The 144179-nt window shown below is 46.2% G+C and overlaps 2 protein-coding genes across 5 annotated transcripts in view; one reads left to right on the plus strand and one right to left on the minus strand.

The window, feature by feature from the left end:
• LOC311529643 (interleukin-17D-like) overlaps positions 1-2976 on the plus strand; it is a 7157-nt gene extending 4181 nt beyond the window's left edge. Inside the window, exons 2-3 of the mRNA XM_084645771.1 lie at positions 704-951; positions 1642-2976. Of these exons, the coding sequence (XP_084501897.1) occupies positions 704-951; positions 1642-1864 (471 nt within the window). The 3' untranslated portion in view covers positions 1865-2976. The remainder of the gene's footprint in view (positions 1-703; positions 952-1641) is intronic.
• Positions 2977-17234: 14258 nt separating this feature from the next.
• On the minus strand, positions 17235-117152 carry CBFA2T2 (CBFA2/RUNX1 partner transcriptional co-repressor 2). Of its 4 annotated transcripts, none has more exons than XM_084646479.1 (11): positions 117022-117152; positions 42004-42147; positions 37585-37826; positions 34783-34872; positions 33592-33773; positions 32534-32787; positions 31728-31813; positions 29135-29330; positions 26844-26912; positions 25718-25905; positions 17235-20183 (listed from the first exon to the last, which is right to left on the minus strand). In XM_084646479.1, the coding sequence occupies exons 1-11, from the start codon at positions 117047-117049 to the stop codon at positions 19893-19895; spliced, it is 1770 nt and encodes a 589-aa protein (XP_084502605.1). In that variant the 5' UTR covers positions 117050-117152; the 3' UTR covers positions 17235-19892. The 4 variants fall into 4 exon arrangements, with proteins under 4 accessions (XP_084502605.1, XP_084502603.1, XP_084502606.1 ...); XM_084646477.1 differs by having other exon boundaries at positions 25718-25908; XM_084646480.1 differs by lacking the exon at positions 117022-117152 and adding an exon at positions 81218-81482 and having other exon boundaries at positions 25718-25908.
• Between the last annotated feature and the right edge of the window lie 27027 nt (positions 117153-144179).

Genomic DNA, 144179 nt, shown 5'->3' on the forward strand with positions numbered 1-144179 from the left:
CAAGTCGGGTCAGATCGGCCAGAGCCGTGAGGAGCTTCCGGAGACAAACCTACCACCAGGCAAAACCTGCCTGGTTTCATTAGGCAAATGAAATGCCATGAGGCCCATTGGAAAGGTCAGGGAAACTGAAAAAAATCATGGCAGCCAGCCAGCCACCACGAGTTAGCTACCGTGTGTAAAGCCACCCCCACGTCTGCCATGGGGACCGAGCCCAGAGCAGGAGTACCCGGCCAGCTGTCAGCGTGGCCCAAGGTTGGGAGCGGGCGCCTCTAGGTTCTGCATGGGGCCCGGGCTATTAAATGTGTTTAACAATGATCTGAGGAGGACTACAGGCCACATTTGCAGATGGCAGCGTGGGGGCAAAGAACACCCACTTCTCTCTCTGCCCGCTCAGAAGAGCATGTCCCATCTTAGCAGAGACCTGGCCAAGGCAACCCACTCCTTCCTGTCCCTCCAGGCCTCTTCACTGCAGCTCAGTAGGGGTAACACTTTCAAAAGTGCCTAAGTGGCTTAGGAGCAATAGCCCCCATTACTTAGGTACTGAACTCACTCAGCTCTATGGCCGAGCTCCTCCAAGACCCCTAAACAGCGAGGAATGGAAAGCTCCTTCAGGTGGTACAATAGACACCTCCTATCTGCTCAGCCCCCCAGATCCCTGGGAGCTTCTCCAAGCAAAGTCACTTTCCCCGTGTTTGTTCCACAGGTGGAAGTGGCTGCCCAAATTCTGCTGGGCTTTGCCTTTTGTCAGCTGTTCGGTACCCACATTCCCTGCCGGGAGCCCTCCGATGCAGAGCTGGAATCCATGCTCAGCCGCCTTCTTGCTCCTGGAGTTAGCTTATTGGCTCAAATGGAGGATGTTTTACCTGACCAGGACCTGAAGTCGTGCCCTGTGAATGTCAGCCAGACCTCGTCCCGCCTCCAGGACAGGAGCGCCTCCCCATGGTCATATAGGTAAGCCGCAGACAGAGTGAAGGGCATCTCAGCAAAGGTCACCTCTGGGTTCAGGCACTGCCACTGGGATCCAGAGCTTGAAACCCCTCCCCCTCTCCCCCCCCCACAATCCCCCCCATCTCTCTCAGGTGTGGAGCTGCATTTCCTGAGTCAAACTACATCCTCCTCATCCCCGGGAGATAGCGGATGGCTGGTTCTGCAGGGTTAATTACTACTCTCCTGGGCACTTCTAGAACATGTCCCTCTTTTGACACATGCCAGGGGCACTCTCCACTCCACAGTCAGCCACCCCGCAGAGAAGAAAACAAACCAACACCTCTGAGCCCGGCCAGCAGCCACGTCCCCCTCGCTGGAGGCTCCACCCAGCCGCAGCTGGCTCAGGCTCACAGGGGCATTTTCTTATCTCAGATAGAACTGCCATGCACCGCAGGCACTAAGCTAGTTATGGCTGGTTAGTGACACTGTGGCATTTTGCCCCACTCTGTGCCTCAGTTTCCCCTCCTGTGAGCTCAATGTAACGCTGCCCAGCCGCCACCAATCAGCTCCTGAATGTTGGTGCAGCACCTCATAGGTGCGGGAGGAGTAGCGTTATTAACCCTTTCCGAACAGCTCAGCGAACCCCTAGCTGGAGTGCATTGGCCAGAGCTCAATTTTATTAGGTGACCTCATTGATCCGCTTTCTTCCAACAGGGTCAACGAAGACCCCCGCCGGTACCCCCGGAGGGTGCTGGAAGCCTACTGCTTGTGTGAGGGCTGCCTGGTAGACAGGCAGGAGGACAGGTCTGTGCAGAGTGAGCCCTTTTACCAGGAGGTGCCCGTTCTGCAGAAATCCGGCCAGTGCGAGGCAGGCCAGTACGTTTACCAGCCCAGCCGCCTGCAAGTCGCTCAGTTTTGCATTTGCACGTTCCCTTGAGACAGGCAAAATGCTTTCACCTGTGGCCACCACCCTGCAGCCTGCCTCAGTGCCCCTGCCAACACAACACTGCTGCTGTCATTCGGCTGGGGAGCGGAATGAATGCCGGAGCCTCGTGAACCAGTGCTGGCAAGGGTACTGGCCCTGGACAAAGACAACAGCCATCTCATGGAGACCCACGTAACGGCCAGCACACTCACCATGCCCGCCGCTACTGTCATTCACCAGTGGCACAGTCTACAGAGGACTTTCCAATGGCCAGTCCCATTGCTAACCTGGTTTCCTCCTTGAGGGGGGATCTAGGCCATAGCCAGGTGGGACTGGCTGTTTTTCAGCTTTGCCGAGTGCTGCTAAGGCAGAGGGGACCTGCAGCCCATGGAGTTCCCCAGGGCAGCTTGCAACTAACCCCATTTATAATACAGGCTGAGAGAGGTCCAGCCCACAAGGTGACAGGCCCACATCAGGATGCTCCATCTTGATCCAGGGAGCGGATTCTCGCTCAAGAAGGGGCTTCACGTGCTGTGACCTGTCGTCTCTGTGAGCTGCACCTCCACGTTAAACAGAAGAGAACTGCAGTCTGCTTTCTTGGAAGGGCACAGCCCTCGAGCTCTGGGCAGGCTGCCCATACGGTCTTTGGCTAGGCAATGGTTGAGTGCCCCGTTCATGGTCACACACAGCTTCAGAGACCACAAAGAGCAACCTGCCCCTCATTTGCTTCTCCAGGGTCCTGAGGAGAGGGGAGTTGCTTTGCTGGGATGGACGCGACCAGTGGATTCCACTCAGGATGATCCTACGGGATGTGCTTGGTCTGCGGTGCTGCTGTCGCCAGAAATGTCTTTGCAGCCTGAGGAGCCAGAGCAGAAGTGGAGCCAGTGGGCTGAGGCGCGTTAGAAGGTTGGCAACTGCCCAGGCCTTGGGAATGCTCAGTTCCTAGTCAGGTGCAATCAGACTATGCAGTCCTGCTGCTCTGTCTTTGGAGGCCTCCAGAAGGCAGGAGGGGGAGGAGGCTTCCTCCCACAGCAGGGGTCCACTGAACTGGGCTGCGAGGCAACATTGCACAGGGAGACCGTATGGCTAATCCTCTCCACTAATAAATGTTTCTCCCCTTGCCACGGTGCCTAGCTGTTGGTGGACACAACAGCTTCCGACTGAGTTTGTACCAGGCTGGCTGTACCTATGCTGTGTGTCTGCACCCACCTGCTCAGTGTTTAGCTAATGCTTCCGCAGCTCACCCTTGCCCAAGGCTGAGGCTGGCAGCGGGTTGGAGTCTGGGTACAGGCTACACCACTCTTCCTTTGCCGTGTGCCCAGGGCCTGGCATGACTAGTGCCACTCACTCCCCGCTTCCTGTCCTGCAGGACATCCCAGAATGCACTGCCCCACATGCTGCCGGCACCGCTCTCGGTGCATGTCTCCTGCTGCGGCACTCTGGGGTAGCTGCCCAGGCTCTTCCCACAATGCTCTGGGGCAAACGGATTCTGGCATCGGGCTGGGTGGGAACTCAGAAAAACAGCTTGGGACTGAAGTGGCTGCGTGTGCACAACTCAGCCATGCTTGTTGTCCCCAAGACGGACGAGAACTGGTTAAAAACTCTGGTATTTGTGGGGTGGACGGGGCCTTAACTGCTGGTAACAGGCAGGTTGTCCCAGCAGAGACTCAGTTGGTAATGTGTTGGGAGAGCGGAGCCATTTAGGAGCAGTGCGGAGCCCTTCCTGGTTCCCCAGCCAAGCCCTCGTGGAGGTTCACAAACCACCTGGGCAAAGTTTCCTCATTTTTCATGTTCCCAGTGCCCCAGCACTTCCAGGCTCCCGCCCGGGCAGCACCAACAGAAGAGGGGAATTACCAGGAGAATCCCAGCCTGGTTTTCAGGCTTGGGAGGGGGTTAGACCATCATCCAGGTGCATATCCACCTGGTATGTATCCAGTGATGCGGGGTCCAGCCATCACTAAAAACAGGCCGTATCCTATTGCAGACCCACGAAAATGTGTGGGCTCTAATTGCACAGCATCTACAAAGCTCGAGACACTGAATCCCCCAGTACGAAGCCTGACCTGCTTTTCATGAGCTCGCTTTCAACTCATCAGTCCTTATTGCCTCACCTCAGATGCAATTTAGTGCCATTGTCCTTTTCACCGGGAGGCTGTGGATGGGGATAACTTGGAGATGGGAGACTCTCCATCACCGGAATGTGATTCCTCTAGGTTTGGATGGAAAGAGCCATTCGCGGGAGGTAGTGGTATTGTACCAAACGACTGCAGCGCTTTCATGTGCCATGGGAAGGCATTTTGTGCATGCTGATCAGCGCTGCTGGAGGAGCTCACGGGCTCCTAAAGGCTGCCCTCTACAGAGAGAAGGCTGCTGTCATGCAATACACTCACCGCCTCCTCCTGGTTGCTCCGGGGATTAGCACTTTCCAGGTCTGATGCCCCCTTCTACCACTGGTTGCATTCCCTGCTGCCTCCCTCTCACTCTCTGAGACTCCGGGTGCTCTCCCTTCATGGCTTGGCCCTCCAGCCAAGTCACTAGGTGTTTTCCCCCTTCCAGGGTATTGGTCTTTCCGTACAAACTGTCTTCAGCAATCTTCCCATTTACTGCCCAGATGGTGCCACGTCCCCGGTGATGAGTAGGGGAATCCAGGCCCTCCCTCTACTCCAGGTTCCAGTTCTGGGACCCTCTACTCTGCAGCCAAGGTCTGCACCATCTTCCTGAGCCTTTTCCTACACCCTCTGCCCTAGGATTCCTTCCTTCCCTCTCTGATATCCAGAGAGCAGCAACAGGTGCCTCACTGCAGCCCCCTTCTGCTACCAGCTTCCTGGCTTTATCCTGCCCCACCTGTTCTTTCTCAGCAGGGCACTGTCATCATTCAGGGGATTAAGTGGGCCACCCAATTCCCCTCAGCTGGGGCCCTGCTGGTGAATTGGCTCCTTCTCAGCTTCATTAACCCCGTCCAGGCTGGTGTGGGGTGCACACCCCAGCGGAGTAGCACACTCGCTTCCCCAGGGATGATAAAGCAGCAGGCATGGTAGCAGAGCAGTCCCTTGACAAACGCACGGCTTGGTTCACAGACACAGCCACCTCTTTGTACCAAGAGCTTCATCTCCAAATTGAAAAGACAGTGAGATTCCCCCGCCCTTTATAACATGAAGTATGCTGTGACAGGTCTGTGCAGAGTGAGGACCCCAGAAGCCCTTTCCTAAGGGGGCATGCACATTGGTTCAATCCCCACGGAGCATTCTGCTTTCTGTCCTGTGTAGCTTGGATGAGGGGAACCAGCTTGGCAGCTTCCGCACACCTTCCTTCCACCCGTTTCACTGCTGCTCCTCACACCCTGCCGCGGTGCCAGCAGCTACGTAGCCATCGGTTAGTGGGAGCCTCCCACCTCGGCTCCATTTTGTTGTGCCAACCGGGCAACTATGGGGTTTGAATTATGAGCCTCTAAGCCTCAGGGTGTTTTGTGCTGATGCCCAGAAGAAACCCTTCCACCAGCTTCACCAGGGTGAGAATCACAGGCTGTGGTGCTGACCCTGCCCTAGGTGCAGCCCAGTTCCCTCTGGCAGCGCGAGTTCCCTGTGCCCGCTGAGTATTGGGGCACAGAAGTGAGGGAAGTGCAAATGCACAGGGCTAACATTGAAGAATCCAGCCCTAAGTGCCTTTCCCCAGGCCAGAGCCAGCATTAGAACCCAGAACTTCCTGCGGGGCTTGTCCCAGGGCACTAGGCCACATCTCCCTCCAACCAAGGGGTGACCTCTCCCAGTGTTATACGACACAACGCAGGATTGCAAAGGCATGCTGGGCCGTGACTCACTGGGGTTCTGTTGTGAGTCAACGCAGCTGAGAGGCCAGCGTCCTAAGTTACTGCACATCACAACGGAGCAGGTGTGTGGGTGAGTGAATCCAGACAATTCAGCTCACTCCACGGGTGCTGTTAGGTCACAGTCATTCCTCCCCTTGGGGTCAGGTGCAGGCCAGTTCCCTATGGATATTCTCCAGTGCTTTCTCTCTTTGGAGAGCATTCCACAGCCTGACAGATCTCACCACAGCTAATAAAGCCATTCAGCCCTAATTGTTGTTTCCCTTTATGGCGAATGATCATTTGCCACAGGTAAAAATCTCTTCTGTTCCCTGCGTCAATCCCCAGGGGAGGGCGGAGAGCAGCTCCGGGCCCTGACCTAAATAAACACTATTAACCATCTCACACGGATCCAGTTACCAGCAGGAAGCCCAGGAGCAGAGGAGAGTTTCCTGCTACCCAGGTCGCCCCATGTGGCAGGACGTATTTGATAAAGAGTCACATTATCACCTGTCAGGGTGGTTTGTTCTAGGGCAGCAGGAGGCAGTTCCAAAGGGATCCCCTCGTCCCTGTAGCTCGCAGTCCCATCCAGGACAGCCACCTTCTGGGTAAGCCCCTCATCGCCCCAGCTCCAAGACTGGCCAGTGGGTTGCAGTGGTGGCACTGGTTTATGGGTCTATTGATCTGGGAAGCCCGGTCTCCAGGCCACATTTACCACCCTCCTGAAATGGAACGGCATCTGACCGGACTCGGCTCCGGGAGTGCTCCAAGGGCCACTCGCACAGCCTGCTCAGAGAGCTCCCAGCTAGCCAGGCAGAATCTGCAAGCAGCAGCCACAAACTGGGGCCAGAGAGCAGAGCGGAGAGGCTCCCAGTGAGCACCTCCTGCCCACAACTCTCCAGGGTGCAAAAGTGGGGGCTGGTAGCAAGAGCTTCCTGGCTGCTCCCAGCTCTCAGTATATGGATGAGAACCCAGGCAGGGCTCTAGAAAACCAAGAAAAACACCTTGCATTGCTCACAGGAGCACATGGGAAGCCAGGCTCCAGAGCACAGGTGCCAGAACCCACCTAAGCAAAGGAGCAGCTGTACTGTGGCCTGGCTGGAGTTCCCAGGTGGGAGCTGTTAGGGCTACCCTATCTCCTGCAGGCTCAGGGGGTGACAGACCTGCCCCAGGGCCCTGGTCTGCTCTGATCACAAGGCCCCCAGGTGGCAGCTATCGCCCTCCATGGATTGAGTTATTTGTATTCATTCCCATCACACACCCGCCTCCTGCCCTGTGAAGGACTGAGAGAGGCAGTCAATTAGCCCTGCTCCCAGCTGCGGTGGTGTCAGAGATCATTAACTGAGGTCAGGCCCCGGCATGACAAGGCCAGGCTCCGGCATGACAAGGCCAGGCTCAGATGGAATCACTGTATAAATTACAATATTTAGCAGCCAATGGTGTGATGCTCCCTGGGTGGCTGCTGGGCAGGGTCGGCTTTGAAGGCTGAGCTGGGGAGCTGGCAAACCCTGAAAGCCAAGCCCCAGCTGTCTCAACAGCTGGGAGCTCCTTCTCTGCTGGACTCAGCGCTGGTGAAAGATGTGATTGATCCACAGAGCAGGTAGCTAAGGCAGGGGCAGGTGGGCTCACACACCTCACTCTCAGTCCAGCCTGGAAAAGACCAGCTCCCGCTAGCTTAGGCCTACTTGACAGGTGCCTTAGTGAGCCCTTGGTCAGTGAGACAGGCAGGTACCAGGGGTACTGAAAGAAGTGGGATGCTCTTGGTCAGACACCGCTGGAGTCTCCAAGAGTAGGCAGCGCTCCCAGGTCACCCCCTGACGTGCAAGTCTCGTGGATCCAGGACTAGCAGCAGGAGGCACCCTGCCATACCCTCCAGCTCTTTCCCCCAGAGTCGCACCTACCTTGCTCATCTACAATCCCAGGCTCAGCCAGGCTGGGAGACGGCAGACACCACCCTGTTCGCATCAGGGGGAAGTCTGCGTGGTACTGCCTGCAGAGCCAAACTACTGCCCAGCACCCCAGAAATGGCAGGACAGGGCACCTCTCACTGCTGGTTTTTATCAGGGTTCATACCAGGCAGCTCTGGAGAGGCTGGTACATCAGGTGCCAGTCTCAGTGAGCCACAGCTGGCCTGCCAGTTGCTGCTGTGAGTGCAGAGGCAGCATGGGAAGCGGTGCAGGCTGGGTGTGCCCTGAGTGATTCCCTAGAGCTGGTTGCATCACCCGTACAGCTGCCTTCCTAGTACCCCTCCCATCCCACCAGGGCTGCAGCACGGGGCAGAAGAAATGGCAATGAACGGCTGGGCCGGGAAAGGAATTCATTAGCACAAAGTCAGGTGGCTGCAGCCCTGCCATACAGGCTTCCCAAGGGGCGGGAGGCTTGTTACAAGCCCAGGCATTTCCGTGGCTCCAGCTGACCTTGAGATAAACCCACAGGAATCCGTGTGGGAGGCAGCGGAGCAGGAAGAAGGTTGCAAAAGGCTCCCAGAACATGCTGGCAAGTGAATGGTGCAATGTCTGAGGTCAGAGCGGCCCTGCTGACCCTATGGCCTTCAGCAACGTACAGTGCCGGAGTGGGGCTGTGTTCTCCTAGTTCAGCGGTTCACAAACTGGGGGTCAAGACTACAAAGTGGGTCATGACCCTATTTTAATGAGGTTGCCAGGGCTGGCGTTAGACTTGCTGGGGTCCGGGGCTGCAGCAGAAGTCTGAGCCCCACCGCCCAGGGCTGAAGCAGCAGCCCGAGTGTTGTCAGAAGGGGGTCACAGTGCAATAAAGTTTGAGAAGCCCTGACCTAGTTAATGGACCCGGCGGCAGAGCCTGGCTGCCTGTCACGTAGGCAGGGGCCATAAACCTGGCCATCTGATACCAGAGTCTGGGAACCTCCAGACTCGCCCCCTGGAGACACAATGAACAAAGGAGTCCCTCGGTGCAACATGCCTAGAGCCTGGTATTAACTGTCAGGCCCTGCCCTCTCGAGAGCAAATTCCGCCCCCGGGAGTCTGTGAGCGTCTGGCCATTCCCAGTGGAGCTGGGCCAGGGCCGGTCTCCATAGATCATCAAGCTTCATTTCCAGTCTGGTCTGCAGGCTTGTGTTATTCCTGGGCCTGGCGAGGGCAGGTGCTGGAGCGGGTGGTGCTGGTGAAGCACTAGGGGGCGCTGTCTTGTGCAGAGAGAACAGTGGCCTTTTCAGTGCAGGGGCCAAACTGAAAAATTCCTTGTAGTTCAAATCAAAACAGATTTGTTTTGGTTCGCTTAGAAATGAAATGCAGATTTTGGTGGTTGTTTTTCTGTTCAGTTTCGAGTAATTTTCTATGTGTTTTTTGCCCTTTTTGTTTTTAAAAATTAGCCTCATTTCTAACCAGAAACAAAGAGTCCAAATGTTTCCTTTTGAAATATTTCCAAATTGCTTTTTTCAGGTTTTTTAAGCCGAAGCCACTTGCTGAATCCGATCCGAGCCGGTGACTAGCGTTGCCACCTCGCATTTTCCAGCAACGTTATTATATGCTGAAGGGATTGCCCCCACCTGTCTGTCATCCCTTTGAGTCAGTAATAAACCATGGCTCCAGCACTGTGTTACTGGAGGGCCTCTTGCTCAGCTGAGCCCTAACACTGAGGCCCTGATCCACTAATAGTTATCAGTGAGATCAGGGTACTTTAGGAAAGAATATATGAGTTAACCCCGCATTCTAGCCAGGTTCCTGTGGGGATAATTGCACACCACCAACCTAAAGTGCCCTTGTGTTTTTCATTGCACACACTATTCTTCTTTTCCTGTCCTAAGCCATTGTTGCTGTGACACTGCGTTTCACACAAGATGTGACTGCATTACAACAAGGGATGATGTGGAAGCTCATTTATACTTTGCAAAGCATCCTTTCGGTTGAGTGCGCCATGGAAATGGTAAACGTTACTTCTATGGTTGTCAGAGATAAGGAAGGGAACCGGCAGACTCGCTAGAGCCATGGCATGTGGACAAACAAGGGAAGGAGCTCCGTTCTTCTATTTAACCAAGTGAAATGTCAGCAGCTTTCGAGAACTCTCTGCTTAGACAATGTTGGTAAAAGTGCCATCCCTCTGCAGGAAATGAGGCAAATGGAAATGCAAAACCCCTGAAGGAAAACTCACAAGCTCAGTCTGATCTCTTTGTGCACTGGGGGACCAATCTTCCAGCAGCTGATTCAAGATTATTTACCTAATTATGTTGCTATTAAGTGATTGTCACTTCAGAGGCTGTAATTTGCTGCATGGGAGTTATGGAAGCTGATGCTTTATACAGATCCAATCCAAATCTGGCCGGTTGGGAGAACAGGAGACAGCAGGCTCCTGATCCTGGGATTTGCAGTGATTGGGGAGTGCGTGCTGCTGGATGGAGGAAAGAAGGAGACACAATTGCTGTCAGGATTGCCCCATGGGCCTGTCACCTCAGCACTGGTGGGCAATAATGCAAATGGGGAAACCTGGGTGCATTTTATGAGCCTTGTTCTGAGCCCAGCTGGGAGAGGAGGACAGCCTTCAGTGTCAGAGTTATGCATTAAACATTAACTCCATCCCTGCTGAAGTACTGTGAGGACAGACAAGGGTGAACTGTGAACATTGCCCTGCCTGGGTAAGAATTGCTCACGCCCTAGCTTATTGCCCCATGAGCCCTGCTGTGTTTCTTGTCTGTCTCATCCAGCTCTTAGGTCTTGTCCTCTACACCATAAGCTCCTTGGGACAGGGACTGTCCTCTTCTATGTTTATGCAGTGCCTGAGACAGCGGGGGCCAGCCTGGCTGATCTCTAGTCACACGTACACGATAAACATTCATTAGAAACAACAAAACCCTGATGATGTGAGACAGCAGCTCCATTGAGGGTTAAAGTTTTTACCCCAATTCTACCATCTATCTAATCCAGATTGATATTTGTTAGAGTTCAAGAAGCAATACACAACTAATCATTTGTCCCAGGAACTTCCCCTAATTTGCTGTTGGACAATTGCTCATAAACAAATTGCCAAAGTCCTAGAAATAGCCATTACCCAAAACTATCTGCACAGTTCTTCAGGCAGCGATTCTTCCTCTGCAGGCCCTCTGTGAACAGGTCCAGAATTCCAGTCACGTGGTGCAGGCTCTGTTCCCTGAGTGGCTAACATATGTAACAAACCCATATTGTGCCCACTGAAAATTTTACAACCCGATCTACAGCACAGTTTGGAGGTGGTTTGGGTGGATTCTCAAGCAGTGGCACTTTAAGGGGGCGAGTTTGAGCTGGCAAAGCGAAATTCATACTGTATTCAAACAGTTCTCCACAGCTAATGTCCCCCATGGTCTCCTGACAGCACCCGGTGACGCTGGTGTGCAGGCAGTAAAAAGCTCACACTGACACTAGTCTGACTCCGTGAGGAAGTGACAGATTCACACACCTCTCCAATCATCTCTCTCCTTCACTGCTTCAGCAACCCAGGCGCCATTGTCACGATTTGTATAGCAGCAGGTCTCCCCGAGGGGCAGATCACTGGAAGGGCCAAAGGACAAACTGTATACAGCCAACAGACAGCGGAGCCTTCCGGGTTTGGCTGAACGAGCCCCAAGGAACAATTGGGCACGAGCTCATGAAAGCTCATGCTCAAATAAATTGGTTAGTCTCTAAGGTGTCACAAGTCCTCCTTTTCTTTTTGCGAATACAGACTAACACGGCTGTTACTCTGAAACCTTTCTGAGCTGAGAAGAGGGAAGGCAAGGGCTGAAAATTCGAGGCGGTCGCTGTTGATCTTGTTGTCTGCAGTCACCTGCAGAAGTGCCATAGTAAATGGAAGGAGCACAATTAGAAGGGTGCTCCAGGAGGCCGGAGCAGTGACTTGGCTGCGTTGATTACGGGTACTTTCCAAAATTAAAACTTTCCCTCTGCATAAGCTGCTGTATTCGAGAACTTCAACTCCGCAGGCTTTTACTCTGGAAAGCAGGCAGCCTCATTAAAGCAGAGAGCAGAACGGCTGCTTTGACGAATGATGTACACAACATATACCATTAACAAAGGTCTGGGATTACTCAAGAGATGGGCTTGGTAATGAACATGCAGAACTTGTTTGAACCAACTGCCACCCTGGCTCTCTCAACACGTATTACACACGTTATTTCTAATGACATATTTGCCTCAGAAACAGCTGGTGGGGCCGTCGTTGAGCCATGGTCCTAACTGCTTATTGTGAATTATTTGTATTTTCTATCTAAGGTGCTGACACAGCGCACCTCGGACATGAGTTATCTCAGGGACGGTCTCCGGCCTGTGTTATAAAGAGGTCAGGCTAGGGGCCACAGTGGATGTTTCTGTCCTCGTAATCTATGAATCTTTAATGGTTTTTCCCCACAACACCCTCTTGAGGTAGGGAAGTGCAATGACCCCCATTGTACAGATGGAGAATTGAGGTCCAGAAGTCATACACAAAGTCTGTGACAGACCTGAACTCAGGTCTCCCACGTCCACTGCCACCCTAACCGCTGGACGTCCTTACTGCACTGCCTTGATGCCCTGAGTGGTGCTGTACACACACACAAAATCAAAGGCTGCTTCTGCCCCAGAGAGCTTACAATCTAAATAGGCAAGACAGACCAAAGAAGCAATATTCTTCCCATTCTGCCTATGGGGAAACTGAGGCACAGAGCAGTTAAGTGACTTGCCCTAGGTCACCAGGAAGTTGGCACCTGAGTCAGGAACAGAACCCAGAACTCCTGTACCCCAATCCAGTGCCCAAACCACATGTCCACCCTTTCCCTGCTGGTGGGGCTAAGGCCAACAACGACCTGCAATGGGATTTCTAGGGGCCCAGTCAAAAGGAGGTAGGATACAAGCAAGATGGAAGGCAGTCATAGTCTGAGTACAACTACTGCTAGGAAATCTTTACAATAATGGCTAGATCCAGGGATTAAGAAGGGGAGATGGGTGCTGGTCCAAGCAGGCCCAGCTCAGGAGCAATTTAGGGCCATATATTCAGAGCTGTGAACAATTGCAGGGCTAGCTAACATGCTTGTGCTAATTAGGGACACAAGGTGGGCGAGGTGATGTCTTTTATTGGACCAATCCCTGATGGTGAAAGAGACCAGCTTTCAAGCCACACAACGCTCTTCTGCAGCTCTGGGTAAGCGAGTGCGCACTTCTGGTCCCGAACGACGTCACACCGGTGGCAGTCTGTGAACTGAACCCAATACCTAGCAGGCACCATGCCAAACCATCACAGCACCTGTCATCCTTGGGGTATGTCTGGAGAGGCCAAGGACCAAACCTGCAAAGGAGACTGAACTGGTGTTTAAGCCCTAGAGGTGGCAGGACTTAGGTATGTTAGGTGAAATAGAGGAAGCCTGTAGGCAGATGAGAATTAAGGTAGGATCCCATGCGAGAACTGGCCAGGTTTGCACCTCTATAGCTTGAAATCTGACAGGCAGGAGGCCAGTGTAACTTTCACACTTGTAAGTGGGAGGGCGGGCAAATGGAGGAGTGAATTATATTTGCAGTGGGTCAAGAAGTTCCCTGTGGAAATGGATCCAACTCAACCTTTTATTATGTGTTATTCTGCACTGGAGTCTCCAAAGATGTGGATGCTCAGATAGAAGCAGCAGCTGCCGTGTTTCCAGTCCTTCAGCAGCCTCTGTGAAGACGCTGTGACGTCAGGCTTGCTACGAAGCTGCACATCTACGGAACCACAGTTATGCCAACTCTCTTTATTGCATGGCAATGAAACATGGGCACTGAGAAAGGCTGAAGAGTGGCTGATAGACATTTTCGATTCTCATAGTCTTTGTCAGCTGCTCCGTATGAAGTGGAAGGACACACTCGGCACTGAGGATATTTGTAGCAGAATCCCGTAACTACCTCCATCAGCACAGGTTTGGTTTTGGCAGTTTTCTTGGTATGGACATATTAGGATGGAAGACCAACAAATTACAAGGGTGTTTACCAAGGAATGCTGCTACATGGCCAGTGATCATGTGGTTGCCAAAAGCTTTGGTGTCGTAATAAGTTTGCCAGCAATGAACAAACGGAATATCCAGCCAGACCACTTTCAGGACGTAACTAGGGATCATTCCAGGTGGCAGCATCGGCCAGTGACCTGCTGGCCAGGAGCCTGCTAGAGGTCCAGCACTGACGCTTAGTGGAACATAGGCTGGGTACTGATGGTGGGCTTTTGGCAGCACATAAGATTCCCCTTTGGATGCCAAAGACTATTCTCTCAGCAACCATGGTGGAGCGGTACCTGCTTCCACCTCCATATGGTGCCGGGGTTCCGGGAACCAGTGGTGTGCCAGAGATCAAGATGCTGGGATCAGGTGGGGCTTGACCCTAGATGGTGCCAGGCGCCCAACGTACCCTGTTCCCTCCTGCTTCCGGAGCTCGTAGATGCCCCATTGGGGTTGGTGGGACCAGGAGAGAAGGTCCCTAGCTACCTGAAAAGCCTCTGGGGTCGATGGTATCATGTCTGCTGGCACCGCAGTGCAGGTTTCCTGGTGTCGGCAGAGGGTCTCACTGGGCTCAATGCCCTTCTGTAGAGTCGATGTTGCTGACGCAGGTCTGGGGGTAGAAGAGCGGCCCAGCATGGGTCTCACTAAACTGCCTTCTCCCTGCTTGTCTCTCTTCCACACCGGTGAGCGTTCTCTCTCCGTGTGCTGCTTCTAATGCTTCTTCCTCGGAGAGGGAGAACGGTGCCAGGGAAACGCTTTGCACTAATGCTCAAGTACTCGGCGCCGAATCACAGCGGTTTGGCTCTGAGACAGGTCTGAGCGGCTTGGATGAGGATAGCAGTCAGTCTGACGTTTGGTGCACGGTCTGAAGTCCCGACAGATCTGGCACTTGTTCTTCGTGTGAGTTTCGCCCAGGCACTTTAAGCAGCCCGAGTGCGGGTCATTCACCAGCACAGGCTTGCCACAGGAGGCACAAGGCTTGAAGCCCAGAGCATGCCCGGCCCCTGGGGCAAAGTCCTTCTATGATAGGAACTATTTGCACTAACTGCAAGTCCAAAAACCACTAGGAAGAAGCCCTGCCAAAGCAAGAAGGGGTGTTCCAGCAACCCTCATAGGCAGTTAGAAGTAATTGAGATGGTGTGGGGCTGGCAGTGCACCTTATACCAGTGCATAAACGCCTGGCTAGAGGGTGCTAGAGCCTGACCAGTGTATACTACTAAGGGAAAAATCTCCGGCAACGGTGCATATGGTGCACACACGCCGAGCATGGAATGGACATGAGCAAGACTCGCCGAAGAACCGTTCACAGCAGTAGCCAGTGCCTTTCTGCTGAATGCATAGAAGAAATGTGGATCACAGACCACATGCCATGGTGAGAGAAGGTAGAGCAGGCTGGCCAGAGGTTTCTTGTTGGAGAGCAGGCTTATTTGCTCTTTGGACAATTTGGGTTGCCTCACAATTAAAGAGCTAGCAAGCGAGCGAGCCTACAGCAGGAATGAGCACTGCACTCGTTCTAGAGAATGCAACAGCTTAACATTCAGACTTAATCCAAGAATAGATGCAAATTCACACTGAGAATCTGTGATTAGAGCAAATTATGGTCTAAGCTTTTACCGTTGTGAATAATGCATTAAAATGCATTCCGCCCAGCAGGGTAAAACACTGGCTGCCAAATACAAATGCATGTTTTTCTCCACGTTTAGAATTTAAGTTAAACAAAATTAATTAATTGTTTGTAAAAATTGCCCGACAGAGCCCTGGAGGCTGAAATCCTGGGATTATGCAGCATGTAAGAATAGCAGAGATAGCTATCCAAATCCCCAGACCGAACCTCAGCCATGGCTGGAATGTGCGCCAAGACGGAGAACATGCAAAGGTGATGATTGTGGCCTCCCAAATCCTCTCCTGTAGTATCAGATAGAGAATTTATTGTTCACTTCCTGTCCTAAACAGCAGCACACCATCATTAGGTGCACACTGTTAGATGTGTTCCACCCCAGAGACAATCATATTTCAGGAGCGATGTACTCCTTATGCAATACAGTCCGTGGGGACCAGGTCTTCTGACTGCAAAAGACTGTAAGTAAGGAATTATTTACCTGAAATGTCCCATCACCTTGCAACCACATCTCATTCTGGAATGCAGGTACTTATTGTAATTATTTACAATAGCTTCTAGACATCCCAACCAACATAAGTGCTCCAGCATGAAAAGCACTGTTTGTACACAGGAAGAGATGTTCCTTGCCCTCAAGAGTTTATATTCTAAATAGACAAGGCAGTCAAACCATGGGAGAAAAGAAGGTCTACATAAAAGCAAAAAAGAGAGTCACAGATTCCAAGGCCAGAAGGGACCATTGTGATCATCTACTGACCTCCTGTATAGCACAAGCCAGAGAACTTCCCCCAAATAATTCCTAGAGCAGATCTTTTAGAAAAACATCCAATCTTGATTTAAAAGGTGATGGAGAATCCACCACACACCGTGGTAAATTGTTCCAATGGTTAACTGGGTTCATCTGGGATTTGAACCCAGGATCCCTTGCACTCAAAGCAAGAATCGTATCAACGAAGCATCTCACTGCAGTCAAAGGTGAGGAACGGAAGATCAGCAAGATGAAGTGACTTGCCAGTCCCTTCTTTTGGGTAACAATGGACCTCCATCCCAGCAGGAATCTGGCATCCTCGCTTTCTGCTAATTACTTACAAGAGAAATGTCAGACTGTGAAACTAAAGTGACTGAAAATGTTATTTGTCCCAGAGAAACCAATTTGTGCCGAGCTTTAAGCAGCAATTTTTGTTTCTAAATGTTAGGTGCTCCTCCTCAAACACTGAGACTTCAGCAGGTTGAATATGACAGTAAATCTGGGGAGACGGCAGGGAGGGAATTTCATATTAGATCATTGGAATTTTGGGGCTAGAGAATATCCTTTGCAATAAACATCTTGGACTGAGTACCAAAATTAAACCACTTAAAAAAACCCCTCTGTGCATGACTCAGGTTGGAATTCTGCATTTGTATTTGACTTTGGGGATTCATTTTGGGCTCCATGCATGTGCCAGAAGATTGGCATGGCTGCCTGGTTTCTCAGCTTTGAAGTGGACATATGCTTTCATTTCCCACAACCCTTATTAGCCATGACTTTTATCATGACTGTGAGGCACTGTTCCTACAGAAACCTCAAGGAATCTAAGCCTGTTACATGTATCATGATAAAATTCTATTCCCTTTGAGAGATGAAGGAGGAGTGGTAAGATGAATATAGTCTTTTTATTGACTACTTTGAGTAGAACAAACTAAATACATCTGTAACAGTTTGGGTTCCTTTATACAGTACATTAAATAAGTTATGCATGGGAATTAAGTAACAAATTCCTATTACAGAATTAAATGACAAAAAATATAGAAAACTCAATCCAACAAGTCTTCCCATACCAGAATTTCACATTTATCATTCCATGTTTAAAAAAATCATTCTAATCATGACTGTTAGTATTTCATTTATTTACATTGGGGTTAATTTTATTTTAATACATAGAGAGCCATTGAAGTTGAATGAAAACTATGGAAGACTGTTTATTTACAAATAATTCCTTAGAGCACTGTATTGCTCTCATCCTTTTTGGGGTCTGATCTTAGTGATTGCCCTTAGGCAACTAACTAGTACCACTTCAGTATTTGTAGCTACAAACATTGAGGCAATGGTATTTAGTTAGCGGAGGCAACTGAAAAGGTTTTCAGGGTTACCACTATACCAAGAGGGACCTTAATCAAACCTCCCATTGGGTGCATTGACTGAGTAAGAACTGCAGAATCCAGTCCTCTGTTATGAAGGATATTTTCATGAAAACCACATACTCTGTGGCTTCTCTCTGTTCCTTATCAACCCAGTACAATGCTGATGAGTAATGGATCATCACTGGAAAGGTCTGATAGTTTAAGAGAAGAACAGGACTTTGAAGGGATTTCACCCCTGAGATGCTGTTTCTGCAGAAATATCCTGATAGCAGTAGCGAATGAAGGGAACAGAGATGAGAACCTTACACAGAATAGGAATTGTTTGCAAATAGGTTTCCATTATCCAGGAGGCATCAGCTGTTCTCTGAGGTTAGTACAGATGGTTATGGAACAGCCTCAACCCCAGAGATGGCCCCAGCTCTTGTACTTGAGGCAGGTATACACAGCCATTGAGAAGGACTTCAGACAAGTAAGGAATACTGCCAACAATTATCTCTGCACCCTGCAATCCTGATCTGTTCTTCCTTTAAGAAGCAGAAGAGTCTGAACCAGAGAAGCAGCTCTTTCATCTACCTGCAATCTGTATCTACAGGCTGTGACTGAGTCCGGGCTCCGAACTGTGGTAGTAACCATCTCTCACAGGGCAAAAACTAGAGATTCTTAATATGGAATTTTGGCAATGAGAAGATTTTTGCCTGTGAGCTAAAACTTTTAAGACATGTGAGTTAACCACTTCATTACTGGAGACTGCAGTTTCCAAATTACGCTCCCTAAGGACCACAGCCAGATCAATGAGCTAACCTGCTCTTGTTACCGTGGCATATCAACAACATCCAGTCGACAGCAAGCCTGTTCCCATCGCTAGCCCAAGGAATAGTAAACTACATCTTCGTTATCAGCTGCCATTTTAAAAAGTGACCAAATATAATTTAGGAATTATTTGCCTTGTTTGGATCTAATTCAAAGATCACAGAAGAACAACAGAGTCTCAAAAACAAAACCTCAGTAAAGGGCCAATACTCTAGCCCTTATTCATGAGCAGCATGAGAAGCCAGTGGGACTCCCAAAGCGAGCATGCTCCGATTCCTGTTGCATTAGCTGCACATATAACAAGCTCTTAAGGGACTCATAAAATAAATTCTTCTGGGCAAACTGCGTTTCTCTGCATGCACCAAACCAATCCTCCCCTCTGGACCAGATTAGAACATTGCCTTCAGGCCCAACCAGCCTACTAATAGCCAGTTCAGCACGCCACAACCCAACTAGATTGCACCCTTCTGAGCAGTTATCTCTAGACCGGCTTTAAATGATGGACAAGGTGATATACATTGGTTTATAAATGCACTGCTAGTGAATTCTGTCATCTAGAGCAGTGCAACCAGGTGCTTTGATGGGGTTGCCCTTCTCTGCATGGAATATAGGTCTGGAACCAAGAGTTCAGCACACAACAGAGCTCTGGTAATCCCATTTAGGCTTGGATGTTTAAAAAATTGACATTAGTTGCAAAATTCTGAAACTTTTTTTAAAATCGTTGCGCCAACATGCTTGGAAAGAACAGGTTGTAAACGATCCATTGCAATCGTGTGGAGGAGATTCACAGGGTGAAAACAAAGTCAACAAATCTAAAACTAAGAGTTTCCATGCAGTGGAAAAATCCTTCCTGCACAGTGAAGTAACCCAACCCAGCCTGTGGGGCAACAGGCCACAATGACAGGTCGAGATTTGGTCTGAAATATTCAGCACACAAGGAGAGTGGAGGCTCCTAACCCAGCTGATTGATAAACAATGGACTGTCCAGTTAGAGAACAGGGTTTAAAATGGGCCATATAAAAAAGATCAACTGTTCCCGCTCAGCACAGAGATTTGTTTAGCTTCCCACCTCAACAGAACACAATTCTCCTCTCCTCCAGGGAATGCCCAACCCCTGCAATCCTAGTGAGTTACTTTGCAGCTCAGACGTGGGGAAAAGCAGACATCTGTAACCAAGAAACTGCTTATTTCTCATTATGCTGGAGAATGAGAAGTTCTCCCAAGGAAAATCAGTTTGGGTGGACAGTTCATTGCAGAGAGTTAGGAAGTACAGAGCCAACTGGGAAGAAGAAAAATATGTATCTGATGAAACAGGAGGAGTAGCAAGTTGCATGGGGAAGCTTCTCAGGCAGCCTGGCCATCCAGCAGAAAGAACACCACACTTCATCCTTGGATACTGCGTGCTGCTCTCCTGGAGTCTCCTGCATGTCAGGGCAGGACATGGGAGCTCCTTCCCAAAGAAGTTCAATTAAAACAAAGAGGAAGAGGCCACAGTCCTGAAGGTCCAAGTGACGTGCTCTCTGGCGCCAAGACTTAAAAGCGAGCAGTGTTGAGGTCCCATTGGCAAGGCTGGCATGTGGTTCTTAATAACTGCTGATGGATTATAATGAAACGGAAAAAACCTCATGAAGATTAGCTGGAGCATCAGGGCTCTAGAGTAGCCGGTGGACTTTTTACAGCCTTCTGTGGAGCGCAAGTGTATTTTAGGTTTAAAAACAGGAAAATGTATAAAACCTACTGAACTGAATGGAAAGATTTAGAGTCCATTAGTGTCTATTGTTGTCACGGAAGCTGGGGTAGAGGATCGGGAGGTCGTTGCAGAGGTCTTCTCTAGGGCAGGACTTGGAACCCCATCAGCTGGTTTGGCGGCGGCGGCGGCCAATCGCCCTGCTGGCAGGGAAAGCGGCTTGGCCTGGCTGTGTAACCCTTGTCCGCAGATCCGATGATGTCTCTCCCAGTCTTTATGCTGGCAGAAAGAGCCACAGTACCGGGCAATGTTGCATCCACTGCACGTCTCACTGGCTTTGCGACCGCAGTTCCAACAGCTCTGCAAGACAGAAAACACTTGACTTTAAAATATAATTTCCCGAGGACGTTAATATAGTTTGGAGGGCAGCAAGACAGGGCTTACTAGGCATTTGCAGGATTTGCAGGCACTGCTTTGTCCCAGAAGAAATAAATGTAAAAAAACCCACCACTTCTAGCCCTTTCACACACATTCTAACCAGGGAACAGACCATGCCTCTGTGGTAGAATGACAACAACCTGCCACACTCTATCCGACTGGCATCCCACCCCAAGTGCAGGCAACATCACCCAAGGAAATCAGAGCACAATGCTGCTACACATTCTTTTCACTTCCTGTTTTAAGCAGCTCTCTTTTACTATCCAAGGGCTCTTCACAGAGATTACAACAACACTCCTATAGAGTCAACATTTGCCTATGATCCTGCTTATCCACACAAGAGGTTTCAATGGGCTAATGTGGAAAAGAAAAAGCTAATTTAAAAGCTTATCCACCAGGTGAAACTGTTCCCAGGGGGTGAGATTCAGTCGGGAAGCTAAGCAAAGCCTCTCTGGACTCTGGAAGATATGTCAGCTGGCGGGTTTACAATCTGTGACTGGTTTGTAAGGAGCACAAGGGCAAAAGGCCAAAACTGGGAGCTGTGACTGCAGTTGGTCATAGAAGCGGAACTGGAGGATTAGCTTTCTGCAGCTGGACTTGTGCATTAGCAAAACCATACTGGGAGAGCAACGTCTGCTGTGAAAAACCAGCTTTGCCCAGATTCCACGTGTGCCCCCTTACTCCCACCCCGCAAGATGTATTTCACGAATCACCACGCTTCTGCAATGCCCACAAAAAGCTGCTAAGAGAGCAGGAAAGGGAAGTAGCCTTGAGAGTTTCTCTGGTGGCATGTTGCACGTGAAGCTCGGAAAGATGCATGTTAGCAGCTCTCATAGCTCAACCATTTGCTCCTGGCAATAATTTGCTGGCTTGTAGCAAAAAGCCTAACTCAGTTGATTGGTAGCAGAACTGCTCTAGAGTCAACACACACAGGAGAGAGAGTCGATCTTCCAGAAGAAGAATGTGGAAAAATACTCCACTGACATGTGAAGCCTGAGAAATTGAGTCACAGCTTGAAAGCCACTGATACTCCTGCCTAAAATAGTTTGCTTCCGACCATATTTGATGGATTACAGGATACGCTGGAATAATGACACAGCTTTTTAATGTGGTGGCTGAAGAATAATGCACTCCACAGAAGAATCACAGAGGTTAGTGACAAAAAGATCTGCTAGCTGGACAGTCCAGGGTTTTCCTGCAGCTCTATGCTCCAATGCGGTTTCAAGAATCTAGTTTTAACTGTATCACATGGTGGTGCTTCCGCCACTTCCCTTGGGCATCACTCAAACCGATCTCGCTGGCAAAAAGTCTGCCTTGCTATTTAGCCTAAAAATCATTCTTTTACTTAATTTTATCTCATAACTTCTGTATCTTGTTAACCAATTCCTCCTGCTCCTTGATACCTGCATCCTTCAATGCTTAGTGACTGCTACACCCTGCCCTTATATATTTCTTGGCTAAACATCTATCTATATTACATTTTTTTGTCTTCTTGCATAATAATATGTAATAAATATATAGCTCTTTTCATCCTGAAGCATGCCTGTGTACTGGGTGGAGCCAGCTGTGTCAGAACCGGGCAAGCAATACCATCCAATCATGGCTCAACGATTGGTAGAACTGTGTGACCCTCCATGAAGTAGTGATGGCTTTATTCACTGCAGATTGGACATTACCGAGACATTCCTGGAGGAGGAATCTGAATTACCTTGTCCAGTTTGGGCTACATCAATATTTTTCAGTGGGACCATGAGGGTTTTCTGCACGATCCTAGAATGAGGTGACTGGTGCCATCAGTGAGGCTTGCCTCCCTATGGAGAGTTGCCCAAACAGGCCTCTTCCAGGCTGCTAACTCAGTATCCTCACAAACCACATAACCACCCCATGAGGAGCCATATTCCATCTACATCAATGAAAGACACCATAATCACAAGAGAGACCAGTGTTTCTATGCTTTGGAATGGAAACTCTTGTTTCTTGATGCCCGAGACCTGAACAAGCAGATGGGGAGGGCAATGCTATTTTCTCACAGAATTTGGTCCAATAAAAGCTATTCATAGAATATCAGGGTTGGAAGGGACCTCAGGAGGTCATCTAGTCCAACCCCCTGCTCAATTCCCAATTTTTACCCCAGATCCCTAAATGGCCCCCTCAAGGATTGAACTCAAAACCCTGGGTTTAGCAGGCCAATGCTCAAACCACTGAGCTATCCCTCCCGCCCACCCGCCCCCAGCATCTTGTCTCTCTCATTCCCTCCCAGACTCAGACAGTCATGGTACCACACAAACCCCTGAAATAATGAGAGCAAGGGGGCTATTGCTGGTCTCCACAATTCACAGCAAAACAAACTCCATGTGCTCACCATACTCTCCCCCAGAAACTACAGAGCCAAAACAAACCAGAAACACCAACACAGCGATGCTCCAGAAATGCAACTGTTGTTGGGAGAACAAGGGTAGGAAAAAAACAAAGACAGATCAGTGGACACACATGTTCATTCCAGAGTTTGCAAAGTGCTTTGGGATCCTTTGGAATAACAACAAGAGCCATAGGAACCTTACTTTTATTCATTTGAGCAGTAATATTTCATAACCTCAACAAGTGAGTAAGACAGGAGCACGGCTCCTTTCCTTCTTACTTTCCCAGGGCAATGAAGCAGTTTATACTTGCCACTAGTCTTTCAGACATGACTTTGCAAATGACTGTGTATTCATTAAAAAAACAACCACCGCCCCTCTTTATATCACAAACCCACTTCAGTTCTTAAGATGTACAGTTAAGTGCTGGCTTCTAAATTAGCTGTTGCCACTCAAGAAAGATCTAGGAGTCATTGTGGAATAGTTCTCTGAACACTTCAGCTCAAAGAGCAGCAGCAGCCAAAACGGCTTAACAAAAGGTTAGGAACTATTAGGAAAGAGATGGAAAATAAGACAGAAAATATAAAGCCACTGTATAAAATCCATGGTGTGCCCACACCTTGAATAGTGTGTCTAGTTTCAGTCACCCAATCTCAGAAAGGACATAGGGGAAATGGAAAAGGTTCAGAGAAAGGGAACAAAGATGATGAAGGGTATGGAACAGCTTTGACACAAGGAGACAAAAAGATTATAGCTGTTCAATTTAGAGTTAGGAAAATGACAAGGAGGAGATGACAGAGGTCTATAAAATCACGAATGGTGTGGAAAAAGTGAATAGAGAAGTGTTATTTACCCTTTCACACAATACAAAAACCAGGAGTCACCTGATGAAATTAATAGCAAATTTAATACTAACAAGAGGAGGAACTTTTTCACACAACACAACACACAATTAATCTGTGGAACTCATTGCCAGGGGATGTTGTGAAGACCAAAAATATAACTGGGATCAGACAAGAACTTGATAAGCTCATGGAAGATAGGTATATCAACACCTATTAGCCAAGATGGTCAGAGATGCAACCCCGTGCTCAAGGTGACCCTAAACCTCTACCAGAACCCAGGAGGGGAAAACAGGAGTGGATCTCTCTAAAATTGCCACATTCTGTACACTCCCACAGGAGACTGGGCTACATGGACCATTGGTCTGACCCAATATGGTCATTCTGATATTCTTAGGTTAGTGCTGAGAATCTTAAGAGTCCTCATTTTAAAAAAAAAAAAAAAAAGAGAGAGTATCTTTGGGATTTCCCCTTTCCAGTCTTTTTTCCTCCATGCCTCATGTGCATCTCCTGTTGTTTTCAGTGTTAAACTAGTTTCCCTGCTCCATTAGCTCCATACAGATGCATACAGAACCCCATGACCTTACTCACCATGCACAACACACTTCAAAGGGCCCACTAAGGAGGGGAAGAACACGGTTAAGTAAATCAGCATCAGGAGGAAAATGGTGGAATGTCATTTGGCAAGAGCCTGGATGAGACAAGGACAGAAAGAGAGAAGAGTCCAAGATAACCCCAAAGCTGAGCCACTGAATGATGGGGAGGACAGCAGAGTTGTTGCCAGTGATGGACAGAGACCAGGGAAAACAGTGTTAGCACTATAGTTAAATATTCCCCTACAATAGATCCAATCTTAATAGTGAAGTTTTGAGAGAAAAAGAATGGACCAAGCTATTTTCTTTACTTAAGATGAGGGGAATTGAAAAGGCAAATAAACTACATCTCCTCTGTAATAAGGGGAGGCTTTATTAATGAGGAAGGTGATAATTCATTTTCATAAAGTCTATCCTTACCCATCAGTGCCCACTAGCTCTGAAGGAATCAAACGTCATTGTCTAGAAAACATGAAAGTACCCTGTTGGGTATATTTTGTGGGTTTTTTGAGTCCTGGAAGGATCAAATTGAAATTTTGCACTGACCTGCTCAAGATTGCTCACGCTCCACTCGGCTTTATGAGTTTTCACGAATGAGAAAAATATTGGGGCTATACGCGGAGCGCAGTTCAGTGTTTATCTCAGACGGAATCTGTTATGCAGCATGTGTTTTGTAAGACAACACAAACCCCAATATCCAAGAGGATATTCACCACGCTGGTCTGCACAGACAGATGGACACATGGACACACACTTACAGACTGCTATATAAAGAGCCATGTAAGTCTCTGAATGCCCATCTGGAATTAAGTGAGGCATCAAGCTAGGATGTTGCCTGTCTTTTGGGCAGCAGTGTGGCCTAGTGGGTAGGGTACTTGGGCTGGGATTCAGGAGATATGGGTTCTATTCCGGGCTCTGCCACTAGTCTGCTGAGTGACAATGGACAAGTCACTTCCCCTCTCAGTGCCTTCATTTCCCCATCTGTAAAATGGGGGTAATGATTAGGGTGACCAGATAGTATGAAAAATCAGGGATACTTACTTTCTTTCTCTCTCTCTTTTTTTTTTTTTTTTGGGGGGGGGGGCATAGTTGTCTGTGTAAGACAAAGCCCCTAGTATCAGGGCAGTCCCGATAATATTGGAGATCTGGTCACCCTAGTAACGATCTTGATCTCCTTTTGTAAAGTGCTTTGAGAACTACAGATGAAAAGCACTAAATAAGAGCTAGGTATTAATTATTATTTTAAAGTCGTTAAGAAAAACAAAAGCAACTTTTAAAAAAAAATCTCTCCAGGGACTGAAACAAAGCAAGTTGTGAAAGAGTGGCTGTACTCAGAGGAAAGTGGAACAGAACTGTATTCAACAGCTCTGATTTTCCTCTTGTATTGGGATAAATCTGGTGTAGCTACTCTGGCGCTGCTCCGACTCAGGATCCTCATACACGCTGGCCCTTCAACACTATTTTCACATACACGAGGTAGCCTCTTACACAGGTTTCACAGCATGCCCAATGGAATCATTTCTAAATTGATCCCACTGTCAAAGAAACAAAACGGGAGTTCAGAGCCCAACGCCCACTGCGAACTGGGCACTATATCTCACCCTAGAACACTGCCCATTCGTTCTCCCAACCCAGACTGCAGGGATACGGCCATGGGTTCTTACCTCTGTAGACTCTTCCTGCTCATTAATCACTAGGAAGGCATCCTCAGTAGCTTGGCGCTTTGCATCCGCAATGGTTTGTTCCATGCGGGCCCTCTCGGATGCAATCATTTCAAATGCCTTCTGCTCTGCCTCAGCCACAGCTTTCTGCACCTCAGACATGGCCTGGCGCTTCACCTCATTCACGGCTTCTTCTGGAAGAAAACAACAGTCTCATCAACCAGTCTCGCTGGCAAAACAAGCCTTGGACAAAGACGACTGAGTGAGACTGGGAAGAAAAATCCTGCCGGGCAGCACCATTCAATGTTAGGGTGATACACTAAAGAGACAATAAGAAAATAAGTGCCAATGAACCTCACCCTTGAGCTGAAGAGACAACCTCTAGGGAGAGAGGGGAGTTCAGTCACCATGGGCAAGTCAATCTATGGCTACTCTGCTGAGGCCAACAACAAGGGTGCCTAGTTACTGCCAACTGTCATGATGCTTACTAGGATAAGCCTACCTACTGGGAACCAGTCTAAATCCACCATCTGGTTCTACACAGCCTTCTGACCAGCCCTGATGCCAACTACTTCTGGTCATTAGCCTATCAGCTCATAGCCACTGAAAACCAAGAGTACTGGAAATCCAGACAGGAGAAGGTCAAGGGTAGGCAAAAAAAGGCTAAGAACACCCCGCAGATTGAAGGCCCAAGAAATGGAGGGACCCAGATTAGTTTAGATGAAATGGTGCTGCGTTACGTTGCAATGGGATTTGTTTCCCCAACGTATTACTCCAAACCTCCACACTCAGCTGTTGGCGCATCAAGTCCACACCTACATTTTCCCAAGTGCGTCTCCAACAGCTTCCCAAGCTTGTCTCCCCAGGTATTTATACTTCTGGGGCTGGGCATGCATTCAATGTGGCACGCAAACTCCCAAACTGCACACACACATCAAGTATGCGCTCAGCTCAGGTGCAAGCCTCTTTGCAAATCTAGGTCAGCATATAACCAGCCAGCCAGGAAAGGAACCACACATTCAAGATGCTTTTCTACAAAGCATAACTTTGCATCTGGCCCTGTGTCCGATCTGCATTTATCCCTTAAGCTTATGGTAACTCTATCAAGTGACCATCTACAAATACTTACCAGCTTTTTTCCATATCTCTTCAGTAACATAGCCTGTCCCGGACCGGCTGCTGAAGTCCCGCTGGGAATCTGTGGAAACAAGGAATGCATTGACGGATCAGCAGTGTCTCCTCTCCTTGAATTATTTTGCTTAAACAGCCATTCCAAACCCTGCAGGAAAGCTACGAGAACCTGCAGACAGTGTCTATAAACCTAGCTAAAGCACCAAGGGACCACGATAGGCTTAATAGCTAAAACCCAAGCAAGTGATTTCTGCAGCTCAGACCATTCATCAAATGGCAAGATGATAAATGAACTTTTAATTAGTGTCCTGCATGATTTATTGCACAGTGTAATCCACTTCCATCTTCCGATACTTTATAATCACAGGCTATATTTATAAATATACCTCGTCAAACATCTGCTGTGTGCAATGATTGTGAAGATCAATCTATACTAACAATGTATTACATTAAATACAGCACTTTTCATTTTCAAAGATCCCAAAGGCAACTGCCAGACTAAAACTGAAATACAAACTATGCATCTCAAAGCTATAGGTGTACAAACACACCTGATACTACACAAGCTCAGTGAGATATAATGTGACAGATGCTGGTAAACGATTTCTTTACTTGGTATCACGTGATCTCAGCAATTTAAAATATATTTCCACTGGAAAAGTTTTAGAAATCTAGTAGTATGGCTTTTACACACAATCTTTTCTGGTATGTTTTTTAAAAATATGTTTTTTTCTAAAGGTTCACATGACTTCAGAAAAATTAAACTAAACTAAGTCAAACGGTAATGGAAAAGGCAGAAATATCAGAGTTTGTTGTTCCATAGGTTCTTACAAAACTCTGCAGTGTATACACCAGCTGTTTCACTGACATGGAGGTTTTTGATCTAACTGCACCCTCTAGCTCAAACACACCGGTATTACAGTCCCTGATATTACAGCCTCTTAAGGGAGAATTCAACAAGATTCCTGCTCTTTTAAGTCATTTTTAACACCTTGGTGCTGTAGCTACCTTCGTCCTGAGCAGCTTTAAAAGGCTGTTCTACTCTGAGAAGCAATGACGTTCAGTGGTACTCCCTGTACTTAACAGATTTGCTCCCTCTGTGTATTCATTACCATCTGTTGACTCCAGTGACTTTTTACCACTTTGCTGCTCCACTTAGAATCAACATTGATAAGAAAGAGGGAACTGGGTTCTGTCTCTTTTGTGCTGTCAACAGAATTATTTGCTAAGCTCTGGTCAGTTAAACCTGTAAAAACTCAACTGAAGGCAACAGGGCTGCACAGGTGTCCTTGAGGGAATCATTTGTCCTGCAGAATCTTTATTATGCATGGCAAAGAAATGAATGGATAAGTCCAGCTTGACTCTCAGAGCCCCAGGTAAGTCTGTAGGGCAGGCAGGTAGAGAAAACAAAAAGCAACCCACTTTTTTTACTTGTAATTTAAGCACCCGTGATCTGGAATTTGAGTGACAAACACAGAAGCCCACAGTGCTATTTCTAAGGATAGAGTACAGCAGAGTAGAATAATAATTCCTGGCATGCCATTAAAGACTGTACTTCCAATATATTAAGAGTGGCCATTCATAGGGTATACCTTCTTCATGGCTTTAAACAGATTGAATGAAAAGGATTTCTTCCTAATGAAAACCTGCTTCTACAACAAAGCCTACACTTCCTTGGCACTTTCTGAGATATCAGGGTGCCAATTAGTACTGGTTTTATAATTATGACTGCAACCATTCTGCACTCTATTCTCAGTCCTCTTCCTCCCAAAATGTTTCTAAAGAGAAATTTCAATAGAGAAATTTTAATTTTTGCAAAGTTTGGGGGAAGCTGCTCAAGTCATTTCAGAATTACAGACAGCTACAAGTTCACCATGCTTCCAATAAAAATTTTTTTAAAAAAGCATTCTCTATTTTTGGGGTGCACCTGAAACTCAATATCAACTTGGTTTTCAAGTTTCAGATCTATAGGATACTCTCAAAGTAGGGAAAAGGCTAGTCTGGAGAAACCCTTTCAGTCTCAGAGCATATGAACAATGTATTCTTCCTCCAGTCACTCACTGACACATGTAAGTTTCAGAGCACTTGATCCAACCGGATGTTGCCATGCAATATTTCACATTCTGCTGCTTTTAGATCTGACACATCCGATGAACCAAAGGGAACTATTTTTTAGCCTCTAGGTTTAAGTCTCCCCCAAATCTGGAGGACATTGCTGTGGAACCACAGCCTCAAGTGACCAGTAAGCCACCCTGTAACTATGTGGCAGCAGTTGGCTCCCTCTCTTACCACTGTTGATGGAGTCAGAACTCCCGGGACTGTGCTGCCTCGAGATGAATTCACTCCCTCCCTTCCTTGTCTCTGTGCTCTCGCTGCACCGCCTCTTCCAGTAGTTGAGCTCCTCCCGGTCAGCCTCCTGACAGCGCCGCAGAACAGCCATGGAGCGCCTAGTCTTCTCCACCATTTCCATGATGCAATTCAAAGCCTGTTGGGGAGAGAAAGGTGAATTTCAGAACTGGTTACCGATGCCTGTTTCTTTGACGTTCTCTATAGCAGAGAATGGTTTCTTACTGGAAAATGTCAAATTGAGAGCGTACTTCCCAACAACAGGCCCAGCCTGCTTATGTAGACCAAAGAACGCAGAATCATTTGAATGCAATGGGAAAATCAGAGACATTCAAAGTCCCAGTGAAATAAAGCAGAACATTCTCTCAACAGCTGAGATTTCTCTTGTTAAAGTATTATTCAAATGAGTTCTGCTTTAGCATTATCAGATCTATGACAGCAGGTTCCTATTTGACTCCTTATTCTTTTCTATAAATCTACAGACAAGACTAGGGATCTGATCTGTCCCTGTTTGGATCAATTATTGGCATAGTTTCAACCATTGGAAGGTCCTTGATATGCTCAGAGAGCCAGAAAGAAAGAAATAATATCAGCTACACTCACACAATTATTGTTCAAAAATAGCGTTTATTCATTCCCCTGGCATTTGGTGGAAAACCCCATTTTGAAACAGTGTGGGACAGAATTAGTGAGAAATTTCTTTTTATTGGTCTGCAGCTCTAATCAAGTCATGGATTTACAGAAGTGAAATTTCTTATTGCAACACAATTTTTGGCTATTTCACATCAGCCATGAGAAAGAGGGCTGAAATCTGACACTCTTAAAATTTCTAAAACTCTTCCTGAAAAGAGAGCATACTGTGTTCAAATTTCTAACCAACTCCCATCATCTGGAGCTGCACAGAAAACAGAAGGGAATGCAGTGTGTACCCAGGGATTCTCCATCAGCCAGTTAGATTGACCTTGTCTTAGGGAACAGATAGTTGTCAGCAGGGATCCTAGTTTTCCCTTATAAAACCCCCCAAAGTTCTCCAATAAAAAAAACCCATAAAAATCCATGTTTTTCTGTGATTAAAATGAAACACTGAACTTTAGTCTCCCTAACCCCATACATAAGTTATCAGTTGAACACAATGTTTTATTGATATAGTTACAATTTTTAAGCAAGTTCAAAACCTACTAGAGCCATCAATCATTCTAATAAAATAAATTAATAGAAATTGCTCTCCGGCTTCCCAGCTCTGAAGGCAGTGCCACAAACAGCAGCTTCTCACACCATCCCAGAATGCATTCCAGACTCTCCACCCGCCCTTCCCCCCCGCAGTGGGCGTACCCCCAGTTTGAGAACTTCTGGAATAAGTGTCACTGGTACTTTCAGTAAAATTTAGTGAATAAGTAATATGTTTTTATTTTTTCACAAAATGTAAAAACTAAAGATTCTCTGTAAAAATGCAAATTATGCCTTTTTCTGCAGCAAACGGATTTCTACAATCTCTGTTGTCAGTAACTAGCCATATCCCAGCTGTGCAGAATTTGGAAGTGCTTTGATACCATCTCCCCTCTCACAACACAATTTTATCACAATTATGTTTTATGCAGGGATCAATTTAATAGTTTTCATTGCCTTCACAGAGTCCCAGAATCCAGGATTAGTATCAGAAGAATGAACAGTATTTTGGGGTAAATTTCCAGCCAGGTCTCTGTCCAGCTTCCACTTATGCACATGCAAAATTACCCCACAATTTGCTCAGCACTTTGCAGATGGAAACACCTGTTAAAATGCTAATATTTGTATGTACCCTTGAAATAGTCTTGTACCTGTAGGTGCATGCAAGTGGTAGCATTGGGTCCAATTGGTTTTGCAGGTGCCATGGTTACTAATTGAGGTCATAAACAAATGTAAGGCCTCACAGGCATTTGTGCCTGCAAAGTGCAGGTGTAACCCACATGTGGGTGTATGTTACAGAGTCTCCTGTGCCTGCCCCACAGAGGGTATGAGTCTGTTACAGACTCAGCTACCGAACTTTTGCTCAAGCTGCAGTAGCTCTGGAGGTCCCATGTTCAATCCCCACAGTGCCAACCAAGATGACAGCTGTCACAAAGATACACGTTTGTGCCACTTGTCCATGTCACAATCAGCCCTTCATTTCCAAACAGACCCAAGAAGATAGCTGTGCCCCAGCTTCAGTTAACATTGCATTATCAACAGCAGCAAAAAAAGTATTCGTTCTTCTTTAACTAGCAATAGGAATTACAATGTCTTTACATTACACTGCAGTTTCCATGAAAATATATTGCCTCCTGCTGTTTCCTTATCCGTAGGATGCGCCGTTTTAGCCAAAACCCAGATTATCACAGGACATCAGAGACTGGTTAGGGAAAAATCGGCAGCAGTTTTAAAATATTTTTAGTGTGCACTAAAATAGGCCACTCAGAAAATGCTGATTTGACACCACCTATGACACAGTCACATAAAATGAAGCAGCTGGTGGTTTGGTTGCTGGAAAAGGATTTTATTTTTTTTTTAGGTTCCTTACGTGATCAAGATGCTTCCACTCATCAGCCCACTCTCTCTCCGTTAAGCGATGGTCCACAAGCTCATCCTGATAGCCGCCATTTAAACCTGTTATAAATTACACCCAAAATTAGGACCAGACAGCATGATTTCTTCCATTAGACTTTACCCCACTTTCAAATCGTGATCTGGTAGCTCCAGCCAGTGGATAACAAATAAGGCTCGTTAAAGTGAAAAAATATACGTTTCAATAGTGAAGAGCAGTGGCGTGGAAAAGAGAAAAATCTTCATTTGAACAAGTATTTTTTCCCTTTAATGCCAAATGCACGTACTTCCTATGAAACTGGTCTCTGGGAACATGGCTACACTGCAGCTAGTCACCTGAGTCCAAGCCCACCAGACCTTCTGGGGGTAAGCTTTGGTGGCTAGCCCAAGCTACAGTGTAAACACTGCTACTTCAGTGCGCCAGCTTGCGCAGAGCTAAGACAAGTCTGTCTATGCGTGCTGGGAGGCACACTCCCCAATGCAATGCAGACATATCCTGTACTGTCTACAGCAAGAGGGACCTCTCAGATGACAGCAGATAGCTCCACTTATACTGTATTCTAAAGAGCTCCTGCAACTGGTTCTTTAGATACAGCTGCCCTGCCCTGTCCCCCCCCACAGGTTTATCTGCCTACAGAAAGCGATTTCCGGCAATGTGCATTTTATTGGCGGATCTCCTCAGTATGCTGCCCAGCTGTGTACTGGACCATTCCATAGGAGCCCTAGTATGACAGATCAGGCAAGATCACATATGGGACAGAGAAGGGGCCAGGGCTTTCTTACCGAGATTGCTATGTCTGTCGCGCATATCCCTCTGTTCCAAGAGCTTGTTGGGGTCTCTGTACAGGTGGGAAGTTGCGATGTCTTCCAAGGTGTAGTGCTGGAGTGGAGGTGGGGTTGGATGGAACTGCCCAGCAGGATTCATGAGGGGTAGAGCCAGGGCAGGGCTGTGTCGCGGAGCTGGACTAATGGTGCACACTCTCTTGGCAGGTGGCTCCGATGGGAGCGGGTCTCTCTCAAAACTATTTTCTTCTCTTCTGCAAACATGCCAAAAGAGGTGGATTTCTGTCAGCACTAAGAACATATTCAGAAAGGGAAAGAGATGAACCCAGCTGTCCAGAGAGAGAAACAGATTTCAAACCAGGACTCTGAGCAGCAGAACTTAGCAGGAACAAGCTGGGAAGCCAAAACAAATGTATTACACTTGAAAAAACCCAAAACACAACTACAGGACACACTGCCATGTGGGGGTGGGGGAGGAGAAGGGGGAAGAGAAAAGAAGCTGTTAATGTAGATTATTTCCAGTTGCTCGTCTCTAAACTCCAGGCACATTCTATGTAATTATACACAAAACTGTATCCAAAATACAATTAGCAAAGCTTAAAATAGACTTCTGAAACACACCCCTCCCTGACTCCCAGTATCTCCTCCAGAACAGCCTCCCATTCCCTACGCACTCCACTCCTCCAGGCAAAGCCTCAGGGAACAGCCACCTCTTGCATTTTAGGCCAGACTGAAGACATGCTTCTAGCCAGCGAGGCACTCTCAGGCAGACTCTGCTTGAAAGCGTATCAGTGCCTGAAGAAAACCCTGTGAAGCCCGGCGCAATGTCCTCACAAGCACACCATTCTCTTGGAGCATTTTTATGGAGCCACGTTGGACACAGCACTGAGAGCGAATTAGAGGGGTCATTAACTGCGAGTGAGAGTTTGAACAGGCCACTTGGCTTAACACAAGGCAAGAACAACATCTTCCAATAGTATTAGGTTTCACTTTGACTTCATTGCTCCAGGAACAGGGCCACTACTTAAAAACTGAATTGAACATGCAGTTCCCTTTACCTGTCTGGACTATGTCTCTTCCCATTTCCATTCACCTCCATCAGCAGCTCAGAGGAGTCGGCTGGGGATGTGGTGTTTGTGTTCAGCAGGATGTGCTCATGCTGGGCCAGGTACTGGGAAGGAGTTTGCTTGGCAGCCCGGGCACAGTGCAGCAGCTCCCTCTGCAGCAAAGGAAGGTTGGCCTGGAAAACAGGTTGCACTGCATTGCAGTTTTGGTTTGTAAAGTCTGACAGCAGTGTTGATTCCGTCTGTCTACTTGACTCCAATTATCTGTCAAAATGGCATGACTAGCGTCCACAGTTTAAAATTAACGGGGCCTGTGCTATAGCCTTGCTGTGCACTAAAAAGGCACTTTATGATGTTTGTATAGGTGACACGTGCTTATGTGAAAAAACTGTTCTCTTGAGAACTAGAGAGGCCCTGAAACGAGTTGCGTTAGGAAACAAAATGTTACACAATAACCTTCCTTGTGATTCCAGCATCTTGTCTATTTCAGGGCCTTGAAAATCTGAAAGCAAGACCTGATTAGATCACTGCTGAATTTTGTTCTGTTTTATTTTTCTGACACACAAATAGACATGATAGGCTATTATAGACCTTAATACGCTGTTAGGGCTATCCCAGATTGCTGTATAAACAAACATTTAGAACATATGCTTTATGCTTTTAGTGCATCTCTAATGAAAAGATGACAGCATTCAACATTACATATCAATTACTTATTTGTTTTGATGGAGTGCATAATTTCTCTGAAACCTCAGAAACTCCCTTCCCTAAGTACTTGTATTTCCTCTGTTCAATACATGCCCAGCTGGTCTGCTGAAATTAGTTATGGAGTAAACAAGAAATAAATTATGATACTTGGAGTTAAAGAGAATGTGTGGAAAAATGAGATTATGCTAAGAAATGTGTCGGGAAGTTCAGTCATCACCTTCAGATGCAATCAGCCCAGAGGAAATGGACAATACAGGATCTTTAATGATGTCCATGACAAAGTCACACTTTCCCTCTGAGCTGGTCATATTAGGTCAACATGACTGTATATTGTGGACCGTCTTCCTGCGACGTTAAGTGTAATTGCTCTGATGAGCTTCCGGTTTACTGGTTCCCAGCAACTGCAGTGCTGCCAAACAACACAGGCTGCTGGGTTCAACATGTGACATTAGCGAGACCCTGCAGTTTCACCATCACCTTCAGAAATGGAATCACAAAGGGACGAAGAGGGAAGTTGGTGGCCTCTTGGAGCTTGCAGTGAAATTCCTCAATTGTCACTGTAGAGTTCTGTAAAAAGAAACAAAATGAAACTCCATCTTCTGCATAGTTTAGTCCTTAAAATAAATTCTGTGTGAAGAAGGAAACCAATGAAACTTGAAGTTAGCCTTTTTATTTGCCATGTGGGATCAGTAACGTTTGCACCAGATTTTAGTCAGCAGCACCTTATCCCCTAACTGGCCTACCAGTCCACTGCCGCAGAGGATGACTGAAAGATTTTCCAAATCCATAAAACATACTCCACAACCTAAAATACAATAGGAAGTGCTTGAGTTCTGTGGAAGCACCATAGTGATTTCGAACATGGCTTTTAAAAATTGGTAAGAAACACTAATTGGGGACCATCACTTCTACTCTGTAGGTAAAAATGCCTGTGTCAAGGTTCCTTTCCCACTCTGAACTCTAGGGTATAGATGTGGGGACCTGCATAAAAACCCCCCTAAGCTTATTTTTACCAGCTTAGGTTAAAACTTCCCCAAGGTTCAAACTATTTTACCTTTTGCCCTTGGACTTTATTGCTGCCACCACCAAGTGTCTAATAAATATATAACAGGGAAAGAGCCCACTTGGAAACGTCTTTCCCCCAAAAAATCCTCCCAAACCCTACACCCCCTTTCCTGGGGAAGGCTTGATAAAAATCCTCACCAATTTGCATAGGTGAACACAGACCCAAACCTTTGGATCTTAAGAACAATGAAAAAGCAATCAGGTTCTTAAAAGAAGAATTTTAATTGAAGAAAAAGGAAAAGAACCACCTCTGTAAAATCAGGATGGTAAATACCTTACAGGGTAATCAGATTCAAAACATAGAGAATCCCTCTAGGCAAAACCTTAAGTTACAAAAAGACACAAAAGCAGGAATATCCATTCCATTCAGCACAGCTTATTTTCTCAGCCATTTAAACAAAACAGAATCTACCACATATCTAACTAGATTGCTTATTAGCCCTTTACAGGAGTTCTAACCTGCATTCCTGGTCCGGGCAAAAACAAAAAACAGACAGAGAAAACCCTTTGCCCCCCCCCCGCCCCCCTCCAGCTTTGAAAGTATCTTGTCTCCTCATTGGTCATTTTGGTCAGGTGCTAGCGAGGTTATCTTTAGCTTCTTAACCCTTTACAGGTGAGAGGGTTTTTTCCTCTGGCCAGGAGGGATTTAAAGGTGGTCAGCCTTCCCTGTATATTTATGACAGCCTGCATACACTATAACCACTTCTAACACTTGCACAAATACAAATCCCAATGCACACACAGGTGTGTATCAACCAAGCCAGGGGTTTTGCACCAGCACTGTATTCAAATACTTACCCAGGTGCCAAGACCATTGAAAGAGTCTGCACAGGTGTTGACAAATTTGTATAGTGCATGCAAGTACGTGCACACATGTGAACAAGAAGGACACTGAAAGTTCAGCCTTCATTTGCTAAGGCTAATTTTCAACACTTACGAGAGTTTAGCACTATTTTCGTTTGCTCTCCTAGTGTATCTGGATTAAATTATGCGGGGCAGCCCAAACCTGGCATTAAGAGCAAACAGCCATTAATACACATCATGTGTTCTGCTATGTATCCCATCAGAAGCATTTTGCGTGACATGAGTCTCTCCGCTCACTGGAGGCTTAGAATTTACCTTTTTCTAAAATAGTGACTGAATCAGTGAATTTACAGCAGCTATCCCTGTACAGTGGTAGCCAGAGGACCCCAAGATTTGCCAGAGATCTCTCTCCATATCTTTAGGAGCTTATACATTCAACCAGTCAGCCACATACTGAACGGTTACAGAAAATATCATGGTGGCCTGTATAGATCAGACCTAGCACTTACATCACCACTTTTTCAGAGCACTGCACCAAACATCAGTCCACTCTCACCACAGCCTCGCGAAGCAAGGAAACATTATCGGTTTTCCCCAAGGCCATACAACAAGTCAGTGGCAGACCCTGAACTTGTGAGTTCCTGATTCTCTCTCCCCTCTGCACATTCCTTTAGACCACATTGCCTCATGCAGCAAGGAAATATTAAGTTTGACCACACTGAAGCCATGACAGTATTTAACAAATGGTGTGTCAAACTGGCATTTCCTTCGTTTGGAAGCAGATTAGAGTAAAATCCATCAGCAGCCAGTCAGGAAAATTAGGAATTCTTCATGTTCCAGAGGGTTACAACAAGACATGAGCAGGAGACGGTTTATCTAGCAAAAAAATAACATGCACTTCTCAGTTGCAAGGAAGCTCTATCTGCAAGAGAAGGCTGAGGAGAGCATGTTCAGGACCCTTTAGCAGAAGATTTATATCATAGGAAATTACTGTTTTGAAAAAAATCAGACCTGCTACTCTCCTTTCAGTTAGGAAAAAAAACAGAACAGGCCTGTGATTTGTAAGGTAGGATTTTTAGCCCAAGCCCCTCTGGATTTCATGGAGCTTAGTGGCATCCAGCTAGTAGCTGAAGATAAATACAGATGAGAGTCCAACAGCTTATTGAAGCCAAATGAAGATGATGAAAAACAGAAAAGTTATGAGACAGGGTAAACATTATACAAAGTTTAGACTTGCTTGGTAAATAGCTTTCCCATAAGCCACAAATGCATAGTATTGTGCAATATATACACATGTCGGCTGCCAGGTTCCCATCATTAGCAGAGCTCTGGCCCACCAGAAAAGCCCCAAAGGCCATTTGAGAGGCTTTAGTCTTGAGCAGCTTCCAGGACTCCATTTGTAGTGCTTACCACTAGTGCTAGGACGAGGGTCCGGACCTTCTCCCCAATCTCTGGTGAAATGTCATTGCCAAACTGCTGAAGGGTGGTAAGAAAGCGCTTGAGTTTGCTGAGCTGCCGGGCCCCACAGGTTGCTGGGAGTTGCTGATTGGTCAGTGAGGATGAAGATGACGAGGCAGGACCATTGCTGAATCTCTGGGGTGGAGAGGGTGCCCCATTCAGCGTCGGGGGAGAATGGTTAATCCCATTGGGCACTGAAATGCAGAACCAAACCAAAACGTAAGCATAAGTGACCACTGCTGCAACATACTGTAGAAATACCCAAAAGGGGCATACAACAATTCCATTCTGGTTCGAGAGACTCAGAAAAGAAAACTGACTAGAAACAGAGCAGAGCACCCCAGAATTGTGGGTTAAAGCAAAAATACCATGTTAAAATGGCCACAATGAGTTTATTTCCTCAACCCCTGTACCTGTTTCTCTAAGTGCTCATGAAAACACAGGACATTTCCTGCTGATGTACTCAAACACAAGGATGCAGGCACAGCTCTGTTGAATGGCATTTATACCCATTACTTTTCAGCACTCTAACCTTTCCATTTCTGGCTCTGTTCTGATACGGAAGTTTAACTATTCAGCCGCTTGTAGACCAGCTGTAAAAGTTTGCAGGCCAGATCAGCTGTCCATGGTTTCTTTTTTAAACCTACCTGTCAGCTGTTTTTTAAAATGTTTTTCTCATCTGAATCCTATTGAAATTTAGAGCATGGACTTTAATAGACTCCAAAGACCTATCTTAACTTCCAAAGACATGAAATCATTACTAACAATTAGGGTTAAAAACAAATGCTTTCTAAATAAATACCTATGGTTGTGATACCTCTCGGGGAGCTGAGCTTCATAAGGTTTAACAGTGTAAGGCAGAATAGTGTCTCACATACAGATCAAGGGCTTAGATATGCTTTAACTCACCCAGAAATTAGGGGCTGCACGCCAGAATTTCTGGGTGACATTCTCTGGCCTGCATTAAATGATTGCAATGGTCCTTTCTGGCCTTAAAAATTGACAAATTCAAGAAAAAAGAAAAGGAGTACTTGTGGCACCTTAGAGACTAACCAATTTATTTGAGCATAAGCTTTCGTGAGCTACAGCTCACTTCATCGGATGCAGGATCCGATGAAGTGAGCTGTAGCTCACAAAAGCTTATGCTCAGATAAATTGGTTAGTCTCTAAGGTGCCACAAGTACTCCTTTTCTTTTTGCGAATACAGACTAACACGGCTGTTACTCTGAAACCTGACAAATTCAAGGTAAATCAATTTTGTTCACTTAGTCTTGAGTCCTGCCAAGCATCTGACAGCACAGATGTTTGCACCCACATGCAGTACTGCGGACATCAAGAGGCCTTTGCTGAGGTGTAAAGGTCCATCCAGGCGGATCCCGCTGCAGGATCAGGGCCATGCCTCTCCCCAGGAAATTTACATCAGCCTCAGTTTTGCAAGTGTCTGGTGTTTTTGATCTGATCATGTTGGTGAGCTTCTTAGTCTATTTCAACATGCTTTCTGACTAAATTAGACAAAGCTGCTGATGTTTAGGGGCTTCAGGAGGGATTTGAAAAATTGTTCAGATCCCGATACAGCTCTTGTGCAATCTGAGGTCCTGTCTGAGAAACGTTTAAAGCAGGCATATGATTCAGGCCCTAATGCGATCCAAACCATGAACTGCAGAGTGGAAAAGTACATCATATTCAACATATATTTTAAGTCAATCCACTGTTTCAAAATTATAGCCCCAATACTGGACTCCTTGTACCCCAACACCCACTATAGTCACTGGGAGTTTCGGCTGAGGAAGTAACACAGGATCAGGCCCCAAAGAGTATAAAAATATGACAAGTCCTCTTTTAAGGGGCACTGTTTGGAGCAGCACTGCAGAAAGAATGCCCAGGACTATGCTGTCTTTCTGGGATACTGATGCATGCACATGTACACATGCCTAAAGAGAGAGAAACAGAGAGTTGACATGGCTGTTCAAGAAAAACAGATATGACCACTTCATCTTCATTTAAAGAACAGGGAAATCCAGCAATATTTACCAAATTGGACCATGTGAAACAGCATGGAAAAATTATTTATAAACTTAGTATTGTGAAAACTATGGTAGTTTAATAAGAATTATATAAAATTATTGTGTTCTCTTAAAATGAGAGCCTTTCAACTTCAAAAGACTACCCTAGTGAGACCTTTTCAAATGACGGGAAGGGAAGGATTAGGGCAGTTAAACCGCTCAAGGGCTGCTCAGAGATCTGAGGTTATAAAAGCTCCACACACCTGTCGTGGCAGTGGAGAAGCGGGGAGACAACCAAAGAAGAATAACCAGAGTCAGTTACAGATTCACAGGAAAGATAAGGGCAGAAAAAAAAATATCAAAGCTTGCTCATGTTAATGAAAGGGGCGAAAGGGCTGCTACAGAGGGAAAGTACTGCTAGATGGAAGGTAGGTCCATTAATAAAGGAAGAAGGAATGAAATTAATGACAACATGCTGAGCTCTTGTTTTAAAGGTGACCTGCAAAGAAAAATAAAGATGAGCTTTTGAGTTGTGTGTGTCATCATTACGGGTAAGGAAGATCTGAATGTTTTTTAAAAAATGTATTTTTCTATTTAAAAAATAAAAAGTAAAGGAATCTATGGAACATTTAAACACTTTCAAAGAAGCCAAACTAGATGACAGGCATTACATGATATTAGCATGCATGATGAATCCAAGAGAAGTATTTGGGACAGTACTAGAAGACTGGATAAAAGCAAATGTCTTAATGAATTTCAAGGAGGAGGATCCTGGCAATTATTTCCCCATAATTAACATCTATTCATAGTAAAAAAAAAAAATGCAATAACTAACCATTAAAAAAAACAACGATAAGTAAGAAGCAAGGGACGTAGCATGGCCTACTGGCTAGGACACTGGAACGGGAGATCCATGTTCTATTCCTAGCCTTGTTATTGATCTGCTGGGTGAAGTCAGACAAGTCTTTTCCGCAGGATCTTTTGTCTGCCTGTTCGGTTTAGATGATCAGTTCTTTGGGGGCAGATTATTATAGCGTATGTACAGAGTCGAGCACAAAGAGGCCGTGACATTGGCTGGGGCCTTTAAGCACTACTGGAATATAAATAATGAGACTAATCCTCACCAGACCTACTTCATTGCAATTACAGTAAAAGCTAAGTTAGCGAATGACTAGACCCCAGTAGGATTTTAGTAAAACATCTGAGACTGTGTGATTCATAACCTTACTTGAAAAATTAATTCAAAATGGTTTAGATAAGACTGAATAACCATAAACTAGGATGCCATAAAAAAACCAATGTATCAAAGATGAGGGCAAGCGAAAGTCTGATGTGGTAGCCCAGTGAGAAGTATTCTGGAATATCTAATTAAGCATTCTGGCAGAGAGGTTAAGGGGTAAGTGAAATTCATAGATGACACTAAATTGTGCGGGGTTGCAAACATCAGTGAGGGGAGTAAAATAATACACAGGTAGCTAGAGAGATGAGAAGTGTGGGCAGAAAACAGTGAGGAGAATCAACCTTCTAAAAAAAATGCACCTCGTGCATCTGGGGAAAGATAACCCTTAACTCAGCTGTTACATGGAAGGAAGAAAAGTGGAAAGCTGTAATGCTGAGAAAGGCTTTGGGAAGATAGCGACTGGTAAATTGGATACGAGTTTGCAATGTCATAATGGGAGCAAAAAAGTCCAAGTTCCTTTGGACTGCATAAGTGAGGCATGAGGGAGCAGAGAGGGAAATACCCCTCTGTACTGTACTGGTGTTATTGCAGGTAGAAGAGTGTTATTTCTAGGCATCACACTACCAGAAAGAAAAACTAGAGGGAGTAGCTGGAACAGCAACCAAACAGAGCAGGGGTATGGAGGACTGAATTATGTCGAGGAGGGGCAATGAAACTCAACCCTTATTGGAAGGGTATAAATAATTGAAATGGAGAGAGATGATTTGGGGTGAATAAGGAGGAGCTATGAGACCTTCCTGGCAGTGAGATACATCAACCCGTGGACTAATCTCCCAAGGGAAGCAGTGCGAGCGCCAGCCCTGGTCTTCTTTAAAACTAATCTGGAAAAAGCACTTCTGTATTTGAGTCAGTGTATCATAGTGAACAATTCTGCAGCAGTAGGGAGAGGCACTGGATAAACTACCTAGTAGGAGAGCTTCAATCCCCCTTCCCAGTTCTTCGCTACCTCTACGGTGCACAACTCACTCTCTAGTCCAGGTATCAGCACACAAAAACAGCTGCAATATCGGCAGCAATTTTTAAAAACTGAATGTTTCCCCCACGTCGAGATTAAGAGTCTTGTTGAAAATTCAAGGGGAAAAGCAGTTTCCTAACATCAGATCAGACCCAGGTACAGACAAGCCTTACACGCTGTAGGAGTGAACGACACTGGCCGGGGTCCGCCTGGGTTCACAGGTGGCAGTGGTGGCATGCTTGGAGGAGAAGATCTTGACTGTATCTTCACTTCCACAGGCGATCCAGGCATCACTGGCACCCTCTTCTCACTAGCAACTGGTAAGAGAAGAAAAAGAGAGTTTAAAGCTCACTGAAGGTCAAAACCACACACACACCAGCCCCACACCAGATCATTCCTCTGAACTCACAACGCTGCGGGGCAGAAGGAGAGAAAGCAAGGTGCTCATATGCTGCAGTGATGAGGGCGGTGTGAGAACCTGAATAGAACAGGTTAAAACCTCTGCAGGCAGGATACTGATATGGCGCATACTACAGTCTGGACTGATCACGCGTGCACACATTCACACACACTGTTCCAAGTTTTTTTTTTGGTTGTTTGTTAAATCTTTCCAAAAGTAACCAGCCTGCCTGGCAACGCCGGCCTACTCCTGCCAGCACACTGTAGATACATGGGTGGGATTTTGAGAAGTGACTCACGAGCACAAGTCCCATTGAAAGTCTGTATGATTTATGCTGCCGCGTCCCTTAGACGCTTTTGAAAATCACACCCATAGAATACAAGAGCCCAATGAGTTTGAAAGAAGGCAGGTGAAAATGAAAGACTTTCACATCTCCATCCCTCATTAAACCCTGAGGTCAGGCACATAGCTCTAGGGAACCACCATCACACAACGCAAGGCAGAGTTACATTCTTTACAAGGCGCCTGTGATGCCAACAGGTGGCTGGTGGAAAAAACAAACTCTGGCTTTGACAGGTAAGAAAAGGAGACATTTGTAAAGCTCTTTTGTTTCAGGGTTTGATATTCAGTGCCCCAGCAGGTGTGGGTTTGCAGGTGTCAAATGAACACCTCCCCTCTGTGAATAGCATGGGCTGTGCACCCTTGTAGAAATACAGGGCTACCCGAGCACACAGAAAAGGAAGGATGTGTGAACATTCAGATAAGTACATCTGAATAGATGAGTACTTATGTGGGCACTGAAAATCAAGACTATAAAATGTATGGATGCACATACAGTACAGTATTTTCCTAAGGATTTGGGTTCTTAAAACTATTAGTTTTTATAAAACATCATCCCACTTCACCTTTAAGGCCATGTCTTCATTGCAAAAAAGGTAGGACAGTTAACTCTTTGTTAAATCCTAGTGGAGACACGGCACCATAGTTTTTAATCTCGATATAGCTAGTCGAGATCAACCCCAGGTGGAGGGCTCTAGGGGTTGAGCTCAACTAGTTACATCAATAAAAACTCTGTTTCTTGTTTCCACTAGGATTTGATATTGAGATAGCTCTCCACTTTCCTGCAGAAAAAGCCCAAAACCCGCCAGCATATTATTCAGAGACCATGGATGCTTATTGTTGCTGCTCTGATGACAGTGGCATGCAGCTCATCCATAAGTGTGTGACCCAAAAGGAGTAATGTGAGACAATGTGATCCAGATCATCCCCCTCAACAATGTGCTGACCACTTTCTGCTCCTGAAACCGATGCCTGTCTCATCTGATTAGTTCCTGAATGTGTTGTGATGATGTGGTAGCATGCCCTTCCTAAAATCCTTGAAAGATTTCCAGCACATCCATCTGGGCCCTGGTACTTTTTTTTTTTTTTGGCCAGGGACGGGGAGGGGAGGGAGCAAGGGAAGGAAGGAACTGACAGTTGTCTTTCACTTCTATGTGTTGTGTGCAGTGTGTGAGAACCCAAAGGGAACCATCATTGCAGACCACCTGCTTTTTCAGCAAGGCTGCCAAAGGCCTGGAGGAGAGCATAGTAGTTAGACATGTTTCAACCTTCACCACTTGGCATAAGCTGGAATTCAACACAGCCCACAAGCAATGCACTGAAATGCCTCCAGAAGCGTTGACTGAAAAGTTTGGATTCTTTCTAGTGTAAGACAAAAAAACTTCAGCTGCTTGGATACCTTTATAACAGCTGAAACTAATTGCCTTCAATGCTGATTGGCTATGGGCAAAGGAAAAAGCATTCTGGAACTTTGAAAGGTGACACGGCACATGGGGCATTTCCCTTGTCATGAAGGAGGGCTGGGCAGTTTTTTGTTTATATATAATGAAGCACTTTCCTGTCTAACAAGCCCACCAAAGAGTTCAGAGCATGTTTATGTTAGGAAGGCACGACAGAAAAACAGCAAATTGCTACTCACAGCTCCTTCACTGCCAAAAAACAAATCTAACTTCTATCAGCACTGCAGAGCAAGCTGGAATCCATTCCGCCATGTGCAGCAACAAGAGAATGGTCCGTGAGCTTCTGATAGCATAATCTGTATTACTAGTGAGGACTTAAAAGGCAGAAAGGACCCACCTAGACCTCTGGGGCCGATTAGAAACATCAAATAATACTTAGCGCTAGAACAGCCCTTCTCATTGTCAAAGCATTAACCATCAGTAGAGGTAAGAAGCACAAACATTTTTACAACCGGAAAAAACTAACGGAGGTGAAGTGACTTTTCTAAAGCCCTGGAAGGAATCAGTTTCCAATTCTGAATTAGAACTCAGAAATTCCTGGCTCCCAGACCTGTGTCCAACTACACTTCTCTAGACTGGAGATGGAAGCTATTGAGAGAAACTTAATAAGGAACTGCCCACTGAGAGCTGTGCTTAACTCACTTTAGGTGCTGTATAAATACATAAATACTACATACTGATGTCATTTTTGCAAGTTATCAATCAGCACTAAAGAACACAGTTGTACCAGGGCTTAAACTCTGAGTGGAACAATCCTATTTTTAAAAAAGGGAAACTGATTGAACTGAGAAGTTTTTCACTGAATTATAATCACAAAACCTGCTGCTTTGCAGTTTATGGCAACAATCTGTTCTCCTCAGCAAAGGTGCTGGTTTGTGAAAGCATAGAAGGAACAACCTGGTGCCAGAGCCCTTCTGCACCAACCACTTGGCACTATCACCGATGGCCTGAAATCCCCAAGGCAATCCTGCATACACCAGACCACAGGTTTCTCCTTTATTCTCCTTGTGGAAAATTATCCTTAAGGTCAGCAAGGTAACAAATGGATCTTGCACTCCAACAATCTCCCTCTCTGTGAGATTAGAGTGGTGACATTGGCAGCGTGAGCAGAGATGACTATACAGTAAAACCCCCATACTCAAGCAATTAAGAAACTCCCTCCATTTCAATGGATTTGGGATCGCTCACAATTAAAAATCAAATCAAATCAAATCAAATCTGCAGTTCTAAAGTATTTATATAGCAGCAGGTGTGTCTTTTAGTTTATATAAACCCTGTTTCACATCAGTAATTTTTTGTTCAAATCTCAGCTTCCCATCCGCCAAGAAAGCGACCAGAGAGATTATTCAAGACACTGGCCATATACTGTACACTTCTGTATGCAAGTGTTAGTTCACACTTTTACATTAATTCATACTGAATGTGTCCATCTTTCCTGTGTGTTCACTTCCTGCAAATACTCTAGCAAATAAGTTTATTGACAGAAAATTGGAGGGGGAGGGGGGAGGGGAAGAGAACCAACAGCGAATCAGACGAGCATTCCAGAATATTCACAGAGAACAAATTTTGAATTTGCAATCCAAAAGTATTCACACCAGAAACGTCATGCTAAGAGTTGCACTCATCTGTTCAGGGAACAGAAACACACCATGGGATTCTACAGCGTTCAGTCAAAACAGTTCTAACTGTAAACATCCAATACTTTTACTCCATAGTTTGTGAGCTACCCAGCAACTGAAATATGTTTGCACAAATCATTTGAATAAATGCAAAGAGTGAGCTAACTCATGGAAATTATAATCGACTGGCAGGATAATTCACAAAAACAGAAAAGAAGCTACATTTGATAAATGTCATTCACTGTAAATTGTTCTTCCCGTTCTAGCTTTACAAAATTCAATATTCTCTCCTGCCTTTATCTCCAACAAGACGGCTTACATGCAAACATATGCACAGTACCCCTTTCATATTCTGTTTTCTTCACCCCTTTCCTGTGAAACCTGTTCCCACAACTGCATATGGGGAACATAACACGAGACATACGATCTCACTAGAGCATGGAATGGAACCTTGACTTTGATGATCTCTCTTTCCAAACCATTTGCAGGACATACTAAACATACTGTCAAAACACTAGCAAGGGCACATTTTTAAAAATAAAGTGTTGTTTGGTTGGTTTTTTTAAACAAAGCCCAAGCAGAAATATTGCCACTGTCAGTTATAATAAAAGTTCAATGGAATTCCCACCCCCTCAACCTCCAATAAACAATCCCATGTACTTGTAATAACTTGTGAAACACTGCATTGCTCTGTGGCAGTCCATAAGAATCTGAAAGCCAAAACTCACAAGAAATCAAGTGGCTTGTTTTCATGGCTCACCATGAGAGAAATACAAAAAGCAAGCAGTGCTGTTAGATTTCACAAGCTTTCGATTACTGGATTGTGGTGGTTGTAACCCAGATAAGGACATATCTGTCTTCTAAACATTCTGATTTTACATATCCCTTTAATGGGAATAATATGGGTTTTTACTCAACTTCACACAGAGAAAAATGAGCTAAAATGAGGCAGTGCAGACACTGATGAGGAGGTCAGCTCTCCCATCAAGGGCTGAAGGAACATTGCTTTCTTCTCACACTGAACTGTTCAGGAAGGTTTGATGGCTCATCAGTAACAGGATTTTAATTCAGTCTCCAACTGCTGATCTCCAGTTGTGGTTAGGGAGAGGGGACACCCAGTGGCTGTTCAAACTGAGTGAAAGTCATAGAATTTGCCAGTTATCTGAAATCAAGTTGAATAGAATCAAGTGCATGTTTGGAGGCAGGAAGTGAGACATGAGCTCAGTCCAAATGCACATCCAAGTTAGGATGCTTTTCAGCTCCCTGACGTACAAAGCTCATAAGAAGCACCAAACAAGACAACATTGGCAAACTGAAGTTCTTCCTCCAAACCTGCCTTTGTTCTTGCAGCCCCCCTTTAAGAAAAGCAGTTGCACTTAATAGCTTGACTACTCGGAACGTCCATTTAGCATCACTTCCTAAATTGGACATCTTAATCTGTTATACTTCAAACAGGCTTCCTTCCAAATTCCAGACAAACTTCAGTGCTAACTCCTGCTCCTTTACAAAGCTATCAAACTCGCTGTTCCTTGTCTCATGTGGGAATGTTAGCTGACATGGTTTGGTCTGAAGGTGCTGACTGGATCTATTTTAGAAACATTTATGAATTCGCTATTTTCCAAACACTGCCTGCAGGACACAGATTGAACATATTTTTAGCACACAGCTTTTGCCATCAAGCTGCCAAACATCACAATTTTATGACGACTTGTGTTGACTTCACATCCAGAGATAGCAAATGTTGACTGGTTAATGAAGATGTGCTGAATGAACAAGAGAATATTCCTGCCAGTGTCAAGATGAGAGGAAAACTATACTGAACTGACCTGAAACAATCTGGAGTGTTACCAGGGAATAAGATTCATTTTGTTTAAAAGAATCCTGGCCATTGACATTCTGTTTTATTCTTTACTTGACAACCATTAGGGTCTCCATCCTCTCAAATGTGATGGAGAAAAGCAACAGAGACACAGGGAGTTTGAAAACCAGATTTTACAATGATTAATCAATACAGATTTCAGCTGATTTCCACGTTATTCAGCTGTAATAGCAAAGCTTGTGATTTTGTATATTGGATGGCCTGGAGGTAGGAAGCCGTTTAGTTTGGGGGGTGCCACTAAGGAAGTCCTTGTGGCGAAAATCAATTTCAGTGCATTGTTCTTCTTAGCGTATGCGCAACGTGCCTCAGGTGACACGGGACCAGGATTCATCACTGAATTTGGTCCACTGGTTGGATCATTAGCTTCCCCGGCTTGGGCCGGGCACTGACTGGGAGTGTGATATGAATGCTGATCCATGCATTCAAGAGCTTGGATTGATTTTGTGCCCACTCAAGGAACTGCTGACCACAAAGCTGTACTGTATCCTGCTGTGATGGGGTATACTCACTGGCCCTGAGAGGGTAAATCAGGCCCAATTAACTGTCCAGGCTGCACCTGGAGGAGGAGCCAGGGAGCAGAGATTAATTAGACACAAGGCTCAACTGGGCAGGGCCAGGCAGGGCCTATATAAACCAGGAAGCTGGCAACAGAAAGGGGCTGCAAGAAGGCAGGCTGCAGTCACTCCCTGCGAAGAGGGAGGTGTGTTGGGACTGTAGAGGGTAGTTAACAGTTACTCCCTGGCGAACCCAAAGAAGGGAAAAGCCAGGAAGGTAGGAGAAGTAGCAAGGGATAGCAGTGCAGGCCTTGGCTAATTGGAGGGTCCCTGAGCTGGAACCTGGAGTAGAGAGTGGGCCCCGGTTCCCCTACCAGCCACTAGAGACATGGCAAATACGAGGCAGAGAAGAGTGGACTGTTTGGGACGATTTGGTCTGGGAAAGACTGTTACACACACCCCTCCCTGCCCCCCGGAAGGGTGGGACAATGTTGTGACTTGGCCAGAAGGCTGAGTCACGAAAAGGAGGCTGCAGTTCCTGGAGCAAGTGGGCCTCAGAATGAGAAGACAGTGGGAGAGACACCGCTGGAGGAGAACACAGTACATTGCAGAACTAATCCCCTGGATGGCCAACAGAAGGTGCCACCAGCAGTGAGTATGCCCCATGACACCCCCCTGCCCGCCAACTGCAACATATACTACATGGCACTCCAGTAATTGGTTTGACTAGATTTTCTAGGCGAGTTGCATTGTATTTTATTTTGCTCCCTAACTGTTGTCTTAATGTAGCAGACAAAGAAGAACAACAGTTAAGAGTAGCACTTCTGATCAACTTCTCATTTAACAAGCACAGGCTAAGTTCTAGTGGAGGATCAAGTCCCAGAATGAACAATACGCTAGAACAGGTTCTGGAAGAAGCTGTCAGACCACCTTTGCCTTCACTCACAAATCAGAGAAGTTCTTCCCCTCAGCTCTCCAGCAACAGCTGAGCATTAAACATGCCCTATTGTGTCCACAATATACACACTTTTTCAACTCAACAGTTTAAACACCAACCAAGACAGGTTTTCAAGACATTTACTTTCTTTAAGTAAACCTTCCTGCTATTGCACTTAAGAAAAGGAGAGTGTTGCTATGATGGGTGACCTCAGAAGAATAGCCAAATTCTACTTACGCTGTAAACTATAAAAAGAAAAGTATGTTTTAATAATCCTTTGCATTCATATGGTTTTGAAAAAGGTAAAAAACACAATCAAAATAGCTGGGTTGCTAGGGTGTGTCTAAATGACTCTAAACATTTAATTTCTATCTTAAAGTCTTTGGAAATGAAGAAAGAAACTGAGAACCACAAGAAATAAAGGACTGCAGGACAAAAGCTAGATAAGCAGCTACCACGAGAATTCAAAGTGAGGATAAGAAGAAGTATAGTATGAAATAACCATGGCCAGTGGAGGGACTGGATGACTCCAAAAGGCTGATAGGATAATATCAGGATGTGCGATTTACATGTGTTAATAAAAAGTGTTTGTGAACCTGTTACATAATAACATTAAGCTCCAGTATAAAAAAGTTGGCATCCTGGCATATTTGAGGACTGCACAGTCCTGGAGCGGGACAGAAGAAACCTAAACACGTCCCAATAGACGGAGGTAGTGTTGCTGGGAGAAATGGGAAGTCATCTAGGGAAGAGAAGGTTCAACTAGAAGCGAAGTGGAACCGATGGTGGGAGGATGCTGTGCCACGGACCTCACACTGTTAAGCAATGCTGTTTGGGGGTAGCTGGAGAGAGAGGCTGGATTGCTATGAAAGGAATCAGAATGTTGGGATAGGCACATCCATCGCCTGGTCAATACACAATGTGGAATAATCTAGTTTTTAAAAGGTGAGCACAAGCAGTTTCCCAGTGACAAAACTGGCTGCTAGCATTAAGCTAGTAATGGTGGAAGTGGAAGAGTAACTGTCGATCCTGGTACAAAAGCCAGAGCAGTGAGCTTTCAGGCAAGCATACAGTGCTGGGAAGAATGGAACAAAGGCTAATATGGTACATAGACAATGTAATTGCCTTTTATATATTAATAAGCTCAAGATTATAAGGCTATTCCAGTTTGTACATGTATTTAATTGATTCAGTGCTGGAAAAGTTAATTCAATTAAGGAAGTACATGCCTCAATCTGAATTTAGACCTGGTCTACACTGAAAGAGTCAGCTGACCCAGCTACGTCACTCAGAAGTAGAAAATCCACACCCTGGAGCAACATAGTTAAGCCGACCTAACCCCTGGTATAGACAGCACTAGGTCGACGGAAGAATTCTTACCACCTCTCTGGGAGACGAATTACCTACCGCAATGGGAGAACCCCTCTCATCCACGTTGGTAGTTTCTACTCTGAAGCACTATAGCAGCGCAGCTGCAATTGTGCGTCTAGTATTTCAAGTGTAGACAAGCCCTTAGTTTGTAGATCCTAACTACAAACCAGCACAGTGTCTGTCCTGCAACACACAAACCTGTTTGCTGGGTTCAACCAACTTTGCTATTAAACTGATTTCTGTATTTTGTATTAAAAACAAAATATTTTAGAAGCAGCAAGGCAGGAGAGCATCTCCACGCAAAGTAAATGAATGCTCACAGGTTTGTTTATAGTAAGACCGACCATATATCCAAAGAGCCCTCTTCCCTCTCCACCCACTGTTCATCACAGTTGGAGTGATCAGAGTCAGCCAGGCACTTGCCACCAGATGATTGGATTCTAAAGTCTGTAAAGTAGCCATATTTTGTTTTTACATGATGCCTTTCTGGAGTGAAGGATTCTGTATACATTCACTCAAGAAGCTGCATTTCAGTGGGTAAGGGTGGGAGAAGCACATAACATAGAAGTAGGGAAAGGGGACATTTTAGCTGAGACAGCAGGGCAAAATGCTACTTATACAGTAAGTGCCCAGGGATCACTGATCCCTGCAGAGCAGACAGGACCGTCTTTCATCCTAAAGAGCCACCTTCCCGAAAAAAAGCCAAATGCATGGAACTCACATTTATCTGCCGTGTAAGTAAAAAAGATTGAGATGAAGTGAGCTGTAGCTCACGAAAGCTTATGCTCAAATAAATTTGTTAGTCTCTAAGGTGCCACAAGTACTCCTTTTCTTTTTGTGAATACTTCAAAGTGGAGACTCAGACCACTTAAGACATCCCTTCAGGCTGCTTTGTGGACTCATAGTTGAACAGGACAGAACAAGAGGTTTAAGATAAAGCAAAGTTATGTATTTTAGAACTTTTAGCGTGCTGTAGAACTGTCCAGACAGGATGTTACTGTGCAGCAAGCTAGCCTGCTGCAGATTCACCCACTGGCTTGCCGTGCCCCACATCCCAACTAGACAAGCCCTCAGTTTGAACACTAGGAGAAACATGGTTCAGAAGAGGAACAAGAGGGCAAGGGAGGGGATGGAGTTAACATCTCTGGGGGCTATTCGGTTGTTAACTAGATCCTGCTGACAATCTACTAGGGATGGTTTAGGATAATTAAATCAATACTGCCCTGAAGCTGAGGGGTTTATTAGATGTCCATTCCAGCCCAAATGAGTCCATGATTAAAAGGACACGTTGCAATTTCCTTGCTTTCCAGGAGATTCTGTTAATTTTAATGCAGCCTAAAAGCCGCATCACTGTAACTTGACCTGATAATGTAAATAGGGTGGAGTGAAATATAGCTGGTCACCTTCCCAGCTTCAGCGAATGTTTATTTTGAATAACGTGCTTATCTGCTCCAAACTGCTCACCATCTGTTTTCAGTCTCCACCAAGCTAATAATTTTCACATTAGGAACTGAGAAATGGGAAGAATTACATTTAAATTTTATTTTTAACATCTTTGCTTTGCTCTTTGAGATTGTCTTGTCTCCTCCCCTTGAGAGCTTCAAGCCATTTATAAAGACCTTTCCACCTTTGCACAGTGCTTTGAGATACTCAGATGAGAGGAGCTATATGAATGCAAAGCAGTTGTGTTATTAGTCAGACTACCACCCTGTTCGAATAGCTCAGCAATATATCAGCCTACAGTCCGATAGCTGGTAGCATCTCCCAAGCTCCAATGAAAATCAGTTTGCCTAGAAAAGAGCAAATCTTTTATCATTTGGCAATATAATTACATAAAAAGGTGGGAAAAAGAGGAAAGGATTAGATATACAAAGCATTAATGAGAGCAGCATAAAGACAATGAATAAAAGCAGCCTTAAGGGGAGGAAAAGGTGAATTGTATTTTGTTACAAAATACCTAACTGGAGCAGGGAAGAGGAAAAACGTCGTAAAATGTACAGGGTAAAAATGTTAGGTTTCCAGTGGCCTCAAAGTGCTTTCATATATTCTATGGCCAGAAGGAACCATTGTGATCAACTAGGCTGAGCTCCTGTATAAAACACAGGCCAGAGAACTTCCCCACAATAATTCCTAGCCAGATCTTTCAGAAAAACATCCAATCTTGATTGAACAATAGTCAGTGATGAAGAATCCACCACAACCCTTGGTAAATTGTTCCAATGGTTAATTACTTTCACCATTAAAACTTTGCCTTACTTCCAGTCCGAATTTGTCTAGCTTCTTTGCAAAGATGGCAAATGTTGCTACAGTACTCCATTTTACAGTTAAAAAAACTGAGGCATATAGAGGTTGAGTAACATGTCCAAGGTCACACAATAAGTCAGTGGTCAATCTGGGTGAGCCCAGATCTACTGATGCCCAATGCATCCTCCTTTATACATAGACAGTTTTATAAGGAGCTACTATGGGTCCTATTGTGATGGGTGGGTACAAGATTCCTGCCTGGGTACTTCACTGAATATGATTAATCCATTTTTGTATTGTATATTTCAGTTTACAAAGCACCAGAGGCTTTGAGCCTGCAAGATGCTGTGGGAGTGGAGGGGACTCAGCACCTCACAGCAGTGCTTAGCACCTTGCAGGACTAAGCCCCTAGAGTTTGGGATAGACATTGCACAAATCAAAAATAAATGCATGCATCTCCATCTCCCACACACAGCTGTTTCACTTTCAAGCTCAGTTATGTGGAACTCAGCTATAAGAAATTGAAATAGCAGAATATGTTATCATTTGCAACCAGTCAAGAAAGCAGTTAATAAGGAAAATAAGATTAATAATTTCTTTTCTTTAAGGCTGATTGCTATCCTTCTCGGTCTTATCCTTCAATGATTTTATGAAAACCTATTAATGTGTTTGGCAGTATAAAGTTGTCTGCATTTGCTCAGTTTTATAGCGATTCTTCCTATTTTGTTGTCACATATTTAATTTCAGCATTATCATTTCAGCTAGATCTTGCTTTCCTCCTGCATAAATAGTACAGTACCAACCATGACATGCAACTGGCTCAAGAACACATTGAGAGTCTATGGCTCAGTTCTGGTCTCCAGACTCAGAGCAAATTTAGTGCTTAGGAGATAAAACTGCCACAAAAATATGGTCCACAACCTAATGACACGTAGCTTGGATCAGCTAATTGAGAATCTCTAAATACATAGCCAGGGTATGCAAGAAATCACTTCTCTAATTTCACATGCACAAATGAATCTCTGCCAACAGAAGTTTGCTGATGACTTGACTAGCATCATAGAGGACTGATTCTCTAAAAAGGTCTGAGGAGCATTGCTTAATATACAGTTTCTTTCTGCTCATTCAATAGACTTATTATGGAGCTTGATGGCAAAATAGTTAACGGCTTTGACTTTCACCTGGAGCCCAACTGAAATACATTTAGCAGTCTCAGCCTAGTCCCTAATAGACATGAGGGGTCATGGCTGGACACATTGACAGAAGCTGGTTGGGTTTTTGATCATTCTACAGCTATGTACCAGTTCTCAATGGGACATGGCTGGGATGGAATCACTGCAGAACGAAACCCGCATCGTCATCCATTATTTTAAATGGAGGGGTATGCGGTGTGGGGGAGATATTAGCAGCGTGGCCTGGGAGAGGGGGTGGAATAATTGAAGGGAGGCAGCTGAAGGGCGGGGAAGCAGGTCACATTTTAAACTTTCCTGCTGTCTAAATGCCAAGCTGCCCTGGCAACAGCAGTTCATGGTTCCGGAGCCCTTATACTCACTTTGTATTGGAAATGCCAAATGAAGAGTTCTTCAGTAGTCACCATTTAGATTTTATAATTAAAAGGGCAAGGGCTGCTGAGTCACAAATGGCTGCTGGGCCCAGGGGAAGGGAGAAGGACTCCAGAACAGCCAGAGACCATTTGTAAAATAAAGGTTAGAAAAAATAATTTCCTCTTGTTCTTCTGCTATGCAGTATTTTCCACAGCAGGACACCTTGCATGAGGCTTCACAAGTGTTTTGGAGAAAAATTAGGGTTAGTGAGCCATACTGCCTGCTATGTCAAAGGGTGCATTAGACAGCTACTGGGGCCCTTCTCCCTCAGCTGTAGGCATGTGGCTTTTGGCCTTTCGTCACACAATGCAACTGAAGTGGGAACCGAGAGGAACCTAATGCACACCCTGATAAACGTTTCTGTTATAAAAATATGCCCTGTAGGCACAACTTACACTGAGAAGTGCAAGAATAAAGTTAGTGCAGTTCTTCCCTCAGGAGTCCATCTTTCTCCTTTCTGAACTGTTGAAAGTAGCCAATAAACCTGTCTAGACTTTGTGCCTGGCGTTCTGCAGTGACAGAATGATGAAATACCTCTGAACCCCTTCTGCAGAGGAATTTGCTTCCTTCCACAAAAAGCAAAACCCCATTCACCATCACGATCTAGCTGTCCAATACTGTAACCAGAAATATAATGCCCAGACCTTGGATGGCCAACCAGGGTCAAGGTAAGCAAAAGATCCTCGCTAATTAGCTGAGTTAGTTCTAAACATTTTGGTAACATTTTGTTTGTTTACTACTGCATACAGGGGTACAAAATAAGTTGAAAATCCATTTCTAATGTAACACAGATATTTAATCCTCTGCAATATTTATTCACTAGGTTAACAGCATTTCGAATGAAAAATTACAGCTGCTAAACATTTTTAATGGATACCAAAATAACATATTCAGAGTTCTTAAAAATTTCCTCTTACTTTATTGCTCTCCAAATAGTCTTACTGTAATTTAAACTATTTGAGTGCAATAATGATGGCTGGAACTAACCTTCCAGATGTGGACATCTGTCTTGTATTTGCCTTACTGGCGAAAACATGAGGAAGATTAATGACTTTAAGTCCAACGGAGATCAGACATAACAAGTAAAGCTGGGAAACAACCTAAGAACACTAAGAACAGCAGTTTCTATTGTTGAGCCGTCACCCAACACTGAATCAAAGATGATTTCAGGGTAATTTCCCTGCATGTATGTGTGAAGTGTATGCACATAAAAACGGTACATGGAAAACAGAATACAGTGGTAACATTTACATTAAATATTGTGTACAGTAGAAGCAAAAACTTAAGATGAATGTTAAAATTATGATAATCACCCTACTTATGGTCTATACACACCTTCGCTGTATGTGCTAATTTGAGACATGTGTAGAGGAAGCCCGATTATTCCACTTTAAAAAAAAAATTGCCGTTAAGCTTCCAAATGTTCTGAAATTATTCGCTGCATAATCCAGCAAATGTGCTTCTACTACGTTACAAACATAGAAACTCTCCCTTGAGATCCTTGGCGTGATAAATATGGAGACGGTGCACAGGCGATGCCATTCAGACACACTTTGGGAAAAGAATTCCTTCGAAATATTACCGTCCAAGTCTCTGCTGCACCTACTGTTACATTCCTTAAATCTCTACCAAGACCTTTTTAAAGAGTATGGGCCAGTATTTGCAACATATTTAGGCACCTTAAATACCTATGTAAATCCAGTCCTACTCTAAATACTATGTAATGTGGACAAAATCTGTTCATTTAGGCCCCATTTCAGCAAGGTACTTAAGCACATGAGTAGTCCCCTTGACTTCAATGGGAAATCTGCTGGCTCTGCGTGGTCCTGAGTAAGTCACAACCGTTCTGGCTCCTAGTACCCTGGAGTTCCTCAATGTTATTCTCTGGTTTTGGAGGTACTAATTTAAAAAAGGACAGTTACGTTTTTCGTAACTGGTGTTCTTCGAGATGTTGCTCATGTCTATTCCACAATAGGTGTGCATGCTCGCCATGTGCACCGGCACCAGAAGTTTTTTCCCTAGGAGTACCTGTGAGGGGCGGGAGGGGTTCCTCGCGACCCCTGGAGCGGCGCCTGCCTGGCACGGTATAAGGGGAGCTGTGCGCTCCCCCCACCCTCAGTTCCTTCTTGCCAGATAAGTCCGACAGAGGGGAAGGAGAGTGGGATGTGGAATAGACATGAGCAACACATCTCGAAGAACACTAGTTATGGAAAAGGTAAAGGTCTTTTCTTCTTCGAGTGATTGCTTATGTGTATTCCACAGTAGGTGATTCCAAGCTATATCTGTTGGAGGTGGGTAGGAGTTCACAAGTTCCCAGGACGGAGGACAGCCCTGCTGAACCCGGCGTCATCCCTGGTTTGGGAGACGATCGCATAGTGCGAGGTGAACGTGTGAACTGAAGACCAGGTGGCGGCCCTACAGATGTCCTGAATAAGGACATGGGCCATGAAGGCAGCCGATGAGGCCTGCGCCCGAGTCAAGTGTGCCCTCACAATGGGCAGCGGGGGGAACACCTGCCAGTTCATAACAGGTACAGATGCACGAAGTGATCTGACTGGAAAGCCATTGAGTGGAAATCGGCTGGCCCCTCATGTGCTTGGCTGAGGCGACAAACAGTTGCGAGGACTTTCTGAACGGCTTGGTCTGCTCAAGGTAGAAAGCCAGAGCCCGTCGCACATCGAGCACATGGAGACGGTGCTCCTCACTGAACGCCCAGGGCTTGGGGCGGAGGACCGGTAGAAAAATGTCCTGACCCATGCGGTAAGTGGAGACCACCTTCAGAAGGGATGCGGGGTGTGGGAGGAGCTGCACCTTATCTTTATGAAAAACCGCATACAGCGGCTCGGAGGTCAGGGCCCTGAGCTCCAAGACTCGCCTGGCCGACGTGATTGCAACCAGGAAGACCACCTTCCACGAGAGGTGAAACCAGGAGCATGTGGCCAGTGGTTCAAAAGAGGGCCCCGTGAGACGAGCCAACACCAGGTTCAAGTCCCACTGCGGGACCGGGGGTCTAGAATATGGGAAAAGATGGTCCAACCCCTTGAGGAACTGGCCAGTCATAGCATGGGAAAATATAGTGTGTCTCTGCACTGGTGGATGGAAGGCCAATATGGCTGCCAGGTGCACCCTGACTGATGAAGACGCCTAGCCCTGGGCTCTCAGGTGGAGGAGGTAGTCAAAAATAAGCTGGATTGGGGCGGTCACGGGAGAGACACCGTGGTCCACTGCCAATCTAGAAAAATGGGACCACTTCGCCAAATAAGTATGGCGAGTGGAGGGCCATCTACTTTCAAGGAGGATGTGCTGAACATGTTCTGAGCATGTCCTCTGCTCTCCACTTAACCACTGAGCAGCCACGCCGTGAGGTTAAGAGCTGCTAGGTTGGGATGGAGGAGGCGGCCCTGGTCCTGAGAGAGCAGGTCCGGGTGGAGCGGCAATGGCCACGGCAGAGCTACCACCAGGCCTGTGAGGGTCCAGTACCAATCTTGCCTGGGCCACGCCGGGACAATCAGGATGACCCGGGCCCTGTCCATCTTTATCTTCTCCAGGACCCTGCTGATTAGAGGGAACGGGGGAAAGGCGTAGAGAAGCCGGCCTGATCAGGACAAGTGAAAGGCATCGGAGATAGCGCCCCTCTTTAGGCCCCCCCAGAGCAGAACCGGGGACATCGCCAGCTCTGCCGAGTCGTGAATAGGTCCACCTGGGAAGTTACCCACCTTCAGAAGAGCTGGTGGGCCACTTCCAGGTGGAGGGACCACTCGTGTTGTGAGGAAAAGTCCCTGCTCAAGCGATCTGCTTTCTCGTTCCGGGCACTCGGTAGGGAGAAGGCCTTCAGGTGGATGTCGTGGGCTATACAGAAGTCCGAGGGCCTTGCAGCAGAGGATCAGGCCCCACCTTGCCTGTTGATATAGAACATCGAGGCCATGTTGTCCGTGAGGACCCTGACTACCCTGCCCTCCAGGTGCGAGTGGAAGGCCTTACATGCCAGCCGCATCGCCCTGAGTTCCTTGATGTTTATACGTAGGGTCAGGTCTTGGGCCGACCACAGGCCTTGGGTCTGAAAGTTCCCCACATGGACTCCCCAACCCAGGTCCGACGCCAGCTCCAACAATGGGGCCCTGTCCCTGAACTGGACCCCTTGGAGCATGTTGTCTGGGGTGGACCACCACCGTAGGGAGGTGATCACAGAGTCCGGCATGGTGAGGACCTTGTCCATCCTGTCCGTGGCCTGGGAGAACTTCGAGAGCAACCAGAGTTGGAGGGGCCTCATTCTGACTCTGGCGTGATGGACCACTTACGTGCATGCTGACACATGACCCAAGAGCTGCAGGCAAACCCTGGCTGTTGTCACCGGGAACTTTGAAACTGAGTCAATGAGACCTTTCAGGGTCTCGAATCTGTCTGGTGGGAGAGAGGCTGTGGCTGACGCTGCGTCCAGGAGCGTCCCGATAAACTCTATGCATTGGACTGGGACTAACATGGATTTGGTGCTGTTTACAAACAGGCCCAAGGCGGTGCATGTGGACAGTAGGAGCGCCACGTGATCCCTCACCTGCGACCAGGAGGTGCCCTTGACCAGCCAATTGTCCAGATAGGGAAAAATCTGAACTCCCCCATGGCTGTCTGAGGTAGGCCGCTACCACCGTCATGCATTTTGTAAACACCCTGGGGAAAGTGGACAGACCAAATGGGAGGATCGTGAATTGGTAGTGATTCTGTCCCACCACGAAATGGAGAAAGTGCATGTGCCCCTTGAATATGTGGATGTGGAAGTATGTGACTTGCAGATTGAGGGCAGCATACCAGTCCCTGGCATCCACGGAGGGGATGATGGAGGCCAGGGAAACCATGCGGAACTTGAGTTTCACCAAGTACTGGTTCAGACCTCGCAGGTCCAGGATGGGTCTGAACCCCCCTTTGGCCTTCGGGATAAGGAAGTATCGGGAGTAATACCCCTTGCCCATGAACTCCTAAGGCACCGCCTCTACCGCTCCTAGTCCTAGGAGCTGCCCCACCTCCTGCTCGAGCAGAGCCTCATGCGAGGGGTCCCCCAATAGGGATGGGGGCAGGGAGTGGTTGGGCTGGGGGGGGAAGTAAACTGGAGGGTGTAACCCTGGGAGATGGTGTTGAGGACCCATCGGTCCAAGGTTAGCCGTGACCATTCCAGGAGGAAAGCACACAACCGGTTGGAGAAGAGGAGCTTTATTGAGGGTGGATCCCTGATGAGGATTGGCGGAGTGCCCCGAGCGGCCCGCCAAAAGCACCTTTTCCCTGCCTGCTTGTCCTTAGAGGAACCAGGCTGGGGGGCCGGCCAAGACTGCCTCTGAGGGCATCTCTTATAGTCATGCTGTTTCTTGTGGGCAGCTTCAGACTTCGGGAGGGTGGCCTGGGTGGGAGTCTGCTGCAGCTTGAATTTAGGTCTTGCCAGAGCCGGTACATATAGGCCCAGAGTCTGGAGGGTCATGCAGGAGTCTTTCATGCCGTGCAGCCTTGTATCTGTCTCCTCCACAAACAGAGCTTTCCCATCAAACGGGAGATCCTGCATGGAGAACTGTGCCTTGCTGGAAAGCCCAGAGAGTAGGAGCCATGATGCCTGTCTCATGGACACCGCGGAAGCCATGGATCATGCGGCCGTATCCGCAGCATCCGATGCTACCTGCAGGGATGCCCTAGCAGCCGCTGCCCTCTCCTCCACTAGCGCCTTGAACTCCTTTCTATCACGCTCCTGGAGGGAGTCCTCAAACTTGGGCAGGGAGCCCCACAGATTGAATTAATACCAGCCCAGGAGAGCCTGATGATTTGCCACTCGCAACTGGAAGCTCGAAGACTAGTACATTTTCCTTCCGAAAGAGTCCAGTCTCCGAGAGTCTTTATTCTTTGGGGTTGGGGCTGGTTGACCCTGCCGTTCCCTGTGGTTGACCGACTCAACCACCAGAGAGTTGGGCACCGGGTGGGTATACAAGTACTCATGCCCCTTGGTGGGTACAAAGTACTTGTGTTCCGCCTTCTTAGAGATAGCGGCCAATGAGGCTGGTGTCTGCCACAGGGCATTTGAAATTTTAGCCACCCCTTCATGGAGAGGCAAGACCATCCCACCCGGTGCCGACGAGGAAAGCATGTTAAACAGGGAGTCTGAGGGCTCTTCCATCTCCTCTGCCTGGAGGTGAAGGCTTGCTGCCACCCTCTTTAAGAGTTCTTGATGGGCCCTGAAGTCCTCCTGCAGGGCGGAGGGGAGCAGGGCTGCAATCGCCTCCTCCGGGTGGGTGGAGGAGGCCGGTGCTGTGCTCTGGGTATCAGCCGGCACCAGAGGGTCCACCACCTGGTCGGATTCCAGGAACGGTGCCGAGGATACACATCCCACTGACTCCTTCCTTGGGGGTCTGGAGAGGGAGGCCGATGGTACTTCTGAAGCTCCAGCCACCAAGCGAGCCCCGATCAGGGGCTGCGCCAGAGGCCACAGTGCCCACTGGTACCACTGGGCCCGCCACGACGCTCAGTGCCCCTGCACCTGCTGTGCCACCAGCGGGGCCAGCTGTTTGGCTTGGCTGGGCTGGCCTGGCCCACCAAAGGACGGCTACGAACAGAGGCCGGGCTGGCGTACGATCTGCTGCTGCCTCTGCATGGGGAGGAGCGGCGGTGCCGGGACTGACGTCGGCCACGGGACCACGATCTCGACGTGGACGACCAGTACTGACGGTAGCACTACTTCGCGAACGACCTCAACGGGCAGACACGCGACGGCAAGATGTCGGCGATTGACGCCCAGTGCTGCAATGTGTTGGCAGAGACTTGGAGAGGGAGTCTGAGCGGGAATGGTGTTGATGACCATGCCGTGACCGGCTGTGGTACCCCCTCTGAGATGTAGGACCGTTGGCAGCGCCTGCCGCGATCCTGTCGATAATCGCTCCTTGAGGATGAGCAGTGCCAAGAGTCCCAGCCGGACGGAACCCAGCCACACAGTCTGGTCGGCGTTGAGGGCGAGCCACCTGGACTCTGTCCCGAGTGGTCGCTGAGCGATGAATGGTGTCGGGAATGTTCCCAAGACCGAGCCGGAGGCGACTGCAGAAATCCCAGCGGCGGATTGCCTATGGAGCGTGGGGCCAACATCGGTGGCACTCCGGGCACCGGCATGGACATAACGTCCAGGGCTGCCTGGAAGGCTTCAGGCGTGGAAGGCATCCGGACATCCGTAGAGGCTTGCTCCAAAGGGGCCAAGCTACTCTGCTCAATGTGAGTTGGAGGCCTGGAGCCCGGTGTGGAGCGAGGACTGCCCGACATGAGTCTAGCCTCTGTCCCAGATTTCCCTCAGTGCTGCTGTGAAGAGGGAGTCTTCCTGGTCCTCTTGGTGTGCCCTGTGAATGGGGAGCGGTGCCAACCGGTTGATGGTATCAGAGGGTTGCTGCGTACCGACGCCGCGGTGCTGGGTACCGGTTCGGAGCGGTGTGCCGGAGTCGGAGTCAGCGCCTAAATGTCCCTTTCTCTTTTGGTCCAAGGCTTAAACGACTTGCAAATCTTGCACCTTTCGCTGATATGGGTTTCTCCTGAACAGCGCAAACAGTCTGCATGCAGGTCACTTCTTGGCATAGAATGCCTACAGGAGCCGCAAGACTTAAACACTGGGGCATGGGGCATGCCCCGGCCTGGGCTTGCTGACTAACTAAACGGCTAACTAACTACAGGTACTAACACTGAACAAACTAACAGGACTGGGGATCGAGCTACAGCAAAGCTGGAGCAGAGTAGTTCCGACGCACCTTCACTGGCGGCAAAAAGGAACTGAGGGTGGGGGAAACGCGCAGCTCCCCTTATACCACGCCAGGCAGGCACCACTCCAGGAGTCGTGGGGGGTGCTCCCCCCCTTGGGGTACTGCTAGGGGAAAAACTTCTGGCACCGGTGCACGTGGCGAGCACGCACACCTATTGTGGAATACACATGAGCAATCCCTCGAAGAAGAACTTGTTTTCTGTTTAGTAAGTGAGTTTCTGAAACCAAAAAAAATGGTAAGTCGCTCACTCGCTTTAACCAGCTTTTATCCTGAGTGCCTTTTCCAGAGAACATCACCTGTTAAACTGCATACTATTATCCTGCTTGCTTGTTTCTAAGACTAATGAGGGAAGAGCTCAGGAGCATGACAAATCGCTTTGAAAAATGACAGATTCAGAAGCCACGTCGGACTTTTTTTCAAATTTACAGTCATCGCAACTTCATAAGAGCTGAATTTAAACAAAATCAATGTAAAGATTTGCTGAGGTGCCAGTCAGGACATTTCATTTGTCGTATCAAAAAGCCAAAGGTTAGGTGGAAGGACACGCAGCTGTTTACTGCTTCCCTAAGAGTGATGATTTCTGTGGGAGATTTTTTTGCCCTTCTTGCAGTTAAAGCATTGTATAAAGCAATAACTTTAGTTTCTGTAAAGGTAGTTTTCTGTAGTAGGTCATGGCTTTGGTGCAGATATATGTGCAAGTGCATTGGTGAAACAAACTCTAGTTTTTTCGCAGCGTTTTCTACCTTTGTAATGGTTTTTGGGGAGAGCATCTGGTGTTTATTTTTATTTAGCATTCTTTCATTCCTGTTAAAAGCTTGACATCTTGAAATCTGATCTTTTCCCTTTTAATAAACATCCTCACCTCTCTCCCGCTTCCGTGATGAAGGGCAAGCGCCATTCTGTTAACTTCTTTATTGCTGTAGCAACAACAGTAAAGTTGCCAGTGCAGTGTTGGGAACAGCATTTCATCCTGCAGGTCTAGTCCCAATTAGCTCTGAAGCAGCCGCGAACATGTGGTGTTCTTAAAAGTCAGGAAAAGGGCCTGATCCAAAGCACAGTGCAGTTGGGAGTTTTTCCATTGACTTCAGTGGGCTTTGGATCAGGCTCATAGTAAAGATCAAAACAAAGATCGCAAAGGAGGATCAGGGCCTGCTGGTGCAGACCTGTGTGTCTATGGGGAGTCCACTAAAGTCAGTGGGACTCTGGGCAGTTGCAGAGGCTCCTGCTAGTGAATCATGTTGCAGGACTGGGGCCATGGTAATGATGTTTCCTTTTAGTTTCTTAATCACACTAGCACGTTTGCAATAAAACAATATTTAGAAGCTAGTGGGCATGCCTGGTGAGGTTACATGCTTAAAGTAGGTCAGATTTCAAGTCTAAACTGCTAAAAGATGTTTAATGGGGAATATTCCTGGAGGACACTGCCTTTTGCACTGCTTTTCTGCAGTGTTTACCATGCAAGAGACTTAAGCTGTGGAGCTATTTTTAAAAGGTAACAAACCAAAGTCTTAACAAGTGGCACAATTAAAAACAAACAAAACCCCTTAAAAATCCCAAATGAGCACCAAATTGGGCTCCATTTAATGCAGTCTGAAACACTTTCTCTTCCCAGTCTCATCCACCTTTCGGATTTTTTTTTGTCATTCTTTATCTCACTAGTTCAGTGATGGGAGGCTTTGAAAAGCATTTCTGTGGCACCGGGAATAGTGAACTTGTGGTGCATTCATTATGTTTATAATCGACTGAGCTGAAGAGAATTCACCACGGCACAATGCGATCACTCCTACAACACTGCGTCAATACTTACCAAAGACGCACCCACCCTCCTCCGTGCAGAGCTGCAGCTAAAAACAAGGACGAACGTCTGCAGGTCAACCTCTTCCTCGATTTTTCCCTGGAAGCAAAATGTCTTTTACAAATACCCAGCTAACCCCAGCCCTAACTGGCTCTGCAGAGAGTATAAAACAACTCACACATTTGTCAAACCAATTTCCACCTGGCACTGTGGACTTCTTTCTGTGGTGCTTGACTCGAAGCCTGTTCCCCTGGGGGCTGCAGAACTTTATGATGGAATGTTCTTAGCTATCAGACTACTGAGTTGCTCACCCTTCATGCTCACCAGCCATTGTTTTATTCCCTAGTTCTTGAATTTGGCAGGAAAAAGAAGGTGTGAGGAATGGAGGGAATTTTTCCAGCCACAGTGTCCTTTCTCAACTCTATTTATAAGAGCTGATATAGACTATAGAGACAAAGCCCCACGCCAGCAGATGCTGCTCCAGTTCAGAACAGAGAACATTAGCTCTTTGCTCCAGGGCCACTGTGGTTTATTTAACAGCACAAATAGTTATGCAGCCTGGGTTTCCCGCTGATTGTTGCCTCATCCCAACCTCTGGATGGTATCTGAACACATCAGGGAGCAGAAGTATCTAGGGAGCTTCCCTCATGTAACCTGCCTGTCTGCACCAGAGGGCTCCAGGCAGGGATGGAGTAAGGTCAAGGAGGGGAAAGGATGTCTCTCCATGGCATCCTTAGGGGAACCCAGAGAGAGAGAAGCTGCACAAGCCAGCTTCAGCAGAACCAGGCTTTGCTCAACCCTGTAGCACTGGAAGGATGATCCAGCCTGGACTGCAGACAACCCCGCAAAGAAACTTGAGCACCAGACGGCCTGTGAACCTGAGGGGTGTGGCCCCATGAGAGGAACCGATTTCTAAATTGAAGAAGGAAGGCCATTCTAGACCCACTGTTCCCCATAATGCATGTGTGGCACAGCTAGTGACCCAGGGGCTTGTGCATGTGCCTCAGAACGCATTGCAAATTTTCCTTTCAAGAACTTTTACTGTTCTCAGAAATTAAGTTTAAAATGAAGCCAGTGACAGCGGAAGATATGGCTGGAAGTCAGAACATCTGGCTCCTATGCCTGGCCCCAACATTGCCTTGCAGACCTGCTGTGTGACTTTGGGCACGTCACCACACCTGTTTCCTCATCTGTGAAACAGAGTTAATAAAGTATCGAGCTCATGTACGTGCATGAAAGAGGCCCAATTCTTTAATGTTTATAAAGCATTTTAAGGTATTCAGATGATTTGCCAGATCATCGGGGGCTCTCCCCTAAGAATGCCCTGCACTTCTAGACCATTCAACTCTACGCACCCCTACTTTAAAAGCCCCATCTGATCTCAGCTGTGTTCATGTCACATAGAGATGATTCTCGGGCAGCCAGTACCCATGCATGGCTTTATATATCACTCTGAATTTCACTCAGCAGGCAAAGGAGCTGGCACAGCCATGAGGTACTCCCAACTGCTGATACAGTGAGGCATGGTTCTGCACAAGCTGCGCCTTCCAGGTGGCCCCAAGCAAAGCATTTTGCAATAACAGTCTAGAGGTCACCAAGGTGTGGATAATTGTGGTAAGGTCCACATCTGAGAGAAACTCTCATACCAGATACAAAGAGACTTTTTTGGCCCCGATGCCCCCAAGAGAATCCAGGAGTAGCTGAAGAGTTCAAAAGCAAATCCAAACCACAAGCTTCCTTCACAAAAAGTGGATAAAAACCCCATTAGTAATGAAACCAGGCACTCTTGACCCCCATATCATAGCCTTGAGGTGATTCTTCCTAACCTGCCAGCAGCACATCCATTTTGCCATAGCTAGATTTTTCCATCTCCCAGCTGTGACCAAATTCTTAGTCCTTGAACCATCCAGGCTGGACGAAAGACAAATCAGAGCTGCACATATGGTTTTACATACTGCAGAGTGTTATTGTCTGACCTCAGCAATAGACACAATCATCCTTGGAGACCAAAGAAGGTAAAAAATATAAGACAAGAGGAAAACAACCTGAGAATTATTAGAAAAGAAAATATTCCCTCTTTAAGAACAGATGCAGCAAATTCATCATACAAGCCCTCTAGCAAACCACCGAAAGGCTTGAAAGAAGAAACTTTAACCTCAGCAGAAAATGTGGAAAGGATATTAGAAATCAGAGTATTCAAACAAAAATTTTAAAATCCCTGCTGCTTGGTAGATCCCAAGCAGTCATTATCAACTAAGCTGAAAACATTGCTGAAAAGCAGCCAGACCTCACGCAAGTCTGGATTATCTCCAACAAGGGAGATGTCTGAGTGCACAGATCCCCAAGGACAAACAAGGTTATGAGGGATGGGTCCTAACAGATCTGGTGACAAAAGACAAGTGTATCCAATGAGTGTCAATCACCAAAACAGGTAACCCAGGAACGAGGAGCAAACAGACTGCAGATAAAATAGTGTCAAATGTATGGCTGGAAAATATCCCCATCAACAGCCCAAGTGTCATGAATAATTACTAAACAGCGTGGTGAATAACACGGTCTTAATCATTAATAATTAAATAAAAAGAGGAGCAGGGAGCATTGAAAAGAAAAATCAGTTAGTTACCTGAACACAGAAGGTGAATAAATATAGGACCATCTAGAGGATGCCTACTAATAAGGTGGAACCAAGGGTGCCACCCCAGAAGTACACTATTATCAAAACTCCCAGATAACAAGCACAGAAGCGCTGAACCAGTCAGATTTCATTAAATCAGAGCACTGACAGTCCAGGAACTGATAAGTCATACCTGCTGGCTTGGATGAAAAAACAGGTACAAGCCAAGATCAGGTTTGCCAAACAAGAACCAGAAGTCACACCAGTAACACAAAAGAGAATTAACAACAAAAGAACGACCAGGACAAAATGAACAAACCACCACAAGAACTGTCCCCAGGAATGAAAATTTGTATTGAAGTTTTCTCAAACCAGAAGGCCGAGTTCAACAGGCAACCCTGTTTCCCTGACCGCAGGCTGAAGACCAGGGAAAAAGGAGGTTATACACCCAGCGCAGTAACGGTAGTTCTTCGAAATGCATCCCGATGGGTGTTCCATTTCAGGAACACGCAACCCCGCCCCGCCCCCTGCATGTATTTTCCATAGGAGATTTTCATTAGCCGTGTCTGTTCAGCCCATGCATGTGCCATTGATATCCCCATGCCCCATGCTGCCACTATATCAAGCTGCACGGGTGCACTGCCATCAGGTCCTTCTCCACCGCTGAGTCTCAGAAGGAAACTCCAAAGCAGAGGGGAAGGAGGGCAGGTAATGGAGGACCCATAGTGACACACCTCTCGAAGAACTAGCTACTGCACAGAGTGAGTAACCTCTCTTTCTTCTTCGAGTAGCACCTATTGGGGCTCTACGTCAGGTGACTCCCGAGCAGTGTCCCCATCAGGAGGAGGGGGAGCTTCAGAGTTGAGTCCATTACAGAGGAAAGAACTGCATTGCCAACTGCCGCATCCGATCTGGAGGCATCGTCGTCTGAAGGTTAGTGTCTGGAGAAGGCACGTACCGAAGGCCATGTAGCAGCTCTGCAAATCTCAGCAACAGGGGCATTTTGTAAGTAGAGCCACAGGCGTACACTGTGACCTCACAGAGCGAGCTGACACGCCAGCAGCAGGGGATGTTGACTGCACTGTAACAAGCTATAATAGATCCAGAAATCCATTTTGATTACCTCTGGGTAGAAATAGCAGAGCCTTCTGATCTGTCTGCGGATGGAACAAACTGTGTAGGGGATTTATGAAATGATTTAATCCTACGTAGACAGAAAGATAACACCCTTCTGACATCTAGAGTATGGAGTGCAGTCTGCACGCTGGACTTGGTGGTTTCTGAAAGAAAACTACCAGGTAAATGATCCGATTCAGATGAAACTTAGAAGACACTTTAGAAAGGAACCAGGGATGCAGATAAAGGGAAACCTTATCCTTGTAAACAATTGGAACAAGGATCCACCATTAAAGGGCCAATCTCTCTGACTCTGTAGGCTGAGCTAATAGCCACTAGGAAGGCTGTTGTTCACAGATAAATTCGATAAAGAGCAGGTCACTATCAGTTCAAAGGGAGTTTTCATGAGACTTTTAAGAACCAGATTAAGGTCCCAAACAGGAGTAGGGACTTGCACTGGTGGAAAGAAATCTCCCAGGCCTTTCATGAACCTAGCAGTTACGGCAAACAGGGAGAACCCCTCAACATGAGTGGTATGAAATGCTGTTACAGCTGCCAGAGGAACCTTGAGAGAATTAAGTGACAGCCATATTTTCTTTAGCTGCAACGGATATTCCAGAATGAGCTGAAGTGGTGCAGACTATGGGACAGTGTCTTGGAGTTCACACCAGTGACTAAATCTTCTCCACTTCTAAAAGTAAGTATTTCTAGTAGAAACCTTCCTACTATTTAAGGATAAGTGCCATTCGTCTGCAAAACAGGAAGACTGTAGTCCTGCGAACCATAGAGGAGCCACGCCTTGAGGCAAAGAACACTTAAATTGGGATGTGCCAATTGACCAGCATCCTGAGAGAGGATTTGAGAAGTGATTGGAAGTTTTATTGGTGGACAAAGAGCTAGGTGCAACAGATAAGGAAACCATGCTTGCCTCGACCACATTGGGGTTATTAGAATGATTCTGCTCCTGGCTGATTTTGTTCAACACTCTGAGGATCAAAGGCTTTGGGGGGAAAAAGCATAAAACAGCTTCCCTGTCCAAGAGAGTAAGAAGGTGAACTGGGACCTAAACCACCCCTTGAATGAAACTGTTGGCCTTTTAGTTTGTAGCTGTTGCAAAGAGGTCCACTTCTAGAAATCCCCAAATCTGAAAAATGCTGACCAGGACATGGGCGTTCAGTTTCCATATGTAATCTTGGGGAAAATACTTGCTGAGAGCATTGGCCGTAAAACAGTTTGTCTGCCTGGAAGATACATTGCTCCTATGCAATGTTTTATGCACCAGTTCCATAACCTTATCACTTCAACACAGAGAGAAAGGAGGGTCTCAGTCTTTCCTGCCAATTGATATAGAACATGCAAGCCACACTGTCAGTCATGACCCTGACGGATCTAGTTCTAGTGATGGGGTAATAGGTCTTTCCTATCTCTAATATCCACAATTTCTTATAAGGTCAAGGCATCAGAATCCAGCACCATCTAAGTGGCATATTAATGTCCCTCACATCATAACCAATTGTGGCTTTGCTGTTGTAACCATTAATCACATTCCATTTGTGCTACTTTTCTTAGCCCCACACTTGCTACCCTGTCAATTTACCCATGTATCCAAGGCAGAATAATCTAATCATAATTCATGTTAGTTCTCTTTGGAGAGAGTGCCTTGAACGCTCTGGGCCTCATAATTGCTGCCTACCAAATATTCCTAGATGGGAGGGAATTATCCAGGGGCAGCCACTGGATGCTTTAAGTTCATTTAGTGCTGTGTAAGTGATGCAAAGTGAACTTGGCAGCCCAGAGAATCTGGTTTAGTGTATCTTAACACATGTTAAGCTGCTATGGTAACTTCATGAATATAGTTTGCTAACACAATGAATAGCATTGGTCACTGCATTTGTTTTTAAAAACTGGAAGTGCCTTGTCTACAATGTGGCATAACTAACAGATGCCATTCCATCTCACAAGTCACTGAAATGGTGTGATGCACTTAAATACACCAGCCCTGACCAGCTCCCAAGGTCCAGCAAAGGAAGGTTCCAGCTTTAGCATTAGAGAAATCGGAATCAGAAAGTGTGTTTTCAAAAAAGTAAAAGCCAAATGAGTTTCAAATGACATTTCCGTCTCCAGCCACAGAGCAGCAGTGCCTATAGATTTCCTCTCAGCAGAGGCAGAGTCCTATCTGTGTGTGATCTGAGTGAGACTTTCCACAATCAAGTAAGTGTAGAGTGCCTTTCAATTACATTCACCAGGCCATTAGGCAAATTAGATTTGCACATGAGATAGTAACTAAAAGGACAAGAAAGAGACCCTAAAGAAAAATAGATTAATAAGCTCATGAATTATGCTGACTGCTGGTACTTTGGATAGAGATGGAGAGTCCTCTTGATATTCACAGTGGGGCTACATTTGAGGGTAACATTCTTTAGAGTTTCAGAGTAACAGCCGTGTTAGTCTGTATTCGCAAAAAGAAAAGGAGTACTTGTGGCACCTTAGAGACTAACCAATTTATTTGAGCATAAGCTTTCGTGAGCTACAGCTCACTGTAGCTCACGAAAGCTTATGCTCAAATAAATTGGTTAGTCTCTAAGGTGCCACAAGTACTCCTATTCTTTAGAGTTTGCTTTTCGTGTAGTATGTGTATTTTAAAAGACTTCAGTCTAAGTGTGGTGCAGAATTATAAGCCATGCAAACAGGCATGACTTCACTCGATCCATCTCCACTAAAACACAGCCACCTCTGTGGGGGGCACCCCTTCAAGATTAGTTTCTTTCTTGCAACACACTTGACATTGGCTTATGGTATTACTTTTCAAAAGGAACTTGAACGGATTCTAACTACTTGATTTTACTCCTTTTACCCAAAGACCCATCCCAGCTCAGACTGAACAAGCCACAGATTCTGTTCCTTCTTGTGTCCAACAACAAAATTATTCATTATATTCCAATGAGTTACATCTGTGCAAACTTACTGAAGGGACTGCAGAAGTGCCACTGAGGGCATAAAGAAGAAGATGATGGGCTTGCTTGGGTGTCACTGAAGAGATCATTTAACCCGCAGCAGCTTTATTACTGGTGATTGTGTGCAAAGTCGAGATAACCCAGCTCAACTCTCAAAACTTAGGCCTTGTTTACACTGCCACTATACAGTGCTGAAACTTTCTCGCTCAAGGGTGTGAAAAAACACACCCCTGAGTGATGCAAGTTTCAGCGCTATAAAGTAGCAGGGTAGACAACGCACCAGCGCTGGTAGCTGGGCTCCCAGCATTGGTAGCTACTCCCTTCGTGGGGGGTGGGTTTTCTACAGCGCTGGGAGAGCTCTCTCCCAACACTGATGCCATGACTACACGGCGGCGCTTTAACGTTGGTAGTGAAGACATACCCCCAGACTACATTTGCGAATCTTGCCAACTGAGAACACTTTCTCTCGAAACCACTGAGATAACACAGTGCCCTCCTGATGCTATTTTCAGCAACACTCTTCAGAGAGGAACCACATTTCAAGCATACTACACATTAAGTATTACGCACATTGATGTGGCACCTTTTTGGCGATGGATTTTGATTCTAGAAGCTTTGATGCTGGAACACAAACGGTGGGAGTGGGAGGGGGGGGTCAGAGGGGAGGAGGAAAGAATCATATTAACTCAATCTCTGATAACTATGCCATGTGCAGTGATTTTACACCAGACAGACTCGAGTAAGGTGTCACAGTATTATTAATTTATATACTGGCAAGACAAGTGAGAACTCATTACAAGCTACATTCAAGCCCAAGAAGTAAATTAAAGGGACTAGAAGTTAATTTTCTAGACCAGGGGCCAACTTATAAATGGACACCAAGGCCACTGCCCCAATTCTGGACACTTTCAGTCCTTTGTGCCGTGTGCTGATTTAGGGGTTACTTTGCCACTTTTCCATTCCCATAAACGCAAAGGTCACGTAGCAAAACAGTTGCCGGATTGCCTTCCTCCTTCCCCTACATTACTAATTAATCTCTCTTCAGAAGTCATGTGAAAATTCTTTCCATGTGCAGTCTTTGATAACAACTTTTTACAATACATTTAAAAAAAAAAGTCAGAGAGTTACTATTTCCTGACCCGCACACTTCCCCCTGAAGAGGTGATCTATTTTATTAATGACAGGAATTAGTAATTTTTAGAAAACAGAGATGCTGCTCCAACCTTCTCATCCCAAGGACCTTAAACCAGTTATTTTTTATAGGGGAGTGAAAGACAATGACCTGGGTAGGGTCCCTGTGAGGAAAAAAAAAAAAGACACCTTGGTTATATTGGTGAAAGACAGGGGAGATTGCTAAATGCACATAAGATTAAGCAGCATCACAGCAGCAGAATCAGAAGGTTATACCAACAGCAGGGAGAAGGTCACTGGAATAATCCCCAGCTCATCTGCTGCTGAGAAGAACCTGCGGGTTTCAGGACAGTGACATTAGGTAAAGCAGCTTCTTTTGAAAGAGAGTGATATAGTAGGTAGGCTCCTTCCATATTACAGGAACTTTCAGTAAACACTATATGGTCTGATCATTTAATTGGGGAGAAGAAACCCCTTAAATTTGGGATTTGACTTTGTAGGTTTAATGCAAGTCTGAAGAAAGCTGCTGGGGATATTCCGAAAGGCCATTTTACTAGCCTCACATGTTTCCGACACGTTTTCTCATCTCCGATTTATCTACACAGATCCGATCTTCCCTTACAGAGCATCTACTACTGTCAAACTCCAAAGAAGCTGCCCTATCGTAAATGCAAAACCAATTGTGTACAGCATTGAAATGCTCGGACTGCATTCCCACCTTGCAGAGACAGAGACATCTTCATCGTACAATTTTTGAGGCCATGGATTAGACGGCAAATCTCAAATGAATCCAAGGAAGAATCTGCAACAAACAAAGCTGTCAGAGATGTCTTCTGGAGGATTATGGTCCATTTCCTATCCTTTTAAGGAACTGTACTTCTCAGCTCATCTGCCGATGCTAGAATGGCCCTCGAGAAGCCGGTACGAGTGACAAATGCCTTAAAGACTGATTCTGAGGCCTCAATTTCATCAGATGATTCTATTCTCTTAGCTGTTGGTTCCTTGGACAGAAATCACCCCTTCCATAGGGATCACTGTAGCATTGATCACAGATAGAATTCTGAAGGCAGATGCTGCAGTAGTAACAAATTCTCTCATTTTTTTTAATAAAAAAGAACAGTCTATCTAGCCCCTTTACCTTACCTGGGCATTATCCTACTTCTTTGATAAGATCATCCAGCAAGTGATGGAGGAAAATGTAAATCTCCTTGGATTTGGATAGAAAGCACTTCTGGTGACTTGGCCAGCCCTACCACTCTGTTCTGGATCCTCTGCCCATGGAGGCTGGATCCCAAGCATAGGCAGGAACTTGTTGAACCTCGCCTCAAACAAATGGGGGCGAGGGGAATAGTCTATTCAGAGCTCCCTCCTCCTGATAAGATCTGGACAGCTTTCCTATTTCTTGAGAGGAGAATATGGAAGGTTATGAAGCTCTATGACCTTTCTCAGAACAATGTTTGGATTTTTTTGACTTGTGTTAATGGGAGTCCTCCTTGACTTCCAGTTTCTCTTTACCAATGAGTGCGTCATTGATTCAAACAGAGGAGTTTCACTTTAGACAAGCATTTTAGGGGCTCTAAGGCAATCAGTTCAGTCTTTGGAGGCCATTTGCTCCTAGTGGAAACCAGAGAAGGCTGGCTGGTTTCCTCTCACATGTGAATATTTAAGTGCTTTGACAGAGACCCACAGGTATCCACTGTAGGGGAAGGCTGAGGAGTGGTAGCAAGTTGCAATAGCTGAAAATAAGGGCATGTGGGGTAGGATGTCACATACATTGCTTCAGGGGTGCTGGAACAATTTGTACAGTGGGGATGCTAAGAGCCATTGAACCAAATTGTAAACTTTGTACGTAATGGAAACCACTTCAAGCCGGGGGGGCTGCAGCACCCCCAGCACCCATGTATTGCTGCCACCCGAGAGCGAGTGAGAGAGAGAGCGTCTTCATTACCGCCTGGGGAAAGTGTAGCTGCCTTAAACTAAGATGGAAGGGCTGGAGCAGCCCACTTGCCCCTGGCAGGAGACTTGAAACCCTAAAGGGAGAGTTGATGTCATGAGGCTGTCCCTCTGCAAAGCCCACTAGAGAGAGCAGAGGCCCCAGTAGGGAACTGCTTTGCCACCCTCCCCCACTGCAGCTGCTGCTGGGCACTGAGGTGTTGGCTGCACGGACTCCTGAACTGGCAAAGGCGCCACGGCTGCCTGCTGTTATACTGCTAAATCTCTCGAGAAGAGCTGGGGAGCAGAAAAGCGTCTGAGCTGGATGGCTGCTCCTACAGCTAGACACTTGTCCGGCCCGAACACCAACTGTGGGGCTGGACCTGTTCCTCATCAAGCATCAGAGAGAGAACTACCTGCCGCAGCCCCTGCATGCCAGAGCTGTTCCATTTCAACCCTGCCCAGCCCTCTTCCCTTGCTTCATCATTTTGCCCATTCTGACAGGGAGGCAGGGGAGGGAAACAACAGCCACAGGGCCCCAGAAAGCTCAGCTCCCACTGAATGTGGTTCCACTGTCAGAATTTGGTAGGGGGCCAAGCTGAAGATAAAGTTAATTTATCTTAAAAAAATAAAATAAAGGAAAACTGGTTAAAAGACTCAAATCTGCTGCTTGGGCTTCTTTGGAAGCAGAGAATGCTGGGTAATTCTCCAGAGGGGCAATCTCTAGCCCCGGCACCACAAAGGTTTGACCTCCATCCAGTTGTTTAGGCTGCTGGACACCAGCGGGGAATAAAACCAGGAATCCCAACACCCTTATGAGGTAGGGAAGTCTTATCAGTATTTTATAGGATAGGTAAATACACCACTTGACAGTTTTCCCAAAGTCATAAGCAAGTCAGGGGCAGAGCCAGGGATAGAACACAGGAGTCCCAGCTCTTCACTTTGGTGACAACAAAAGTTTTTGGTTTGATTCCTATTAATTCTGCAAGGTCAACACAGCTACGGGAGGAAAGGTGAGAGAGTTTGATTCTCATCTGATTCAAGTATCATAATAAATGGGATAGTTGCATAACTGGGATGTCCAGGTGTAACAGAGAAAGATTTTTTGCAGGTGATGATGAGGCACAAGCCAGAAAGAATGCCATTTGATTTCAGATCCTAGGCTGAGGTGCAGGGCTGACAGAAATGTGTTTTACCCCTTTATAATCTAAGCACATTTAACCTGGAGTCACAAGGAGAAACTGGGAGCTCCAAAGTGCTATTTTTACAGTAAAAACACACTTTAAATGGTTTAGATTTAAAACAAAATCAAAACACACAATTCTTGAGATGTGTTATATTAATATTAAAAAAAGAGGAGTGCTCTGCTCCTAGCAACTATATCATCCACATTTTTTAAATAAGCGTCTCCGCTGCCCCTCCCTTCCTCTGTCTAAACTTATGAAATTAACAATCAACTTATAGAAATAGCAGCATCTATTCTCTTGTGGTTCACTGAACTGTGATTTGCTCATCTGGTTCATAGGTATGGCACAACAGGATATAAAAGATGATAGCTAAATAGTTTCCATTAAAGATCATCCAAAAAATAGCAGAATTTTCCTGTTAGCAAGACGCCTCATCTCTGGATATTTCAAAGATTTAATTTACTGCCCATCGGCCCTTGGTTATTTCACTTTTACAGGGGAGGAGAGGGAGGAAGAAAGAGAATGCGGGGGGAAGGGGGGATAATTAGCTTCACTTGTAAAATGTTAGTAACCATCCTAATACTAAGTAGAATGCGGAGCCTATTGGGGGGTCTAATAGATTTCAGGGTATTGTTCTTTGTGAGTAATAAAGTGCAGGGGGTGGGAGGGGGGGAAGGGAAATCAGTAAGTGGATATTACTTCTTACCACAACCCCATATGGAAGTAATCAAGCGCAAGGGTGGCAGCTGGAGCCAATAACAGTCACCTGCAGTTGAGGGACATGGGGGTTTCGGATGGGTTTTTAATGCTAATTTTCTTCAGAAACAATGAGCTAGAAAAAGCAGAGTAACAGACGAGGCTGGATGAATAGAGACCAGCCAGAACAATAGCTGCACCTGGTGTTAAGAGCAAAGGAACAGAGCCGGCACGCGTCAACAGCATAGGGCACATCTGTTACCCTCACAATAACCCCCCCATCCTCCCTTCCCGCTCCTCCAGCATGGTAAGTAATACGAGGTCTTTAAACATTCACAGCTTGCAGCTCAGCAACAGGTTTGAGTTCTTTCAAAGCAGCAGCATTCTCTGCACACTCCCTTTCCCTCCTCATTTAGATTTAGTTAAATAACAGACAGCTGTCAATACAGGGATGGCTATTTAAGTTCCATGGTCAGACTGGAAGAAAGTCGTCTGATTTGTGGGCCAACTGATAGATTTTTGGCTTTTCGTCATGCAGCTTTCGTGGCACTGAAGAGTAACAGTGGACACTTAAAAGTTCCAGCCGCTAACAACGTTCTTCTATCCGAAAGTCCACCCACCTGATCATGAATTGCAATAGAGATGCCACAACTAAGAAAGGAGGAAATGCTGCATCAGAGCAGGGGACTCAGGACAATGAAACTCATTAAGCCTTGTTTTAAAAACTCAGGGTAGGTTTTAAAGTGACACTGCCCAAAGCTGTTAAGAACAATGTTAATTACTTGGTTTGTAAAGTGCTATAAGAATACAATGAGTTAAGACTCTTAATACCGAGCGGATGGTGACAGTTTTACACATGTGGAAATCCAGTTTATGGGGAAAAAAGTCTACAGCCTGTGTATACGGGTCAGACTAGAAGTTCACAATGCTTCTGTCTGGCCTTACAGTCTATGCAACTGAGGAACAAAGAAATTACACGCCCCTGGTCACGCAGAAAATCTCTAGCAGATCCAAGAATGGAACCCAAGTCCGACTCCTAGTTCCATACTTTAAATACAAGACCACCACTTCCCTGTACTTCAAGGCCCCCGCTATCAAATGTAAGCAGAAATATGGGTATTTTCTGATACACTTCAGGAGCCACTTCCAAATCTTTGTAAAAGTGAAGTAAGTAAAAGAACATCTCAGAAGTAAAGTCTAATTAGCCTTTGTGTAGGGTACAACATGGCTTTCCCAATGACCACTGTCAAATTTTTCTTAGAACACAATTTTATACCTAATCTCTGAAAAACAATGGAGTATGTAAATATTAGCTAGATATCAAGTTTGGTCAAGGAAGGTTTACCATCTATCTCAGCTCTTCTAGCATGTAAAAAAAGAGTAGGTGACACTAAGTGACTCTCTTTCTCTTCAGTTCAAATTTAAAAACACAATGTTATCTAATGCTGCCCATAAGCCTTTTAACAAATATCTCCCTCCACACATTTCACAGATGTCCCTTCATATTCTGTTGCATTGTACTCAGCGATCTAGTAATATAATGGGAACAGTGTCTGGGTACCAATCAAATTAGAGATTCTTTCTCCAAATCATAAAAACTATAAATGGGAAAGCGAACAGTCCATTTAGTCGTCCCCATACCAAATCAGGGTTGTAAACCATGGTATTTTCTACTAAGAGTAACTAAACATGGCATTGGGAGTTTCCATGTTTACAATCCCAATTACTTACACAAGACGCTGAATCTGGAACTGCCAGCCTTGCAAACTTAACCTGGAATCCAGAAGTCAGGCACTGTTCTTTCCTTCTTGTGCATTACCATCATGACTAAAAAGTTCTGCAGGCCAAATTATGCCTTCAATGACATGTGAGCAACGCCTTCGCCTTCAAGTGGGTATGCAAAGGTGTAACCAATTGGGACTTGGTAAACAATTATGTTGATGAAGCCCTAGAAGAAATCAAATCCAGATCTCTCTTAGGGTATGTCTACACTGCAATTAGACACCCGCAGCTGGCCAGTGCCAGATGACTCAGGCTCGTGGGGTTCAAGCTAAGGGGTTATTTAATTGCAGTATAGACAATTGGGCTCAAGTTCTGGGACTCTCCCACCTTACAGGGTCTTAGAGCCTGGGCTCCAGCCTGAACATCTATGCCACAATTAAACAGCCCCCTCAGCCTGAGCCCTGCAAACCCAAGACAGCTGGCACAGGTTTTTAATTGCAGTGTAGGCATAACCTCAGTGATGATGGCGCTGTAGGCCTATGAGAACTGACCCTGTAAAATTAGAGCCCCATCTAAAACCCATTGAAATAGATGGGACTTTTTCACTGACTTCAGTGGGCACTGGATCAGGCCCTCAGCACTATTAGCAGACACAATTCAAATACACCAAGCAGGTATGTGAAGCAAGAAGATAACACTTTTCCATAATCGCTACTCATAGTGAAATTGCACTTGTATTTGTTTTTTCCAGTTTTAAATGACCCATGTGATGGTGCTTCCATCATTCCTCTAGGAAGACTGTTCCAGTCTAGGAATACTCTTCAGATTAAGAATGTATCCCTGTAGTCAATTTAAGATGTGCTCTAATTAATCTCTTACTCTTAGCAATACCCCACTGGCCCACTCTGAGCAATTCCACTCACTTTCTGTGGTTACAGCCTTCTAGTACTCGGTTTTGGTTATATTTCCCTTAGTCATCATCCAATCATGCTACACATGCTTAGTTCTCTTAACCTTCTCACACAAATCAGCCCTTCAAGATCCTTAATTTTGCATCATTTTCTGATTTCAGCTCCAATTTGCTGATGTCTTTCAGTATAGCGGTGTTCAGAAAAACGAGAGCTACCACTGATTCCAACAGGTCTGTGTGTAAGCTCAAAAGCTTCTCTCTCTCACCAAGAGAAGTTGGTCCACTAAAAGATATTATACCTCACCCACCTTTTCTCTCTAATATCCTGGGACTGACACGGCTACACCACCACTACTTCCAAATTAACTAAATGTGAGTTAGTGTGACAGAATTAACCAATTTATTTGAGCATAAGCTTTCGTGAGCTACAGCTCACTTCATCGGATGCATACTGTGGAAAATACAGAAGATGTTTGTTTTTATGCACACAAATCATGAAAAAATGGGTGTTTATGACTACAAAAGGTTTTCTCTCCCCCCCACCCCACTCTCCTGCTGGTAATAGCTTATGTAAAGTGATCACTCTCCTTACAATGTGTATGATAATCAAGGTGGGCCATTTCCAGCACAAATCCAGGAGAGTGATCACTTTATATAAGCTATTACCAGCAGGAGAGTGAGATGGGGGGAGAGAAAACCTTTTGTAGTGATAAACACCCATTTTTTCATGATTTGTGTGCATAAAAACAAACATCTTCTGTATTTTCCACAGTATGCATCTGATGAAATGAGCTGTAGCTCACGAAAGCTTATGCTCAAATAAATTGGTTAGTCTCTAAGGTGCCACAAGTACTCCTCTTTTTTTTTTTTTTGCGAATACAGTCTAACACGGTTGTTACTCTGAAATGTGGCAGAATTAGTTCTTAGCAGTTGTGGAAATAGTGAGGCGATGCTGCTTCTTGAGGGTGGCAGAATGCAAGGTCCTAAGTAGACTAATACAAAGTCATGAACTTTCACTTCTTTTGAACAGCTGAATAGTTTGACCAGATCCTATTTTATCCATGCACTCTCCCATTCCTATATATCTATAATGATTATCCATATAATTCTGGACAACCCGTGGGTGTTAAACAAACAAACAAAAAAAAAACATAGCTAGATGTTACCTCTGTTCTAAGCACTTTTTCCCCCAAATGTTCCCTGAACATCCTGCAGTATTGTTCTAATCTCTTCTTCTCTTTCTCAGGACTCAGTCTTCTGCAGAACTCGAACATGAATTCGGCAGGCTAGTTGTTTAAAATAAAGACTAATAGCCCAATTGTGCAGTCCAAACATGGGCAAAACTCCTGATAACTTAACTGGGAGTTTGCTTGCATAGTGACTGCAGGATCAAGTCTTAAATGGAGTAAAGTCATTTCAATGAGTAACAGCATTAACTCTGGCAAATTCTGCAGGTCTTCAATACCATCATAGCTGAAGCTACCCAACTGTACCAGAAATAGCACACACACTGATGCAAATAAAACATAACATGAAACTTCACTGTTAGGAATTTGCACACGCTTGTATGGTTTGTGACATTCTTCCTTCATTCTGGCATGTTCTGGGATGTTAATTTGCACAGCATTGCCCAGTATGCTTTCACAGCTACTTCCTAGGTGTTGGAAATCAAGAGACAAACAGCAAGGTTTAGATGCCCATGTGCAGAGTCACTTTCATCAGCCAAGGTGTTGGCTTGCAAAGCATACGGAAACAGCCTACACCCAGTGAATGTTTGCAAACTCAAGAGAAAGAAAATTATTTAAGATGGTAAGAGCATGTAAGTAAGAATAATGAAATGAGACTAAGAATAGGGACATTTAGGCTGACTAGCGGGATAAACTTGCTGCCAGTGAGCTCTATCAGGCTGTGGAACAATTCTCCCAAGGGAAGCCCTGACACTTGACAGGTTTGAAACTAGCTTGGACAAAGCACTAGTAAGTGTACAATAGGGAATAGTCCTGCACTGGCAGGGAGATGTAGTAGATAACCCAACAAATATTTTCCATCTATGATTCTGTAGCAAGGTTTCCCACCCTCACTTTTAGCCTTCAGAACTTAAGTGTGGATTCTGGTATATTTGGTGCAACTGGGCAGCATTTCATGGATGAGCATAAGGGGAACACAATGGATTATAAATGCAGTAGCTCTGGAGTTTAGTGATGCAAAAAGAGAGCCAATAATTGTTAGTGGAATACACAAACATTCAGCCCCAGTGTCAATAGCTCACCGGGTGTTCAACGGTATAATTTTTACAGTAGTATGCCCTGATGGATCAGAGGAACCTTTTTAAAACTGCTGAACCTTTGCAAAAAAAAGGAAAACAAAAAGCAGGTTTAAGATGTATATGCAAGATTGGGAATTCCAGTAGAATAAAATGGAATCCAACGTACAGTAGCCTTGCAATATAAATTTTAACAGCAAAGAGATGTTACTACATCACAAAACTGAACTGAGGTATTTAAATGTTGGTAGCATCAATAGCTGCTTTTGAGAGTATAAAGACAAAAAGGTAGCATTCTCACGCACAATGCAGAGAAAAAATGTGTGTGGGGGGGGAAGCATTAAAATTAAGAACATTTGGGAGCTGATGGAGGAGACACAACCCTATAAATTTACTCCTATATTATAAATCTCAGTTTATAAAATATGATTTTGCAAAACTGAGAATATAGCTTGCCACAATGAAAAACACATTGCATTAAAAAAATCCTCCCACTTTTCCATTTCCCATTAGACAAGGAAATGCTCAATGCTAGCCTTCTACCCAGGAAAACCAAACCCTTCCATCGCAATGTAAAGAACAGAAAGCTCTAACGCAGTTCTCCTTAGAAAAATAGTTTACTATTTTTTTAGCTGCATAATCCACGTACCAAATCAGCTCATCTATTGAAGTTTTTACCAGCAGAACCACTGCAGTCTAAACGAGATGAGATGGTTAGAGAGGGGAGGGCGACATTGCAAAGCACTGCATATGTAAGGGTTCACATACACAGACATACACCCTCTCACACGATCTGAGCTCAAGGTTCAACTGATCCACACAACAGAAAAATGTTTCTACTCTTAAAAATTAGCACACAGCAAAACAGCATAACAAAAAAACAAAAAAACAAACAAACCCCACAGCTAAACCTCTTAAAAATGTTTTTAAATCAAATTTAAAAATATTGCTTACCCGAAATATCCAGGTTACAACAATCCAGCTGCTGTAGAATTCACCTAATTTCTTCGACATAAATAAAATGCTCCTCTTTTTTTGCTCTTAATCTTCGAGCACAGCCTCAGACCAGCCTTCCTTCTTTCATTAGCTGGACATGTGTCAGCTCTCTCACATCTGCGATTTCTCACTGACTAGAGCCGCCTGTCCGATCCCAGGGAAACACAGATGGATCCCAGATGGGAAGGTCCAGCCAAACAGACCAGCTCTTTACCTCGCCAGAATACCCAGATATAGACACACACCCTCCCTTCTTTCTCTCTCTCTCTCTCTCTCTCTGTTACCAGGGCTCCTTGCCAGCTGATGTCACTAAGCACACACCTACCAGTGACTCTCAGCCACTTTGACATTAACTTGTTAAATACCCATAATTTGTTTATGGCTGACAATAACATTGATACTGTGCTACAACAATCCATGCTAGCTCCCCGTGAAGAGGGGCTTCAAAGGATAAGACTATTGGACGTTCAACTGGACTGACCCTTCCAAAATCCTTTATGCCTTCATGCTTACACAGCTCTTGTTTGTGGAGAATGCCTGTTGTAAATTATTCTCGTAGGCAGCCTGTAGTGCTGAAGAGAGCCTTAATTTTAGCACTCAGTTTTAAAACCTGGATTTGGATAAACTGTTTGGTAAACAAATTAATTTTCTGAAGGTTTCCTAGTACATGTAAATCTTTCGTGTAAACAGCCTTCAAATTTCAGTCCCAGTTTGCAAAATTGCAAAGCTGGCATGTGTTAACAATTAGAAGCAATAAGAAGATACTATTCTCATGGTGCAAGAATATATAACCAGGGCTGGAAAACTCAGAGGGGGAGTGATTAAATACGTAACATACTAATCACAGAGGAGGTGAACTGTTAAAGAAAAACATGCCTTATTGTTTAGTGCTATGTATAGTGGATTCATGGGATAAATCTTTTTTTTAGCAGTAATCAAGGAAGCTCATAGAAGAAAGCCATTGGACACAACCAACTTGGAGTGTTTCCGTAAAGTATTTTGGGCTGGTCTACACTAGAAAAAATTAGATTGACCCAGCTATGTCACTCAGGGATGTGAAAAATCCACCACCCCAAACTGACCTAACCCCCCAGTGTAGACAGCACTTGTTCAAAGGAAGAATTCTTCTGTTTACCTAGCCATTGCCTCTCAGGGAGTAGATTTACTACAGCAAGAGGGGAACCCCAATCATAACTGCAGTAGGTATCTACACTGAAGCGCTACAGCTGTGCCTATCTACCACTAAGCGTAAGCATAGCCTTAGACATGATAGCTCTGCAACAGGTAAGCACCTCTGCCAGGATTCTCACTTTGCTGTAGCCACTCACCAACATACACCTTGGACAACAACAGACCTCAGCTGGCAGCAGCTACAGTGATCACATTGCACCAGTGCTTCACACATGGAGCCAGATGCTGGGAACTAGGGGTTGCACAGTTCACTTCCACAGACAGTGCCCCACATACAAGGGTCCCTGCTTGAGTTCCACACTGCTTCAGCTCCTTGAAGGAGGAAAGAGGTGACCGCACCACCACACTGCCTCTGGGGACTTCCTTGAGCTGTGCAGGTTCAAACATGTAACATGGCCCTTTTAAAAATCCTGTGGGCAACACTGAAAGTTTCCCATCTATTTGTCTGAAAGCTAGGCAGCTCAACAAAACTCCCAGCACCTAATGACAATGTAAAGCCCAACATTGCCAAGACTACCAAATGCTGACTTAAAAAAGGGGAAATCCTGATTAAGATGTAATTCTCTGAAGATCTTTGGCACAAATATGGCAGAGGTGGCTGATGATGGATGGTAGATAGTTATTTAGCTTCCCTGAGAATTTTACTGCATGATTCTACCACAATGATATCTAAGGGCCAACGTGCAATGGGACTACTCCAGGCAGAGAGTACTATGTATGATAAAAATACTTGCAGGAACAGGCCCCAGGCTACTGGAACTTATACAGAAAATGAATGGCCTCAGACAATTAGAACCCAGGGATGCTGGCCAATTACTGACCCAAAACTGGTAAGGGTGGTTCTCAGTTATTAAATTCCCAGTGCTTTGTTTGGTTACTGGTCCTCAGAAACCCACAGCCCCAGGCTCACAACAGACATGGCCACTTCAGTGTCTCATCTCCCTCTTCATCCCCAGTTTGCCCTGTTTCTCATCATTCCCAAGTCAAGTCAAGAACGCCTCATTTCTCTTGGGAGGGTGGAATAGAAGGGGATAGGGAGGGAGAGGAGGAGCTTTTAAAGTAAAGGTTAAAACAGTTCTCTGTGGGAGACGGAGCTAGTCCTTCCTAAGCAGCAAGGGTGGGGTTAGAGGTACTGAGGGAAAGAACTCCAGTCACTTGAGCGTGCCCCCTACCAACTCAGTAATAACAACACCCTGGACTCACACATGCTTCTGTCTTCAGCTTTGGAGTTTCAGCCCACAGAGCCACAATCAGGATTTACAGGACCGAACATGTGTGCCATCCTTCCCTTTGGGCAGCACTCTGTCAGAGCATGGTAATGGGGTGTCTGCTCACAAAGGAGAATTTCCTCCTAAATAACATATGAAGTCATTCAATCACAAGGCTTCACCCCTCTTAAAACTTAGTTGGTGGGGATTGTTTTCTATATTTAACTATAAAAAAAAAAAAAGGTCTATTCAAATATCCCCAAAGCCTCTATTTATTTGTGCTCTACAGTCAGTCAACCAGCCAGCACAGGGGGCACTAGTTTCAGCCTATTCTCAGATCTCTATGTCCCATGAAGTGACAACCAAGGTGTCAGTGCATCAATAAGAAAGTTAGCTATAACAAAATGATGTTAAAATTTCAGTTTCCTTGAGAAGAAAGGGTTCAAATGGAAATTAGTAAACCTAAGTGTCCCTTTACAATAGTTTCCCTTTGCAAGAGAGTTCACTTTCAACTATGCTTGTTATTAGTATAGTACATCTGAACGACGTGATTCATTCCAACGGCTAGGGGAGGGTATCACTTGGAGAGCTGACACATTTAGCCTTTCTGCCCCAAAGAAATTGAACCAGAGTTTACATTTGCAATCAGTCCCCTACAGCTATGCAACTGTTCTGTAAAACAGTTTACATCGGAGAGATTAAAGCAGGTGAAGTACTAATCTGTTCATGAGAGGTTTCATTTGAAAAAGTTAGGGTTTTGGGTGTGTTTATCGCCTTTTACAAAGCATATGCAAAATACTGAGGCTCTCAATATTTCACAAAACAAGAGAGAAAAAAAGTGCATCTTAGTTATGCAGACAAAAACAAGTTTAAAAAAGATAAAAAAAACCAAAATTTTAAAATTTAAGAACTATTTTCCTCATGTTTTGGCCTGCAGTCCCAAACACCACCAGGGGAAAAGTCAATTTGCAACAGCTGCGGACAGCTAGTTCAGTCCAAGGACTAAACAACACAATTAGGGAAACCGGGAAAATATTAATGCAACAGTTTCACAAAAACTGTTAAATACTGTTTTATTATTGTTGCGGTGCAAATGTATTCCCCCAAATTCAGAGGCCCTGGGGGCATCTCACCATCCTTATACAGTCAGAAGCATGACTGTATAAGAATGGCACCTTACTCAACAGATGTGCTCTGTGGTTCAGATTCATATCTTTGTTTTGTGACAAAAAAAGCTTTTCCTTTAAGTCCTGGTAGCTAGCCCAGCTCTGAGAGAGAGAACTGAATATTTTTTTTATTTTTATTTTATTTTTTATTTTTTTTGCTTTGTCAACTAGGTTCCATCTGCAAAATCCCTTGTTATTGGTTACCGTGCATAAGCCAAAGAACCCATCTCAGTTTCCAGAACTCAAAGTGAGTTTGCAGGATATAGCATTAAAAGAAACAGGCCAGACTATTGTCAGCTACTGCTAAGGAGCACAGATTAAAGGGCGGGGCGGGGGAGGCGGAGAATACAAAAAGATGGCATAGAGCTTGCTCTTGATTTCCACCCAATTCTGCTGTACATACAGCTAGTTCCCAAGTATAAATTAGAACAGGCATAGACTGCTTTAACTCTGGCTGCAAACGGCCCCAAGAGGCCAAAACTGCAGTCAGGAACAGACACAGCACAAGAAAGTCCCAGCCACATCATCTTTCCTCTAGTCAACCCCATATGCTGGCAGCAGTGTGAGGGTGTAGCAGAGGAGGCTCTATGACCGTAGAAGTCCCCCATGTGGTGGGATGATCCTCCCAGGGCCAAATATACCAGCTCTACAATCAGATTCCCCACATGTTGCAGTGTAATATGGACACACTGCCCAGATGGATCTGGTCAAACATCTTTTTTCTTGTAACATGAGCAAAGTCGCTCAAGTCATTTGGATACAAATATAAAGCCTCACAGTGCCTTTTTAAGAGAGCCACTTTTCAGAGTATAACCATGGGCGACTAAGATTCCCACGCCTTGAGGTGTGTGATTGGGACCACATCCATACTCTGTGCAAAGAGGCACATTGCAGTATACACAAGTTTTTCAAATCCTTGTTGTACTAGTGGCTTTGATTGGATGTGTCGTACCAGTGTTATTAAAATGACAGAAAGCTACTCTGATAGCAAGGGCACTTCATGATACCACCCCATCAATGGCAGAAAGCTTCTGAGGAGCCATCAGAAGAAAACTACTTTGTCAACAGGCACATGAATTGTTGAGGATTCCCCCCAAACAACTTATTCTTAGGTATTTTTAAAGAAAAAAAAACAAAACCCCAATGTCCTACAAAATTTTATTTCAAGTCGTTATATGCAAGAATGCCTTTGAGAGCACTAACTTTTGTTGTAGCAGTCAATTGTCACTCAGCGGCAAAACAAATCTTTCCCCTTATTTTCACAACCCTGAAAATAGTTTTTAAGTGGAGAAAAATCAGAGACATCAAGGATGTTAAAAACAGTTTACAGATATATTAATTCAGCGTTACAGAGCTATTAGGAAAATTTGCCCACCCTTTACCAAATTTAAAAGAGAATTTAAAATGTTACTTTACTTGCCTGTGTCAAAACAAGAGAAGAGACATACCCACTTCTCATGAAGGTGAACAGAGATGCACTGCACTGAGTAGCCTTATAGGGTCTGTCTACACAGCAACTAGACACCTGCAGCTGGCCCATGCCAGCTGACTCAGGCTCGTTGGACTCAAGCTGTGGGGCTGTTTCATTGCTGTGTAGACCTCCGAGTTTGGGATGGAGCCCGGGCTCTAGGACCCTTTGAGGTGGGAGGGTCCCAGAGCTCAGGCTGCAGCCCAAACCAGGAAGCCTACACTGCAACAAAACAGCCCTTCAGCCCAAGCCCTGGGAACCCAAGTCAGCTGGCACAGGCCAGTCACGGGTTTTTATTTGCAGCGTAGATATACCCATTGTGACAGAAAGAGGCATCACTGTAATAAAGAAAAATATGCACTTATATGGATGTTTTTTAATCTATAGCTATCAATCACTTTACAAAGGCGATTAGAGGCCTCATCCAAAGCCTGCTGAAGTCAACAGGAGTCTTTCCATTGACTTCCATGAGCTTTGGATCAAGTCTTACGTGACTTGCCCATGGTCACACAGCCCATCAATGCAACCCATCTCCAAACCCCTTGCTCAGTATTCCATTCACTAGACCAAAAGGGAATGGTTTTGTATCGTTTACTTTTCTTTACAAAGGAAAGTATTTCAAAATAAGTTATCGGTGACTCCTTACTACAAAAGCTCAGCAACTGAGAAACAAAGCAAATCCTTCAACTATGGTGGTATTTCTCTGGAGCAGGTCTCTTGAATCAAATTTTCTGCTAAGCTAACCATCCACTCCCTGCGCCTTTGCCAGCAGAAGGAAAAAATATAAAGACAAGACCTACCAACAAGAAAAAATAAACCATGTAAATTGACAGACATCAAGCAGGATCCCTAGTTAAAACAGGCAACTAGCTAGCTTGCTCTGACAGCAGCCATCGCTAAGGATTCTGCAATCCAGATGTTGATACTGTGCGCGGACACCACCATGGAAAGAACTAATACTGCATGCAGCGGCTAGGAAAATTGCTCTCCCCGTCTCTGTGCATTAATCTGGTTCTACTTTCTTCACATGGGAACGTTCCATGGAAAGAACTATGAAAACAAAGCTTGAACACTGCAGACTATTGATATATGCTGCTAGCTGTGGTTTCTGGGAAAGCAGAGAAATCTGGAGAATTTTTCCAGTTTCCAGTGGAATTTTTATGCCTATCACAGTCCATTTCCCCGGCAAACAGAGAAAATCTGAACGTGCTTTAACTTCTATTAAATTCCTCACATATTTCATGATGCACCGTGGCTTTATTTTTTGCTTTCTGGGCTCCTATCTTGGAAAGACACCTCACATTTATTCATGGCAACCATGGAAAGTATTTACCGTTTTAAGCTCCCCACTTTCCACTGCATAGAAAATAAATCCAAAAGTACCAGGGCAGCCAAAGTCATTTGTCAGGGTAAATGGAAACTGTAAATTCATGCTAAATGGAATGCGATGGAAACCAATTGGAATCCTTCTCCGCTTCTAGTCTCCAAGTTTGGCAGGAAAGTCAAACGTTTGGTTGCCCCTTTTATTCCTTATATGAAAGCCACTAGATCCAGGAAGGGACAGCAGACTTGGATGCTTTTGAAGGTTCAGGGGAAGCTCACTGCCTATTGCTGTCTGGGGGGAAACATGGATAATGCTCATTCAAGTTCGCAAGAGTGCTGCACGGAAGCCATCCTCTCAGGTGCACTGACTGGAGATTAGATCTCTTGGTGTGCAGTAAATTCAGTACACTTAAACATACCTGTTTCAACAAGTTCATTGTTTAAACCAGCACATGGCCGATTCTGTTAGCAGGCTTGTCTACCATAACAGGCTGGCCACCTGTTGGTACCAGTGCAATTAATGTTGATTATTTACATGCACTAAGCAGTCAGGGTTTTACCATTTGGTTTTACTATGTCAGGAGTGACCAAACTTACTGACCCTCTGAACCACATAAGACAATCTTCAGAAGTTCGAGAGACAGGGTTGCACCTGTCGGGGCTTCAGCCCCACTGCTGTGGAAGCCCAAAGCCCCGGCAGGTGTGCCCTGTGAAGCTGAAGCCTTGATACCCCTCTCCCCGCTGGGCAGAAGCCCCTACCCCACCACCCCGCTGCAAGATCCCAAGCTCTCACCACCCCACCCCCCGCAGTCTGGTAGGTGGAGAATATACACCAGGTGATGTCAACTTATTTCAAAGTTTGAACTGGGGATGCAAGGAATTTCATTTAACAGCAAGGTGGGCTAAGAAGTGAGTTGGGAATGAAAGTTCAAGAGCAATGAATTAAGCAGACAGACACTTACTACAATGCAGTCTACTGAATTTGTACAGATAATGTTTTCCACATGAGAAAAATGGAAGGAAAGGTTACCTGTTCATTGTTGCCACTCTACCTCACAAGTGAAGAAAAAAAATACCTGAGAATTTTGTATCCTTTCCAACAAAAGGAACTTTTTCTAAATCTAACACCCTTGCCCTGACCAGAAATCCAAGTCCCTGTAGCCGTCACGGGTATTTAAACCAAACACTGAAATATGGAAAATATGAGTAATCCTATTTGGAAAGAGTAAAACCCAGCCTGCAGAGGATTAAATTTAAACAGTTAGTTCAATAGCTCTGTAACAACAATATTTTCCAAGTGGCAGGATGAAAAGATACAAGATTCTGGATTCGTTCAACTTCAGGTGTTCATTAAAAAGATATATATCCTCATAACTCCCATTTCTGCAACTCTTATCTTTCTTAACTAGTCATCTCAGTCAGGATGATTAGGAATATTTACCACCTTTGGAATGTAAACTGGCTGAAATCTTTTTCTGGCAAACTCAATCACCACACTCAGTCACTTCAAAAACCCTCCAGCATTACTCTCTTATAAACCACACTGAAAATCTTTGACATTTTGGGCTATGTATTTAAAGGGCTTCAATCTTTTGTGTCCCTTTGTGCCCACAAGTCCTGTCTCACAGGTTGAAATGACTGTGCATTCACATTTAGAGAGTTTTGAAAGCCTGTTTCCATGTTCAGTCACATCACTCTTCTTTTGCACATCCTTGGGATATACAGGACTTGTTAGAAGCATCCCTCAATTCACTTTGAACCCCGCCCCAAACAATTATTCAAACCTTAGTCCCTCCCCCTCCCAACCCTCCCCCCCCCAAGAGCGGAAGATCTAGGAAAACAGTAGCAGAGACTGTTAAAAATCTACTGAAACAGGAATTTTCAATGCTGTGATTTGCTGAATTCTCTCTTGTTGTAGGAATAACATTCACAATAAAATGAATGTGATGGATCCCAAACACCTCAAGTAAGCTGTGAAACATACTGTCCCACAGAGGCAGTTTACTTCCTGGTATTGTACTTCCCTCTATCATTACTTTATTCCTTAAAGGCTGATACTTTTCCCAACCCAGCCAATAGCTTGTTTTGTTTCTTTGTCATCACATCTCTATTTTAATAGAGGTTTTTAACCCCTCAACATGGGTTTCTATTTCTTATTCACAAGCATTACACAGAAATAATATTGTTGGTTTTCTTTTGAAATTGCATTAAAAAAACCCCAAAATTTTAGTTGAATAATATCTGCTATCAAGTGGCTGCTTCCCCATGTACCTTACTACCTCTGCATGATTACAGTGCCTAAATATGTTATGGTACTGGAGAGGCACAGAAGGAAATCATAGAAATGTAGGGCTGGAAGGGACCTCAATAGGTCATCTAGTCCAGGTTTGCTTTCATGGCAGACTACAGCAGTCACTAACCCGATAACTTGAGTTTTAAAACCCAAGTTTCTAACCCAAACCACAACCTCTCTTTAAAAGACTATTTTGCAGTGCACCCAGAAGCTATAAAATTGTGACCAACACTGCACTGCAAACCACCAACTAATGGATTTGAAGTAGCACTTTCCAATGAAGTAATATAAATAAGAATGCCGATTGTTGCCAAACTTTTGTTAGTTTTGCAGATGTAATGCTGAATGGAATTCTCTCATGCCCCTCCCTGATCAAAGACAAAAAATAAAGGGTGACTTAACTTTCGGTTTTGTTTTTATCTAAATGTGAACTTTTTCCTCCCAAAGGCAATCTTTGGCAGCCTGCTCTTGTTGTCAATTGGGCCTCTGGATCATTAGCCTCATAACAAATGGTGGCAGTTGGAAAAGAGACAGACCTTTTGTGCCTGCAGTGGTATTTCAAGCTCTCAGCTCTTGGCTCCATGAAGTCTGATTTAGCAGCACTGCTGGGAGCTATTAGTTTACGAAAGAACCAGCACGCCCACCCAAGCACAGTAGACTGCAAGGGGCTCCTCTTACACTGATGCCATGTGCCTTTCATTCTGCCTGGAGGAGTTTGAAAGGTTGTGGTTTCACTTAGTACAGGAAGCCAATCAAAAACCAGAATGGCCAGGGGAAAAGAGTGGAGGTCAGACAAAGAATGGTCGGATTTCAGCCATGCTGTGGTGTTGGAACATGCAAAGATATTAGTTGATGCACAACTTATTGCAAGTGTTTGTTCTCCCACCAACTTGTAACTTTTAAGATTGTAAATTCCAGCGTCTCCCTTTCATTTGCTCTTCCCTTCACACTGCCCTTTGCTCCTAATTTTCCTTCCTTCTTGGTGTCTCTCCTGCACATTTTCAGCATCTTTTCGCTTTCCTTCCTTTACCATCCTGTTTCTCTCCTTTGTGAAGTTCTTCTCTTCCTTCCCGAAATTCCATCATCCCTGCAAATTCTACCCTCAACTCCCCAGCTATTCCTTAGACATACAGAACCCCATCAATCACTTGTCCCCAAAATAAACTCATTCTACTCCTTTCATCCCCGACACATTTACGCCAAGTTCAGCTACCTCCCCATACCCTTCATTCCCTGCCTCAAATGCTCATTGCACCTCCAAAAGCATACACCTCAATCAATAAACCAAAGGAGAGAGGGAGGGACCCAGGAGGCTGTTCCTCTGCAGCCTGCCAGCCCAGCCAGCTGGGATCTTTGTCTGGGGGAGCACGGAGAAGGAGTGGGAGAAGGAAGGAACTGGGGAGAAGTATGGCTAACTGCTTGCTTGTTCAAATATCCCCATTATTGATAGGCAGCGGCAGCCCTCATCATTGCTCCTTCTCGGACAATGTCGGGCTGCGCCATGAAGAGTCAATAGCTTTTGGGCAGCATTGCTTGGGATAGTGATGCAGCAGCAACCACGGCACTATGGCTCAGAGCAAAAACTGGCGGCTACCTAAGTACAAAAGGCCAATTTTTAAAGGTATTTAGGAACCTAAAGATGCAGATAAGCACTTAGTGGGATCTTCAAGAGCAACTACTTGTATCTTGGCAGTCAGCCCAGGTCCAGTCTGGCTCTCACTACCCAGTAGCTTCAGTGTTTGGGTTGCAAACACAGCAAAGAATAGTTTTTCACACAACGCACAGTCAACCTGTGAAACTCCTTGCCAGAGGATGTTGTGAAGGCCAATACTATAACAGAATTCAAAAAAGAACTAGATAAGTTCATGGAGGATAGGTCCATCAATGGCTATTAGCCAGGATGAGCAGGGATGGTGTTCCTAGCCTCTGTTTGCCAGAAGCTAGGAATGGGCGACAGGGGATGGATCACTTGATGATTACCTGTGCTGTTCATTCCCTCTGGGGCACCTGGCATTGGCCACTGCTGAAAGACAGGATACTGGGCTAGATGGACCTTTGGTCTGACCCAGTATGGCCGTTGTTATGTTCTAAATCCTGCCCAGCAAAGTTATTTTTTCCTGATTCTGCACTGTTTTAAGGAGGCAATGTGGTCTAGTGGAGAGATCACCGGACTGGGATTTGTGAGACCTGGGTTCTCCTCCCAGCTCTGACACTGACCTGCTGGCTGACCTTGAGCAAGTCACTGCGTCACTCTGTGCCTCAGTTTCCCCATCTGTAAAATGGCAATAATGACACTGACTTCCTTTGTCAAGCACTTCGTGATCTGCTAAAGAAAAATGTGATACTATTACTATATCATGAACAAACTTACCTCAGGACAAAATTTATGCCAAGTCTAGGGACCTAAAGTTAGGCTCCAAAATCCATACTAAGAAAACTAAAGAAAAGGTTGCCTCATTTTGCAAAGGTGCCTCAAGCAGCAGCAGCAGCAGCAGCCCTTCACCTTGCTCAGTACCCTCTGAAAATTGGGCCACTTAAATCTGTAAACCCCTAAATATGGATTTAGGAGCCCAACTTCCACGCCAACATGTTTGAAAATCTTTACCTTCACCTTTTGTCACAAATGAGGCTTTCTTCCAGCACCATGAAGTATGTCACGAGGAGGTTCACGATTACAAGTTTCCAGGAACAATATTAGCATTCCTACAAGTTTGGTGAGAAGTGCTTCTCCTAAGTGAGCTCTTGGATTGCTACGTTGAGCAAAAATAGTCTAAGCTCTTTTAAAATTCACAGACAAAAAATTATGATGGGACTGAGGGTCACCTGAAGAAGAAGAGCAGCTCTGTGTAAGACAGCAAGCTTGTCTCTCACCCCAACAGAAGTTGGTCCAATAAAAGATATTACCTCCCCCACCTTTGTCTCTAGAATTTAATAAACAATTCCGTTGAGGATACACAAGAAAGATATCAACTCCAGCTCGTTCCCTTAGGTGTGCTGGCTCAGCAGGGTGAACAGGAGGAAAAAGCAGAAAAAAACTGTTTTAGTCACTAAAGTGAGCAGATATGACTGAATACTCACACAAGGGCAGATTTGCTATGTAGCATGGGGCCATTTTTATACAGACACCTTTTCAGAGTAAAACTGCAACTTAAGTTAACACCGTAAATACAGTAGCATTACTCGCTGTGAATTTATTTCACTGGACAAACATATTATGCACTGTAACTTCCCTTACATGTTGTGTTAGGTCTCAAAAACTAATATTAAGCCAGTGCCACAGGAGAAACATCTGAAATCAAGTGTATGCTGACAGAACACACCAACCCATCTTCCATTACAAACTTAAGAACTACACCAATGCTAACCATTAGTAGCTACCTAGAAAGCATGGGTCCAGTTCAAATAGGGAAGTGCAGTGAGCATCATCAAAACTCCAAGCCTGGCACTTTTCAGTGTAAATCTGTGTGTTTTGGCTTTGCTTATTCCTGACAGAGGATTAAGCTGACCTGTCTATTTTAGGGTTTTATACTGCTGCCCACCACCATGGTAGATGAGCGCCTGGCCACATCAAATAAATAGTGACGTCCCTTGTGGAGTTATCAATAAATACAAAGGAATAAATCATACTCAAAGCTTTCAAAAATTACTTTTCCATCAAAAATACCTCATTAATGGAAAATGCCCCACTGCCATGAATATGTCCATCATAGAAATGCACGTTTTCTAATTAAAAGCATAGGGTTTTATTCTCAACACCACAACATAGAACTAATTAGTAATGTACCTTATCATCATAATACAAAAAGAAAAGGAGTACTTGTGGCACCTTAGAGACTAACCAATTTATTTGAGCATGAGCTTTCGTGAGCTACAGCTCACTTCATCGGATGCATACTGTGGAAACTGCAGAAGACATTATATACACACAGACCATGAAACAATACCTCCTCCCACCCCACTAGACTCATCAGCCCCTTTATTTTTAAAAGAAATCCAAGTGGCCTGCTCCCACCCAGCACTGCTTGACTGAAAGCTTCCTACAGCAGTGTAAATACAGTGCTCAAGAGGGTGTATTTGACAAATAAGCTAAAAAATAAATAAATCATGAACTATCAGGTAACTTCAAATAAATGACAACTGTGCTGAATATTTCAAAGACAAAAACCTGCAGTTTTCATATTTTCTATTCAGTTGGATTCCCCTTGGATTAAATTATTGGCTCCTGATCCTGCAAAGATTTATGTACATGCTTAATTTCAACCACTGAGAACAGTCCTTTTGATGTCAAGTGTTTAGACTGTGAACACTTTGAGCCAGGTTTCAGAGTAACAGCCATGTTAGTCTGTATTCGCAAAAAGAAAAGGAGTACTTGTGGCACCTTAGAGACTAACCAATTTATTTGAGCATAAGCTTTCGTGAGCTACAGCTCACTTCATCGGATGCATACTGTGGAAAGTGTAGAAGATCTTTTTATATACACACAAAGCATGAAAAAATACTTCCTCCCACCCCACTCTCCTGCTGGTAATAGCTTTCTAAAGTGATCACTCTCCTTACAATGTGTATGTTAATCAAGTTGGGCCATTTCCAGCACAAATCCAGGTTTTCTCATCCCCCCCCCCCTGCACACACAAACCCACTCTCCTGCTGGTAATAGCTTATCTAAAGTGACCACTCTCCTTACAATAAGAAAAGGAGTACTTGTGGCACCTTAGAGACTAACCAATTTATTTGAGCATGAGCTTTCGTGAGCTACAGCTCACTTCATCGGATGCATTCATCCTTACAATGTGTATGATAATCAAGGTGGGCCATTTCCAGCACAAATCCAGGGCTTAACAAGAACGTCCGAGGAGGGGGGGGTAGGAAAAAACAAAGGGAAATAGGTTACCTTGCATAATGACTTAGCCACTCCCAGTCTCTATTCAAGCTTAAGTTAATTGTATCCAATTTGCAAATTAATTCCAATTCAGCAGTCTCTCGCTGGAGTCTGGATTTGAAGTTTTTTTGTTGTAATATCGCAACTTTCATGTCTGTAATCGCGTGACCAGAGAGACTGAAGTGTTCTCCGACTGGTTTATGAATGTTATAATTCTTGACATCTGATTTGTGTCCATTTATTCTTTTACGTAGAGACTGTCCAGTTTGACCAATGTACATGGCAGAGGGGCATTGCCGGCACATGATGGCATATATCACATTGGTGGATGTGCAGGTGAACGAGCCTCTGATAGTGTGGCTGATGTTATTAGGCCCTGTGATGGTGTCCCCTAAATAGATATGTGGACATAGTTGGCAACGGGCTTTGTTGCAAGGATAGGTTCCTGGGTTAGTGGTTCTGTTGTGTGGTATGTGGTTGCTGGTGAGTATTTGCTTCAGGTTGGGGGGCTGTCTGTAGACAAGGACTGGCCTGTCTCCCAAGATTTGTGAGAGTGTTGGGTCATCCTTCAGGATAGGTTGTAGATCCTTAATAATGCGTTGGAGGGGTTTTAGTTGGGGGCTGAAGGTGACGGCTAGTGGCGTTCTGTTATTTTCTTTGTTAGGCCTGTCCTGTAGTAGGTGACTTCTGGGAACTCTTCTGGCTCTATCAATCTGTTTCTTCACTTCCGCAGGTGGGTACTGTAGTTGTAAGAATGCCTGAGCATTCTTGAGGGTTTGTGTGTGTGTGTGTGTGTGGTGGGGGAGTGAGAAAACCTGGATTTGTGCTGGAAATGGCCCAACTTGATTAACATACACATTGCAAGGAGAGTGATCACTTTAGATAAGCTATTACCAGCAGGAGAGTGGGGTGGGAGGAAGTATTTTTTCATGCTTTGTGCGTATATAAAAAGATCTTCTACACTTTCCACAGTATGCATCCGATGAAGTGAGCTGTAGCTCACGAAAGCTTATGCTCAAATAAATTGGTTAGTCTCTAAAGTGCCACAAGTACTCCTTTTCACTTTGAGCCAGGGACTAACTTATAGTTAGCTACCTGTTTGCATAGTGCCTCACCCAATGGGGCTCAGACCATGGCCTGCAGGTACTACTGCAATCACAATAAATAATAAATGTACACGTACAAGCCTTTAAGAGGACCATTCAAAGAGTAGAATTTTCATTTACATTACAAAAACATCTGCTGAATTACAACATCACACTACTGTAGATCAGAGGACTTCTACAGAGGTTTTATGTTTAGTTTAAACAGTTTGTCAAAAGTTTGTGCAGGGATTCAAGTTAATCAGGGTTTGCCTACAAAATAGTTCCATGGAAAATTCCAACAGGCCAATTCACACAAAAAACAATTTTAAAAATGCAATCTTTTTCAATTTAATCATTAATTTAAATGAAACAGAATTGACCTCAAGGGAGACGGCAAAAAACATCAATTTTAAAGTACAACATTCTCAGTAACGTGCAGGGTTTGGCATTAAGAGTCCTGTGAAGTAGGCATAACTGCCCAAAGTTCAGTGACCCACAAACAGTTTTTGAAATGGCTGGTTTGATTTGACAGCTTTGCTGCCCAGAGAGAACAAACACATCTGAAACATACATTATTTTTTGTTCATTTTATTAATCCTGTGTCCAGCCAACACCTATGTTAAGGTAAAGCTGTGTTTAATTGCACGTGATTCCACTTGGGGTCCATTTTACTCATGTAAAATAGCACATTAGATGTCTTCTTAACTTTTATCAGCTGCGTTTTGATGACTACCCTGAGCATCTCCACCTGTTTGCTCAGATGGTGCAGCTGCAGTTAAAGGCAAACACCTGGCCTTTCACATCCATGCCTTGTGCTTTAAAAGCAGATAAAAGTTATAACAGCTCCCTATAGTACTGATGTCGTTAAGGCCATATCAGCATTTTGACTGTGAATCCTATTTGGTCACTTAAAATGTTGGCCATTTCAAACGCCACTGATCTGAAATTTGGCACATAGATTTTTATATTGAACAAGGGTCACTTACATTTGCTTAGCTTTTGATTGACAGTTCAGCAAAAACAATGAAGTCCTTGGAGTCTCATGTGGTCGGTTTTTTGCCAACCCTAAACCATAATTTTTTTAAAAACGCAACTTTCACACAAATGTAAAGTATCAAGATCCATTAATCATCAATAAGAAAATGTTTCTTAATGGCCCACATATTAAGTTTGAAAGTCAGACAGAAAAAATATTCTTGACCTGGACAGCTGTTAAGTGTCAGGCCCACTGTCCCAGGGAGAATGAGCATAGAGGAGAGGAAACAGGTTGAAACTCAGTCCAGATGACAGTGAGTTGATGCTGGAAGCAACTGGAAGATACAGCTAGCGTATTTTCACTATATTTGATCAAGGGTGAGATGCTATCAACTGTAATGCATGAGTGTAATCTGGGGGTTGGGTTGGTACACAAATGATCATACAGCATTAATGTCCAGGAAAGCATTTTACCACCTGCGCCTGGCTAGATAATTGTAAATGCTTGTTTTGGATGTGGATCTGGCAACTGTTATCCTTGTCTTTGTCACCTCAGAATTGCTACCTGGGGTTAACACTTTAAATCAATCCAGAAATTTAAGATAGGCAGGCTGCTGCTTTCTGCACTATTAAGTTATGCTTCCAGCTGACAGTGCATGACACCTGTGCTCCATGATCTGCACTGGCTGCCTGTTGGTTTTTCAGACTTTAGATGAAGTGTTGGTTTTGATCAATAAAGCCCTAAATGGCTCTCTCCTCCAGCTGTACTGATGCACACAATCAGCAGAGGCACACCAGCTGGACCCCAATAACTTAAAAGAGATGGGCCTGGCATTAGAGCATTCTCCAAAGGGGACCTCAGTTCTGGAAAAAGCTCCCCCACATCTAAAATAGCCCAGGACTGCTAGCCTGCAGCGCACATTGCAAGACACATACTACAAAACAGGGTGGGTTTTGACTGGGGGTAGATGTGCAGAAGGGAGGGGAGTTTTGGTGATGTACGTTTTTATTTGTTTTTGTAATTTATGGCAGAGGCACCTAGAGCCTTACATATGCTCTATTTTATTTGTTTATAAATCTAGAGAAAATGTCAAAGGCATGTCCATTGTAACAAAGGAGTACCTCCATTTTTCATATGTTGGCCAATTACGCCTGTGTGCAACTTGGTCCTGCAGCTTGGACAATAAAGTAGTTCAAAAAGGACCTAAAGAGTCCAAATTCTTATTACAACTAAAATACTATGTAATTAATCTGATTGCCACATGTATTGATACTTCTACCTTCACCACCACCGTGACCACTCCCCGTAAGCTTCCACGGAAGCAAACGGGATGTTCATACTGCGACTGCAGACATGGTGTATAGAATGGTGAAAAGATACTGTACTCATATATACAGGGGTGAGTTCTCTCAGCCTGCCCAGCCCAAATATGGAAAAGATGATGTGAAAGGTATTTCCCAAGTGAGATGAACCTTTACTAGAATTTAAGTTTTATGAAACTGGATCAGATGCAATAAACTTACATTAGAAGTGGGATAAAGTTTTGCAGTGGCCAATGCTATGTTTGGGTGTAACAAGGACAACCATAATAATCTGGTTGAGGGCATCATTTCAAAAGAAGCTTGAGGGGTCACCATACAGAAGATCTCTATGCAAATGGAAGCTATTTTTGCCTGACTGATTTGCTTGGTGTCATGTCTAGAAAAACTCTGAACTCTTTCTCTAAGGTTTAGATTAAAAAAAAAAAAAAAGTGATTAGTGAAGGCCAGAAGGAATCTCTGAGACAGGACTCTTGAATGTTAAGAATTGCTGAAGATGCCGTTTGCAAAGACAACCCACAAATCTGTCCCATGGGTCCAAAAGTCAAACATAATTGAACTGACACTTATAAAAGCTCCTCTCATCTCAAGTCACATTTCCAAAACTCTGCACTGCTCAGCCTCCTGGATACTAAAAACTCTTCCTTACCTCAGCCGATTTACAATGGCTGTCTGTAGCCTAGAGGATTTTAACATGAAAATGGAAGAGTGCTGCTTGCCCAACCCATGTGGAATGGATAATCTCAAGTAGATAATCCTGTTTTAATGAAGAAACAGCAGAGCATTTCATGAAGTGCAGAGATTTTCATGAAAGACCTGCAAGACCTCTCCTTTATGGACCTTTCTCATTAAGGCTGCAATACAAACCTCCAAAGTGTATTTTGTATAAGACTATTACGAGTTGTGTAATGAAACACAGGGCCACGGGTACATGATTCTCTTTTCTGTACACAAAATATTTTGAAACCTGCAAAACCACAAGCAGTGCAAACTTCCCTTGCATCCTCACCACAAAAAAACCCCCACAACACAAGCATACCACTCTTCCATCAATATGCCTCACCTCTTACTTGGAGAGGCTCACTTCTAGGAGCCTGAGAGCCCAGTCTCCATGGTCTATTTAATCCCTGGCATCTCCAGTGAGTCTGCCAAAAAGGGACCAACTGTGATATGGACACCTGTCTGCTAGGAATGGACTGAAACCAACAACTCATTTCACACAGGCCAACAAACAGCTGTCAGATGGTAATAACTTTGCCAATGCCAACCTGGGCTGCAGTCGATCTAGAAATGAATGGCTCCATAAACTGCTAAGCAATCTAGCCTCTGTAAGCTTTAATATCAGTGCAATCTGTTGTATTTAAAAACCATAGATTCCAAACAAATTTAACATTATAACCTAGGTATAGATCCCCCGAGCTATATTCAATGCATCTAAATCCTCTATTATATATGTGTATTTAAAAAACCCTTTGTTCTTATAACAAGAACACTAAAGCAGACCACACTGAAGCAACAGTTCACAATGGTTTCAGCACAATCTCTCCTTCCCTCAAATGTAAACACACAACTGGTGAGAATAAACAGTGATTTTCTGGACTGACAGAACTAGCAGTGTTGGGGGGATAATTCCTCTACTGTACCAGTGACTGGAATTACCAAGGCTTTGCCAGTAGCTTAATGAGATGGAAACTCATGTTCCCAATGCCAGGATGTGTTTGCTGGGGTATAAATTACTTGGATGCCCTGCATATTGTACTGCTGTGTTACAAAACAGGTGCAAAAAGCACTGATGCACCCCCATTTGTGGATGGTGCAGTCATCCTGGTAAATGTAGCCAGTTGGAAAGGAGTTCTGGTCTGCAGATTCAAACCACTGGCATGCTAAGCTTATGCAGACAGAAAGGCGGTTCCATATTCTAACCATCCCAGCCACTGTTTACTTCCAACAAAGTTACCCCATGATGGAGGACTGCAGTTATTGATAAGTAGGCTACTTCTAAAAAACAAACAAACGATATATTATATATTCCCCTCCACAGATCCACACTCACCTTCCAGCCACTGCTGCCTTCCTGAGCCACAGTACCCAAACAGGAGGCAGGTGTTTACACTGAGGCACATGACCCCAAGCTAGTTTAACTGCTTTTTAATGGTTCCTGGTCCAAGTATCTCTGAAAGTGAGAATGTAACAGTTTCATGAAGGTGGTGGAGTTTTCAAGCACATTGTGAAATACAAACTAGGCAGTTAACCAGCTTAAAGAGTAAAGGCTGGGCCATTGGTGTCGGAAGGTCAACAGCTCTCCCAGGTAAAGTAATCTGAACTGCAAACACAGCGGGTGGTAGGAGCTCATAAGAATTTCTGGCTAAAATTTGCTATTTTTAATCATTACATTAAGAAGGACTTGATTTAAGTACGATGTTCTTTAAAACAAAGAAAAGACAATGGAGAGAAAACTTTCATCCAACTTGGGTAAAGCTGGAATGAAGACAGTTCTGCTATTTGAGGCAAATCCTGATATTAATTCTATTTTGTTCTGCAACTGGATACAGTATTCCTCTTTGCTTCCTGCCTAAACTGTTAGGTACTGTTGTGTGCTATGAAACAATTACTGTAGTTAACCCCAGAGTGGTGGGTGCAGAAGAGTTTCCTGGACAAGATTTTACACTCTTTAGGATCCTTTGGGATGAAAAGATGCTCTATAAAACAATCCTTATTGTTTGCTCCAACACCCACGCAACTCGTCTGTACAAAGCAGTTAATGCTGCCTGAACCTGCCATCATCTCAACACTAAAACTGGCAAACGGAGGGTGCTACATGTCCTGAATGTGTTAGTCTGTGTGTCAGAATAGCATGTGGCAGCCCCAGGCAGAAGCAGCTTTGGTACAAAGAGGTTCGGCTTGATCTAATATTGTTTGTTGAACTGATGCCTCTGCAACTCCCCCCCACACACACACACACAAATTGATTAACATTCAGTTGTGACAATGATCATGTTTCCACTGGAAGTGTTTGATACATACATAAAATACACCTTTACTGACTTTGTACTATCATTAGGTGTCTTCAGAATTATTACAATTATCAGGAGAAAGGTTACATTTACATAAACAAATCAATGGTTGTATTGTATTTGCCTTTGGATTATAAATAGGACTTAATGGATTTTAGCACAGCTAAGGAAGTTGCTTGAGGAGCAGATGGAAGTTACAGAAGGAAAAGTATTGCTGAGAGTGTGCTGCAACCACCTACCAATTTCTCCTAAACGCTCAGCACTCTGAAATATCTGAAGGCACAAGAACAAATTCCTTCTCAGGGCTAAGCACCTAAAATCCCCCTCTGAGCTCTTGCCTTGTAGTTAGCATGCATGGAACATTTCACAGCTGAAAATTAAATGGCCAAAATATTGAACCTTAAGATCTCAATTTTGTAATGGAAATTACAATTGACAATAAGGGTGCCATTGGGCACCTCAGTAATACCATTGTTTCTTCTTAGCTGGAAGCGGGTCCCTAACACAAAGTTAGTTATTTAACTGTCAGTGATAAATTAAAGATAATTTTTATTACAGCCATGATTTAGTCCCTATCAGTTTCTTCAAACCATATGCCAAGTCCAAAGCCATGCTGAGATACTGCATCTCAGTCTGCAATATCCTGTCCACTACATGCAACTTCCATGTCAAGAACACCAAACAAAGATGATAGTCTAAATAAGAGCGGTTTATAGTTAAAGCCAATGTGACAGCCTGAGACTTCTTCCCACACAAGTTCACATGAGTCAAACCTTACTAGATTCACCAGACCCAAGAGAAAAGAGCCAGAGATAACAAATCTAACATGAAAAATTATCACCAGCAAGAGCGATCTCGATCTCACAGAGTACCGGGATCAAGAACAAAGCAAGGTCCTGCAGGGCTACAGAAAGCCAGCCAGATAAAAGTGCATTCCAGTTTACCCTTCCTCATAACATAAAGGAAAAGAAAACTAACGACCCTGTAGGTCTCCCCACCAGGTTGTGCTAGAGGTGACAGCACTAGGCCTGCTTCTCTTTCCAAAAGTTTCTCCTCAGAGCTTCCCCTACCTTCATGAAGACAAACATTTTAGAGACTTAAAATTAATGTCATACTAAAAACCCCTTTAAACTGTTTCGCCCAAGTATTTCCAAAGCTTTTCTAACACACGAAGAGAGGACAAACCCTGCATCCATTGATTCAGCTCATCACAGGGCTCGAAAGACCCAAACCTTCTCTCTTCCCTTCTCCTGCTGTGTTGGAGTCCATGGGCCCTGTTGTGTTCTGATTGTTATGTAAAACAGGCCTGTTTCTCCTGGGGCCTGCTCAGAGCTCACTTGTAAACAGAGCCTGCTGAATGAATAGATGTTCAGTTTACAAAAGATCCCTTGCTTAAAGCAAATTTGCCTCTCAACACATGGCCAAACTCTCACACAATAAATTAACTATTTGGCAGCCGCCAAACCTTTGCTGGAGCCAAACCAATTAGGACTTTAATGTGATCCCAATTTCCTACTTCTGAGACAGGGTGGAACAGGGGAGAGGGAGAGAGGTGTGTGTAAAGTAAATCTCCTCTTAGTTTATAAATCTTTGCCAATCATCCCAGATAAACCTGTCATCCACAGCTCTAAGATCTGCATCACACTAACCTTCTCTAATGGAGGGCTATGGGAAATCGCACATGGTATTCAGTGTGTCTGACTTCCAACATGTGTATTTCATACTTTGGCAATTCAATCATTTAAAAAATATTTACTGAGCTTTGTCTTTAATTAGAAAAACATGTCCACAGATAAGACAAGCTTAGCACAAGTTATTGTTTCTGAGCTAGAAATGTCAGACATTGGAGTGATGTCACAAGATAAACCCAGCCACCTGCCTGAGTATGGCCCATCAGGGAGCCAACCACCTTGAACACTTTTTCCCCTCCCTAACAAAAACCCTATAGAGTCCCGAATATCCAACAGTTTCTTGGTCCCCAACAAAGCTATGGATAAGGGGGAGGGAAGACCCTGGCTGCAGACCTGAAAGGCTGCTGGCCGGGTTCCTTGAACAGAGGAGCCAGGACAGTGGTGGAAATCCTGGGAGGCATTGGGCTCCATGGTGTTTTAGCATTCAGCTAAAGCACCCCACACCCTGGCTCTTGGGCTCCTCACACATGTGAGTGTGCACACGCATGCACGCACGCACACACACACACATTTACTCAGACATCGTTTTATTGAAACTCCCTATATCTGGAGCCACGACTGCTTTAGATAACAAGAAGTTCTAGATAAGCGTTCCGGAAAATCTAGTTTGCAGCGTAACCACAGAGACTACTGAAGATTTGGTACCAAGAAACAGCCACTGGAGTACATTCTCATTGCCAGGCCCACGTAACCTTCATTAGCTCCAAGGAGGTCTGGCCTCAGGGAAAGGAGAGCCCACATGGCTTTTAAGCATCTCTGTCTTTGAACAGCATCTAATCAAGATGCTGATATCTCTGTGGAATTTTGGCAACAAGAGTCAGTGAGCTTGGAGTCCCAAATCTAGGAAATATGTATTGTTTCTTAAGTTATGTCTTAATACTAGATAACATAAGATAAATGGGTCACTGAACATCTTAAGAAATAGGGTAAGGGCAGGCATTGCGCTCACTGCTGTTGGAACGAGTTCTATGGAAAACCCACAGCTTCTCCAAGGTTGCAATGCAGGAATCCAGCATTTTGTATCTGACAGGCCTGCGTACGAGCATGGTGCAGTGGTAGAGCCTGGGCTCAGACCCTGGAAGGTGGGACTGGAGTTCTGTAAGCTCAGTGCGCTAGCCACGCCTCACCCTTAGTCTTGCAGCAGCTCTGCCCCTGAAAATTATACAGCCTGCTCTGAGCTTGGCGAGAGGGGGGCTCGGGGCCCCTTTGGTAACTCCCTAAAGATCTGGCATGGGGAGGAAGGCCAGCTGGCAATGCCCAGAAGATGACCTAAGGAGAGAAAAAGCCACCAGTTGCCTCCCAAGACTCCTGTAAAGTGTCCACTGTTCAGTGAGGTGCTCTATAAATACTTGTCATTACTATCACGATGGAGGGATGCTGTTATAGCAGCAATAGGAATAGCAATAAATGCTTCATGTGGCTCATTACAGGGAATCACATGGTGTGGGGAGCAGAGGCTCTCCCAACGGCACTTTCTTCACAGGACCACTCTCCTTCCCATCACAAGAGTTTCAGAGCCCTGAGATCAGTCTCTTCCCCCACCTCAACAACCAGGAGGCCCCACAGCAGAGATGGCAACAGTTTGGGCAGGGTGGGGGAGAGGAGAAGTAGGCTGCAAAAGGTGTCACGTTATGAAGTTGTCCATTGTCCATCTGGGAGCGTAGATCATCCCAGCATGTCCTGCTCAGCATCCCAGGCCCTGCAACTGCTGTCCATGGGGGACAGCGGGGTGAGATCCACCACAAGATCTGCACCTAGACGTTACAGTAATGAGTGCATTAGAAATGGCTGGGCAAACACATACAAGAGCTACATTGGCCCCAGGTGATATATTTGGAGGCATTTGCTATTACAACAGAGTCCCCAGATACCAGACGGAGAAAGGGAGACATTAGAGAAAGCAGAACTAGCCCTTTATTGTGGTTTTTTATTGATTTACTTTAACAAAGACTAGCTTAGATGGTCTTTAAAAGCGGCAGCAGTGTTCATCTACAGCACTGTTTTAAATTAATGGAACATCAGGTACATACCTGCTTTAGACAGTTCCTTCTGAGATGATCCACAGAAAAATGGCTAATATCAACATTTTAAATTGCCAGCTAGTTCTGAAACCTGGCACCATCCCAATTAGATGATTTTTTGGGTGGAATGAGATGTTTCAAACAGTGTTACTATGTCACTGTTCAGTTTCAGTCATGCCAGTAGCACACGGTTTAAAGCATCCTTACAACCAGAAGGGTGAGGGCTATTTTTAAATGAAGTCTCAAATTTTCCAGAATTCTGTACATTCAAGGGAAAAGCTAGACTCTGAGCCCTAAAAGGATGCAGGGTTCTCTGCCCACTGATCTCGTGTCTCTGCTTATAACTTAAAGGCTGATTTATAGAACAAAGTTCAGCTGAAGGACGACTCATTACTTGCAAAAAGAAAAGGAGGACTTGTGGCACCTTAGAGACTAACGAGTTTATTTGAGCGTAAGTTTTCGTGAGCTACACAAAAGCTTATGCTCAAATAAATCTGTTAGTCTCTAAGGTGCCCCAAGTCATCCTTTTCTTTTTGCAGATACAGGCTAACACGGCTGCTACTCTGAAACCTGTCATTACTTGTAGCAGTTCGTGCTTCTCTTTCCAGAAGGATGGGCTTTTTGTTGGGGGAAAGGAAGGGGAATTTTAGCACTAATGAAAGGTGCAGGCATTACAACCCTGGAGACTAAAGTTTATTGAGACAACATAATAGACATCAGATGGTAATCTTCCCTGTTGAATTAGACAGGCTTCAGGTGTGGGGAAGAGAAGACAGACATAGGGACAATTTTCTGCCACAGACTTTCTTTCATTGATACTCTCCACAGGAGGCAAGGAGAAGCCTTGGAAAAATAGTTTCAAACGGCCTGGAAGAGTTTCAGGTGAATCAATTATCTGGGCTAAGGCACTGAATCCATAACTTCCCGTACCAGAGGACTTGTGGTGCCTGATTCCCTTCTCACTTACATCAGTTTTATGCCATGCTAACGCCACAGATGGACTCATTCCTGATTTACACCAATAGAAGTGAAAGCAGAGCAGGCCTTTTTTTTAAAAAAAAAAAAAATTAGAGGCACAGCGTAAAAATTGAGCTAGTTGTGAGATTTTGTTAATTTATGATGAAATTCTTAATAATGGTCTCAAGTTCGGTGACTTTTCATTTCAACATTGCTCTGAAGCAAATCGATTCATGAGTTCTACCTCACGCACGTGCTGTTTTCCATCCAGTGCTCGGAAAAGTCGCACACCATATTCAAGAAAATGCTTCTCTTGTTCAGCCAGTTCAAAAGATTCAGGGCCCACTTCTGATCTTACCTACTCTGGTGTAAAGGAAGAGTAACTCTACTAAAGCCATTGAATTTACCTCAGGATAAAAGCAGTCAAGTCCCTAAAGGATCAGTTTTAATTTTTGTGCATCAGAGCTGTCCCCATTATCATACCAGAAAGAGATATATGCAAGTGAGGTATGCTAGTATCTATTTTAAAGTAATCTGGAATATTCCCAATTTCAAACACCCATGGTCACCTGCATTCCCACTTCTATTCTGAGCCATCAGCTTCATAGAGAACATTTAAGGATTCCTCCACAGTACTTTATCAATGCAGCCAGTAAATTTGTTCATTAATGTAATGAAAACATTAGCCAAATAGCCAAGTCAATGTATATATTTGGCATTACTGATATTATATGCCCACTCCTGCTGACTTGCTTCTTCTAAATATCAAAGACAAAATGTAAACATGTCCTCAGACAGACACTACGCTTCACTGTGCGGTAAATGTTGGCCTCAAGCTCCTTAGTGTTCAGCTGCTGCCCATATGGTTAACAATAACTGGCACTCACACCATTTTTTTGCCTGCTCTTTATCTACTTACATGGCCTCCATCATCATAATATCTGAGCACCTCACAAACATTGGTACTTTTATCCTAACAGAACCCCTGAGATGTAGGGGAGCATTCCTCTGCCTATTTTAGGGATGAGGAATCAAGGCACAAAGAGGCAAAGGGTATGTCCAAACAGCAGTCCAGAGATTTAACTGCAGCTTGCGTAGACATAGCTGAGTTAGGTTTGATCATCTAGAACAGGGATCGGCAACCTATGGCACGTGTGCCAAAGATGGCATGCAAGCCGATTTTTTAATGGCACGCTGCTGCCTGCCAGGCCGGCAGCACGCTGAGCAGGGCCGGCGGCCGGGACACACACACCCCCCCCCGCCCACGGGGGCAGGGTGAAGAAGCTTGGTTCTGCCAGCTGTGCTGCAGGGCACGCAAGTTCCCCCTCCCCCGCCTCTTCCCCCAGAGTGCTGGGGTCCTGCCCCTCTTCTTCTCCCTCCCTGCTGCCCATCAGCTGATGGCCCTTGCGAGGGAGGGGAAGAAGCAGAGCCACAGGGTGCTCGCTGCTCCAGGGAGGAGGCGGAGAAGAGGTGGGGACAGGGCCTTGGGGATGGGGGGTGGAATCAGGACATATCCCATATCCCCTCCAGCCCCCTGCCATGAGCCGCTCTGGGCAGGGGGCTGGGAGCACCCCCATGACCCTAGCTCACACCCCCAGCCCTCTGCCCTGACCCCTGCACCCCCCACACACACACACCCCCAGCCCTCTGCCCTGAACCCTGCACCCCCTCACACAAACCCAGCCTCCTGCCCTGACTCCAGCACCCCCCACACATACCCAGCCCCCCCACACCCCATGACCGGACTCTTGCACTCCCCACATTCCCACCCCCACCCCTCGCACCAAATGGGAGCTCCTGCACCACCCCCACCCCCACATTCCCACCTGCACCCCTCGCACCAAATGGTAGCTGTCCAGGTAGGCACTCCACATCCAAACTCCTGCCCCAACCCTGAGCCTCTTCCCTCATTCTAGCTCCTGGCTAGACCCTACACCCCAACCCCCAGCCTGCTCCTTCACCCCCAGCCCTGTGCTCAGTGCACTCCCACCCTCAGCTCAGTGCAGAGAGAGAGGAAGAGAATGGGCTAGAACCAGGGAGAAGGTAGGTACCCACTCTATGTGGGCAGGGCCGGGATCCCAGACCAGCAGCGGGCTAAGCGGGGCCGGCAGCCGGGACCCGGCGGATGGAACCCCAGACTGGCAGTGGGCTGAACCTCTCAGCCCTCTGCCAGTCTGGGGTCCCGGCAGCAGGCCCCACTCAGCCTGCTGCCAGTCTGGGGTTCTGGCTGCCTGCCCCTTGCCAGTTGGGGTCCCGGCCACAGGCTCCGCTCAGCCTGCTGCCAGCCTAGGTGAATGGAACCCCAGGCCGGCAACGGGCTGAGGGGGCCAGCGGCAAAAGATCAGCATTTTAATTTAATTGTAAATGAGGCTTCTTAAACATTTTGAAAACCTTGTTTACTTTACATACGACAATAGTTTAGTTATATAATCTATAGACTTATGGAGAGAGACCTTCTAAAAAACGTTAAAATGTATGACTGGCGCGCGAAACCTTAAATTAAAGTGAATAAATAAAGACTCGGCACACCACTTCTGACAGGTTGCCGACCCCTGATGTAGAATATCATTGCTAGTTCTAGTAACAACAGCAGTGTAGCAGCGACAGCAGCATGGGCTAACCTCCTGAGTACAACCCTGCCCAGGATACTGGGTACAAACTTGAATGGCTGCTGGCCATGCTACCACTGGTTGTGCTGCTGCAACTTTACTGCTCTTGTTACTAGAACTAGCTTTGATCTCCTGATTGCAGTGTCGCTGAGACTACCCAAAAGGCCCTGATCTAGTCAAGCATTTAAGCATGCACCCATTGACTTCAACATGGCTACTCTCAGGCTTGAAGTTACATATATGCTTCAATGCTTTGCTGAATCAAAGCAATCAAAACCTGATTTCAATGGGCATTAGGTGTCTATATACCTTTGAGGATCCAAGTCTAAGTGACTTACCAAGGTCACACAGAAAATTTGTAGCAGAGGCAGGAGTTGAACATGGTCTCCAGAGTCCCACTCTAGTGCATTAACCACAGGACTATCCTTCCTCCCCCCTTGAATGGCTTTTCTGAGTAGGGTATTAAGAGATTGTCTTTTCACCTCGTGCTTGGTCCTGCACCAATATGCATTCTTGTCAATGCCTGCACCACTGATTGCAAAGTCATTCTGCGCCACAAACAGGTCACCATGGGACTTTTTGCAAGTTATTTTTGCAAGACACATCCAAGCTGAAGAACACTCTTGCATAGCCTGCGAATGTGAGACATGTAATTACATGATCTAACTCATGTTATTATAATATGACCGCTCTACTAGAGTTTACTTCTCTCAGCAGCCACCTGGGCAATATGGTGTTTTGAGTGTGCAGGGTTTGACACAAAAATATTTTTAACTGGGTTGATTGCATAATATCCTCACTCCCACCACATCCCAGTACATTTTTCCACCACCCCACAAGGATTTATCCATCATCTGTAGTTTCCTTCATTTGGTAATTTCTTCAGTAACCAGGCATGTAGCTTTTCTGGCTGTTTCTACATTACTGCTGGCATCTGTCTTTAGACAGATTCCCTTTCAAGCCAGCACATTTCAATTTAAAATGCTCTCTCATTTTCTTTGAACTTCAGGATGCACTTTCACTGGTTGCCTTGCTTCATTGAACTCAACTTGTCAACACAGACACACTCAGGATACAGTTTAACTGATCTTAGCGAACACCCATCCTATTCCACAGTTACACAAAGGCATCACAATGTGATCTCTCTCTCTTCCTGCATTGTACAACTCAGCCCACTGTTGCTTGAAATCAATTCTGAACACACAAGTTTATCCATAAATTAACAAAGTGCTGCACACATAAGAAAAGATGAGAAGAATGAACAGAAGAATATAGCTATTACTGCTATATACACACACTAACCATCTATCCACTCCCTGGCAGCAGTAATGTACTTCCCTGCAGCCCTGCCAACTTTACAGCTTTCAAAGAAAAGGACTGCAACTCTTCCTAGAAGGAGACCTCCTGTTTCGGTAAAGCTAGTTAAAACGGAGCCCAAGTTAATCACCTTCTTATCCCCAATGGAGCACTCTGTAGGCTGCTATATAGCAACACTGGAGTGTTCCGTTACACACAATTCTGTTTCTAGTTCATCTGGCTGTTTGTCTGATAGGAAGGACACATGTAAACATGACAGTTAGTAGGTTTCCTAGGATTTTGCAGTGAAGAACCATTACTGTCAGAAAGCAAAACAAAGACTCCTACATTCTGACCTTCCAGTCTGATCTGCAATCCAGTTCTATTCTTTCTGTTCAATTCATTTTACACAGATATACGGTTGCTTTACCAGCCCAGAGAGACTTGAAACACATTTGTGCTCTACAACAGAGAATACTTTGTCATGGAGTATTTACAAACTATAGAACAATACAGAGTTAAAGCAAACACCCTGAACAGCTTAAGATCAAGTAGTTTCAGGTTTTAACCTTCCCTCTAAACTCATGCAGTGTAATGAAGATGAGTGGGCTAGTAGAGATAGGTGCAGTCTAGTGATCCCAGTACAGGACACTACTCTGATACTGACTTCCTCTGCAGCCAGGCACTGATGACAACCTTTGCCTCTATTTCCCCATCTGTGAAAAGGAAAGGATTTAATATGGGGATATACCTATCTCATAGAACTGGAAGGGACCTTGAGTCCAGTCCCCTGCCTTCACAGCAGGACCAAGTACTGTCCCTTATATTTGCCCCAGATGCCTACATGGCCCCCTCAAGGACTAAACTCACAACCCTGGGTTTAGCAGGCCAATACTCAAACCACTGAGCTATCCCTCCCCGCCCCAAGTAATTCACAAGAGGGTTGTAAAGGATTAGTTAATACTCACTGAGTTTTGAAAATGGGAAGTACTTCGTAAGGGGCTTGCATACACTAGAAAGTTTTGCCACTTTACCTATACTAGTATAGTTAAAGCAGTACAACAGTACTAGTATGGACAGAGTTATACCAGTGTAAAAGTGTTTATATCAGTATAGCTTATTTTGGTTCAGAAATGGAATAAGCTACACTAATATATGGCACCCCACACGTAGACACTCTTATTCTGGAATAAGAGTGTCCACATGGGGAGTTATTCCAGTAAAGCTATATCAGCTTAACTATACTGGTATAATGGTCAAAAAAATCACCCTCCCAACCAACATAATTATAGTGGTACTTTTCTAGTCTAGACAGCCCTAAGCATTTGACAGCTTCATTCACACACGGACACTTGTTTAGTCATATTATTTTTTAAATGAAGTTAATATGACATTGCACAATTTCTTGAAGTAACAGATCTACTTGAATTGCAGAAAAACTTACATTTGTTATGAAAACAATTTCCCAGACACAAATTGTACAATCCTCAGGTATCCATAAAACATTTCCCTTCAAAAAGAACTGAAAAGGTTTTGCTCAAAATTAAGAACACACTTTTGTAAATGCCAAAGGCAAGTAGGGAGAATCAAGCTTTTTAAGATGAACGGGCCCAATCCTGCACCCAATTCCTTCTGGGTGAACCCACATGTCTACAAAAGAGCCTCACTTAAGGCAATAACTCCACAGGCATGTAATGGTCTCCTGCACCTGCCCAATAGTTAGACTGAACCCAGAATGATTAGCATGTTATCTTAACAACATTCGAAATAATCATTGTCTCACAAGGGGTAAAATATACTCCAGTGCAAAATGCCAGCACACAGCCTATATAACAATTAAACCCTTGCACTTGCTCCTCGCTGCCCAGAGGTGAATTTTACCCTATGGGCCCAGTCCTGCTCTCACTGAAGTAAACAGAAATCTTGCCATTGACTTCAATGGGAGCAAGAACTGGCCCCAAAAATCCTGGGATATCTGAGCTGCAGACTTCCTTTCTCCAGGCCAGACTAACCGTCATCGATTGCAACCACCACAACAAAAAGAGGCCCATTCCAAACCCGCACTCGCTCCCTCAGATCTCTCTCAAAAATGCTGCTTTGGAGATGAACATTTTTCATGTTAGTCTGAGCCAAGAAGCAATTTCTTTTAAAGTTTCCACAAAGCTGAACACACTATTTGAAGTTTTTGGTGTTGTTTTTTTAAAATACCCTTTGAAGGAAAAAAATTAAAACTTTGGGGCTTTCAAGTTTTCCACAGATTTAACCTGCAATAAGGGCAATAGAATTCAATATTTTTGAAGAGATTTGGTGCACAAATAGAAGTTAGAGGAGATCAATGACAGAACAGAAGAACACTGGCCAGGGTGAGGGAGAAAGTGGGTTTGGACATCTGGAGGGGAAGTGGCAGAGATGCTTAGCAAAAGCATTCACAGCTGCCACCACCCAGTTTCCAATACACCTTGATCACACCTAATGCTAAGGTACATTGACTCCAGAGTAACGGTGTGTCCCCCACCCCACATCCATCACATCTTGGGCTGCCCGGCCTGCTCAAGCTTGAGACCAATATCTACTCCCATAACACAATCTCCCAGACCCTGTTGAAGCAGGCAGCCCTGCAGCAAATGCACTTCCTTCCCCATCTCCCTACAAAAATAAACAAACTGTGAATGCAGTCAGGAGTAACATTAATTTACACACTCATTTTCAGCTGCCATTCCTTCTCGTCAAAGCAAGCACCAGCTACCCAGCCAGTGTGGTTATCAAGGGCAACCCAGGGGGGCTGACACTAAACCAGCCCAAGGAGAGAAAGAATCTAGATCGCCCTTACCACCATGGAGAACTGTACATTGGAAGCAGCCCTTAAAGCTCTGCACCAACAGCAGCTCATTCCCTAGAAACCCCCGAGGTAGAGAGAGGGCAGGCATTTACTAGATCATTCTTAAACATCAATTCACTGCTCCAGATCCCAGTGGAAGGGGCAGGGGCAAGAAGTGGGCCCGGGGTAGGCAAGACAGGGGGATGGGGATCAGAAGTGATGAGGGGAATAGGGGACAGGCAGGAGATGGGAACCCAGAGGGAAGGGGAATGCTGGTGAGGAGCACAGGGAAGGTGGTGGGGATGGAACACGGAATGGGGATGCGGTGAGGGATCAGGGGAAGGGAGGCGGAGCATGAAAAGAAATAGGTGGGGTGAGGGCACAAGGATCCAGGATAAGGGTTCAGAGAGATCAGGAATGGGAAAATGTTGTGAGGGGCTCGAGACCCTGGGGACAGGACTTGGCTAGGGGATGGGTGAGGGGCTCAGAGCAGGATATGGCTAGGGGATGGGTGAGGTGCTCAGGGATCGGGGACATGGGGGCAGGGCGGGGGATGGGTGAGGGGCTCAGGGATCAGAGCCCTGGGGGCAGGATATGGCATAGGGATGGGTGAGGGGGGCTCAGGGATCAGGGCCAGGATATGGCATGGGTGAGGGGCTCATGGATCGCGACCCTGGGGGCAGGATATGGCTAGGGGATGGGTGAGGGGGGAGATCAGCGATCGGGGCCAGGATATGGCGAGGAGATGGGTGAGGGGTCAGGGATCGGGACCCTGTGGACAGGATATGGCTAGGGGATGGGGATGGGGGGCTCAGCGATTGGGGCCAGGATATGGCGAGGGGATGGGTGAGGGGGGCAGGGATCGGAGCCAGGATATGGCGAGGGGATGGGTGAGGGGGGCAGGGATCGGGGCCAGGATATGGCGAGGGGATGGGTGAGGGGGGCAGGGATCGGGGCCAGGATATGGCGAGGGGATGGGTGAGGGGGGCAGGGATCGGAGCCAGGATATGGCGAGGGGATGGGTGAGGGGGGCAGGGATCGGAGCCAGGATATGGCGAGGGGATGGGTGAGGGGGGCAGGGATCGGGGCCAGGATATGGCGAGGGGATGGGTGAGGGGGGCAGGGATCGGAGCCAGGATATGGCGAGGGGATGGGTGAGGGGGGCAGGGATCGGGGCCAGGATATGGCGAGGGGATGGGTGAGGGGGGCAGGGATCGGGGCCAGGATATGGCGAGGGGATGGGTGAGGGGGGCAGGGATCGGGGCCAGGATATGGCGAGGGGATGGGTGAGGGGGGCAGGGATCGGGGCCAGGATATGGCGAGGGGATGGGTGAGGGGGGCAGGGATCGGGGCCAGGATATGGCGAGGGGATGGGTGAGGGGGGCAGGGATCGGGGCCAGGATATGGCGAGGGGATGGGTGAGGGGGGCAGGGATCGGGGCCAGGATATGGCGAGGGGATGGGTGAGGGGGGCAGGGATCGGAGCCAGGATATGGCGAGGGGATGGGTGAGGGGGGCAGGGATCGGGGCCAGGATATGGCGAGGGGATGGGTGAGGGGGGCAGGGATCGGGGCCAGGATATGGCGAGGGGATGGGTGAGGGGGGCAGGGATCGGGGCCAGGATATGGCGAGGGGATGGGTGAGGGGGGCAGGGATCGGGGCCAGGATATGGCGAGGGGATGGGTGAGGGGGGCAGGGATCGGGGCCAGGATATGGCGAGGGGATGGGTGAGGGGGGCAGGGATCGGGGCCAGGATATGGCGAGGGGATGGGTGAGGGGGGCAGGGATCGGGGCCAGGATATGGCTAGGGGATGGGTGAGGGGGGCAGGGATCGGAGCCAGAATATGGCGAGGGGATGGGTGAGGGGGGCAGGGATCGGAGCCAGGATATGGCGAGGGGATGGGTGAGGGGGGCAGGGATCGGGGCCAGGATATGGCGAGGGGATGGGTGAGGGGGGCAGGGATCGGAGCCAGGATATGGCGAGGGGATGGGTGAGGGGGGCAGGGATCGGAGCCAGGATATGGCGAGGGGATGGGTGAGGGGGGCAGGGATCGGAGCCAGGATATGGCGAGGGGATGGGTGAGGGGGGCAGGGATCGGGGCCAGGATATGGCGAGGGGATGGGTGAGGGGGGCAGGGATCGGGGCCAGGATATGGCGAGGGGATGGGTGAGGGGGGCAGGGATCGGGGCCAGGATATGGCGAGGGGATGGGTGAGGGGGGCAGGGATCGGGGCCAGGATATGGCGAGGGGATGGGTGAGGGGGGCAGGGATCGGGGCCAGGATATGGCGAGGGGATGGGTGAGGGGGGCAGGGATCGGGGCCAGGATATGGCGAGGGGATGGGTGAGGGGGGCAGGGATCGGGGCCAGGATATGGCGAGGGGATGGGTGAGGGGGGCAGGGATCGGGGCCAGGATATGGCGAGGGGATGGGTGAGGGGGGCAGGGATCGGGGCCAGGATATGGCGAGGGGATGGGTGAGGGGGGCAGGGATCGGGGCCAGGATATGGCGAGGGGATGGGTGAGGGGGGCAGGGATCGGGGCCAGGATATGGCGAGGGGATGGGTGAGGGGGGCAGGGATCGGGGCCAGGATATGGCTAGGGGATGGGTGAGGGGGGCAGGGATCGGAGCCAGGATATGGCGAGGGGATGGGTGAGGGGGGCAGGGATCGGAGCCAGGATATGGCTAGGGGATGGGTGAGGGGGGCAGGGATCGGGGCCAGGATATGGCGAGGGGATGGGTGAGGGGGGCAGGGATCGGGGCCAGGATATGGCTAGGGGATGGGTGAGGGGGGCAGGGATCGGAGCCAGGATATGGCGAGGGGATGGGTGAGGGGGGCAGGGATCGGGGCCAGGATATGGCGAGGGGATGGGTGAGGGGGGCAGGGATCGGGGCCAGGATATGGCGAGGGGATGGGTGAGGGAGGCAGGGATCGGGGCCAGGATATGGCGAGGGGGGCAGGGATCGGAGCCAGGATATGGCGAGGGGATGGGTGAGGGGGGCAGGGATCGGAGCCAGGATATGGCGAGGGGATGGGTGAGGGGGGCAGGGATCGGGGCCAGGATATGGCGAGGGGATGGGTGAGGGGGGCAGGGATCGGAGCCAGGATATGGCGAGGGGATGGGTGAGGGGGGCAGGGATCGGAGCCAGGATATGGCGAGGGGATGGGTGAGGGGGGCAGGGATCGGAGCCAGGATATGGCGAGGGGATGGGTGAGGGGGGCAGGGATCGGAGCCAGGATATGGCTAGGGGATGGGTGAGGGGGGCAGGGATCGGGGCCAGGATATGGCTAGGGGATGGGTGAGGGGGGCAGGGATCGGGGCCAGGATATGGCGAGGGGATGGGTGAGGGGGGCAGGGATCGGGGCCAGGATATGGCGAGGGGATGGGTGAGGGAGGCAGGGATCGGGGCCAGGATATGGCGAGGGGATGGGTGAGGGGGGCAGGGATCGGGGCCAGGATATGGCGAGGGGATGGGTGAGGGGGGCAGGGATCGGGGCCAGGATATGGCGAGGGGATGGGTGAGGGGGGCAGGGATCGGGGCCAGGATATGGCGAGGGGATGGGTGAGGGGGGCAGGGATCGGAGCCAGGATATGGCTAGGGGATGGGTGAGGGGGGCAGGGATCGGGGCCAGGATATGGCGAGGGGATGGGTGAGGGGGGCAGGGATCGGGGCCAGGATATGGCGAGGGGATGGGTGAGGGGGGCAGGGATCGGAGCCAGGATATGGCGAGGGGATGGGTGAGGGGGGCAGGGATCGGAGCCAGGATATGGCGAGGGGATGGGTGAGGGGGGCAGGGATCGGGGCCAGGATATGGCGAGGGGATGGGTGAGGGGGGCAGGGATCGGGGCCAGGATATGGCGAGGGGATGGGTGAGGGAGGCAGGGATCGGGGCCAGGATATGGCGAGGGGGGCAGGGATCGGAGCCAGGATATGGCGAGGGGATGGGTGAGGGGGGCAGGGATCGGAGCCAGGATATGGCGAGGGGATGGGTGAGGGGGGCAGGGATCGGGGCCAGGATATGGCGAGGGGATGGGTGAGGGAGGCAGGGATCGGGGCCAGGATATGGCGAGGGGGGCAGGGATCGGAGCCAGGATATGGCGAGGGGATGGGTGAGGGGGGCAGGGATCGGGGCCAGGATATGGCGAGGGGATGGGTGAGGGGGGCAGGGATCGGAGCCAGGATATGGCGAGGGGATGGGTGAGGGGGGCAGGGATCGGGGCCAGGATATGGCGAGGGGATGGGTGAGGGGGGCAGGGATCGGGACCCGGGGGCAGGGATAGGAGCGAGGGGGTAGCGGTGGCAGAGGGGACAGGGGTGATGGGGACAGGGCGGCGGGACACGGCCGCGAGGCGGGAGCGGGGGCGGCGGGAGCCGGAGGGGGTCGGGGGACGCTGGCAGGGAGGATGGCGGCCCCAGCCCCCGCCCTGCGCGGGAAGGCGGCTCTTACACTGGAAGGCTCCCGGGATCCCCACCATGGCCGGACCCTTCTTTGTTCCGGCTGCGAGGCGGGCGGCGCCGGACCGGGGACGGGACAGGACACTGGCGGCTACTACGGGCAGCCAGCGCCGCGCTCGACAGGCCCCGCGCAGGCCCCGCCCCTCCGAACCGCCCCCGCCCCTGGAGCCCCGCGCCCCGCCCCCCGATCGGCGCGCTTACGTCAGCGCGCACGGAGCGAGACTCGTTTCCCCTCTTCGCGAGCCCTGATTGGGCCGCGTGGGGGAGCCGTTTGGCGGTGGAGGGGACTGGGGGCTGAGGGTTCGTTGGGGCTGTTGGGGGCTGGGAGGATCTGGGGATGCTCAGGGGGCAGGGGGACGGGAGGGGCTGGGAGGATCTGGGGATGCTCAGGGGGCGGGAGGGATGCAGGGGGCAGGGGGATGCTGGAGGACTCGGGGGTGGGAGGGGCTGGGAGGATCTGGGGGTGCTCAGGGGGCGGGAGGGATGCAGGGGGCAGGGGGATGCTGGAGGACTCGGGGGTGGGAGGGGCTGGGAGGATCTGGGGGTGCTCAGGGGGTGGGAGGGATGCAGGGGGCAGGGGGATGCTGGAGGACTCGGGAGTGGGAGGGGCTGGGAGGATCTGGGGGTGCTCAGGGGGCGGGAGGGGGGCAGGGGGATGCTGGAGGACTCGGGAGTGGGAGGGGCTGGGAGGATCTGGGGATGCTCAGGGGGCGGGAGGGATGCAGGGGGCAGGGGGATGCTGGAGGACTCGGGGGCGGGAGGGGCTGGGAGGATCTGGGGGTGCTCAGGGGGCGGGAGGGATGCAGGGGGCAGGGGGATGCTGGAGGACTCGGGGGTGGGAGGGGCTGGGAGGATCTGGGGGTGCTCAGGGGGCGGGAGGGATGCAGGGGGCAGGGGGATGCTGGAGGACTCGGGGGCGGGAGGGGCTGGGAGGATCTGGGGATGCTCAGGGGGTGGGAGGGATGCAGGGGGCAGGGGGATGCTGGAGGACTCGGGGGCGGGAGGGGCTGGGAGGATCTGGGGGTGCTCAGGGGGCGGGAGGGATGCAGGGGGCAGGGGGATGCTGGAGGACTCGGGGGCGGGAGGGGCTGGGAGGATCTGGGGATGCTCAGGGGGCGGGAGGGATGCAGGGGGCAGGGGGATGCTGGAGGACTCGGGGGTGGGAGGGGCTGGGATTTGTATGGGCAGCAGGACGTGGCATCTTCTGGACCCCATGGTGGGGTGAGCTCTGTGTGGGGTGGTTGCTGGGATCCAGTCGCTGCAAGGTCTGCTAGTGCAGGGCCTGCCCCAGGCAGCACAAGCCCACTGCAGTGGTCCCCCTTTTTCTGTGTGCCAAGTCAAAGCAGACTCACAACACTTAGTGTTCCTCACCCCCTAGAGCTTCTTTGCCCCGAATTTCCACTTCCTGTCCCAAAACACAGAGGAGCTAGAGCTGTTTTTAAAAAACAGGCTTTTTTTATGAATGGAAAAGAAATTCCCTCTTTGCTCCCTTTCCTCACTCACACTTTCCTTGGGTTTTTACATAGCTCGTTCCAACACCAGTCTATTTTAAAAATTCACCCCTGTACAGAAACCAGGCCTGGACACGTTTGTCTCGGAAGGTGAAGGTATTAGAAAGCTATGAATAAGGAAAAACAGGGACTTAGAATGGAAAGACTTGGCAGCCTTAGCTCTGAGTACTGCTCAGGCGCCAGCTATCATAACAGGTATTAACCCTTCAGAAATAATTTTAAATCGTGCATAGAGCTAATCTTTGTAAAATCATGTTGTTACTAATGTTTACCTCCTTTATCCACCTGCTATGCATTGTCATAAACCAAGACCAAGGTCTTTAGGGCAGGAACCGTCATTTTACTACCTGGTTTTACAGCGTCTACAACCATGAAGCCCCAATCCCCTGGGCTATTGCATTACAAACAATAATAATCAATTCAACGGTAAGCATCTGCTGTTAACATTTAAAAAGGAAAATGCAACAGTTAAGATTCCATTTATAACATTAAAATGTGATTCTCCTTTGCAACATGATATGGTTCCGTGTTTTGTTATTGTATCAGTGATTCCAAATGAAATGTGCTGATTTTACAAATAAAAAAAAAAAATCTATCTGCTAGCAGCATGGATGCATCCTAAAAGTCAAGTTGGGCTCTTTATTTCTCATGCATTCTAACAGGTAGTCTGTAGATGAAATTCTGTCCCCAATTATAACTGCATAATACTAGGTTTCAGAGTAACAGCCGTGTTAGTCTGTATTCGCAAAAAGAAAAGGAGTACTTGTGGCACCTTAGCGACTAACCAATTTATTTGAGCATGAGCTTTCGTGAGCTACAGCTCACTTCATCGGATGCATGCCGTGGAAACTGCAGCAGACTTTATATATACACAGAGAATATGAAAAAATACCTCCTCCCACCCCATTGTCCAGCTGGTAATAGCTTATCTAAAGTGATCATCAGGTGGGCCATTTCCAGCACAAATCCAGGTTTTCTCACCCTCCACCCCCCCCACACAAATTCACTCTCCTGCTGGTGATAGCCCATCCAAAGTGACAACTCTTTACACAATGTGCATGATAATAAAGTTGGGCCATTTCCTGCACAAATTCAGGCTCTCTCACCCCCTCACCCCCCTCCCAAAAAAAACCACACACACAAACTCACTATCCTGCTGGTAACAGCTCATCCAAAGTGACCATTCTCCCTACAATTTGCATAATTAAGGTGGGCCATTTCCAGCACAAATCCAGGTTCTCACATCCCCCCCACCCCCATACACACACAAACTCACTCTCCTGCTGGTAATAGCTCATCCAAACTGACCACTCTCCAAGTTTAAATCCAAGTTAAACCAGAACATCTGGGGGGGGGGGGGGAGGAAAAAACAAGAGGAAATAGGCTACCAACTTTATTATCATGCACATTGTGTAAAGAGTTGTCACTTTGGATGGGCTATCACCAGCAGGAGAGTGAATTTATTTGGGGGGGTGGAGGGTGAGAAAACCTGGATTTGTGCTGGAAATGGCCCACCTGATGATCACTTTAGATAAGCTATTACCAGCTGGACAATGGGGTGGGAGGAGGTATTTTTTCATATTCTCTGTGTATATATAAAGTCTGCTGCAGTTTCCACGGCATGCATCTGATGAAGTGAGCTGTAGCTCACGAAAGCTCATGCTCAAATAAATTGGTTAGTCTCTAAGGTGCCACAAGAACTCCTTTTCTTTTTGCATAATACTACTGTCTTCAAATTACCTTCAGTTACACCTGTTCTGCTCTTATGCACATGTACAATTCCATTGCAGGCTGAGCGACTGAATTTGGTATTGTGACTCGAATGGAGTTAATAATTCCATTCAGACTACACAAGTGGGAATCGAATCACTCACTTTTTTACCTGTTTTAGCTCTGTAGTGTTAACAGTAGCAAAAAGTGGGCGGGGGGGGGAGAGAATAGGACTGTGATTACACAAATAGTAGATCTGTTGTGTAAATCATGTTTTATTTGATCACTTTTCAAAGCAAAATCGCACATCACTGTATTATTCATTATTTGTATTACCATAACACCTAAGACCAGCATCCCATTGTACATATTTAAGCTTGGCATTTTTATTTTTTGGTAATAATTTGGACAGATAATATTGATGTTTATTTTTAAACATGCTTCTAAATTTTTATCTATTTAAATCTTCAGAGTTGCAGGAAATTATGGGTGGGGGTGACAATTATCTAATCACAATAGACATTGAGATTCAAAAGTTAAAGCTTTATAAAGTGTTAAAACACAAATTGTCAAAATATACGAAGTAAATATCCTTACATCAACAAATCAGATCTGTTTTACTATTCATTCACTAGTCCATTTGTAACAAGCTTAATTCAAAAATCGAAATCACTGAATTTTGACTCTAATAAGTTCTCAAGCAGCATTTTTCTTACTTTCTTACTGCATATATGTAAATTTTGATTTATATCAATGGAACTATTTTTGTGAGTTTTTTGTGCACAGTGAAAGTGATGTTTACTGACATTTACTGATAAAAGTCTAATCCTTCCAAGCCTATACATATTTAATGCTTTCTATTCCACTTTGTTTTATTAAATCTATAAATGAATATACTATAAAATGTGCAGGTTGTGAAACATGGACAAGTTCTCTATTACTAATGCTAGGTCACCATGTAGTAAAGGCCTCAGATTAGATTTTGACCTCCAGCCATATTTCCTTTTCCTCTGTAACCTCTGATTACTTCAAGACAAGCAGCCTTTGCTTTAGCTGCCTTTAGAACCTCATGGATCTTTTGACCCCTTGTATGAATCTTCACAAAGAGGCTAGAATTCTGCTTTTCAGACTCCCGTTCCAATTCTTCTTTAATGTTTAGAGTAGTTTCTTAGTAGTCTCATTCTTTTTAAAGTGATTTTTTCTTTCATTTTCCATTAGCTTTGGTACACATCTATTCTGCCTCTTTAGATGCAATTGATTCATGTTCTTTCTTCCCATTTACTTTGTTCTTCCTTTAGATTAGATTTATGCTGGCAAGATTTGTTATTTCCGCCAGCCATCAAGTATAAGCCTTTGTGATAGCAACTTCTGTGTAGTTGGCAATACTTCTGGTATTTTCTTGCCTATTCCTTTTCACACTTCCTTAACATTTTCCCTGTGGCCCTTTTATGTGCATTTTGATATTTACATTTTTGTTGTTGCACTATCCTCTGCTTCTCACCATTCCTGTATGCCTGCAGTCATCTCCTCACCTCCTGCATCTTCAAGAGAGTTGCTTCCATCATTAATATTACAGCTCCCAGAAATGGATTAAATGCTTTACATAACATAGACTCTGTTTTGAAGGCTTTCCTGTCTCATTTTAGACATGGCACAGTGCATGGGATAGGAGTAGCAAACAGGGAGGGAATGGGGTAAGGGAGAAGTGAGGGTTACTAATGATTACCTGGTAGGTATGTGCATAGCTTTGTGGTTCATTTGAGTTCTATATGTAATCGTTGTTTCTGACTCACTTTTTGTAGGCCTCGTAGAAGAAGTAGGACTTGAGAGATTTGACTGAAGTGAGTGTAGTGGCTTGTTGGACCAGAGTTAGGAAGTCATTCCATCCACAGCACAGGAAAAGGCACAGACAGTTGTAGACGTGGATAACCAAGGCATTGAGACTAGCATTGTTAATAGTAAAATAAGAGAGTATATAGTTAATAGTAAAATAAAACTGGGAGAGTTTTATATGACTAATGAGAACATCCACAGTTACGGTAGACAGGATAAACATTTAGAAAGGATGTAAACTCACATGAAAACCAACCAGGGGGGTAGGAGGGTAGAAAAATGTTGATGGGTATCATATTCCATAGTAACAGGGGTTTTGTACCATCCTTTAAGCATCTGGTACTTCCTAATGTTGGACACAGGATGCCAGATGACATAAAAATTGGGGGAGTGGTAAATAACAAACAGGACAGGTCACTGATTCAAGGGGATCTGGATCACTTGGTAAGCTGGGTGCAAGCAAAGTAAAGCATTTTAATCCGGCTATATGTATACCTCTAGGAACAAAGCATGGAGGTCATGCTTACAGGATGGGGACTCTATCCTGGGAAGCAAGAGGGTACAACTGAAAAAGATGGGGGGTCATGGTGAATAATCAGCTGTGCTATGTTGTGGCCAAAGGGGCTAATGCAATCCTTAACTGCATAGAAGGGAACCTTGAGGAGGAGCAGAGAGGTTAATTTACCTCTGTATTTGGCACTGATGTGACCTGTGCTGGAATAGTGTGACCAGTTCTGATGTCCATAATTGATAAATTGGAGAGAGGGTTCAGAGAAGAGCCACAAGACTGATTAAAGCAGGGGTAGTCAGTTATTTTTTGTCAAGGTCCAAATTTCTTGGTCAAGGTCTAGTCAAGGTCCAGACTCCAGAGAAAATAAATCCAAACATAATAATCATCATGATAATAAGTAAATAAAAAGATTTTGGGGTCTGTTCAAAAGCATCTGGTGGTAGGGATTTCCCTATACCCCCGCTGAATTTCCCCAATGCGCCCTGCCCCCCGCCCCCCAGTTTTATGAGCTAGTTACATGCAGTGTTGCCAATTTAGTGATTGTTTGGAAATGTGAATTGAACTTGAAACATTAATACACACTTTAAAAGCGTATGTGGTATATGTGTATATCTAAAAAAGTATAATAGATTTGAAAAGTATGAACATAGACTAGCTTCCTTATACAGCTGTTGTTTTTTATGACCATGTGAGTACATTCATTTTGGTGATGTTGGCCAACCTAATAATTTCAAATTATGATTTGTAAGCAAAGTCTAAATGAGCTCTCCCTGACAGCTAATGATGAGCTAGGGGGTTGGGGTGGGGAAAGCTTCAGGACCAGATTGTATTTACATTCACACCTAATCTACCTAGGTATCCAGCAAACAGAGCTGTGTTGCCCAAGTGATAGATTTTGGCTGGGGTTCTGTTACAAATCACTTGAATGCGGAGGGGGGGTAATGAAATTTTGTTATTCTTATTGTATGAGTAAAGAGCAGTAGAACTGTACTTAGCCTGTGCTGATTGAGGGCATCAAGAGAGAGGGTGGGGACAGGTGTTTTGCTTGATGGTCTGCCTGAGTCACAAGTACTATTTGACCTGCCCCCTCCACTCTTTAAAGACAGAGCTGAATAGGCTCCATAAATAGTCTTTTGTTAAGTGACCACTGCAGCTGAAATCACTGCTAATCAGGTCTAAGGGCGTAGACCTGCTGTGGGACAGTGTTTCTGTGGAAGAGACAGCCCAGTCTGCACTAGCAGCGAGGTTCCCCCACTGAGAACTCAGCTGAAATCACTGAGAGCTGTGTGGAACCTCAAGAGACCAACTCGCAGAGGTCACAGTGGCAGGTGGCAGCAGAAGGTGATGGCGCAGGGCCATTGACAACAGATTGATGGAGTGAACGGTGGCTCAACAAACAACAGTGGCCAGAGCGAACACTGAGCAGCTGGAGGAACGAGCAAGATGCCTTCTTTCCCCCCACCTGGGAGGTGAACTCATGTGAAAGCACCTCTGAACTGAGTCTCCATTGACCAAGGACAACACTGGTGAGTGTTAATGAGTCTGTTAAGAATGCTGGAGACACAACACAGTTCATGTGAACACACATGGCTGTGGCATCATACTTTCTATTTAAGCAAGAGATACCACACACTACAAACTGGAGGCCAATATTAAGTGCATTGTCACTTGTTTATCCTGAAGTTGAACACTGGTTCCGAACAAGACCAGCAAATGCTCACTACCTTTCTGCAAGAAACTCAACTGACTGGCTAGACACATGTGGTGCAACAGTGAAAGGCTCGACAGTTGAAAAAGTGAAGAACTCTCTCACCACATTCAAAAAATTTGCATACATGGCTGATGAATGCATCGATGCAAATGGGCATCAAGTATTAAGTCACTGTGTATGTTATCTTGGTGTCAGGGGTAGGTCAGTAGATTCATTTCTAGCTGTTCAAGTTACAGAAGGCACATTGGCTTCATCTGTGACAACCCACATCTTAGAAGAGTTAAATACTTGTCAATTGGACCCCAAACAGATGGCTGCTTGTGCATTTGATGGAGCTGAAAACTTCTCTAGAAGACATGGTGGAGTACAAGCTTTCCTCAGAGAAAAGCGTAAGCCTGATCTCTCCTATACACACTGCAGAGGCCATCTACTCCAACTAGCACTAGTACAAGCTGCAGAATCTTCAAAAGACATTAAAAAAGCTACACATTTAATGTCTTCATTATATTCTTTTTTCAGCAAGAGTCCAAAAAGACTGAATATCTTGGAAAATATAGAAGATACACTGGGACTGAAGTTCAAATTAGTCCAACCTGGGAAAACCCTCTGGCTTTCTCATGAGCGATCCTTGGCTGTTGTCTTAAAATTACTCCAGCCGTTATTACTGGCTTTGGAAAGTATCTACCAAGATGGGATGGATCTAAGTGGTGAGGCTGGTGGATTACTTTTGCTACTACGTTCAGAGAAGATTATTGCCATTCTCTCTCTTGTAAGTCTACTGTTGAAACCACTTGGGTCATTAAACAATGCCATCCAGGCATCTGCTACAACAATAGTAGATCTTTGTCCAGCAATAGAAGCTACGTTTGGATCAATCAGAGAGCTATCCATTGAAAAAGTACAGGAAGAAGCAAAGACTTCAGTCCAGAAGTTGACTAATGAAGGCATTTGTATTGAATCCTTAAGTGAAGAGGACAAGAAGTGTTTGTTAAGACAACTGAAAAAGTACCCAGACTTGATTCTTAAAAATCTTCAACTGTGACTTCTAGGTTCTACTCAACCTCTACGTAGCTTTTACAGATCCCTGTCCTTTAAAACACCAACAATTGAGTGGAGTGAGGCACTATCAGCAATGGGGCTGCCATTTGATCAGGACAGAATAGAGAATTTGAACACAGAGTGGAATATCATATGACGAATGAATGAAGGTTTGACTACAACTTCTTTTTTATCGTCACTCGTGGCTCGACCCGATCTTTGTGTTCTGTTTCCTGGGATGAAAGAAGTTAGAATTCATCTCTTGCTGCTCCCAGTCACAACAGCTACAGTTGAGCGTTCTTTTTCATCATTGAATAGAATTTTGTGTTCCAAAAGAAGTCGCTTTCTGCCTGATCATGTGAGTGAACTAATGAGCATATCAGCTGAAAGAATGGAAGTACCGGACACACGAGAAGCCACCAAAGATGAACACACTGCATTCAAGAAGTTCATTAACAGAGTTGTGCAAAATTATAACAAACCAAGAAGGATGTAGATGTAGTGCTTCATAGAAAGCTTGAGTAGCCAACTTTAATTTGTGTGATGATTTTAAAATCTAATAAAATCTAATAAATTTAATAAATCTAATAAAATGGTCATGAAACATTTTTCAGTTTTTACTATGGTGCCATACAGCCCCCCCTTCACCCTCACGGTCTCACCCCTCATCGGCCCTTCCCACCCACCCCCGTAAATTCGAAAAAAAAACAACATTTCAGTTCCTGGGGAAAACACTGTCTGGTGATCCGGATTCGGCCCATGGTCTGCCTATTAACTACCCCTGGATTAAAGAGTTGGAAATGGTACTTATAGCGATAGACTCAAGGAGCTCGATCCATTTAGCTTACCAAAGAGAAAGTTAAGGAGTGATTTGATTACAGTCTATAAGTACCTACATGAGGAACAAATATTTGATAATGGGCTCTTCAATCTAGCAGAGAAAGGTATCTCACAGTCCGATGGCTGCAAGCTGAAGCTAGACAAATTCTAACTGGAAATAAGGTGTACATTTTTAACAGTGAGAGTAATTAATCATTGGAACAACTTACTGAGAGTTGTGGTGGATCACTGACTATTTTAAAAATCAAGATTAGATTTTTTTTCCATAAAAGATCTGCTCTGAGAATTATTTCGTGGAAGATCTCTGGCCTGTGTTATTCAGGAGATCAGACTACATGCTCACAATGGTCCTTTCTGGCCTCAGAACCTATGACTCTAGATGGACCTTTGATCTAATCTGGGAAGGCATTCCCTGTGTTTCTGTGGTAAGGGGCTGAGTTCTGCAGGGCCTTGAAAATAAGGAGAAATGCAAATGGCCTGGTTGAGAAATGGGGACCAATGGGGGCTCTGTAATCAGGTGGATCTGGGCATGAAGCAGTTACACCCTCTTGGCCCTCAAACAATGCTCAGCCAGCATGTGCACCCTCCGTTTGCTCCACCATGGCCCGAGCTCCTCTAGTATATTATTCTGCTCCTACTTTGAGTCCTGACTGGCATGGGCAACCATCAGTTGCATGTACTTGAAATCAGTTGGCTGTTCTTGAGTGCATTTCAATACTAGTATAACCTTGAGCTTCTTTGTTCAACACCAGAACTAACTAGCTGCTGTCTTAGGGCTTGTCTACATGGGCAATTTAATACACAGCTTTTTTATGCATGTCAGATAACGTGCAATACACAAGCTGCACTAATAGTGCACATGGGATGCCTGTGCCCTCTTTCAGTGTACATATGGCAGTGGCTTGTTGCGTACTAAGCATTTGGCATTCTTGGAGGGTATTCCATTGTCTGTTGCTTTGCTGCTGAGAAATGTGCATGCAGGGGTTTTTCTCGCTGTGCATTGTGGGATGCATAGCAGAAGCCAGGTGAGTCCAAATTTTTAAAAAATGCCATGTTGCTGGTGCCTTGGCCGCATGCTTCCTTTCTGGGCAGGGCAGCACCATTTCTGTCAGCCAGCATAGACGCAACAGTGCTCTTCACCGCTATGCTGGCAGCCGCAACGACACAGAGGCTGCTTGGGCTGTATTTCAGCACTCAAAACCAGATGAATTCAGATTTGGACTCCACCCGCTGCACCACCGAGCAGATGATGTAGCAGCAGCTCCTCCAGCAGCAGAAAGAGCTTGAATGGCAGAGGAAGTGGGATGAGGACAAGGAAGAGAAGGAGGACGCTGAGCAACTGATAGTACAGGAGTAGCTCCTGGAGGAGCTTCATGCTGTGCAGCACCATTTCTGGGCTCAGGAATCCAGCCTGGAGTCTGGGGAAGGGATCGTTCTGCAGACTTGGAATGACCAGCAATGGTGAGGGAATTTCAGCATGCTGAAGGCAGCCTTTCTTGAGGTCTGTGCTAACCTAACCCTGGAGCTGCAGCGTACAAACGTGGTGCCCCACACCCATTGAGAAGTGGGTCATCATTGCCATCTGGATGTTGGTCACTCTGAATGCTACCAGTCCATAGTCAACCAGTTTGGTGGAGGAGGAGATTGCTGTTGGGGCCCTTGTCCTGCAGGTGTGTGGTGCCCCAGTAAAGGCATTTTTGCACCATGTTATAAAACTTGGTAAAGCCCAGGAGATCACTGATGGCTTTGCACACATGGGGTTCCTAGACTCTTCTGGGGCAACTGATGGGAACCCTTGTGCCTATTATTTGTTCCCCCATCAGGGCTCAGAATTTATAGACAGAAAGGGGTATTTCCCCAAGGGGCTTCGAGGGCTGCTTGGCCACTGTGGCAGGTTTACAGACATAAATGGTGAGTGGCCTGGAAGGTCCATGATGCTAGGATCTCTCAGAACTCATCTCTGTTACCTTAATGGAGAAAGGACTGTTTTGCCCCAGGATCACTATGTACATTAATGGTGGGACACTGCTCCAGTTATCCTGGGAGACCCGGCTTATCCTCTGCTTCCCCGGTTAATGAAGCTGTTCACAGACCGATGGGACAGAAGGAAGAAACTGTTTAACTATCGCCTCAGAAGCTGCAGAATGACAGCGGAGTCGAAAGGAAGGTGGCACTGTTTGCGGAATAGGTTGGAAACAGCAGGAAAAAAAGGTGCCAAAGATTATAGCAGCATATTGTATTTTGCATAATATTTGTGAGTGACTGAGAAGTCCTTAACTGTGGGTGGGAGGCTGAGAAGCAGAGACTTACTCCGTGGTTTCAGCATCCAGCAATGTGTCCCACAGAAAATGGAAACAGCCAGGGCAATATTGCCAGGGATGTCTACTGCTCTTGTTTTGACTCTCAGGCCTGAAATTGTGCAGCTGTACATCCAGCTGTTAACCCGGGGGAGGGAGTGGGGGAGGACTGTGATCAGTTCGGTGCTGTTTAGGGGTAGTGAACATGTAACATTGTGGAATCTTTATTTTACCTTGTGTCTTTGTCTAACCCTATGAATTATTTCAGACGTAACCATTTTCTGTGTAAAATGCATTGTCGACTCCTTATGTTTTCAAGGTTATTATTATTATTATTAATAAACAGCAATGTATTATGTAACAAACAAACAAACCTGTACCTGAAACGATAATGAAACAACAGGTTTTTATTATTAAACAACAGTCTTAGCTAACAACTACAAAGAAACCTTTAATGAAACAGGGCAGAACACAGGGGGAGGGGGTTAATGTCACCAGCAAGTATGCTTGCCTCTTCCTCTTCTTGTTCATAAACCGTTCTGGTGTTGGGTGGTGAGGCTCAAAGTTCCCCGGGGGGCTAGAAGGCTCAAAAGAGCCAGGCTTCCGAGCACAACTGTTCTCAGTTCCTTGAGCTGGGATCTGGGAAGGAAGTGGCCCCTGGGAGTAGTGCTGCAGAGTACAGTGGGGAGGAGCTGCTGCTGTTTCCAGTAGCTGGTATTGTCCAGGGGCTGCAGAACATGGCTGGGTGTTGGTTTGCACTGCATTGCCTGCTGCCCTAATAGTACCATGTGCCGCAGCAGGGCCTTGTGGCTGTGTATTGCCTCCAGGAGCCGCCTCTTCATCTCCCAGTCTTTTTCGTTACTGTCTTTATGCCACGGCAATGCTGTCCTTGGCCACTCTCTCTGGAGACCTCCCTGTTGGTTTCCCTCTGCATACTCCAGTACTGCTTCCACCTCTCCTGCTGCTTTCTGGGGTTTATGGGACTCAGTACTGAGGGCCATGAACATGTCAACACGCGTCAGGTTGGCCAGTCGCTCGGCCATTGCTAGAGGCCCTGTCCTAGAGCGTCTGGCTGGAGCAGGGGCTGTGGCTGTGCGAGCGCAAAACCCCCACAAGTGATTATGGTTCATATTTCAGAGAGGCTCTGACAACCACTTCAATACACATTTCTGCCGGATCCTTCCCTGGGAAGAATCCCAGTCTCGGGGAACCTCCGAGATGGTAAGCGGTGTGTGTGCAAGGAGGGCTGCATTGGGATTTTATCTGTTGTATGTGCCATTTGGCTTGGCCATTCGGCCGTGAAAGCAAAGATGGTGGTGGTGAGGTAGGAGGTTTCAGGTCTGGCTTTGCAGCTTTGCTATGCCTTGGAGGTTCTTCTATGATGTCAGGGGGTTAGTGGGTGGTATCTGGGGGACAGATGGGTAATAACCCTCTCTACGTGCCTTTAGACTTCCTGCCCTTTTATGATGTTACACTGAGGCAGGTGACTGGGAGGTAAAAAATGGCCTTATTCATAAAAGGCAAAGGGCAGAGCAGCAAGGTTCTCTGTGAAGTTAGTCACCAAGACAGTCCCCCTAGAAATGCTGCAGGAGTGGAAGGGAGTTTTGAATGACTGTGCAGCTATTCTGCATAATGTCCGGACAAATATAGAGTAATTTTTCAGGCTTAGTTTCTACTTTATCACCCCTGCAGACATGATGAAAATGAAGAGAAGAACAGATAGGGTTCTGCAAAGACTGAAGCATAAAGCTGCAGGGAAGAAGGCTGTAGTCTCGCCCCCTGAGGGAAGGGAAGAACCACCCACCCGCAAGAGTTTACCTTGCAGGCCTAAGAGAGAGGGGTCTGACTAGGAAGGCTGGAGAATGAAAAGTTTGGGGAAGCATGGTAGGAAGTAGTCCAGGGGCAAGAACAGTAAGGTAGATATAACCACAAACCTTAACTGCTTGCTGTAGGGCTTTGGACAGAACCCAAAGCAGAAGGCGGGCCTGGGTTCCCCTACCCTCTACTGCATAGTGGAATTGCTGGGGCAGTGAATGAGACGACTGCCTGAGTCACTGCAGGAGTGACGTAGTCAAGGCAGTGGACATGAGGACGGCCTGGTGCTGCTGGTACAGAGGGACTTCGAAAGAGTCCCCCAGAAGGGCAAATCAGAGGGTTACCTGGCCGAAGGGCCAAGTCATGAAACAGTTGCACGGTGACTCCATGAGTGGGAGGAGAACTGCACTTTGGAAGACCGGAAAGGGAGTGCTGAACTGGGCAGAGTGAAGCCCCAGGATTGCCAGAAGGAGGCGCCAACTCAGTGATGAGTAGAGCACACTGTGACAGCCTGACTTAACAAAATAAACTAACTTCCATATGCCACAGCTCATCCTGGGATAGTTCTCTGGGATAAAATTCAGAAAAGGACTTTAAATGTTAGGGTGTCTTGAAAAAAATGTATCTGGAATTCGTTTTAATCTTGTTTGGCTCATACAGTCTCCAGAATGGCTTGGGCTAGAAACTCCCTTTTTGCTTTCAGTTGTTGGCCTTTCTGAAGAGAGGTGTCATTTTGTAGCTTTGAGGAACTTTGTAGGGGAGTTACTTGGGTATAATATAAAATGAGTTTTATAATAGACCCCAATACTGCAAGGAGCTCAGAAAAGTCTTCCATAAGCAGATGCTATTTTTAATACCAGTGGGGGACTGCCGGATTGAACAAGGAGCACAAGGGGTGGAGGAGTTTGGGAGAGACGGACTCCCTGGCCCATCTGTTGTAGAATCCCATGCTTTGCTTTGCTGTGGTTGGATCTGCAGGAGCTCGCATACAGCTGGATGTGTTTGGCAGACAGGTTTCAGTTTGTGTTTGCTGCCTACACCAGCTGCAGCCAGATGCCTGCAGAAGAGGAGGCACATGAGACATCCCACCACCATCACCCTTCAAATACAAAAGGCTGATTGTCCAGTGTCTAAGTTAGATGGCCAACTCACCTGTAGGAAAGGCAGACAGTGTCCTCTCTGGAGCAGTGCTGCTCAGATAATTGAAAGCGTGGTCTGATTGCAACATGCATGCTGTTGAACAGCGCAGGAGAAAAAAATGGGCTCTTCACCAGATGTGACTGCAGCTAATGGCTCAGTTCCTGTTATATTAAAGGAAAGTTTCTGGACAGCTCTTAACTCAGTGGTTCTCAAACTTTTGTACCGGTGACCCCTTTCACACAGCAAGCCTCTGAGTGCGACTTCCCGCCCCTTTATAAATTAAAACTACACACATGCAGTTAGACTTTTTTTTTATATTTAACACTATTATAAAAGCTGGGGGCAAAGCAAGGTTTGGGTGGGGGGGAGGCTGAGAGCTTATGACCTCCCATGTTATAACCTCATGACCTCTTGAAGGGTCACGCTTCCCAGTTTGAGAACCCCTACCTTACCTTAAAGAATTTGCAATAAATCTCACTTTTTCATATAATTGGCCATTTCTTAGACAGTGATCCTCTCATGGACTCACCTGTCCTCCCAATTCTGGTTCCATACCTTCCCTACACAACAGCAGAGTTTCTTCACATGAAGAAGTCCTGTCACTTTTCCAGTTTTAAAGGAAGACAGTAAAAATTAACTCCCTTTGAACGTAGTCCATGTGGCAGTCTAGTCTTATCTCAGTGATTGTTTCCTCTTCCTGAATGCTGGGTTTTACATTTATTTTCAGGACCTAACCTCCCTTTGTAGCCTGTATCCCTCTCTCCTCTCCTCCCCACAAAACCCTCTCAGTGCTTTTGTCTCTCTCCAGGTTATTTTGCAATTTAGTTCTGTCTTCCTGAGTGTCTTCTACCACTTCAATTTCAGTGTCATCTGCAGACTTGATTGTGGTTGAGTTTACACTAATGGGACCAGAGAGATGTGGTCCTGAATGCTGACAAGGACTTGGGTTTTGTGTTTAGCTGGTCGCAAAAGACTCTGAAAACCCTGAAAGAGTCACGGACTTGACTCCAGCTTCCAGGGAGCATCCCTGCTTGAACGCTGACAGATGCTGCACCAATGTTACGGAAGCAGCTCTACTGACCATCTGGAAATGCTCCACAGACCCGTTAGAAAACTACCGAAGCTGAGGCAGACTGAGTTTCCCCAAAGAGTGCTATCTGGCCTTGGAGTCCTCCATATGCCACAGCACTCAAATGGTGCAGCAACAGCTGTGCTGGCAATTTCTGCTGCTGCTGCTCCTCACAGGGTCAATGGTATTTCATTCTTCTCTGTGCAGTCTGACCTTGCAGCATGGCGCCTGTTTTAGAAGGCATGCCTGCTCTGGAAAGGAAGTACAAGAAGAGGGCTGCAAAAGCTAAACAGATTAGTGAAATACCAGTGTTATTTTCATCAGAAAGTAATGGAAAGTCTTTGGGACAAGCTCCGTGACTTCCTGTGTATGGACAGCTCCTAGCACAGTGGGTCCCTGATCTCAGTTGGCAGCTCTAGATGCTGCTGGAATAATCAAGATCCCCACTAAAAAGAGGACCTGGAAGAAGTTGAACCATTCCCCAACACCACCAGCACCAAAATGCAGCAGAAAGTACTCCAGAAACCCAGGCTTCTGCAAAGTCTCTATCCCATTTATTGTCTCTAACCAGTTATTTTCCAAACAGATAGGGAGATTTTATCTCCCCTTTGCTCTTTCTTTATCTTTGCTGATACATCTACAGCAAAATATCCTTCTAGTCCCTTCCAGTGCTGCCCTAAGATAAAGCAGTGCCACTCATGCATCAGAACCGTTAGAGCTTGTTTCCTGTTCTATATTTCCAGAGGTGAAATGGATCAAAGGGGTAACCCTACAGAGGAAGGAAGTGGGGTTGAAGTGTGTTACCATCGGTGTAGGGTACATATATCTGCCATTGGCTTCTCCCTATAAAAGCATTAAGTCAGTAGGCTTGAGCCCCTCTGACACAACAAACTGCGTGACACAAATAACGTCACATTTTTGACATAGTTATCCCCCAGCATGCAGCTTGGGGATTCTATTGGGTTTTTACACTGACAAGGAGACATGAGCTGGAGTCTGACTACCAGACATTTATACTGGATTAGTTACTGTGGCACGTGAGATGGGTTGTGGGGGACTTGTGTTTGGGGACCTGCAACTCAGAGCTCTCTGAGAAGAGGAGCAGAGGCTGAGTCCATCAGTCCTACAGAAGACAGACACCATTGTCACAAACTAGAATCCCGAAGGGAACGTCTGTGAGACAAGGAAATGCTGGATGAGCCGGTCTGTCCTGAGGCCCATGCAATGCTGTGTGGGTGTGGATGGAGTGAGCTTGTGTCCTCCATTGTTTAGACTAGGGAAAAGTGCAGTTCAGTTCTGAAAAGCATCATGGGTTTTCTATGTCTGTTCTCTTTCAGAGGCTTTCCATGGAGTTGAAGGCCGGAAGGGACCATTAGAATTTAGTCTGACCTCCTGTATAACACAGACCATTCAGTTTCACCCGGACACCCCTATCCTGAGCCCAATGACTTTAGTTAGAGTAACACATTTCAGTCCTCAAGAGACTAAACTGTTGTGTCCACAGACAAAGAACAGGTGAGAACAAGGTGCCAGCAAAGTCTGAGGTCCTTACAATGGCAGGCAATTGTTTAGACGAGGTGCCCACAGGATCCTAGCAAGCGCACCATACTCAATGCTGCAAAGGAACCCAGCATCCCTCCCAGCCAAAGTGGCCTGGGCGTATTGAACGCACTCTCTTTACAGGTTAAAAGTGCTTTTTTCTGTCTGCCAGCCCTGTCGACACTTTGGAATCTCCAAGTCAAGCTGGGTTCAATCCTTCTCATGCACCCCCAGGAATAATAATAAAAATTGCACCCTCAGTGGCAGCTGGGCGATGCCAGTGCCTTCTGTACACAGGGTGACACCCCCATGCAGTGGAGTGCTGGTAAGAGTCTGAGCTATATTTTCTTGCTCCAGCCACTCCAGTTGCTATATAAATCTTAATAATAGTGCATGCCTGTGTGTCTCTTTGGAGAGTTGTGGAAAGGTTTCTATATGGTTTTATTTTGGTCAGCAATCTACCTTCCCTCCTCCTAGTGACTCGGAACAGAGGTGCTCGCCTAGCACTGAAAGAAACACATAGCACAGCAGGATCCCCCCAGTTTGCAGTGGGAGCGGTAACAACCCTTTCACCCCAGCACTGCTGTGACATTTTGTGTCAACAGAGATCAGTTCCTCCCCTTTTGCCTCTTGGCTCTCCCCAGAGAGCAGTCATTCACCCAATAACCCACTTGCCTTGCGTGTGAGGATTATGAATCCTTTTGCAAACCCCGTAACAAACCAGGAGTGTCTTGCAGCTTGCCGTGTTGAGGTGTAGTAGTCAAGTACAGTAGCCTGTGTAACAGTCGCCCATGGGGGTTAATTGCCATCCTAGCCCAGTCCAATAATTGGAGCAGTTTTTATTTGCTACACTACAAAAAAAATGACCTCTTTCTGTGCCTATGTATTTATGTTCTGTGTGCAACTGAGCAGCACCCGTCTGTTCCCCTGATGTTTTCTAGTATATGTCCTTCTGTTCTATACATTTTAAATAGCTGCATAAATTAGGGAGATTTATGGGTACATGGAATTGGGTCCTATCTTCATTTTTATCATTAAAATTGCTGTTGTTAAAATACACTTTGGGGTATAAAAATGCAATCTGTATTCTGTGAGTGTTGTGTGCATAAATACACAGACAACAAGGAAATCTTATTAGTTAGGTTGCAAAGTCTAGCACTCAGAACTTAGGAAATGCCGAAATTGAGGTTGCCTGTCAAGCTTAAGGGTATGTATTATGGTATGTTGTTTAATGACATGATCACATTCTATTTTTTCCACTAGACCTCTGTGTTATTCAGTGCACAAGAAAGACAGTACACACTGAATGAGCAGCTATTACATTATTATGTTTCTCCTCCTTGTTCAATGGATGGCACCAGGCCTTATTTACTACATTCTATTCAAAGCCTGCTCTGAAGACAATTATTAATGGCCTTGTCAAGCTGCCTGCATTGTGAGCACCAGCCTCAGGGCAGACTGTTAAGAACAAGGGTCCAAACCCCAAATTGGTTTTGATGAGTTCTATGCATAGATTTCACCCACCACTTATTAAGTGTAAACTCCTCAGGTACTATAACAGCCTTAGCATGGAGTTACAGACAGCAATTTTGGATTTTCTGTCTTGCCACCCAGATAAACCTGCCTGTGTTGGATAGATGGTCCCTTACACCGAGAATCACAGCAATAGTCAGATTAATCTCAGTCCCAAAGGACCAGTCACTTATCCTAGGTCAACCACACCTTAGATCTAACATCAAAGCCCATGCTTGTAGCCAATCTTATAATAAAATATACGCAGATTTATTAATAGGCTCACCTGCTTTAACCTTATACATAACTCTTGTTTCCTTTTCCTAAGAGAGATACCCAAATGAGTTACAAAGTTCAAAAGGTAATAAAAGTTTTTATAATAAGCAAGCTCTATATGTCCTTTAGGGCTAAACAGCTGGGGACTTCTTGCTTATGTCTAGAAAACCTTGCCCTCCAGAGCCCAAGCCGCATAGAGACACAGTTACTTCTTGTGAACAGTACAGTACTTCTTCTTACTTATTGTTATCCCCCTCCTGCCATGTGTGCTGAGCTGCAAACTCAGCTGACAGGAGGAATCCACTTGCATGACTTATCTTCATGGGGGCGGAGTGGGGAGAGCAGAGCAACAAAGTCTTTTGTCCTATTTAACGCTCCACAATAGTATGTCTGGTGTTGCTTGACCTTCCCTGTGGGGCAGGGTTTAGCTCCTTTGATTGCAGATTGACACTCGGCACTATTTAATGTCTCCATCCTGACTGGTGATTTACCTAGTTACAGAGGCTTCCAATACCAATGCTCAAATATTACCTTACAATATGGGATATGGATGGTATAAGCGAGACTAATGGTGGCAGCAACTCACAAGATTTCAATAAAATCTAAACACGTTCTGTGCCATCTCAGCTTCCCTGTGCAGTATGGACCACCATAGCACTGCAGTCTCCCTGCGCAGTATGGACCACCACAGCACTGCAGCTTCCTTGTGCAGTATGGACCACTATAGCACTGCAGCTTCCCTGTGCAGTATGGACCACCACAGCACTGCAGCCTCCCTGCGCAGTACGGACCACCACAGCACTGCAGCTTCCCTGCGCAGTATGGACCACTATAGCACTGCAGCTTCCCTGCGCAGTAGGGACCACCACAGCACTGCAGCCTCCCTGCGCAGTATGGACCACTATAGCACTGCAGCTTCCCTGTGCAGTATGGACCACTGCAGCCTCCCTGCGCAGTACGGACCACCACAGCACTGCAGCCTCCCTGCGCAGTATGGACCACTATAGCACTGCAGCTTCCCTGCGCAGTAGGGACCACCACAGCACTGCAGCTTCCCTGCGCAGTACGGACCACCACAGCACTGCAGCTTCCCTGCGCAGTATGGACCACCACTGCACTGCAGCTTCCCTGCGCAGTATGAACCACCACTGCACTGCAGCTTCCCTGCGCAGTATGGACCACCACAGCACTGCAGCTTCCCTGCACAGTATGGACCACCACTGCACTGCAGCTTCCCTGTGCAGTATGGACCACCACTGCACTGCAGCTTCCCTGCGCAGTATGGCCCACCACAGCACTGCAGCTTCCCTGCGCAGTATGGACCACCACAGCACTGCAGCTTCCCTGCGCAGTATGGCCCACCACAGCACTGCAGCCTCCCTGCGCAGTATGGCCCACCACAGCACTGCAGCTTCCCTGCGCAGTAGGGACCACCACAGCACTGCAGTTTCCCTGCACAGTATGGACCACCACTGCACTGCAGCTTCCCTGTGCAGTATGGACCACCACTGCACTGCAGCTTCCCTGCGCAGTATGGCCCACCACAGCACTGCAGCTTCCCTGCGCAGTATGGACCACCACAGCACTGCAGCTTCCCTGCGCAGTATGGCCCACCACAGCACTGCAGCCTCCCTGCGCAGTATGGCCCACCACAGCACTGCAGCTTCCCTGCGCAGTAGGGACCACCACTGCACTGCAGCTTCCCTGCACAGTATGGACCACCACTGCACTGCAGCTTCCCTGTGCAGTATGGACCACCACTGCACTGCAGCTTCCCTGCGCAGTATGGCCCACCACAGCACTGCAGCTTCCCCTGCAGTGAATGCTTCCTCAGTGCTGCTGGTAAACCTAATCCCATCTGGCTTTTTGCTCGCTACTCAAAGAGCCAGTGGCACTGGAAGGGCTTTGTGACTAGGGGCTTGTCTTCACGTACAGTGCTACAGCGGCACAGCTGCACTGGTGCAGCACTTTAGTGAAGATGCTATTACACCAATGGGAGAGCTTCTCCCATCGACGTAGTTATTCCACTTCCCCGAGAGGCGATAGCTATGTCGACAGGAGAAGCTCTCTGTCAGCATAGTGCTGTCTGCATGTGGGGTTATGGTCAGTAGAACTCTGTTGCTCAGGGGTGTGGATTTTTCACACCCCTGAGTAACATTATACCCAAGTCATTATGTAGTGTAGACGTGGCCTAAGGAAATGCTCTGCACTTGGCCAGTATGTGACTGGAAAAGCTATAAGGGAAAATCTACCCCGAGTCCTGACTTCTCACTGAGTATGTACGTTTCTTTCTCTACCCTTTGCAGGGGTGAAGAAACCTTCTGTAACCAGAATGGATCTCAGGGAAAAGTGGAGACGCCATTTGTTGCTCCTGGATTACAGCATGGCTGAGCTACAGCAAAGGGGGTGGAAGAAAAGCATCATGGAAGAGTGCTCGTAAGTAAAAGCGATTTTGCTCTTAACGTTCCCATGACCATTCGTTGCAGCTCTCACTGGAGAGATTCCTGACTGGTGCATCTAAACTGCAATCAATCGTGCATCAGTTACTTTCTAACAGGAGAAGAGGACTTGCTTACTTTGTAAAGTGCTTTGAGATCCTCTGATTAAAGGCACTGTATGACCCTCATCCCACAAGTAGCTGAGTTATGTCAATGGGAGCTGAAACGAGTGCTCATACCTCATAGGATGAGGCCCCATAGGTGCAAAGTAGTACCAGTGGGGTTTAAGCAACAACCAGCAAGGAGGAGGACTCCCTGGGGTATAATGACCAGCTGAAAAGACCGAAAGATGTTCATTCCCTCTGGGGCACCTGGCATTGGCCACTGCTGGAAGACAGGATACTGAGCTAGATGGACCTTTGCTCTGCCCCGGCCGCTCTTATGTTCTTATATCTTGGTTGCCAAAAGAGGCTTGAGATGGTCATTAACCCCTAGGAAATCTTGTGACTCCAAGTTGTTCCCCTTCCCCTTGTTTTTAGTTTATTTTTGTTAGGGATGGGGTGTCGCTCGCTGTCCTGGGCCTCTCAGCTCTCCATCCATTGAAGAGCAAGGCTTATCCTGCCATCACTTGTGCTTGCTGTGCATGAGTGGTATTTACATTGGCCACTGTGATGCCAAGACCCCCTCTGGGGGCATAGATGATGGAGGGGACTGTCAGTAGCAGTCATGGACTGGAAGGAATCTGCATTTGTGTTCAGACTGAAATGTTGGATTACTTCTGGAGCTGGCACTTTAAACAGAGGAGCTTATGATGTATTTTCTTGTCAGCCCTGCATGTTGCTAGTGAAAGACCCTGTGATTTGAGTACACTGTTTCCTCTCCTTTAGATGGCATCATGCTGAATGTTTTGGGCTGCTAGACACATAGGAATGGCCACAATGAAACAGATCATTGATCTGTCTGCTCTGGCATCTTGGTTCTGTCTCGTCTTGCTTCAGAGAAAGGCCCCATCGTGATTTTGTGCAACATTACACCGTTAAAGGGAAGAGAATCACTTCCTGGACCTGACTGGTGATCAGCCCATGCTTGAGGCACAAGATCCCTTCCCATTTTGTGTCTCAGCAAGTGGTGTAGGTTATTAGACCCTTTGCCATTTAAGTCTCTTTCTTTCCCTGGAACTTGGCTCTCTCTAGACCTCAGGCAAGTTGGCTGAGGCTTTTTATTAGTGCTAAGGAGATTAGCTCCCATTGTTCATCCTAATGCAGAAACACAAGCTGAGCCTCCGAGGTCAGCCTAAAAGCAAAGGCTGAAGCCGTTGGGCCGTGCCTGTGCTCAGAAGTCATCCCTGTGCCACCTGGATACCGAGCGGGTGGGGTGGGGCGGGGGCAGGTGGTCTCCAGCATGAATCTGGGCCCAACAGCAACACACAAATCTTCAACATTCATGCATCTGTGATAATAAGAAAACTCCAATGTGTAGACATACAGCTCTGAAGCAGATGAGTTTGCTGCTCCCCAAACCATCCAATGTTTTAGTTCTGATGTGGCACTAATCTGTCTCAGTGGCTAGCCTAGCAGACTGCCTGCCATCTGCCATAGGCACAACATGCAGAGTTAAATAAATATTAAATGTGCAATAATAGCATGTGACAATGAGCAAAAGGCGATGACTTAAAGCTATATGAGACTTGTTACGTAAACAGCATCCTGAAGCGAATATTTGTTTTTTAAAGTAAACGGATATTTGGGGCATCTGATGATCTTTCTGCCTAGCAGATGCCAGGAACAACAGCTCTGTACTGGGGTGAATTTCCTTGATGGCCCAAGGGAGCGTAAATTCCTGCCACTCTCCAGACTGGGGTTCAGAGACAGTCTCTTTCTTTGCAAACTGATAAATTCTCAGCCATCAGATTAATCTCTACTCACTGACTGTGCGTGGGGGAGCAGCTCTAAAGTCTCAGCCAGTGAGCAAAGATTAAAGTGATAGATGGGCCAGCAGGCCTATGAGTCAGAATTATTCAAGGAAAAGCCCCATCTTCAGACCACTTGTGTTGTCATTCGAGTGGCAGAAGCTTTTTAATCTTAACTGCTGTGGGAAGGGATACCAGAGGACTTGGAATAGACAGGCTATTTGGGAGGCAGTATGGCCTAGTGGATAGAGCGTTGGCATGGAACTTAGGATACCTGGATTCTATTCCTAGCTCAACTGCTGGGTGATCCTGGGCAAGTCACTGCCTTGCTCTCTGTCTCAGTTTCCCCATCAGTAAACTGAGGATAATGATACTGCCCTCATTTGTATAACTCCCTCAGATCTACTGATCAGAAGAGCTAGACCCATTATGAATACTATCCAGTCATGCTATATTGCAATGCATGCTGGATACCCATCCATGCTATGTTGTCTATCCGTGCTATCCAGTGAGGGTGGAACTCCTGTGGCCAGAGTGTGTGCAGGGGCTTGCTGTGAGGGGCTGAGCTGCTGTAGCAAGTGGGCCTTGTCTAGGCTAGGATTTAGAAGGTGTTAGCTAACTCAGGTTAGCAGCCGAGTGTAAACAAGGCAGTGTGTCTTTAACATGTCAAGTGAAAGCCTGCGGGGAGTTTAGCAGCTCTCAGAAACCTGCCTGCCATTTCTGCTGCTTTGGCCGAAATGTTTATTTAAAGCCATTTCCCTGTGAGGAACAGGCCGGGGTAAGGAAAGGTGAGAGGGGAACATTAAGCTGCTCTCTGACAGAGGAGGCCAGAATGGATAAGGAAACAGGCGTTTGCAGAGAGCATCCTGTCTGTGTGTCACTCATCTCCTCTGGCCAGGCAAGGGGCTGTGGGAGTCTGTCTGTCCTCAGGCAAACAGCCAGGCGAAAAACCAGAAGGAGAACATCAATCCGGCCAGGCCCCTGGGATTGCCATGAACACATGCATGGGCACAGTGATCCCCACACTCTGCTATGGCAGGGTTTGAAATAGCAGTGACAGGGGCACTGTGTCCTTTTGAATACTCCCCCCACCCCCATTCTCATCTTCACCAGGGGATCCGGCTCTTCCCTGCAGCTCCACCCTGCCCAGTCCTGGAGGTAGCTATCCTGCCTGGCACTCTGAGGTTCTCCTCTCTCCTGGCCAATTCCCAGCCCTCCTCCACCTCCTTTCGAGTTGTCTCCTGTGTCCTCTGCTCTTGTCCCCTTCTCCAGTAGCCCCATTCCCTTCCTGCCTCACCCTCTTCGCTCTTTGCCTCATGCAATGTGCCGCCCCTTCCTGCTTACCCCACTCCCTTCTCCCTCCTTTGCCCTTCCCCCATACCAGAACATTTTAGGGCCCTTCAGGCCTTCCCGCCACACTTCTGCCCACTGTGCATGGTCTTGCTTATCGTGCTCCCCTGCTGCTGGTCAACCTCCCCTCTGACCAGCCGTCACTGTGCCCCCCAATGAGCCTGCAGCAGGTGGGCAGTGTGGGGAGTGGTGGGGCTTGCAGTTCTGGTGTAGCATGTGTGATGCTGACCCGTGGTGGGCACGATTTGTGAGAGTTAGTGCAGTGGTACTGGGGAGTTCAGGCCATGGGAACCTGTTTTGCCCTCCCTGGCTGGGATGCCACCAAGTACCAACATATTGGTTGCATTGTTTTCTCTTCTTGTTGAGGAACAAGTGTGGCCTGAGCTCTGGCCTAGGCGCCAGGACCCCCCGAGTTCAAATCCAACCTCTGCTAGTGACTCTCTAGCTTTGGCCAAGGCACATAACAGCTCGTCCTCACTTTCCTCATTGGTAAAATGGGTATAACACTTCCTCGCCTAATGGATACATTGTGAGAGTTCCTTAGTTCATGTTTGTAAAGTGCCTTGAAGATATAAAGACCGGTAAATGCTAAGTATTAAGACCAAATTCCTGCAGTGCACTGGGACAATTGTGCAGTACTTTTGGGGGGTAGAGGGAAGGGATTTGAGCTCTGAAAGTCCTTGACATGTTTAGACTAAATAATAGAACAGTAGATGCTGTTCTAGTCAGATAAATTCAAGTCTAATCCTCTCTCAAATCTTGCTAAGTTATTTTCCCCATTAACCTGCAGCAGTGAATTCCACAGGTTAATGTTATGCTATTATTCATTATTTGTATCCCATTAATATTTAGAGCCTCTGGCCAAGATCAGGGCCCCACTGTGTTAGATACTGCACAGACACTTAGCAAGAGACAGCTGCTGCCCCACCGAGCTTGTAATCTAAATGGACAGGACAGACAGAGGAGTGGGCAGGAGAAAGGGACTATTAATATTTGGGTAAAGAAATATGTCAAGATGCTGCTGTAAGGAACAATCGTGCAAGGATGCAAAGATGGAAAGAAGTTAAGTCACAGTCATAGTGCATCCCTGCAGAATTGTTCCTTAAAGCCATCGTCTTGAGAAGTCTGTCCCCATGACCCAAATAAAGGGGCTTTCATAACCTTCAGGGAGAGCTATTTTCCCAATCTATTCCACTTCACTGTTAGGAAACATTCGTCATAATCAACCTACATTTTCCTCTACCTAATTCCAGCCATTGCTCCTAACTGTACCTCCTTAGCTCACTTCCTCCTTGGTGTTCTCCCCATTACCCTGAGCCATCCTTTAGCCATAACATCCTGCTTTAGCTGTAATAGCCCTTTTCCACTCTTCAGCCAGCTCCATCCATCAGGGATCGGAGGCCTCATCTACATTAGTTTCCCCCCCTCTAAAATTTCCCAGTTGCTACCAGCCAGGCAGGTTCCCCTGCAATAGCGATGGTTGGAAAGCTAGTATGGACAAGGCCTGGAAGGCCACAGTAGATTGAACTGCTGTCTAATTTAGGGCTTTTTTACACTACAGACATGACAGTGGCACAGTTATAACATTGCAGCTGTGTTGCTATAGTGCCGTGGTGTAGAAACGTGCTACAGCGATGGAAGGCTGTTTTCCGGCACTGCAGTTAATAATCCACCCCTTCGAGAAGCGGTAGTTAGGTCGATGGAACACTTAGGGGCTTAGGTTGGCTTAACTGCGTCTCTCTATCCCTGAGCAAAGTAGCTAGGTCGACCTAAGTTTTAGGTGTAGATCAGGCCTTAGACGTGCTCCAAGCGGAGAAAGACTGGCACGTTATCAGCCCTAGCGTTTCTAGCATTGCCGTTAGCTCTGGAGCTGCTGGTGCTAGAAAAGGAAAAGTTTTAGGTAGAAAAGGCCTAATGTAGCACCAGCCCAAGACAATGAAGCCTTCCTTCGTCTGTCTTTCCACTTGCCGAGTGTGTCCCGATGGAATAGCATGGGACTGGCAACCATAGAAATAGACCCCTCCCCGCCCACTTCCCCAGACGAGCTCCCATCATGCAATTCAGGACTCCTACGTGTGTCTCATTCTTTCTTTTTTGGAAAGAATTTTCTCACCCCCTGGTCAAGTTTCCTGACCAACCAGAACACGCAGGTGCTGGTCTGGGACTCCAGGCTTTACCAAGCAGATTCCGGCGTGTAATTGGCAATTTTCAACTCTCAGCGTCAGATTCTCAGGGTTCTTTTTTTTTTTAAGCTAAAGAAAGAGAGACCAGGACAAAAGAATGTTGTGATTGAATTAAGCATCAAACACGGCGGCGGTGGGGCAGAGAGCAGAGCATGGTGGTCCCAGGAAAAGTCTGCCTCTCGGTGGAATAATATAATTGGCATCATTCCAGGGGCTGGCATCACATGATGCTTAATCCATTGATACAGGACATAGTGATCTCATGACTAACCTCCTCCTCTGACAGAAGCCCTGCCCTCCCTCCTCCTCCCCCCTGTTTGCCCTTGGTCGCTGGGCTGCCACCTGCTCTCTCCATCCCACCACACAGCTGCCGGCTTAGAATAACAAATTAACACCCACTTTCAGAGGCCATTCCCTACTAGACATGACAAAGTAAACCCATTAACCCAAGCCACTGTGTCGCCTGAG

The sequence above is a fragment of the Lepidochelys olivacea genome, assembly GCF_965140295.1.
Source record: "Lepidochelys olivacea isolate rLepOli2 genome assembly, chromosome: 13".
NCBI classification, from domain to species: Eukaryota; Metazoa; Chordata; order Testudines; family Cheloniidae; genus Lepidochelys; species Lepidochelys olivacea.

Excerpts from the sequence above, each read along its gene's own strand:
- CBFA2T2 (XM_084646477.1), bottom strand. The coding sequence starts at position 117,049 with ATGGTGGGGATCCCGGGAGCCTTCCAGT. Across the intron at positions 42,148-117,021 it reads GATCCCGGGAGCCTTCCAGT|TTGCTAGTGAGAAGAGGGTG; the intron begins GTAAGAGCCGCC and ends TTCTCTTACCAG. Across the intron at positions 25,909-26,843 it reads AGAGATATGGAAAAAAGCTG|AAGAAGCCGTGAATGAGGTG; the intron begins GTAAGTATTTGT and ends GTTTTCTTCCAG.